This window comes from Natator depressus, chromosome 9 (genome assembly GCF_965152275.1).
Source record: "Natator depressus isolate rNatDep1 chromosome 9, rNatDep2.hap1, whole genome shotgun sequence".
Lineage (NCBI taxonomy): Eukaryota > Metazoa > Chordata > Testudines > Cheloniidae > Natator > Natator depressus.
In genome coordinates, this window is record NC_134242.1 from 38,879,496 (window position 1) to 39,023,674 (window position 144,179).

Genomic DNA, 144,179 nt, shown 5'->3' on the forward strand with positions numbered 1-144,179 from the left:
TTTGCACTGTGCAAATTCCCTCTGCTTGCTGTCCCATTTCTCATCTTCGCATTTCATCATTAGGTTTTGCTTCAAACTCTCCTGAATGCAAAGCCAATTAATCGAGGGCTCAAGCCAATCCATTTGACCATTACAGTGTTCAAGTGGGTTTAAAATGCGGGAAAGGAAGTTAACCCGTTCTAGTATCCTTAGTCATTTCACAAATGATACTGTATAAAAGGGAAGAATGGGAAATAACCTGCCCTGTTTCTGCCATGAAAATGCAAGAAGAGTATGAGTTTGAGAATCACTCAACACTCACAACCCCAGCTGTAGCCAATGGGAATGGTAGGTGAACTCAGCACCCCTGAACCAGGACCTAAGTTTTATTTAAACTAACAGGATGATTTCAGGATAGCAAGATTTTTTTTTAAGCTTCGTTGTAAAGTGTCACCTGTTTTTACTTCTATTCTGTCCATTTGATTAAACCCATAGCCATTCATTCAGTCAAGCTTTCCCGGTTTGTATATCTAATCTAATCTAATCTAGTCATCCAGGAAGCAAAATTATGGTCGTGTACCAAATATAAATCCATTCTCAACTGTCAATTGGACAATGAATGATGCAAAACTTTTCGATCTAGTCATGAAAGTCATGAATGAAATTTAATAGCTTGCCTGGCTCATCATTTCCTCTCCATAGAAGGGTCAGTGGTGTGAACACAACTAAGCCATGCAATGGCCGTTTTTTTTTAGCCCCTTAAGTGGTGGATGTACAATACCACTTTGTGCACAAACATTCCATCCTTTTGAATGGATGTTCAAAATGGAAGAAAAAGTGCTGCTGGGACATGGGCATATTCTACCAACAGTGAAGAGTTTTGTGAGTGCTGGGGGTGGTAAGTCTCATTTTCCTTACAAACCTTGAAAGAATATTGACTGCGGAACTTGCGGCACAGTTCAGTTACCACAATTAGTTCCGTCTGATCTAACTCCTAATGACTTCCATGGGAATTGGGTTGGACCCTAAAAGCCTGTGGCTTCAAAAAGGTGACAATCTGATTTTCCCGAACTATGCCATTTTTTTCTAATCAGCTGAATTTTTTCATTTTAGTGCCTCTGCTCACTCCCTCTGTGTCCAGGTCAGATGGCAGAGGTGACTATCCTGACATCAAGCTAGCTTTACGGCTCTAGAACTGATGTTTCTAGGAATATATTACAGTTAATAGTATAAACATTAATTATGCCTCCCAACTCCCCTGTGAGGGAGCTGGCTCAGATCATCTGTTCCATTTGGGCTTCTCTCCGTATTTTTAACATAAAGGAAACTTGGCCATCTTGGTTTGTAGAGCACCGTTCCTCCAGTAGATCCAGATTCCGAGGTTCTTTTCAGAGTAAACAATGGAAAACATGAGAGTGGCACATTCACTGGCAGTCTTTACAGACAGGCTAGTGAAAGAATGTGGATGGAGACCAAACCACTGTTCCAGATTAGCACTGAGGCATTTTTGTGGGCCATGTGGGGAAGCTTGTGATGCTGGTGTCTAGTAACAGAAAGCTTCAGTACACAGAGTTGTCATGCCTCTTCTTCTCATGAGCCCCAATTTACTCTGCTTCTCTCCTTCTCACCCACAAACAGCCCTAATTCTCTCTCTTTTTCAGTAAGTTTGTTTACAATGCTGCAAAGATACTAGTTTTAGTCTGAATTCTGGAAAAGTTCCAGTAGTAGCAAAACCCTTAAATGAATTTCCTGTAAGTTTAAAATACTCGAAACCTTTAAAGATGCAGTGAATGGTTTTCTCCTGAAGGGAAAAAAAAAGCACTTAGCTTTTAAACTTGACATAACCTTTACTTCTCTATAAAAATCACATATACAGCACCGTAACAGAGTATCCTGGAACAGCAATACATGGAAACCGCTAAAGACCTCCCCCTCCCCCACCCCCTTTTTTACCCTAATGCACGCACATAGCCAGAGTGGTACAAACTGAGATGCCGAAAATGCTAGAAACGAAAACCAGACTATTAAGGCCCTTGCCCCCTTTTTCATTATTTCTTAGCATTTTGCTATGTCCTAGTCATGCAGTTCTTTTCGTAAGCATTTCTTTTGGCCTTTATATAAAGCTGAAGGATCAAATTACACCTCCATTTATATGGAATGCCCCTGGTCCTTTTCATGATACTCCGCAAATCCATTGGCACTGAACCCACATTGTGAGTAATCAACATTAGTTCAGCTCATGCCTTTGTAGTAATTAAAGATACCAGGCTGGAAGTTTTGAGAGCACCATTCTAAGCAATGAGCTCTAAGTGCTGCTCTGTCCCCGTTCTTTGACCTTCTTAAAGAGATCGTTCTATGAAGAGAGTGTTGGTGCCCATTATTTCCTTGTCTGAAACTATGTTGCCTTAGATAAATGAGTTGCTGTGTGTATTTCTTGTTCCATCAATATCCTGTGCAGCCATACAAGGCCAGCCGTGAGAGAAAAAGCGGCATGGAAATGGAGTTTGAGGGAGGAGAGGAGGCTGTGGGTGAAGAGGGCTGTCGGGAAACAAATGCTTTTCATCAGTAACAGAGGTTCAAGTTGCCTCTGGACATTGACACTCATTGAAGTGGCACCTCCATTGCCTTGGGTGCAATGCAAAGCAGTGTCTGTGGCGGCTGCACACCTGCACCCTCTACTGGAGGCAAGCATTCCACACCTCAGTCTGCCTAAGGAAGTGCAGCTGTTTACCTTCCTCGCCATAGGCTCTTCCACAGAGCCCCTTTTACAGTTTTGTAACAGTTTTGCATCTAGTGTAAGGTGTTACATTTAAGGAAAACGTTTGTCGTTTCCAGTCAATTACAAAACTTTCAGCCTTCACAGGCTTGTCTCACGCTGAGACCACTCTGATTGGCGAACCCCTAAAAGGCACAGACTGAGACTCTTGAGGGCTGGGGCCCCATATAGGGCCCATAATGGCTGCTGTCAGCACTCACAATCACTCATACAGGCTAAACTATCAGCCCCGATTTCTCCTTGGGTACCCAATTCCAAGCAGGGCTCAAGTGCAAGGTCTGTGATATCTTTGTCCTCTGAGAACAGGACCAAGAAGCCCATGGAACCTTCTATCTTGGCTAATCTTCACCCAGAGGCCTGGAGAATAGCACCAAAAGCTAATTTCATAGACCCGTGGGCCTGCCACCTCCACATTCACCTGTGACATCATTTTACCTACTGACACGAGGAATCCATTCTTGTACCCACCCCAACACGACACTGACACCATACCATAGAGCCATCATATCTCAGAGCAGATGCTTCCTGTGAAGAAAAAACAAAAAAGAGAAAACCCCACTGTGGTACCCAGGACACACCTAATAAAAGGAAGAAACAGACACTTTTCCCAAGATGATCCTTTGGAACAGACCTCTATGGTGCACCCGGACGCAGCAAAGGCACCAGGAAGCACCAGTCTCACGACTGAAAATGTACAGAGGTCCTGCGATGGGCAGCACTTACTGGTGGCGCTGCACAGGGGTTTGGTAGTTGGGTCACAACTCAGTCCTGTCTCCAGCATCCCCTGCTGGTGGTCACTCCCAGCACTGTGACAATCTCCTTTCTGGTAGTATGTGACTCGGCCCGCCAGACACATTGCCAGTTGAGTCAGCCCCCTTCCAGGGGGTTAACAGAATGCAACAAAATATATATCTAATTTTCCCACAAACAAAAGTCTTCAGCTCACATCCAGGCCTCTGTATTGGGGTTTACAATGTTTCTATCCCCCCTTATCTCCAGGGAGAAGGGGTTTGTACCCTTTTGCAGGAAAGGGGTTGGTAAGGGAGCCTAAGCCTTCCCCTCTCCACTGGGTTCCAGCCCAGGAGCCTATGACAGGTAGCAATATCAAACACCAAGGAGTGCTTCAGGGCTGTCTCTCTGGGCCACTCCCTACCACTGGCCCTCCCAACCCAAAAGCCTCAGAAATGGTTTTTAAAAAGTTTGTTTAAAGTCAGCTAAATCTCTCAACTTGATGCACTCTGTACCCTTCCCAACCCACCAGAAGAACCATTTAAATTTGCCACATATACAGAGGGAGAGGAACCTTTCCTGTGGTTACACACTCCGAATGCAACATAAAAGACCTAAGATTTATACCTTTATTTCTCTTTAAGATCTTACAATGTGTTTATTAGCCTCCGACTCAGAAACAGTTTAAGGAGGCAGAAAAAAAATTAAATGCAGTGACAGTGAAAATCATCAATGAAGCAAACAACAGTTTGCAAGACAAATTTTAAAAACTGGGTATAGTAAAGAAAAGCAAGAATTATATTGAACTCAAAGCACATGAAAGTGTACAAATATTCCCCAAAACTTTATTTATAGAAATGTATTCAAATGCAGCATTTGAAAATGAGAGAGAGAGAGAGACTGGAATGCTGATCAAGTTAGAGAACCTCATGTTCAGTTACATTTTCTTTGATTAACTAGCACCATTAAGTCACAAACCACAAACTAAATCATAATTATTTCTAGACATGTAAAAAACTCCACCATTATAAAATGCAATACTCTGGTCTTGAAAATCTTTTTCAAACATTTGTATTAAAAATTGGATCTGAATTAACTACTTGTAAGAGATGAAAGTAGTTCAAAAATGAAGTTTTCATACCTACTATGGTGGCCCAAGGTAAATCATCCATAAAAGCAGGTTGTTCCTAAGTCTGTTGATCCCGATCAAGGGAGAGCATCTACAAAATCAGCTTTTCACAGCCGTTTGCAAACCAAGCAGGTAAGAGAAATTTAGTGCGCTATACATACACACCATACAGTATGTACCAGACTGGTCTTATAAAATAACATTGTCCTAGTCTATAAATATACTAATTGGACTACAAAATTTCTGAGCGTTTAGTCAAGCTGTCTTTCTGCCTCACACAGCCACTACATCAGACTGAAACGCATCGGTTTATACCACAGTCTATCAGCATGAATACAATTACTAATAGGAAAGATCCAAAAACTTTACCATAAGACTGACTGATTTAGTGTTCTAATTTCCCCCTCACGTTTAACTGTAATATTAGCATTTACTTATCTGTTTCTAGTGACAGTCACACAACCTTAACATTTCTGGATTGTGTTCAAACTATTTATGAAAGTGCTGAAAGTGCAATCAAAGAAGAGAAGTTTATATCCATTCATTCAGTACACCTACCTGAGGGACAAGTTTTCAGAAGGCTGTGTGCAAAAAAGCATGCATACATTTGCGCATGCTCAAACACATGCGTGTATTTCTGCCAACTTGTTCCCTAATATTTCTGGCTAAGGGAAGGATGTTCCTATCACAGGATTTCTTTAGCAAGACTATAATACAGATGGTTGGAATTCATAAATACTTTTGATCCAGTGTGCTCCTTATGTATTAAAACTATTGTGATAATATGGTGGGAAAACACCATTTTATTTATAAATGGTAACTTGCAGTGTCCAAATACTGCCCTGGAATACAGAGGAACTAAACCTATACTCTCAAACTTTTTCAAGCAATGTCCAGTTTACAGTAGCACACTTAATTTATCAATTAATTAAAGATAATTTAGCAAATGTGTTCAAATGCATAATAAAATAACCTAGCAAATTATTTTCTACTCCAGAACATCTAGAAATGTCTTCTGATGAAAATAAAACTGTATTAAAATCTGTTTCAAGCAATATTTTGTACTTTAATGTACAAGAATTTGAAAACCCAAAAGGTGAACTCCACCCCTTCCACCAATACAGATCTTGTGTCAATACACAAATTAAAATTTCTCTCTCTCCTCAACACCCCCCTTTAAAATGGTCTCCTGCGACATGCATCATAATAATTAGTGCTATTAAAGACTGAAAACATGCCCCTTTTGACAAAATGAACAAACTTTTCTAGAGGACACATGGGATTCCTGGAATGCATGTTATGCTCCCGGCAAAATGAGGTCTGGAATGTGACATCAACCCCATTATACAGGATGCGGATAAAGTGTTCTCTGGGTTTTTTCTCATCCTGCCACAACTCAAAGACTAATCTGGCTGCAAATCTTGGAAACCTGGCTTCTGTAATGCCCAAGGCACTGAGAACAGGTGACAAGGTGACATCATGAGCTGAGTAAAGGACAAATAATTCTTCTTTCTTGCCGTCTGCAATGCGCTGCATCCGGTTAACAGTCTGATTAAGGAGAGGATGAACGGCCAGCAGTGCATACCAGAAATAAAGTTTCTTTTCCTGTCTCTCTCTCTCATCCTCTAACTGATGTGTCTTAATTACCTTAAAGTGTTCAATGTCAATGCAGCCATTTTTAGTACAAGGGAAACTGACATTGTGGCAAAAATGGCACAACATAGAATCTATTGGGTTAGAAGCTCTTAATTGCCTAGTGGGAATGCCGACTATTTTTGCCATATCCACATATGTTCTCTCCAAATGGCTGTTTTTCACCCTTAAGCTATACTGGCGGCGTTGCTCCTCTTCTAGGTAATGATTTCTCATTGGGCAATCACAGCTCCCAGAACAAAAGATAGTGCTCCACTGATGTTTTATATTAATTTTCTTCCAATCAAAATCTGGAAGGAAGGTATATAGAAGTGCTAGCCCACTCTGCAGGGTTCGACTTTTTCCTGTTGTCTCCAAGTAGAGATGCTTTGCTGTCCAATCACTTGATAGCAGTTTATGTCCCTTTATATAAATGTCCCGTAATAGCTGTCCATTATGTAAGTGCTGTACAACACCTAGGAGAGATTTAAAAAATCCTGTTACCAGTGTCCGGATAAACGGGTTATAGGAAATGTCTAGAACTTTGACATTTCTGGAATATGACATTAGCAGTTTTCTAACATGTGCACAAATTAGTTAAAAAAAATGTTGATCTTACCCAGGAATCAAATTTCACTTAAGCTTGGCTATTATCCCGGAAGATTTCACAAAATATGCAAATTATATATATTTCTAAATCTGAAATATAGGTTAGCTCTGTATACTCTTCAGTGCAGAAACAGCCAGTTCTATAACTTTTTATAATAAAGCAGCTCATTCATGAATAGTACTGGATATAGAACTTTAAAATAATTGAACAGGAAAGTCAGTCTGATGATCTATGAAAAATACTATGTAGTTTATAAAATGGATCCACATTCAGAGATTAACTCAGTTTCCAGGACAAATCTGTTAACACGGTGCAGCTTGCACACATAAACAGCCATACAGTTTCAGAACAGCCCTTAAGAAGTGCATACCACAAATCCAGAATGGGTTAGGGGAGTGTAAGCTGGTGTGCAGACTCTCAAACTAGGGAAAGGAAATCAAGTCCCAACTACCGGCCTCTTCACATTCTTTCTTCAGAACTTGCTTTATTTCCAAACCAAAATTCAAAACCCGTACAAATCAGCTCATACTACATACTACCCTCCACATCTCAAGCCTTTACAGCTTCAAACGGCTGGGAAGGGAGAAGTCTCACCCTTCCTCTACAGTAAGTTCCTTTGCAATAGACTCCCCTTTCCTTTTATAACCCTGTCCAGCGCAGCCAAGTAACGGGCAAGAACTCAGTTACCTTTTGCATGCCAGAACATCTTAACATGTCACAAGGAGCGTCAGTCCTGGATACTAACTGACCCACACAGCCGATGTATGAGTCCTGGGATGGGGTAAAGTTAGATTTAAGATTGATGTATAGGTTACCCTGCTGCATGGCAGAAATCCTGGGATAGCTTTGCAGATTCCTCAGGAGGGGTGGTATTGCAGGGGCTGAGGCCAGTCTCGCTCAGTGACTTTGATGCCCATGAGGAGGAGGATTCTTTTGATTTGACTCTGGAATTTACGGTTATGGTGACAGCCACAGGGCCACCCCAGCTGGTTTCTGGTTTTACATATCTAGCTGGCCATAATATGGATCTAGTGCTAGGAATGGGCTGCAGAAGTTATGATTACGCTCTCAGCATGGACTGGCCATTGTTTCAATGATCCACTCCAAGGTGATTGTTGAGATCTGACAGGCTCCAGAAGGTTGAGGGAACTTACTGTGTTATGACTGACCATTATCAAAAGTCTGATCAGTGGAGACACTATAGGTGGTGCTTCCTCAGTACAGAAGGGAGGCAACTGCTGGCATTCTCCACAGAGGCTCTTCAACTCTACAATGTGTTTACCACCCTCTTTGGCCAGAGCCCAGATTTCTCCTTCCAGATATTTTGCAAAGAACTCCATTATTCATAGGCGTTTGGGGAAGAGATAGAATGGCGGCTGCTAATTAAGGTATAATGATGTTATGGGGCAGGAATGAAGAATGTGCAGGTGGTCCACAGTGTATTCCTGGGCGAATTTTGTGCCACTGCATAATGCAGAATTTTGAAGAAATTAATGTTCTGCATGCAGAATTTCCTTTTTTCCCCCATAGAAATGGGCTGCAGAGATGTTGGCTGCCACTAGGAACCACTGGACCTGGCAGAGCTCAGCTCCCAAACAGAAGACAAAGCTGGGGGAAGGGGGCGGGAACTGGAGGGTTCCCAGCACACCCTGAAGGAAAGAGGCAGCAGCACACAGGAAACTCTGTGCAAGCCTGGGACCCAGCATCAGGCTGTTTCTCCCTCTGGATCCCTGGGCTCTGGGAAGGCAGGGTCTGTGTCTGACTGATCAGAGTGGGGGGATGCAGCTGGCCACTGGGGAGTGGGGTAGGGCTAGGGGTTGAGTGTCTGGGCTTGGGGGTGGGGGTACAGCTGGCCTCTGGGGGGAGAGGAGGTGTGAGTGCCTTGGCTGGGGCAGGGCCCATGGCTGGGCTCTGGGGGAAAGTGGGTATGTGACTGTGTAACCCCCTGGCTGGGCTCGGGGCCAGGGGGCGGGGGGGGCAGAGAAGCAGGAACTGGATTGCCATAGGGGTTTCTTTAACTCTCTACTCCTGGGGGAATTTTTGTGTGTCTGAATTGTTACAGAAAAACCTGCTGACAGGTATTTTGAAATAAATTAACAAAATAATTGAAACTGGCGCGATTATGTAGAGTTATTCTGACAAATAAAATTTGCAGAATTTTGCAATGCTGTGCGCAAAATTTTTAATTTTTTGGCACCGAATTCCCCCCGGAGTAACAGTGGATATGAATGGTTCAGTATTGTTTTAAATATTGTAAAGAGAGTCCAGAGCACGGAGGTGTGTGCTGATAGTGTGTTTTTTTAAATGGAAAATAAATCCATATACTAAGGTAAGAAATCTAACAACAACAAAATTAATTCCTTGCTCACAACACATTTCAACCCAACTGTGTTATGACTCCTTTCCCTAGGTTTACAGATAGGGATTTTTGTTTGTTTTATAAGGGCTTTTGTTAATTTTGGAGGAAAATATTTGGACAGCAAATAAAAATAAATGAAGAAACAGGGATTGTAGCTTATACACAACAGGTGCTATACGTTGATCAGAATTGATAATACACATAAAATACACATATACATTTGAGGACCGAGTCCAACAAGTTTTCATATATCATGTGATAATTACATTTCGTTTTTATTATAATATTGAGGATAATGTATCTGGTTGACCTAAACTGTAACATGGTTTTACAAAAGGGAAATGCATGATGGTGCAATATAAAGGTTTTTATTAGAATAAATGAGGGACAGAATGTTACTCACGAGGAGTGAAGCCATGACAGAATTAAGCAAATAATCCCCATTTGCTACCAATGAAAGCTATACACCACATAAAGCCATGATGTGTCCTATACACGTCATCTTTTAGAGCCAAGCTAGTTCAGGAATGTTTTAGAATTGTTAAACTATTTATTGCAATTTCCTTTTAATCCCATCATCTGTAAAGCTCGGCTCCCTTAATATCAATTTAATCCAACTGAACAGAACTCAGTGAAAGAAAGAAAAATAAACTCATACATTAAAAGCCCCTCATACAATCTAAAATAGCGTTTCCATTTCCTTACCGACAAGTGCCACAATTTGACATCTGCTCTCTCAGGATCTCCCTGGGCTAGAAGCAGCAACTTCATCACAGGGGAAAATTGGCAATTAAATCTTGCCAATCATTTCTAAATTTGATGGATCATAAGATATTGAACTGTAAGCCAGCTACCAACTCAGCATTAATTATTCTTCCTGGATGTTGGACTAATGTACATTTTTAGGGGATGCAGAGAGAAATTCCATGTTTGGGAGAGAAGGGAAAAGGAAATAAAGTTGATTTTTTTTAAAATGGCAACTATTTGCCGTTCTGAGATTTAACATGTTAGAACTAGTCCCAACAGTGATGCATTAGTAGGCTGAATGTAGGCAAGGTATGAGACACTATCATGACTGTGTGTGGTATATTAAGCTTTTTACATGGCCATACCCCATCTACACTGGGACTGGAAACAAAGTTAGCTAGCAGAATAATTTTTCAACATGGTTCTACTTAATACACACTGAATTCCTATCTAAACAGGGCGATAGAGCCCTGGAAATGGACTATGTTTTGTTGGAGACCGAGAAGAAAGTAAATAAACGTGCTACAGGACCTCACCTGTTTGTGTAAGTTCTCCCATTTCACACAAAGAATGACTGGGGTAACGAGGCAGGCTGCCCAGGGTGCCATCCATTTGTGCTTCAGAGCCTTGGGACATATGCCTAACAAAAGCTTCAAGACGAGGGTGAGAGGGCTTCCTGAAGAGGTAAATCAAAATATGAACACTCCCGTAAGTGCATGCAAAAATAGCTCAGAAAAGTGAAGAGTTCTAATTATGTCAGTTCCCGCAATCTCATGATAAGGGGATATTTCCTGTCGAGAAAACATCTGCTCTTGGTCAGGGCTTTCCTTAAAAAATCCAGCCACAAAGCTGTGCACTAATATTAAAGAACTGGTGAGGACAAAATATAGGACTTTAATGTGTCCGAATGTCCAACAAGAACATAAAAAATTCAATAAAAGTTAACTCGATCTGGGGCCACATTCTTCAGTTTAGTAACTTTTGCGGTTACTTGCACCAATATCATTATAACAATACTGGGAAAAATCCCTTGTGTGGAGGGATTTTTTTTCAGAACCAGAAAGACTACTCCATTTCAACAGCATGGTCTGTAGCCACACAACCTTGGTTTGTGATTTTGTCAGGTCTGATAATTTAAACAGGTCTGACTGGGTCAGTATTTAGATGGGAGATCTTCAGGGAATTCTTAGGTACTATAGTGCAGGAAGTGCTGTTGGCACTGCAGTAAATCATGCTTTTCTCTGAGTCCAAATTACATTTCTACTTGGGTTCTTAAAGGGTGCTGTGCCATTGCTGGAACTGTCTTTAAATGAGAAGTAAAAGCAACATCCTAACTTCTCCTGACCATTAAAAACACCATGGTGCTTTTTGTAAGAGTAGAAGAATTAACCCACATGACCTGGCCAAATTAGTAGATAATTCATGGATAACTACCCACCTGCAAATTCACCTTCAGCTTTAATTGAAGCTTGTACAAAATAGTAAAGTGTTAGTCTACAACCACCTTGCAAGAGTGCTTTTAAAAAACTATCCTTGTACATACTTTACATGACCTTACAGCTAAATTTTCATTTATATTGTAGCAGCACCCAAAAAGCCTAATTGAATTGGGGCCCTTTGTGCAAGGCACGATACAGACACATGAGAAGACATGCATCCTAACACTCTTGAGTTGACCATTATGGATGAGGCCAAAACAAACCAAGCAGTGTCATAGTAAGATTGAGGGGAAATATTCATAGAACACTCAGTATTTTACCCAGGCAGGCAAACAGACAATGAACATCAAATATTCTCCATAATCTCTCTCTAATCTCTGTCTAGCAGCAGAGTGTGAGAGTGAGTTAGTTCGTATAAATTGTCAGTGTTAGTGGCAATATCTAAATTACGTATTCACAATTTAATAGAGTGATTAAAAGTCATTTTTTATGATCAAATATCCCTGCAAAGATACCCTGATGCCCTGATTTATATACATGGAGTATGTATTCCACTACTAATAAAACTTTGCACTTCCTAGCCTTTCAAAGTGAATGAAACATTCATCAATTTTCCCCGAGACAAGTATTTTCATTTTACAGACAGAAAAACTGAGCAGCACAAAGCTTAAGTAAGTTGCCCCTGGACATGCAGTCATAACACGGACAAGGATCAATATTTAAACGTTACCCCAACAAACAACATTGTTTCAACAAATAATTTCAGTCATGTGGAAAGTAAAAATTTGACTTCCCTGCTACTACAAACAAGAAACATATCTCTAGCTCTGAAGTAGTCAGGCCTTGGCTGTTGCTCCATTTCAACCTTTTGCAATGTCCTGGGATATAGGCACACCTAGGAACTTTCAGTGCCACTAAAATCTCTCATGCTTTGAAGCTTCCAAGGTGTCCTTGGCACTGTGGCATGTAACCAAATGGACAGCTCTATGAGAATGAAACAGAAGGGCAGCAGTATGGAGCAAGGAGGTTGATAGATCCTGGCCTTTCCTTCTCATCAGTGAAGATGGCTGTAACAGAAAGATGGTTAATCCCACCCTAAGGTTACACCCCATCAGGAGGATATGGCTACTCCACAGCTGTTCCTTTGACCTTTCACTGAGACAGCTGGGGAAGCAGTGTGTTTATTTTAAGAAATTAAAACAAATACACCTGCAGTAACATAACTGACTGCAAACATTCTCTTATCATACAAGTGTCATGGATACAAATGTCATGGATATAAGCAAAAAGTATCTGAAATTAACACAACAGTTCAAATTAATGGAAGATGTGTCTAAATCCCCTAAACTGCTTTGAAAATCTCAACCAAGGTGATTCCATACCACAATATGAACTCTTATATTATTGCTATTGGTGGGTTACTGAAGGAGGTACTTGAAGATTAAGCAAGATAATACTAATAAAAAAAATTAGAGGAGAGAAGCAAAGGAATAGACTGATTTTTCTGTGTATGGGTGGGAACTTAAAACTCCCAAAAGTGTAAGTTCAAATTCCATGACAGGACTATATCACATATGTACATGTTAAGTCATATATTTACCGCATGCAGAAATTAAAAATATGGAACACACACCCAAGCTTTGAAAATCATAACAATGGTGTGTTTGCATTCTCATGTTCCACTACATACAAGATAGACTTCTAAAAGGCTCTACTTTTTCATCTAGTCCAGTGTCATTGTATTTCCCCCCATTCCCTCCAACTCCTACCCCCGATTCCTATTCCAGCTCTAGACAGCCCACTTAACCATGGAAATCCAAGACTGTTGACATTTCCTTGATATGGCTTTTAGCTATCAATGAGATATAGCCACCCATTTCTTAATATTGCTTAGAAACAATTAATTCGACTAGGATTTTGGTTTTAAGCAGAACTGACTTTGACTTAAGAGAAATTATTAAAGGGTCTCTAGTACTTTTATGGAGAAGTTTATATAGAACTATTGAAAGAAAGAGAGAGAGACACACCTCTATACCCTACTGACTTTTGCCACAGCAATATAGCAAACTGATATGAAAACAGAAAAGGAGTACTTGTGGCACCTTAGAGACTAACCAATTTATTTGAGCATAAGCTTTCGTGAGCTACAGCTCACTTCATCATTGATGCATCCAATGAAGTGAGCTGTAGCTCACGAAAGCTTATGCTCAAATAAATTGGTTAGTCTCTAAGGTGCCACAAGTACTCCTTTTCTTTTTGCGAATACAGACTAACATGGCTGTTACTCTGAAACCTGATATGAAAACTCGTGTCTATGAACATTATGCTTTTCTCTGAAAGTTATCTGAACCACTAGAGGGTGCCACAACACCATCTGAATAAAAGCATTCCGAAACAAGAAATCTGGCATCAGATTTTTCTCAATATAAAGGCAACAGTGCTCACGTGGGATCTTCCTAGATGCGTTGTTCCAAGGGAGTAGATGTCTTTTGTTAACAAGAATGGATCTAGCATGAAAATACAGTAATTGCATTAGCTCTCAGGCAAATCAGTTCCCTCAACTGGGATCAAAATGCCCCTTTCTTTTTTGTTTGCAGTTTTAAATCGATTCCCAAAACCACAGTGTGTATTATATTTTTCTTTATAAAGGGATTAGAAAAAAGTTGTTTGTACATTACTGTAACTATGTAAGCGGAAAATCATTAAGGAATGACAAACTGTGAGAAAAGAAGAAGGGCATAAAGAAAAAAAGTTTAAATTTTACAGTATTAATACAGGTTTTAGAGTAGCAGCTGCGTTAGACTGTACCCGCAAAAAGAACAGGAGTACTTGTGGCACCTTAGAGACTAACAAATTTATTTGAGCATAAGCTTTCGTGAGCTCCAAGTCACTTCATCCGATGCATGTACAGTTTGGAAGGAAAACAAATTAATTTATAGGATTTTAGCAAATTCAATGCTGTTTCCAGATTTTGGAAATTTTTATGTACGTCAAATGAAGTGCAGTGTTAGGAAAGTACAGGCCATAAAAAGTGTCCTTTATTTCTAGATCACTTCAGGTTTCCTGTTATACCAACTCTGGCCACGTACCACAGAGCTTAATCCTGTTCTAAATATGGAACTTGCACTAAACTTTTTGTAGATTTATTTATTTGATATGTCTCAGGAACAAGAAGCTAAAATGAAAGAAATACATTTAAAGAAAATTATTGTGTATGTAATTCTTCTGCCGACAGGTTTGTACAAAATTTGAAGGCTAGAACATCACCACAATTGGGGGGGGGGGGGGGGCGGAGGAGGCGGGCTAACCAAAAAAAAAAAAAAAAAGCCTAAAACTTTTGTGGTCTTTTAATAAACTTTAGCCTGCATAAACTGCCATTTGTAATTTTCTCCCAGCAATGCTCCCCTTTAATGAAATTTCTAGCTCTTTTGTTAAGCTCTTCAAACAACATAATAGTGTGACAATTGCAAGAGCTGCTCTACTACTTGCTCTGCTGCTTCTGTTATATCCCCTGTAATTCTAGTGCACTAAAACCTTCAATGGTGAAACTGTTAGGAATTTTTTGATGGAAACCACATAGCAAATAATATCTCTCAAATCAGTGTTATTACTGGTACAATGCAGAGGGAGCAATACACAGAATACTAGGACAGAACAACTAATATCCAGGACTTAATAGCAACCTTTGCATATCAATGAATTACAATACATGAAACAGATATATTAAGTTATTTCATTTTTAAGTTTTTTTTTTTAAACATACAAGCATACACCCACAGAAATCAGTAGAGAAGATTACTTGATTGGATTTCCTATTCTGAAAGCTGGATTTCAGACCTGGAAAGCTTTCTGGTTGCTTCCTATAATTTCAGAAAAGTGGAGAAGCAATCCAGATATGATGGAGATTTTTTGCCAAAATGGGACATTTCAGACTAAAATGTGTTTCTGCCTTCTATCCTTATTGTAAAACTCCAGTATGAAAAACAAACAAACAAAAAAGTATTCTAGTGGTTTTACTGTGGTAAGTTTCTATATAAGAGCAAACAGAATTCCGCAAGTAGTGTTGAAAAGCAATCCTTGCAGTAGTATTTAAACTGCTGGTTGACAAATTTCTTTTTCCCAAAGATTTTTTTATTTAGATTACCAATCTTACTGTTGAATCAGCCAATTTACAGATGCCACAGGAGATGGAGTATCTAGGCAACACGCCTAAGACTGCTTGGACTGCTTCTGAGCAGGAAGCAAAGAAAATGACTCAGTTGTGTAGTTGAAAAGATTAAACCCTCAGAGAAATTTGTAAAATTTAATTTCCATAAGATCACAGAAGACTCAAAGTGCAATAAAAGGGACTCATTGTGTAATTTGACTGACTTCTTTATTATTGTATCAGAGCATTACAAACAGCAGTTGGGGAATCAGGAGTTAATATAGCAGCTATTTCAAATCAATTCAGTCCAAAATTTGTTTTTAAATTGTCAGCAAGTACATTGTGAGATTCATCAGCTGTTACCATCTAACTTTATCTGACCATGGACATCTATTTTCTAGTTATTAGTTGAATGACTTATTTGTAGGTTTGCTTTTTTAATTATGTTTTTATTGCTGTAAAATAAAACAACAAAATACAAGAATTTATTTCCCTTTAACAATAACACGTGCTTGCTTTTTTCATGTTACTTCCTGTTATCAAGGCACTATACTACACTTGTGTTAGATACAGATCTGTATCGGGATAACAAACCATTTGCCAGTTTCATTTTCTGGCTTTCATGCATTAGCACCAATGTGGAAGAATGTTTAAATCCAAACAAACATTCTTTTTTTAAAAGTCATTAAAAGCATTTATCTTAGATCTTTTAGAATCCTTTTTAGAAAAAAATAATTGTATGCCACAACTATGACACCGTTCCGTTCATGTTATATTGCTATTGCTATGCACTAAGAAAAGTATATTGTGGAACTACATGAAAAGGAACCATATATACACCAATGCCAAAAACTCAACTGACTCATTGTGAAATGAAATTGTCCTTTTTTCTGTTGGGTTGGATCTGAAAATCTGGAGATAATTTAGCTGCTTTGATGAGAAATGAACCATAACTTCCGTTTTGTGGTTTAAATTGTTAACTAGTTGGATGCCTCTGAACGTGTAGAGCACACTGGGAAATCCCTATTTCTGGTATCTTTGTTAAAAAAAAAAATAAAAAATCCTAAACTGCAACAAATACAGAACCAAGAGGAGCCACGTTGTAGAATTTGGGTCCAGTTTGCCATGGAGTACATAGTGTGGGGAGGGGACACACACACACATGAACACATGGTTTTAGGTATATACATGAAATGTGATTTATGCACAAAAGGTCATGTTAAGTCCTCAACAATCTGGACATACATTCTGCAGCAAGGCCCCTTGCTTCTGTGATACTCTGCGGCAACAGCTTGGAAATTCTGCTGCAGTTATTTAAAATTTTTTAAATGGAGGTTTTTACTGACTCTGGGAACTCAAATCAGTACATGGAAATTGTCAGGGAATTAGCTGGAACTTTTGCCACTGAGAAAGGTATTGCTCTTAGTACACCAGAAGGCCTGGGAGGTCATTCAGGATCATACAGTAAACTCATTACGCTGGATATGTTCATTCAAATGCTGAGCATAAAAACAGATCAACTCAAGACTTCAGAGTTAAAACAGGGAGATGGACAGATCATGCACCTCAGACCTACTGTTTGAGGCTGACTCAGGAAAACAACACTGTCAGTGCATCCAATTTACATCTGGAAGATTTTCTTCACAACCATCATGGCTAGAACCTTTTTTTGATTAATAATTCAGATCACATTCTGTCGCACAATTGTATTCTTGCTATAAGTAGGCTGCATATTTTAAAATATCCTTTTACCACACAATGTGGACTAAACTGAATAGAAATTTTTTTGTTTTGTTTTCTTTCAAATCATCATGACTACTTATGACATTTGGCAAACCACTATGCTCCACATGTCTGTTTTAGTGAGGTTAAAAAAAAAAGAAAAAAAAGAAAAAGATATTGGAATCCACAAGTCATTTGCGATTAAACTTCCATGAAAACTACAGGGTCAAACTGAGTAATAAAATGATGGAGTACAGCATTTATTAGTGAAACTGACTTTAAAATCTTATCTTGACAAGAAAATACATGTTTATTTTTTAATAATTTAAATATTTGTAAATATTCATAAATAGAATAAATAATGTAGCTTCCCCCAACATGCAACATGCTAAAGACAAACAGAAGACAAGCTGTCAGACCATGATTAAAGGAAAACTGCGCTGTAATATGATATTTTAATCATTGTGTCCAATTACTCAGTCACGTTTTAAAATGTGTCTTAAATATAGCAAGAAGGAAAAGTTAAATGAATAGTTAATGAAATAGGAAGCTGCCAATTTGACAGATTAAAGATGTACACAAGAACGCAGTGGGGTGCACCCTCTCTGTTAAATCTTTCTCTGGCAAGGTGCTGTGTTCACAGAACAGGAATCTGTGCTCTGAGAGACATCTGCACACCTCAGGAGAGAACCTGTGGAAGTGTGTGAGGATACCCAGGAAAAGGGATTCCTCGCCTCCACATGTCCACAAGGAAGTGGAACTTGCTGAAAGAATGTGAGCAAATTTCCCATTCTGGGTACTGACTGGAGTTACTGAAGTCAGGCTAGAGCCAGACAGACGTGCTCCAGAAGATGAGAAGTGAACAGGTTCTCTCATCCTATGAGCACCGAGCATCAGAACCCAGATCACACCACTCGTTTACTAGGTGAGATAGTGCCTGCTGTCGTGTTTCTATCTGACATCTCCCTCAATAGGTCCTACTGATTTGTCAAGCTTTTGGTCACACATGGCTCAGAGCCTTCTCCCTCTCACTCCTGGGGGGAATTCTGTGCCACAATTAATAAATGTGGATATTTTTAATATTTTGCGCAGAAAAAAGCTTCTGCTGGAAATTTATTGCAGTTCCACCTTTTGCCCAGGAGAGGGCGCTGTGATGATAGAACAGAGCAGCCTCAACAGAAAATAACTTTGGCTGGAAAGTTGCTGCAGTTCTGCCTTTTGTCCACCAGAGGGCGCTGTGGTGATAAAACAGAGCAGAAGCTCCAGACCAGCTAGGGAAGAGAAAGAACCTGCCTTCTTTACAGTGCCTGTCAGCCACGTCAGGAGACAGGGGCTATGGGGAGACAGACAGCATGGGGCTGCTGGGGGGGCCAGACAGGGGCTCATAAGGGCTAGTTGGGGAGGACAGACTGGGGATGGTACTGAATGGGAGTAAAGGCGAAAGGCCACAGGGGGGAAGGAGGTGCAGGGCCACATGGTGATGGGGGAGGGGGTACAGGGCCAGATTGGGACAGGAGGTGGGTGAGTGGGGGCACAGAGACACCTGGGGACAGTGGGAGGGGGTGTGGGGCCACATAGGGACGGGGTTATTGAGTGGGGACAAGGAGAGAGGGTGAAGGGCCACATAGGGATGGCGGGAGTGGGTGTCTGAGTGGGGGTGAAAGGACACATGTGGACAGGGGGTGCAAGGACACATGGTGGTGCGGGGACACATGGGGATAGGGGCAGATGTGCCTGACTAAATGGGAGAGGCTAGGCGTCAGGCAGGATCTTTATGGGGGAAGCTCCTTAATAATCCCTCCCCACCCCTCAAAACACCCGTTCCATACATTTCCCACCTATACCCAACAACCCTCCAATTTCACACCCAGGCTCCTTCCCAGAAATTACTTCCCTCTCCCTCAGCTCCTCTGTTACCCCATAACTCCCCTAAGCCTTTGCACTGCTTCTGAGGGGTGTGGGAAATATGGTTCTGTACTGTAGTTTAAATGAATTATTATCAGAGTTCTGTGTTAATATGCCTAATAAGGAATCTATTTTTTTAAAAAAAAAATCCCGAATCTTTTTGTTGTCTGTATTGTTACAGACATATTTGCTGACAGGTATTTTGAAATAAATGACCCAAAATAACTGAAACTGGCGTGAATATTGTGTTATTTTGACAAATAAAATATGCAAATTTGAAAATATTGTGCACATAATTTTTTGTTGCTGAATTTCCCCAGGAGTATCCCTTTAAACGAGGGGTTCTCAAACTTTATTACACCACAACCCACTTTGGACAATAAAAATTACTACACGCCCTCAGGAGGGGAGACAGAAGCCTGAGCCAGCCCGAGCCCCCGGTGGAGGGGGTGGGGGAGGGAGCAAAGCTGAAGTCCAAGGGCTTCAGTCCCAGGCAGGAGGCCTGTAACGTAACTCCCAATGCCCAGGGCTGAACACCTCGGGCTCCGGTCCCAGGTCCCAGCAAGTCTAAGCCAGCCACTTTGGGGTCCCGACCCACAGTTTGAGAACCGCTGCTTTACACCATCTTATTGTATTTATATTTTAATATATTCTGGCTCACAGTTATACTGAAACTAAATCCAGTTTTTCTAATGCTTACTGAGTTCAGGTGATTTTATAACTCCACAAGAGAATACTACATTTTTATGAAAACCTGATGTCAACTTCTGAGCAGTCAAATAGCTACAGATCGAGGGAATGGATTATTTCCCTCTTTGGAAGACAAATGAATGGCCAGAGATATAGGATTAATAAATTATCCTAATCTGTATAAAGAGCTTTGAACAGAAACACAATATAGTTTAGCCGTATTTACTCACTAAACTGCAGCAACTTTCACTTTCTTAGGACAAACTCATGTCACTGGGCACGACTCCCCCAAAATTAGTACTTTTCAGCTTTTGTCAGCCTGTAACTATTTTTGTAGAAGTACTCCACTTTCTAGCCTTGCCATGTGCTTCTGCCATGTGGTTTATAGGATGGTAAGTGGGTCAGCCTCTAAATAGGATTTAGTATAATTCTTGACAGCCTCTGCACCTTATTTTGAGAAGACTCAGCTGTTATTTCTTCTGTTAAATTCTCCCAACACTGCACTAGCCTTGGAGAGCTACAATGGTGACAGCAGCGGAGCATGAATGTAACCAGGACACAGGGACCATTACAGGCCTTCTAGCACTGGTGGGAGTACAGCAGACCACAGACCAAATTCCCTGCTACTGTAAGCAGATACAGGCCTTCTGAAGTAAATGGCGTTGCACCCACTTGTGTATGAAACGTACCCAAAACTCAAATATTGTTACTTAACTTAGTCACATCAATATCTCACAAGCACTTGCCAATTAAACCAGCAAGCTATTAAACTGGAACATTCTTCTGTAATGGTTTTAATCCCTTCTGATTAAATTTTTCTAAATACAATTTTCTAAATACAAAAAATTTTCTAAATACAACTGATGTTCTCTTTTTTTATGCATTTGACACATGATTATCATCAAGTATTTGTTACAGAGGGAGGAAAAACATGACAAAATAGTTACTGTGTTCCTAAAAAATAACTACTACTATGGAAAAATTTGGATCAAAAGCATAAAAAATAATTCTTCTCATAGAGAAAAATGTGTTTTTAAGTTCCCTCTGGAAATTTGCACTCTGAATGTTGAAAATAGTAAAAATGTTAACTGACGTTACAGACAGAAGAAATCTCCAAAGAATTTCATCCATTTTTCTTCTATTCATCCCACATTTTATGTACGTGCCACAATCCGTAATTCGCAAAGCTGTTTTACATATCTATTAAAAGTCCATCAGGCTGCAGCATAATCTGTGTAATCAATGAATTTAATCAGCAGAATACTAAAATCAAACAATAAATGGACTGAATCTGAATGGCACACTTATCAGAAAGTAAAGTCCAAGCAGCTTAAACAAATTGAAATATTAGACACCTCAGATTAATTGTTCAATAGCAACAAACCTACAGTTTAAAAAAGTGCCAGTTATATATCTTTTAATATTCTGACTACAAATTTGCCATTAAAAACCAATATAAAGTCATAAAGGAACTCAAGGCTGACAGGCAAAGACACTAAACATCCTCCTGACATTGAAACAATATACCATCCAGAATGATGGCGGCAAAATTAAAATGCCAGTGTTTTTACCTAAGGGATACACCTCTGCCAAGCCTTGAAATTATGGCACATGCACTCCAAGCTGTCCCCTTCACTGACTGCTGCACTCTTCTGGCAGGCAGGGTTTTAATTTACAAGAGGATTGTTCTCCGAGAGACAGTGTTTCAGTTTTAGATAAGTTCTCATTTTCAGTGGCTATGAAAGGTGGTCGATACACAAATCTGAAGACTGACATTCTATTAATCCACAAATTAACAACAGGAATGGGCAGACTGCCATGCCTTCCACCTTGCCTTAGTGGGACCAGAGGTAAGAGGACTCTTGAATTGTAAAGCCATTAACTCTGACCTGGCCATTCTGCTGAGAATGCCAGCAGGGTTACCAGTCAGTTAAATTTTATGGGTAGTTTTCACGATACAAACTCCTTTCTACTACAATACATACTGAGATCACAGGCAGAATCAAATAGCCATCAAACAGTAATTATTTTCAGTCATTACTGACCTACACCCTTTTCCTACAATCTGATGCATAGTAAAGAACCCTTCCATCCATACAGAATCCTGCTAGCACAAAGGGGCTCCACAGAGTAGACTAATTTATATCAGTGATTTAAATCACTGAATTAAATTATGATTTAAATCAGCAAGCAGAAAACCTTGATTTATATAATTAACTTTAATCATGCTTTGTTTTTGTACTTTACATTTTCCTGAAGAAAGCTTGATTTGCATTGATTGGCAACCATTAAAACACACTGATTCACAACTAAGTATAACCTTTACATTAAATTTGGTGTTTCTTTTTGCTAATCAGGAAGATATACTACATCTTCACTAATTTATTTAAGAAACTATATAGCTTAACTTATACTTAGATTTTTAATTTTTACTTTATGTCAGAAAATGGTGAATGGTACATGTCATTTACAAGATTATTAATTTTTTATTTGTGATTTGTGTCAAGCTCCATTTGGATGGAAATTCAAATGCAATTAAAAATGCACAAAAACATTTAATATATTTTTACTAAATAAAACTAAATTAAAGAAGTGACATTAAACTGGTTTATCAAGCCCTGTTTTGCATTTAAAACTGATTTATTAAACAAAGGAAGTATTATGTGCAGTTGGTTAATTGAACTGATTGTTTCTGGTCCCGCTGTCCTTCAGGATTTTGGAACTAGTAGATCTCATCCTCTCACACCTAATTTCTATTCAGAGACTGAAAGAGAAAAATAAGCTTTTCTGCCTTTTCAATGGCAAACTGATTTCTTAATTTTGAATGAACTGAACCAGTGGAATAAACTGAAATGAAGAAAATATTCTCTACATCTGCAGAAGAGATTACTAGCAAAACTGGTTTCACTTCAACTAACACTGATTCCAGGTGGTTAGCCAGTGACTCAAACCGCTGAACTGGTGGGAAATTTCTTTAAAACCTGTCAGCAAATATGTACCAATTAGTTTTACTTTTTATTTAATTTGCATGATTTTAATAGATTATAATTAGTTGTGATCTTAACACAGATTACAATTGTAAATAGTTTTTTATTTTAATTCAGTTTAGGCTCCACACGAGTGCAGGAGTCTGCCTGCATAGATCGGATTGCAGATTCAGGTCCCTGGGTAGATTGAGCTAGTAGCCTTCAGGTGAAAAGCTCTCTCTCTTTTATTTAAGCAACTCCACTGAGCAGTCCAACTCAGAGGGAGTAAGCAGTTTAAAACAAGCTGTGACTTTTGCATGGTATTTTTAAGTAAAGACAAGGAACTGCAGATGCTTTTTTTAGCCATCCATCAACCTTGACTTCTCTTTAAAAATATCAAACTGAAGTCTCATATCCCCCTGTAATCCAGAGAAATAAAATCTAGTCACCCAACATCGTCACTTCCAGTTATCTTTGAAAAGGTGCTTTCTTGTATATATTAAAACATAGCAGACATACTTTGAGATGAAAAGATCAGACCCTTTATGATCTCTAAATGGATCTGAATTATGTCTCCTTATTTTCCAAAGGAAATATTATCTCACTCCCTAAAGACAGATAATTAAAAATCCTATTTTAGCAATTAGCTCCTGGTTCATCTTGTTAGAGAAATTAATTGCTTCCTCAGCCCAGTGAGAGTTATTTGGTGGCATACAAAAAACCAAAGTCTGGGAGCAATCTCAGCTTTATATGACCTAATTCAGACAGTAAGTTTGATTCGTGGAGAGTGCTGACCAATGTACTCTATTAGTGTCCCATACTGCCCACTGAATGAAGACCCTCTAGGTAGGATGCTGCAGATTATTAGTTATTTGACTAAAAACATGCTTCAGTGACAGAAGCAGCATGAGAGAAAAATGGCAGGGGTGGTACCAGAAGAAAGTTTTACAGGAATTGTAAAAGGTCACTGACCACCACATTTGGAGGATTAGCCTTTTCATTTTCATTACTATGAGAGCCACAACCAGGAAACAGACATATTTTTTTAAAATGCTGTTATAATATGTGGCTTATGGCCATAGATAAATACACTACTGTTTTGCTGTGGAATATATTCAATGAAGGCACTGAAGAACTGGCACTCTCCTATCAGAATTTATGCCCTGTTCCTGCAAACAAACACAGTTACAAATGCTAATGTTAAAGTGAACTATATTCAATGCCCCTCTGTCCTGAACTCACCTCTGTCCTGAATTGCAAGAAGAACAAAAGACAGTTAGTTACTTTACAGTAATTGTGGCTCTTTGAGATGCTGTAATCAGTGTGGATCCCACTGTATGTGTGCATGCGCCTCATATGCAAGATTGGCATCTTTTGAACAGAAGCATCTGTCGGCGCTGTGCATATGCCCTGGGCCTCCTTGTACTCCCATGCAAGGGCTTAAGGAGTGGGCAGGCTTTGGCCCTCCCTCAGAACCCTCAAAATTCAAAGTCAGTGTTGCTGAGGTCTCTGAAAAGCAAGGATGGTGAGTGGATTGTAGGATGCACTTGGACACCAACTCAAAGAACCAGTTACTGTAGAGCAAAGTAACCATTCTTTCTTCTTAGAATACATGTAAGTGTGGATCCCATTGTAGTGACGAGTGAGCAGTATCATCTCATCTCCAGAGGGTGGAATGAGGAGCCTTTGCCACATCAGTTAAACTGAGATTGCTGTATAGCTCTCCTGAACTTAACATCTGACCAGGCGGCTATCTCAAAGGCATAGTGGGTTGCGCCATCGTGCGGCTTCATAGATTTCTGATATTAGTACATTTCTGAAGCAGGCAGACGATGGGGCTTGTGTTCTGGTGGAGTAAGCTGTAACGTTTAGTGGGAGAAGTACACCAGCTAACTGGTTACACAGTGAGATACACTGTGCTCTCCATTTCAATCACATCTGTGACCAGATGGCCTGACCATTTAAAAAAAAGAAAACCAAGCTCTACTGCCAGTGTGACAAAGCTCCTCCTCTACCTCGGTGGGTCTTGCGCTTATTGGCAGATTTGCTCACCTCCGAGATTCATGGCAGCCCTCAGTTTGGCTGTTTTCATGAACCCACAGTCCAGGTCAACTTCTCCTGTGTCTGACCAGGAGTTGGGAGGTTTGGGGGGAACCCGGGCCCGCCCTCTACTTCGGGTTCCAGCCCAGGGCCCTGTGGAATGCAGCTGTCTAGAGTGCTTCCTGGAACAGCTGTGCGACAGCTACAACTCCCTGGGCTACTTCCCCATGGCCTCCTCCCAACACCTTCTTTATCCTCACCATTGGACCTTCCTCCTGGTATCTGATAATGCTTGTACTCCTCAGTCCTCCAACAGTCCACGTTCTCACTCTCAGCTCCTAGCGCCTCTTGCTCCCAGCTCCTCACACGCGCACCACAAACTGAAGCGAGCTCCTTTTTAAACCCAGGTGCCCTGATTAGCCTGCCTTAATTGATTCTAGAAGCTTCTTGATTGGCTGCAGGTGTTCTAATCAGCCTGTCTTAATTATTTCCAGAAGGTTCCTGATTGTTCTGGAACCTTCCCTGTTACCTTCCCCAGGGAAAAGGGACCTACTTAACCTGGGGCTAATATATCTGCCTTCTATCACTCTCCTGTAGCCATCTGGTCCGACCCTGTCGCACCGGATACAACCGGGGGATAGTCTGAACTGTTTTGTTCTGCCAATGTAATAAATAAGGTCCTGGAAACACCCAGAGTGTGCAATACCCTCTCTCCTGGTGCAAAGTGTGGCTTAGAAAAGAAGACAGTAGCTTGACTGATGGACATGAAATTCTAAAACCACCTGCCGATGAATTTTGGATGGTATTTCAGCACCACCTTATCACTCTGGAAGGTTCAGTTACAAGCACCTGAAGCTCTCTGGTTTAAGTTATAGCAACTAGAAAGAGAATCTTCAGAGTGAGAGGAGACAGAGCACATTCCAAAAGAGGGTCAGAGGGAAGCTCTGTGAAGAGGACTAAACTGAGGTACTAGACAGAAGTAAGTTCTGACCACTGGGTAAGTAAGAGACCCTAGAGAAACCTCACTATTGCTGAGTGAGAAGAGATCAAACACAACTGCACAGGTGGATGACAAGCAGAGGCTGATGAAAAGCAGGCCTTAACTAAGCTGAATGGAAGGACAGCTGTTTCAAGTGCTATAAGTAGTCCAGGATCTTTGGTTCTGATACCTGCCCTAGGTCAAGTCCCTGCTGAGTTGCCCATATTGAGAACCGCTTTCATTTAGCTGAGTAGATCCTTCCAGTGGGCGTCTTCCTGCTCTACATTAGGATTTCATAAAAAAAACAAAAAAACAAATGAGGAGTCCTTGCGGCACCTTAGAAACTAACAAATTTATTTGGGCATAAGCTTTTGTGGGCTATAACCCACTTCATCAGATGCACGAAGTAGGCAGGTATAAATATACAGCACATGAAAAGATGGGAGTTACCTTACCAAGTTGGGAGTCAAAGCTAAGTAAACCAATTCAATTAAGGTGGATGTGGCCCATAAGCATACAATGAGAAACTTTGCTTGAATCTGATACAGTTTGTTAAGTTAGGTATTAGTAAACATCTTATCTTTATTTTTCTTGTAACAATTTGTGACCTTTATGCCACATTACCTGTACTCACTTAAAATCTCTCTTTGTAGTTAAACTTTTTTATTGTTTTCTCTAATCCAGTGTGTTTAAATTGAAATGTCAGAAATTTCATTTGGGATGACAAGCTGGGTGTACATTATTTTTTGAAAGAAATAATGGACCTGATGTAACTTGTGTTGTCCAGAAGAGGGCTGTGCAGTACAGGACTTACATTTCTGGGTGGAAATCTAAGACTGTGTTGGGGTCACCCTGCAATATGATAATGGCTGGTGAGAAGCAGACTGTAAACCAAGTGTGGCTGGAAGGCTGCAGTTAGACACAGACATTCAGAGTGTGGCTTGCATACTGGAAGGCTATTTGTGACCAGCCCAGGTGGAAGCTACTTCAGCAAGACATTGTAAGGCACCCAAGACTGCAGGGTAGGGGTGACATAGCTGCTCATTAGTCTGGATTGTACCCTGGTTCATCACAGTAAAGATTTCACTGATGCCAAGGGTCACAAGCATCAATACACCAGTGCTGGCTTTGCAGGTATCCTCTTTGTCTTCCTTTCACTTTCTGATCCCAGAGCATGGCATATGCTCAAGAAAGCGCTGGCCAATGGTGACTTTTCCAGCTACACTCTTGTATATACCATCACATCAGAGGCCAAAGTGAACCATGTGAACTGCTCTAGCAGACATAACTTGAGCTGAGCATCCCTGGATTTGCGGAAACTAGAGAAGGATTTTCACACAGAGCACCTACCTGGGATGCGAGTCTCCCCTAGCCAAGAAAGGCACTATGTCCGCCTTTGATGTGAATAGGTCCGTCACAAGACGGGCAGGTTTGCCCAACAGTTTGAGTCCACCGTGAAGTGTAGCTTTTGGCACAAAGCACCTCCCTTCACTTACTAGGGCATATATGGAGGAAGAAGTGACCAATGCTTGCTGCTTTTTGGGTTATGGACAATTTAAGGAAATGGAAGTGTGAAGATTAACTTTTCTTACGTGAGAGTAGTTGAAAAATCTGACTGTAGTCTCTAAGAAGAGTAGCAGCAAGTCCTACACTTGTTGGGTTACATCTTGCTGCCAAAGGTGCAAAGAGGGAACAGATAGGACCTCTCTGCCTTTTATGCCCTGGCACTGGAGAACAGGGCGGGGGAACACAGGGCACATGCCCAGTCCCACCAGACTCTGCTATTCAAAAGAAGCCGAACTCACATGTAGGAGGCACATGCTCACCAAAAGCGGATTTCGGTCTGACATATCCTCAAACAACAAGTGTTTTTACACTATAAACTATCTGACTAAATAAATAAATAAATGCTTAGGGTATAATGTTTGAGATACTGGAAACTGACTGACTAACCACATGGAAAATTTTTAGAATGGATCAATCCATACTTACCTAACTTTGCCCACGTAGATAAGTGAGTAGAATCCTGATTGATTAATTGGTCCTTTTACCTAAGTTTTACACTTTAACATCTCAGAACTGGATGGAGCAAATTAACAGAACTATTGGTCAGGACAGATCTCTGTGATTTTTTGTGGATCCAATACAGTATCCACAGGGCTTTTAAGTTTAATGGTAATAATTCACAGTGACATGTTTCAAAAATGTAACATATTTGGGGTAAATAATAGTATGCAATTTTAAACTGTATCTAGCTTTCTAAACACAGTAAACAGTATATATTTGAACCTGTACACAGCCAAATATTTTTCTGAACATTATATCGAAGAAATTTTTCACAAAATAGCAAGCACTTTTCATACAATATTCCATGTTTTAACAAGATAAAAAAGTTAAAATTCCTGAAAAAATGTGCGTGCATTGAACTAAATTGACCCTTGACTATCAAAGTACCCACAAGCCAATGGCTCACAGGACCGACGCAGTTAAAACACATCAATTTCACAGCCAACGGTACACAAGGGAGTAATGTGGCCAGCATCACATCTGACTGCCCTAACCCGATGGATCAGGTATCCGTTTTGCAGTTAGGTGAATTGGAGATGGCATTTCTGCGTGAGAGAGAGCAACACTCAAATCCACAACCTTCAGGACTGTAGTTGAGCATGTGAAGCAAGGAGATTCTTTTCCCCAAGAATCAGTATTGTCTTCAGTGCCTGCCTGAAGGGGGTTTTATTCACGGTACCAGGACGACTGATAAATAGCTTCAAAAGTGTGGGGTTACAGTGACCAATTATATACCTCTCTCATTACTTCATTTGCATGTATCTTGTTCTTACAGAGACAAACATTGTTTCAGAGACAGAGAATGCACTTAACACGACAGTGACAGGAGCAGAACATATGCATCAAAACTATTTTGATTACCTCAATTATCCATGACTATCTTAAGGCGAAGGGGTGGGGTGGGGGTGAGTGTTTACAAATATCCAGAGGGCTGTGAAGGGAGGGTTTGTTCTGTTCTAAGAGCTGAGTTACAGGGCGGACATTTGACCATATAAGTTTATCAAGTGGTTTACAGCTACCAGTGTCCTTGGGCCTCTGGTGTTTCTGTTTCTGACTCAGCTGCTAACTAAGTTTTTAACTCTTGCCTAACAAGCACTTTAACCACTCAGGCACTGCACCTCTCACTTGACCATACCAGTGAAAAATCACAGCAAAAGAGATTAATACTCATGTTCCCTTCCAAACTGAGGGTGTGCAGGTAATTTGTTTTCCCTAAATTTCTGCCCATGATCTTTTCTATAACTGTTTGTTTCTTTGCAAAAGACAGTGAAAATAATTATTTGAATCTTCTGCTTCTTAATGCAACATTGTACATACCACATGGAGTCCTCGTATTGACTGATGTTTTGTTTACTTCTGTTCTACCCTGAATTTTCCATGCCTAAGAAGGAATAAATGCTTTAGAAGTGGGGCTGCTTTATACAACAGGAGGGGAAAAGGCCTTCACATTTTCTGTTTCTCTTTTCAAACATGAAATGAAATAATGTTAAAAAAATCTTTAATAATGGCATAAACTTCTTGACCAACAAAATGGAGACAATGTTGCTATTATCTTGACATGGTTATGGAAGAGGATCTTATTTCCATTTCTTTTCCATAAATAATTTGGGCTGTATTACAGAATAGAAGAATGATAAGCTAAATAAAGTCTGAAGGGCCTTCTGAAGTACATTTTCTTCCTGCTGCTACAGTAGATGCACTGATGGAGCAAAACAGATTGTGCATACGCAACTCTGCAACTCTTTGTGGAGTCATCCAATCAGAGTATTAGCTTGGTCCGCTATATGGTTACTGTTTAATTATTCACGCTTGGTTATAGCACTGCCTGCTACTGAAGGCAATATCTTAAATATTGCAAATTTCAGGACATATACCTACTTCCGGGTTGTTTTTCTTATGCAGTCAGATAGCCTGACTAAAAAAAATAAATCTAGTTGTGATAGGGTGTCCATCCCACACAAGGCCTGAAGGGGTTAAGGTGGCTAGGCAGGCTAGTTATCCACCTACACTGTACCTGGAGGAGCAGCAAGGGGGCAAGAACTAATTAGATATGAGGTTCAGCTGGACAGGAAGGGCCTGAATAAATCCCAGTAGCTGAGAGCTGATGGGGACTGCAGAGAGAGATGGGCTTCAGTCACTCTCAGGGTGAGAGAAGGCAATATAGGAGCAGGCTAAGGATACAGCAGTACGGTTCAGGACTGAGCAGACCTTGACTGCTTGTAGCATCCCTGGGCTGGAACCCAGTGTCAAGGGCAGGCCTGGGTCCCCACCAGCCACTGAGCAGAGGCGCCATTAAGGGGCAATGAGAGGGAAGACAGCACTGGACAGTGGATCCCAAGAGCCTTTCATGCCCTGGAAGGGGTGGACTACACTGACCCAGCCGGGGGCCAAGCCACAAAGCGGGAGCATTTGAGTCTTGAGACTGCAAGACATAAAGACAGAGGTAGAGTGAGCAACTGCAGAAGGGGGCATCAGACGAGCAGAGCTAATTCTCAGACATGGCCACAAGGCGGCGCTCCTGTGGTGAGCAGAGCACCTCATGTTTCAGTATTCTTCAGACACTGGATTTACTGAATTCCGACTCAGCCAGCTTTTCTACCCATTTCTGTTACATGTCTAGTAAATCATCCTCTATAGTAAAGGTTCCTATTAGTTTTATGAGTATGGGATTAAACTATGCTTAATGATTCATTCCAGATAGTTTATCACACCAGTTCTGCATATGTTAGCAACATCCCCATCATGCAAGATTATTAAAGTAACCGATTTTAATATAATGAGAAGGGCAAAGAATTGAAACAGGACACTGTCTGGGACTTGTCTAATAGTTTCCTAAATTGAACTGCTCAAGACTAGCCAGTCAGGGAGACAAGGAATATCACAATACCCACTGTCCAGTCATTAGTTACATAAAAACCACTTAGACACTGAAGAGGTGAGGTAATCTGGTTCCAAAGACAAAACCACAGGTGCTGCTTATTCTGGAGGCATGGGGGACACGCAGGAAGGCATCTTATGTATTTCCTGAGACCAGGTGCTTACATGTGAGAATGACAAACCTAAAAAACAAATTAAATCGATCCAAATTCCTGCTCTACTACCCTTAAAATGCACCACAGAACAACCACCTCTCTGCCTAATTCTACAGTGCAGGAGCAGGAAGAACTGGCTGGAAAGGAAAATGGAGATCCTGTGTGCTGCTTGGAGGAGTAACTTAATGCTTGCTCATCTATTGGTCAGTTCTTGCCCGAGTGACATGTGGAGGAAGCAACACCCATGCATTTATACCGCTGGCACTTGTCTCCAGAGCCTACAAGAAAACACTGCAATTCAGACAATCCTGCTGACATCTCTGCTCTTGACCCTTGCATGGCTGAGTGGACAGTAACAATAAAGCTTCTGGTTTTCACTAAACTGCAGCCAACACTAGCTTAAGTTCTAAAATATACTAGCGTAGGAGTTTTTCAAAATGCACTATGATCAGGCTTCCTTAAGTACAAAATGCTCAAGCTTAATTTAGAAGATTTTTCTCTTTAAAAATCATCAAGAGTGTGACAGTGACAATATCCTGAAATATCATTAATGAACTTTATTGAATTAGGTTAAACTTCATTGAATTAAGTTTAACATCTTTGGGGTCCATTGTATTAGAAATGCAATTGTGTATGTGTTATTGTGGAATTGTATGTATATACCTTCTCTTACGAGACTGACTAATGCAATCTCTGGAAGATATTGAAACTTCAATAGACTTTTTTGGAACAGTACCTGTGAAGTGGATTTTCTAGGAAATACCTGGAAATGCAAATGATCCACTTTAAACACAACCTTTTGAAGACACGCCCTGGGGAGAGAGCAGGGTCGTCCCTAGCTATTCTGGAGCCCTGTGCCCCCCAGCACTCACTGGCGGCGCAGCTGGGGCTGGGTTGCTGCACTTCCCGCCGCCGGTGAGTACAGGCCCAGCACTGCTGCAGTCCCCAGGGGAGTGGTGGCGGGGCTGGGTTGATGCAGGTGCGGAAAGGGGAAGGAGCTTTGGCGAAGGGGTGGAGTGGGGGCGAGGCTGGGGCGGAGCAGGTGCGGGGGCCATGGGGAAGAGGTGGGGCAGGGTGCTGGAGCAGCACGCAGCTGCGCAGGGCACCAGGAAATCTGGTGCCCCAAATTTCCTGGTGCCCTACGCAGCTGCATATTTTGCGTATGGTTAGGGACGGCCCTGGGAGAGAGACCCATTGTGTACCAATTACCCGCTTCTGGTAATTCCAGATCAAAGATGCCTGAACTGTATGAAGGGAGAACTAAACATGTCATGAGTGTGCTTTGTTCTGAGCTGAAGCTGTGATGGACTGGTAATCACAAGGACTCCCCTAGGGTGGAGTGCTGAAGAATTTATCCTGCCAGAACCTATGTTAAAGTTGGGGTGACGTCTGGTAAGCTTATTAGCATGCCGTAGGTTCTTTTAGTGTTTTTACCATGTTTTCTTTAATGCTTTTTTACCTTAAGAATAAAGTAGGCTGGAAAAAGAAGTACTGTGTGATCCCTTATAACTGTAGCAATTACACCTGTAACAGTTGAGAGAGCAGACAGGTCTATTTAGGCAGGCTGTCTTTGCTGGGATTAACACAGCGTAGGAAGGGAACTGTGCAGCCGGGACATACTCCAATCAGAAGGGAGTGAGATGTGGTCTGTGCCCAAAAAAGGCAATGGCTGGGGAGCTGGAAGCCTGAGAGTAGGAGTGCTTGCTGGACCACTGAGAGAAAACACAGGTGGAGTTTCCCTCAGTGGTGACATATGGTATCAGGGAAACATTGTTTTACAAGAAATATTTTTATACATATAAACCAGGATGTGAGAACTCTGTCAGATAATGAACTAACTTCTCCTACTCCTTACACTAAATTGCAGCTCTGTTCAGGTTAGGAGAGGTTTTATTTTCATTGCATTTGGCAGTTTCATGAGGATATCTGGAACTCTAGTAATTGCTAGGAAGTACTGGAAATCTTACAAAAACCCAGCCCTTGTCCAAATGAGATTTGTAATCAACTACTCAACTGCTCTGGTCCACAAACCTGCCATAGCGAAGAAGTAAAAAGAAAGACAAAGGAGTTTTGCAAGACATTACTTAATAACACTTCGCTCTCGCACGTTGCTTTGGATACATTGATTTCAAAGCCCCTCACTGTGGACTGTGAGTATTATGGAAAGAGAGTCAGGTAGTCCCAACTTTAGAGAAGGACAAATATATTTGAAGAAATAATTAACAAAAAATTATTGCAGCTATTCATTCTGTCTCAGGTAATCAATATACTGATAGAAAAGGATATTTATGTTGGGCATTCATTTTTTGTTTTTACTTTCAGCTTTCAATATTTTGAGGGTACGTCTATACTACATTTCAAAACTTGTGACAGCGAGTCTCGGAGCCTGGGTCTACAGGCTCTGGCCCAAGCTACGGTGTTAAAAACAGCTGTGTGGATATTCAGACTCAGGCTCTGAAGCTCTGGGAACGGGTGGGTTTCAGAGACTGAGCCAGAACATCTACACAACTGGTAGCACTGTAGCATGGGCCCAAGTCTGTAGACCCAGGCTCTGAGACTTGATCGTGCAGGTTTTGAGTGTAGACATAACCTCAGAACGTTCACTGGGGAAAATTGTGTCTTTTGGGAACTCAATCACCACCAATGCCTCAAGTACAGTATAAGTAAAACCAAACAAACTAGGGTGAAGTCTTTTTATACTGTATGTTCCTAATGTCCACTTTTGATTGTTCCATACTGAACCTCTCACATCACTGAGCACTGCCTAAAGTAAAAAAGAACAAATGTTGCTGCCAAAAGTAGCGGCAACACTCAGAATGTCTGCAGCCTGAACTGGGCCTGCTACCAGTGGAAGTGCTAGGCTGGAGACAGCCTTATAATGTGAAATAAAAGCACCAAGCATTCAAATTAAGTGGTTGTCATTAAAATATTTATTACACAGAGGTAACTGACATACCATATTTTTCTTTTTTACTTTGGCTTTCACCCTGGCATCTCAAATAGCACTGAGGGGTAACTGTTGGTAAATAGCAATTTTTGAATAGTGACATTGTATCTGTTTACCTCAAAGAGCTCAAATTAAAATGACAGATGTGCCATCTCCCCTCCCCCCACCCAAAAAAGATATTCAATGCAAAAAGAAACTAAACTGAAGAAAAAGCATTATTTCTCTCTTCAACACTAAGGATAAATGTTAAGAAATAAAAATCAAAGGTAACTTATACATGTGGAATATACATATTTTTAGAAGTTTCAAAATTTCTATAGCAGAGGCTGGATCTGAATTTACTGAACAGAGATTGCAATTTACTGTTATCACGCAGGAAAGGAGATTTGATTAACTGAGATGGAAATTCTTTCCTAGTGATGTGGAAAAAGCAGTCAATCTCTAATGCTTCATTTAGATAAGGGACAAGAGGTATTTAAAATTTGAAAGAGGCAGTGTATGTAGTGTAGATATTCAATTAAATTGGTTTTGGTTTTTTTATATGCAGATGTAGCCCAGGATTTGCAGATGAAGATAGATAATCCCTGAGAATATGTGCTGCTCTGAACTAGTAACAGAATATGATACTTTTATTTAAACATAACATGTTCGTCGTAAGATTATTTGTATTACTGTAATGCCTTATAGCCTTAATCGTACACCATGACCCCACTGTGTTAGGCAATGTGCAGACACAGAATAAAAAGATAGCCCCTACCCCAAATTTACAGTATAAGTGCAAATCAGGAGACCCCCAGATGGATAAAGACAGATGGGGAGTACAAGGAAACAATACTAGTCAGCATGACAGGCAGTGGTCTCTAACCACCGTCAAGTTTTTTGTAGGCATCACGGAAAAGATGAACGTTTTAAGGATGATAATTAAGTAGTTTCGTGGATGTTTACAGGGAGTTCCTCCCCAGACTGAGAGGCAGCATGGGAGAAACAGATTGGTGATTGTTTGAAAATGTAAGCAGTGCATGATGGAGGCTGGCACAGTGGGCCGACTGGAGGTGGGCAGTGACATCTCAACTGTGAATGGCAGACAAGAAGTAGGATGGAGATAAATTGTAAAGGGCCTTGAAAGTGAAGACAAGTAGTTTTGTACGATGCGACTGAGAAGGGGGAGCCAGCAGGGGGATGCAAAGCGGTAACATGGTCAAAGTGGCAGGCTAGGAAAATTATCTTTGCTTAAACCAAGCTACTGGAGTGAGGAAGTGGCAAGGAAATGGTGCTCTGGAGTTTGCTGGAGTGATGGTTACCTCAAAAAAGAAGCAGGACAGCACACAAGGCTTTGAGGATGCTGCAAGCTAAGAAGAGGGATAGGGATGAAAGGGACCTAATGGGAGTTCACAGCAGTCAGACTTGCTCCCAGCAGAGAGGGGAGCCAGCTTGTTGAGTTAGGAGGAGGAGAGAACATGTGAAAATGCTTCATGTGGGGCCACTCAGAGAAGATGGTCAGAGAGCTGGGTCACAAACAGGATGCTTACAATGAGATATATCAAACAGACTAAAGGCCTAGAGACTTACCAGCAACTGGGGGTAAGTTCAGTCTGACACTGTAGGTACCAGCAAGTGGGCGGCTGTTTGACTCCAGATGGGTCACAAATGGCCCCCATGACCCATGCCATCCTCAACCATGCTGAATTCTGTTCAAATACTTGTGTGAATGGGGCCAAAACATACTTAGCGCCCACAGCAGAAAGTATGCTGAGCGCTGCAAACCAGCAGAACTTCATTTATTCCAGCAATAGAACTAACCAAGGAAGCTTCTCTACAAAGAAGTACTATGAATAAAGTAAAGTTACTGTGGAATAGGAATGACACATTCAGTTTACATACCAACAGCACTTTCAACTACCAATTCAACCTGTAGTTGTGAACAAGGACATTAACTCTGCCCTAGTACTCAGGGGTAGTATCTCTCCTCAAGTGCTAATCACATCTGTCTACAAGTACCCAAGATAATATAAAACTAAGCTCCACTTATCCACTCCCTCAAGAACTATTAAATACAAGTTGAACCGTACCTAAAAACGGCAGTCAAAGTCAATTGTTTTACCAATTAAATCAATTGAAGAGTTACCACCATCTTCAGCTGAATTTCCTGTCTGGCCCCAGGAAATGGCCTCCTTAATGACATCTTATTACATTTTATTATTTTTGCTAAATATCTTAATTTTTAAAAGTAGATTTTTTTTTAAAGAAATCTATGATTCTGTCACTTTGAAAAACCACCTGAATTGTCTTTTAATATATTAGGTTAAAATTTAAAATTGCTCCAAATTCCAGAAATTGAAACTATGAATCTCACACAAAATGACAACAAATTGGCCATTAAAAGTAAGGCATTTATCGTAACATTAATATACGTTAATACAAAATCTATACATGGATGAGTGAGCTGGATTACAGTTGTAAGAACCATAACTTGGAATTTCTACACTTTTATCCAATTAATCCCAATCAAAATGCTTCATTAATATAATTTGTGTGAAAAATATTCATATGCATCTGTGCGCTATTATATCATTTGATTTTTTTACATTTTTAAGGACCAAATGAAGAGATTAAATATAATCTCAATGCACACGGCCTGCTATGACAGAAGCCATCTTTTCAATGACAAACTATTTTGTGTGTAGCTAACACACACTGGATTTTTTGATAATGCCATGACTCTCTAACTTTATCCAAGTAGTAGACATGCTAAAGAGACTTCAATACAATAGACTGCTACATGACTAATAAAAAAACTTGGACAACTGTTCATAGCTGAGTGAAGAGATAATCAACCATTCCCAGATAGCTGCTTTACAAACTGGATGCACAACAACAACGACAGTCATTTCTCTCTCTCTAATTTTGTTCATGACCATGCCTCAGCTCTCACACATCATTTGGAAATGTTACAGTAAATGTCAACATTGAGAGAGAAATGGTAAAATCCAGGACGTTTACCTGCTAGACACCAATGTACAGTCGATCTCTGGTCTTTTTGTTTTGGGAATGGCATACAGTGGATATCTATCCCCATGGCGAATCAACACGTGGACAGACACAAGCTTAAAATAATGGGGTGCATGACCTATGCGGAATGAAGAAGTAAAATTAAACATCTGTCTTAATCCTCTCCATATGTTTTCCAATTCTACTATTCCAAGTAAAAAAGCATGCATTATTGTTAATTATTTGTTGTTTATCCACACTGTATTCAGTACTTAGAGAATATGGAGGAGAGACAGTCATTTATCCTGAAGTATTTATTTCAATTTAAATAATAATAGACACCTGTAACAGCTCTAGGTGCCCAACATATACTACTACAACAGAACCCCAGAAATGTCAGAATAAATTATTCAAAAAGAAACTCTGTTACCATAAAGCTCCTTTCCTCCCCTTCTTTAATCATTCTGGGAAGCATACCCTCAGCCCTCTCCAAAAACCAAATTCAGCAGATGACTTTTCCAGGATGCCTAGAAAGTCACCAAAATGTGGGCTACTTTGGATCCAAGTACTGTTTTTTTAATCTTTACCTTAGGTTTACTTTCTAAGGGGACTGACTGATATAAGCACTTAACTGACATTAGTGGATGATACAAAGGTATAGTGATATAAGATGCTTTGTGCCATACTATGGGGTGAGCAGTCCAAAAAATGTCTTCCTCAGCTGAAGTTAGAGGCCGCTTTCCCCTCCCATCATTATCTCTTTCCATGGTTCCTACCAACTTAACCTGTCATTTCTGAGGAAGCACCCCAATTGCTTGGGTCCCAGTTTGACTCTTCAGCATTAACATGTTCAAAATTTCACACCACTAGGAAGTGATTACACTGTTTCAAACAAAATGCTAAATATTTTTAAACAACAGCTACAATTTATATTTTCTCTCCTTTTCCCCCCCCCGTCCCTTTGTGGATCTTACAAAAATTTAACTGTCAGAAGAACCTTTGTAGGTCTCCTTTAGCAACCAACTCCAAAATCAAAATACAAAATAAGGGGAAGGAGGAATTGAGCATTTTTGGCAACTGAAAATATATTTCAGTAGCCAGTCAAGATTTTTGCGGTTAGCTCCAAGTTCTAAAGCATTTACAATACACACTTAAAATCACCATTTCCAGTGCTAACATGTAGGACCTAATAATGAAATAAACCCTTTCAATTGTCTACACCATGTCACACAGCCTACCTTCCATGCTGCTTTCAGTTATGCTAGGAACGTTACAGTAAACACGAGCTTCATAAATAGGATCAATTGCAGGGGGTTCGGTCAGTGGATCAGGCATTATTCTCTTTCGGCTCTTAGGGTTCAGCCCATCTTCCTTGACTGGAATTAAGTGCACTAAAAGACATAAAATTAATAACATTTGTAGTAAATTAATACTGGTCATTACATCCATATTATTATTTTAATAATGTGCAAAATATTCAGTTGTAAAAATTGGTTATTTTACCAGGAAATGGACTTCCATGAAAATCAGTCACACTAGAGCACTAGTTCTGGGTTCATCCTGTCAATTTTTGATGCCATTACATAATGAAATCAGGAAGACCCTAAAGAGCTCTCCTTGGAGTAAGACCTCTGAAATCTATCTGGACATAAAAGAGTCACTGTTTTTGCCATTTGCACTCTTTTCCTTGAAACAGCTTCTTGTGTTGGATTTTTCCATGGATGATAAGAGCAGCAGCAGGACTAGGAATTTAAAAACCTATATCAACAGACAGTGGATAAGACAGGAGTCATTATCTCCCATGATTGCAGATATAATGACTCTTCAGCATAGACCCTGAGAGGTCGGACACGAGTTGCTGAAGAAAAAAAGAGATACACATCTTGGTAAAGGAACTTGTAGCCATAGGACTATTGGGACTTCTCTTGGTAAAAAGCAGCTGAGAAAATAGTTTAGGAAATCTAATATTTAGAAAAGGAACTTCACCATATAAAGGGGAAAAACAGATTTTGGTCTGTTCTTTATGGGGATGGGAATGACTGAATTTCCCCAACTCTTCTTATTCTGAAGTCAGGTTTAATAGCTCAGGATAGTATTAACTCTGTTAGGCACTCTTGACAGTAAATATCACAAGCATTTACTTCAGAAACTTGACTCTACAGAGTATCTTAATTGGAAATGTTGCTTTGGTTGCCTGCCTGGAGACTAGTTCAGGCAGGGAGACAACAACAGATTGCTGACTTTATATTTCATCACCTCCTTGGAAACATCAGAAGTCTTCACTGCCAGTAGTACAGAAGAACACCCAGTGAACAGGTCTAAAGTACCCTTATTACACTTCCAACATGTCATCTTTTTGTGAGCGGCAGCCGATCTTGTTTTACACATAGGACAATTTAACCCACTGAAAATTTTCAGTACAAATGGTCATCAATTTAAGGTATGTAGTGATGACTGGGGCCTTGGGAAGTACAATGTATGGAGAAAGTAGTACATTTCAGTTTTGATTGTTCTATCTACCTAATTTACGATCTAGTAAACAGTGAGAATGGCAAAAATAACACAGGAAAAAAATCACATCAGTCCAGAATGGTTAAGTGATAAGAAAAATTCAGCTGAAGTAATTTTTATATCACAGAGTATTTCCCAGCTCAGGGATCAAGCATGGCCTAACCACTACTTGTCATGCAGGATCACTTCTTGCCAATCAGCTGTCCGCATGGACGCACTTTCGCTGGAGGACCAGTGACTGCTGTCCAAATGGCAGTCTAAAGCAGCAGTTTTTTACATGTGAAGCTAACTGCAGTGGGCTCACATATTCCTAGACATTTCCCCTTGAAAGCTGTCTCATAGATAAACTTGAGTAACTTGTTCTTAGTAAACTTTGATTTTACAATTTTCAGATATCACCCTTTCCCCCCATCCAGAGTTGTTGTTTACTTGTACAATAACATTCTTAAGGATGTCAAAATATATCTAATAATTTTTTTCACTTTATAATCACTGAACTTGAAACTGAAATGCTGCACACAGATGAAGTTTAAAAATAGAATTCACTCATGTTAGATGATAGCACAGACTTTTTAAATTGGAAAAAGCTATTAAAATATATGAGAAAAAGCTAAATTACATTAGATCATGCATGGTGCCCACAACATCTCAGTGCCCTTTCAGAAGAATGTAAGAAATACGGATTTTAGAAAGGTTTCAGAGTATATTTTAGAAATATACAGAAAAAATTACCCAGTTTAACTACTATGGATTTACCCAACTAAAACAAAAACAAAAAGTCAACAAAAGTGAACATTAATGTTGTTGTGAAAATGCCTTTGGCAGTATCACACTAAACTGAAAGTCAACTCAAACTTGAATTTGTGAAACAAAATAAATGGAAATATTTCTCATAGGTCTTTGGCTTTGCAAAAGCTTGTTTCTACAAAATCCAAATATTGGACAAAGTTGAGTTGACAAAGTCTCTTCAGATTGCCTAGGTTTGAAGATTATTTTCTGTAGTAGCCCTTGAAAACTGCAGCTATAATAATGAACTCTCAAGGCTTTGCCCCTGTCAACATATTCCTTTCAAAGAGGGAAAAATTTTCTTATTGAAAATGATGGGGATGGCGTGGCTAATGTGGTTAGGTCCTATGATGGTGTCACTTGAATGAGTATGTGGACAGAGTTGGCATCGATTGACAGAGCCCGAAGAGTACCCAGAAGTCACCTACTACAGGACAGGCCCAACAAAGAAAACAACAGACCACCACTAGCTGTCACCTTCAGCCCCCAACTAAAACCTCTCCAGCGCATCGAAGATCTACAACCTATCCTGAAAAATGATCGCTCACTCTCGCAGATCTTGGGAGACAGACCAGTCCTTGCTTACAGACAGCCCCCCAACCTGAAGCAAATACTCTCCAGCAACCACACACCACACAACAAAAACACTAACCCAGGAACCTATCCTTGCAACAAAGCCCAATGCCAGCTCATCTTAATTAATTAGCCTCTTACTCTACCTTTTCACGTTCTCTCTCTCCCTCCCTCTCTCTCTATATCTATCTATCTATCTTCTTACTATATGTTCTATTCTATGCATCCGATGAAGTGGGCTGTAGCCCATGAAAGCTTATGCTCAAATAAATTTGTTAGACTCTAAGGTGCAACAAGTACTCCTGTTTTTTAATTATACTAATAAGATTATACTACCAGCCTCTGTAAATGCACATTGTTAAAGGAGATCAAAGTAGTTCCTATGCCTAATAAAAGAGTTAATGGAGGACGCCAATTACCCCATATAAATTGATCCAATGTCCCAAGGAGACACGGTTTAGACAGACAACTTTCAAATGCTATAAGCAGTTGCTTTTTGGAACAGCTAATTCCAGAGCACACAACAGGAGACACTATTATCAGTTTAAGTAACTTACAGGGTTGGTGTAACTAATAGGGAACACAATATAATTAAGTTCAACATCCATTGGTGGGTGGTTGGGGGAAAATCATACCAACAACTAACAGTGACACTATATCTAAAGTAAAAAAAAATATATATCAAAATCATTAGACTTAGCTCTGAAACTATTAAGTATAAGATAAAGAAGATGTGTAACCCTCAAAGAAGCAAAAACAAAAAATAAAAACGTATTTAAGTATACTAGAAACAGGAAGCCAGAATCAGGGAGAAAAGAGAGCAATAAAGAGGATAATAAAGTTATTGCAGAGAAACAAAATTATTTCTTTACATCAGTCTTTACCACAGAGGGTATGGGGGAATTACACAGGCCTACGCTATCCAGTTAACGAAGATGAGGTACTACCAAAGATTGAAGTATCAAAAGAATTAGTACTGGAACAATGGATAAATTAAAGAGCCACAAATCACCAAGATCGCATGGTATAAACCCAAGAGTTCCAAGGGAATCCAGTGGCTAAACTGCTAAAACTAATATGCATTCTCTGAAAATCAGCTGCAACTATTCATGATTGGATGGTGGCAAATGTTTTACTTACAGACCAGTTGACAGTGGGCTATCCCAAGTTTCTGTACAAAGACTAGTATTGCTTAACACATTTATCAGTTCTATGGAAATGGGTCAACAGCTGAGTGGCAAAAATTTCAGATGACACAAAATTATTTAGGTTAGTCAAGATAGAGAAATCTTTGAAGAACTTTGGAGGGACCCAGATAAGTCAGCTGAATGAGTAGCCCAACCACAAATGGAATTCCATTTTGACAAATACAAGATAATAATGCACGTTGGAAGGAATGATCTGAACTCCTCATACAAATTGAGGTTTCTAATTACCTGTAAGCACTCGGGTTAAAAAGACCCAGGCAACACCCCTGGACACGAATGTGGACACACTTCAATTTAAATTTCTGCTTAATGTGTAGCAGTGATCAAAAAAGCAAACTTTTTTTCTGAATGTGTAAGGAACAGGATAGGAAAACAACACTGAAAATATTATAGTTACATTATATCAGTCTATTATATAAGCCCTCAGTTGGGATATTATGTTTTGTTCTATTCAGATACGGGTTTGATCTGGTACGGCAATTTCTATACTCCTAGTGGCTGTATACAATAAGGTTATTTCTACTTATCCAATGTCAGAAGTGAACAATAAAAAATACTGTAATTTAAATACCTCTTTGTGGCTCTTTTTAAAGTTTCAATTCTATATCTTTGCCTCCCTGTCCTTTCTCCCTCTCCCTCACTAAATGATTAATATCCATTCCCACTTTGCCCTGCGCAATCTCAGAATTTCTCTCAATTGTTTTCAACTTCTCTTTTTTTCCCCTCCACTTCTGCCTTTTCTATGTCATCTTTTCAGTCTGATGTCTTTATTATTGTGCCTTTTCCCCTTCTGATTCCATTGCTTGTACTCTTATATTCCCTGTCTAATCCTTCTTTGCATGCATCCCCCTCCTCCTCCCACTGCCTGGCTCCTCCCCCACTCCCCACTACTTGGCACACACATTTCCTTTCTCCAACTGTGCCACCTCATCTCTGCTCCACAAGCAGCAGCTATTAAAAGCTCTTAGAAGAGCAGCAGTTTTCTCTGTCAGACTCCTTACTGAAACTCCTACTCCTTAGTGTCAATCCTGTTTCTGCCCCTGAGCAGAGCTATTGACCAACAAGCCCATGACAATATGGGGTCACAGGGATCGCTACAGCATGTAACTCATGGAGTTGGCTACCTAATGTTGTCCCATCTCTTTGCTGCTTTTTCTGCTGTAAACTGCTATAATGTTAAATCTCTACTGTACAATGTATTTTACATTACAATAAATGGCTATGACATATTATAGTTATTTTTACATTATGTGAATTCAGCCTTTAGTGCTATCAATATAATGCATGCTGTACAGGATCAAATGAAACTAAGCTAAATGTATCTCCGTGGAACAGTCAATTCTCTGTCAGTGCTTACATTTTCAAATTTAGAGCCCCAATTAACAGTATTTTAGAATAAGGCCCTTATCCTGCCAGGACTTAAGCATTTCTCTTGTCAGGAGAGGGACCCAAAAGTGTAAGATGAAAATTTCAACAGATTTAATTAATTTGCTATCTGAGCATTTCCAGAAGTCAGTGCAATGGATAAAAATGAAGATTTAAAGTATGCTTTTGGAGATTTTTGGAAACCTCTCCTACACTGAAACTATGCTATACAGACTATGTATGTATATCATTATTATACAAACAGCTTGACAACAGAGATGAAATTTAAGTAGCTTAGAAAGTTTACAACTTGTAAAAATGTTTAAAACTAGAGGAGCAGTAGTATTCAATTATTTTAAAGGATATTTTAAAAAGTCAGGACTAATAGAAACAAGATACAATATATGATTTTTTCATTAATATCCAAATACAACAGCAAGGAAGCCCTGACTATTGTCCTGCCACGCCAGAAAATGTCTGAAACATGAAAAAAAGGAACACGTTAGCAAACAGACAAAAATAAAAAGGTGCCAAAATGGGCAATCTGTACAGTTAACTCTAAAAGAATTGCAGGAGGCTGTCCAGATGGTAGAAAAACAAAAAACAAAAAAACCCACCACCACAATCAATGGTCTAGGAATCTTTATGTCTGAATTCTCATGTGTTTTGTATTAACAAAAATTTTAATTGGAGAAAAGGGTCCAAACTCTCAGCTAATGTAGGTCAGGGTAACTCCGTTGAAGACAATGGAGCTAAAACAATTTGTACCAGCTGTCTGTCCCAAGGTTTTCATTGTATTTTTAAAATTTATTAGCTATGTAAATATCTGAATTGCATATTACAGAATATTTAAACAAAAACAGACTTTTATATAAATGAGTGTATTACAAAAAAAGTTTATCTTTTACAGAAGCCGAGGAAACATTTTAAATATGTAAACAGTTTTGGCTAAGCAAACAGAGAAAATCTTTTGTATGAATAAAAAATAGCTACTTTTGAAACATGTTAACATTCCTTTGAATAGCTTTATCTTCACTGTATTTTAAATGTGACCTATTAAATCTAAAAAGGGTCTGATTAATTTGTTCTCTTGTTTTTGCAGAACAACTTATGAACTCCAGAAAGTGAGCTCTCAGAACATAAATACTAGACATATAGTTTCTAAGCAATGGATGCAATCATTACAACAGGCACTTGAAAATAATTGTATCCATGATTACATGAGAAGTAGTCCCCTTAGAAAGAAAGTACAATTGAACAAATCAAATATTATACTCAGATGAATAACTGTAGGGAGGCAGTTCTATATAGGTTTTGAGTATGTAAAAAGAATACAGATGAAACTGACAGGAACAAAAAACTATACACTGCAGAAAATGAAATTATTACAAACTTCAGTCCCCATAGAACAAAGCATATGCTGTATAACATCAACTATCAACCTATTGCATTACAAATACTTTCCATTCTTTCCAGTATGGTTTGAATATTAAAAACATACATAATGGTCCTGTAGCAATTTATACAGAAGAAGGACAGTTTTAGAAAAAATTAATCTATATTTACCTAGAAGCATAAAAGTAGACAACAAAGCCATGTCCCAAACTTTTTTTCCTTTAGAACTGCAATGGGTCTGAGAAGAAAGTGTGGAGCAAGGCTAAAATGGCCACGTGCTTTTTTTTTTTTTTTTCTCTTGCCACAGAGTGATCTAAAATTTTTCTACATTTATAAGACAGATGGTTCTTTCAGTTCCATGTGAGCAAACTATTTAAAGCATTGACATGGAACTAAGCCACACAGCAAAAACGCAAAAAGACTATCCGGTAGTCTTACGCTAGCCTGTAAAAGCAAACAAGTACGTCTGGAACTACAAAAAAGTTACTTATCCCTCCCTCCAAGGTAAAGATTTTTTGGTATTAATAGGTCATTCCAAGGGTCACATGTTACACTGCAGACCAGACAAGTTTCTGAAATCCTCATGATAGCCGCAGGGTTTTTGTGTTTTATTTTGTTTGTCTGGGAAGAAAATGGAAGGGTAAAGCAGAGGACTGGTGAGGAAAGAACAAGAAGAAAGGGTAGAAGGGTTCTGAAAGAATGAAACATGGAATGGGGAAGGAAGAATCTTCTGGCAGATATACAGCATTAAAAACAGTCTGGAAAAGACAGATAAGGTTTGAATCGCAGAGGTGCTAGTGTAAAATAATACTTATAGTGCTGTCAATTTAAAAGCAAGGTAGCATCACAAGTGCACTCAACTCAGGACCCTGCCATACCAGTTTATGATTCCTGCCATCCTGCATCCTCTCCGTAGGGCCACTTCTAGAGCTTTGCTTTTTATACAAATGCATATGTGAACACCAGTGACATTCAAATACGCTTGTGTGTGACAGAATAGAATCCACCTGTCCAACTTGAATCTTTCTGATAGCTGTACATACGTTTTGCAATTTTGTGATATAAGGATGTCTTGTGGCAGCTGAGCACTCTCACCTTAAGCGCACGTACAGCTGTACAACTATTTGTTCCATTTAACTGCTACCACATTAGAGAGAAGTTGGTTTGGCCAGTGCTGGACAAACAATTCTCACCTCAGTAGATGTCATATTCACAGCCATTATGAGTAGAAGGGTGTTAAAAAAAAAAAAAAAAAAAAAAAAAAGACATTTAAGAGCTAGTCAATCAATGCAGGTAGGGGAAAGAGACTGGACTTTGACAATGTCTAGCATTGGAAGAGGAGACTTGTCAGTGCAGAGCTATTCTTGGAGACATGTCTCCCTCCAGGCTATCCACAGCTGAATCCCAAATTCTTCCTCATGCTCAGGTGAAGGAGGAGTGATTACGTGACCCTTGGGGTAAGTTTGTTGTCAGTAGTTTGTGTGCTTGTGGTGTGCTTGCTGCTTGACTGAAATATACCATGTGGTCTGTTTGTTTGGGGTATAGGCGCCTGCTCTGGGGCTGGAGCACCCACAGGAAAAAAAAATGGTGGGTGCTGAGCACCCACAGGCAGCCTCCCTACCAGAACCTCCCCCTACCCCCAGTGCCTCCTGCCAGCCAGCGGGCCCCGCCGATCAGCACCTCCCCCTCCCTCCCGCTGCCTACTGCGGATCAGCTGTTTCACGGCGTCAGGATGCACTGGGGGGAGGAGCGAGAGCGCAGCATGCTCGGGGTGGGGCATTGGGGGAAACGAGTGGGGGCGGGGCCTGGGCGGAGCTGTGGGACCACTCCCTGGCAGATTACAAACTCGGCGCCTATGGTTTGAGGGACCATGTGCTGAGCCTAGTGGCCTGCTAGGCAAAGTTGAGAGCTTCTTAATAAGGCTTTGAACCCTAAGCCCTTTAGCACCCATCAACCCTTAGCAGGGGGCGAGGCTACTCAGGAAGACCAGGGCTTTAAAAAGCCTGCTCACAAGCGACCAAAGGAGCTAATGAATAGGAGCGGCGAACAGGAGAGTTTTGCGAGGGAGCTGAGTGGGGGTTAGGTACCCTTAATATTCTTTAAATGTAAGGCCAAACCCCGCCGCCGATAAAAACAAAAAAAGCAACAAAGGAACGAGCTGCTGAAGTAAAAGGAGAATGCAGGCAGAAGTTCAGCAACAGAGTGGGGGCTATCCAGTTTATTTCACTCAATGCAGCATGTAGAATTACCTGCCCTATGGGCAGGTTGCGTATGTGTGCATTTGGTGCAAGGAGCTCCTGGCCCTAAGAGACCATGTACGGGCTTTAGAGACCTGAGTGGCTGAACGGAGGAGCTAAGGGAGACAGAGAGAAACACATATGAGACTTTCTGGGACACAGTAGAATGGTCCCACCCCTGGTCTAACAGCCCATGTGCTGTTGAGGAGGAGGAAAGTCTCAGGGAAGGAGACCATCCAACAGGAGCTTAGGGAAATGATCCCATAGTTGGGACCCTCCTTCCAGATGATGTTGTGGTATCCTCTCACACAGAGGATAGCTCTCCAGGGGGAGGGAACTCCAGTTATTAGGAAGAGACAGGTAATAGTTATGGGGGATTCGATCATTAGAAACATAGATAGCTGGGTTTGCGATGACTGGGAGAACCACATGGTGACTTGCGTTCCTGGTGCAAAGACTGCGCAACTCTTGATACATCTAGATAGACTTATGTGTAGTGCTGGGGAGGAGCCAGCAGTCATGGTACATGTAGGTACCAATGACACAGGGAAGGATAGGAGAGAGGTTCTGGAGGCCAAATTTACGCTGCTAGGCAAGAGACTGAAGTCCAGGACCTCTGTGGTAGCATTCTCTGAAATGCTTCTAGTTCCACATGCAGGGCCAGTTTGACCCGCAGAAGTGCAGGATCTCAGTGCGTTGATGAGACGATGGTATAGGGAGAAGGGGGTTGGATTTATTAAGACCTGAGCAAACTTTTCAAAAAGGGGGAGCCTATACAGGAAGGATGGGCTCCACCTAAACCAAAATGGAACCAGATTGCTGGCACTTAAAATTAAAAAGGTCATAGAGCAGTTTTTAAACTAAGGGCTGGGGGAAAGCCGACAGGTGCGGAGGAGCATGTGGTTCGGACAGAGACATCCCTTAGAGAATCTCCATTAATAGATCCTCCCCTGTATCTTAGTAAGGAGGAGAGGATGGACGATGATAAAATGCGGGTAGGATCAGATGAGAAACAGCCAAATGAAAAAGAGTCCCATTCAATTACATCATGTAATGGCAGACAGATAAAAAGTGACAAGTTCTTAAAGTGCTTATATACAAATGTTAGAAGTCTAAATAAAAAGATGGGTGAACTACAGTGCCTCGTATTAAATGAGGATATTGATATAATAGGCATCACAGAAAGGTGGTAAATTAGCATAATCAATGAGACACAGTAATACCAGGGTACAAAATAAATTGGAAGGACAGAACAGGTCGTTCTGGTGGGGGTGTAGCACTATATGTGAAAGAAAGCATAGAATCAAATGAAGTAAAAATCTTACATGAAGCAAACTATACCAGAATCTCAGTGGATAGTAATTCCATGCTCGAATAATAATAATATAGCAGTAGGGATATATTACAGAACACCTGACCAGGATGGTGATAGTGACCCTGAAATACTCAGAGAGATTAGAGATGCTATAAAAATAAAGAACTCAATAATAATGGGGGATTTCAACTATCCCCATATGGACTGGATACATGTCACCTCAGGACGGGATACAGAGATAAAGTTTCTTGACACCTTAAAAGACTGCTTCTTGGAGCAGCTAGTCCTGGAACCCACAAGAGGAGAGGCAATCCTTGATTTAGTCCTAAGTGAGCACAGGATCTGGTCCAAGAGGTGAATATAGCTGGACCACTTGGTAATAGTGACCATAATATAATTAAATTTAACATCCCTGTGGCAGGGAAAGCACCACAGCAGCCCAACACAGTAGCATTTAATTTCAGAAAGGAAAACTACACAAAAATGAGGCAGTTAGTTAAACAGAAATTAAAAGGTACAGTGCCAAAAGTGAAATCCCTGCAAGCTGCATGGAAACTTTTTTTTAAAGACACCATAACAGAGGCTCAACTTAAATGTATACCCCAAATTAAAAAGCCATAGTAAGAGAACCAAAAAAGTGGCACTGTGGCTAAACAACAAAGTAAAAGAAGCAATGAGAGGCAAAAAGGCATCCTTTAAATAGTGGAAGTTAAATCCTAGTGAGGAAAATAGAAAGGAGCATAAACTCTGGCAACTGATGTGTAAAAATATAATTATGAAGGCCAAAAAAGAAAGAATTTTAAGAACAGCTAGCCAAAAACTCAAAAAAATTGTTAAGAACATCAGAAGCAGGAAGCCTGCTAAACAACCAGTGGGGCCACTGGACGATCAAGATGCTAAAGGAGCACTCAAGGACGATAAGGCCATTGTGGGGAAACTAAATAATTTTTTTGCTTCGGTCTTCACAGCTGAGGATGTGAGGAATTCCCTCAAACCTGAGCCATTCTTTTTAGGTGACAAATCTGAGGAACTGTCCCAGATTGAGGAGTCATTAGAGCAGGTTTTGGAACAAATTGATAAATTAAACAGCAATTAGTCACCAGGACCAGACAGTATTCACCCAAGAGTTCTGAAGGAACTCAAATGTGAAATAGCAGAACTACTAAATGTGGTTTGTAACTTATCATTTAAATAAGCTTCTGTACCAAATGACTAGAGCAGTGGTTCCCAAACTTGTTCCGCCGCTTGTGCAGGGAAAGCACCTGGCGGGCTGGCCAGTTTGTTTACCTGCCGCGTCCACAGGTTTGTCCAATCGCGGCTCCCAGTGGCCGCAGTTCGCTGCTCCAGGCCAATGGGAGCTGCTGGAAGCGGTGTGGGCTGAGGTGGCATACTGGCCACCGCTTCCAGCAGCTCCCATTCGCCTGGAGCAGTGAACCGCGGCCACTGGAAGCTGCGATCAGCCGAATCTGCAGACGCGGCAGGTAAACAAACTGGCCTGGCCCTCCGGGGCTTTCCCTTCACAAGCGGCGGAACAAGTTTGGGAACCACTGGACTAGAGGATAGCTAATGTGATGTCAGAGGTGATCCCAACAATTACAGGCCAAAAAGCCTGATTTAAGTACCAGGCAAATTGGTTGAAACTATAGTAAAGAACAGAACTGTCAGAAACATAGATGAACATAATTTATTGGGGAAGAGCCAACATGGTTTTTGTAAAGGGAAATCATGCCTCACCAATCTGCTAGAATTCTCTGAGGTGGTCAACAAGCATGTGGGCAAGGGGGATCCACTGGACCTAGTGTACTTAGATTTTCAGAAAGCCTTTGACAAGGTCCCTCACCAAAGGCTTTTAAGCAAAGTAAGCTGTCATGGGATAAGAGGGAAAGTTACCAATCCATGAGAGGACCGTTAAAAGAAAGGAAACATAGGGTAGGAATAAATGGTCAGTTTTCAGAATGGAGAGAGGTAAATAGTGGTGTCCCCCAAGGGCCTGTTCTGGGACCAGTACTATTCAACATATTCATATATGACCTGGAAAACAGGGTAAAGAGTGAGGTGGCAAAATTTGCAGATGATACAAAACTACTCAAGATAGTTAAGTCCAAAGCAGACTGCGAAAAGCTATACAGGAATCTCCCAAAACTGGGTGACTGGGCAACAAAATGGTAGATGAAATTCAACTTGATAAATGCAAAGTAATGCATATTGGAAAACATAATCCAAATTATACATATAAAATGATGAAGTTTAAATTAGCTGTTACCACTCAAAAGAGAGATCTTGGCACCATTGTGGATTGTTCTCTGAAAACATCCACTCAATGTGCAGCGGCAGACAAAAAAGCCAACAGAATGTTGGAAATCATTAAGAAAGAAATAGATACTAAAACAGAAAATATCATATTGCCTATATATAAATCCATGGTACACCTACATCTTGAATACTGCATGCAGATATGATCACCCCATCTCAAAAAAGATATATTGGACAAGGTTTCGAAAAGGGCAAACAGAAATGACTAGGAGTATGGAACAAAGTAAGACTGGGACTTTTCAGCTTGGAAAAGAGACGACTAAGGAAGGAGGGATATTATACAGGTCTATAAAATCATAACTGGTGTGGAGAAAGTAAATAAGGAAGTGTTATTTACTCCTTCTCAAAAGTCAAGAACTAGGGGTCACCAAATGAAATTAATAGGCAGCAGGTTTAAAAACAAACAAAAAGTATTTTTTTCCACACAACACACAGTCAACCTGTGGAACTCCTTGCTAGAGGATTTTGTGAAGGCCAAGACTATAACAGGGCTCTAAAAAGAACTAGGTAACTTCACGGAGGAAAGGTTCATCAATGGCTATTAGCCAGGATGGGCACGGATGGTGTCCCTAGCCTCTGTTTGCCAGAAGCAGGAAATGGGCGATATTGAATGGATCACTTGATGATAACCTGTTCTGTTTATCCCCTCTAGGGCACCTGGCACTGGTCACTGTCAGAAGACAGGATACTAAGCTAGATGGACCTTTGGTCTGACCCAGTATGGCTATTCTTATGCTCACTCCTCACACCTTGGCTGTCCACAATGCCTGCCATCATTCCACATTCTACACCCCACTCTAAAACCCTGCTTCACCCATCCTGGTACCATACACCCTCCTCCTACTCACTCACACACTCCCCCTTGGCTTTTCTTCCCATGTAGCATCAGTGGTGTTGGGAACCCCTGAAGCACAGATAGCTCAGCAATGGATACTGTTGCCTGATGTACCCGTACAATGGCTCAGTGTGTCAAGGGCTTCCCACAGTGCTGCCGTCTGGGCTCTGCGACATACTGAAGAAACAAGGGGAATGTGGGGTAGGGGGGTCATTTGGGGAACCGGAAGAGGAGGAGCAATAGCATTGATAAAGGGATTTAACTGGGGGAATAAGGGAAGGAGCTCCACTCTGACAAACCTCTTACAGTTTAATCAGCGCAAAGCTCTCTGGCAAACCATTGGAGGACTGGCTGAAGTAGAGCTCTTCTCCAAAACAAGTGCTAGTTTAGTCTAGTAGAAGTACTATTTTCAAGGCCAAGTACACATACCTTAAAAACTCCTCCAACTTCAAGGGGACACTCACCCATTCCTCTAGAAGCAAGCATCTCTGCTCTTTCAGATTTACAGATACTTTCAGAAAACTGGAGACTCAGAATAAGCATTTAATACTAAGCACAGAAAAATAATCCACCCATCTGTATTTGTTCATGTGCCATAAAAGCAGGTATGAAGAGTACTATATCATTGAACAAAATGTACTGGATTTTTTTTCCTTTTACAAAAATATTAGGTAGAAATAGTGAGCAATGTAAATTGCCAATTCTGAACCTAAAGCCCTTTGTACATAAATATCATTTTTGTTGTTCTTTTAACCAACTGGTAAACTGATTAACTATATACAGATATTATTAACTTATCAAAATTGTACACATTATTTAAAACAGATCTACATTTTCTAGTGTCCTTTGTACTTTTTTTTTTTTTTTTAAACCAAAAGGACTAAGTACTTAAGTATATAGAATAAATGGAAATGTATGTTTAGGAACTCTGTTTCCATACACTAATCTTTACTCCTGAGATTACGCAATAGTTTAATAAATAAATAGCTAAATAAATAAAAACCCACTACCCACCTGTCAGTAGTCCCACTTTAGAATCCTGATACTCTACGACTTTTGTTGTGTTTGCAATTTATAAACTACCGTGATTGTGCTTAACAGGGGAGTAAATTGTTGACAAAGTTACTACTCTAATTCTGGATTAGCAGAGAAAAAATAATTTATAAAACATGTTTCATAAAGTTGATTTAAAATAAAAAATGTTAATTTCTGGAGAAGGTTAAGAAAATAGTGTAAAACAGTGTACCTCAATTCATCAAGCTACATTTAGTGTCTTTTATATATTTTTTCAAACTTTCCATTAAAAATGTATAGTAGGGGCCAATTATATTGCTAAAATAAGTTAGTTTAGAACTATGGGTCAAATCTCCCCCATTCCCAGCCCCACCTTTGAACTGCATAGAGCCATCCTCACATAAACTTACCTTGTACAGGGGTTGTGCTAGATACCAAGAACTCAATCCTCCTTTTGCTCCCATGCACATGGGGAAAGGTCTGGAAACAGGCCAGTGGATGATTCACTGTTGTGCAGATCCACCAACCCAGTCCCTTGTCCAAACCACAGAGACAAGAGCTAGATGGGGGCAAACTGCAGCCTCAAGGTCACAGTACCAGCCACACAGCAGCTCAATGGTCAGAACTGGGGGGAATGAGGAAGGGAAGGAAGGAAGGAAAGAAAGAGGATTCCTTCCTTCTCCTATGCCTCACAGAGAGTACTCCAGCACCCTACCCTGTTACACAAGGTGAACTTGGGGCTGAGCAGTGTGTGCACGCGCATACAAAATCTGCATTAACTGTGGATTATAGCATCTACTACTGTTCCTCATTTATCTGTATTTAGAGTCATACTGATTGAGGCCATTTCTGTTGGAGACAGCTAATTCACAGCAGAATACAATTCTGAGCATCCTACACTGTGACATGCAGCTCAGTGAGTAACTTATAAACTGGGAAGTAGATCTGAGGGCCAAAGAGTTCATACTGCAAATATTTAAGCAAAATATTTAAAAGCACAGTGACCAAGGAGTAGATATCATTGAATAAACATTCTTGTCAGGCCAATGCTTTTCATCAACAGAACTGAACAAATACTTGCTGTGGCAGCATTTTATGTTGCAGTTCACCTTAACCATAGATGTCTGCAGCAAACGTTCAGCACAAATGAGAACAAAAACATCATCAAAAGCTTACTGGAGTAGTTCTCTTCATGCTATTGGGTGCAAACCTCCTTTCCTACCAAAGAGAAATAAATCCATGACTGTCTGATGGCAATGATCAATACAGCAGCAGGCATTTCAAAGGAAATATTGTTTTCTGAACTTTTAAATATACATATTAGGCTGCCAGCAGCAATCACTAAAATCCACAAACTCAGTTTTCATTTTGTTCACTGACCTTTGGAGGGTCTATTTCAAGATCAGACTGGATAATATTAGACATTTACAACATTTTTTAAATTTCCTTTATTGCTCTTTATTGCTGTATTTGTAGCCTTGGGAGCACAGGAAAGTTTGCTGTTCAAAATGACAAAAGGCAAATTATATTCCCATTTACTGGTTAAATTGCTTTCTGTGCCTTGGTTGAGACAGAAGATGGTGGTTTCCCTCTTCATTTGTATTGACGGACCAAAGGAGGACCAGTCCCTAGAGAGTCTGGGTATAACTTGTCCTGCTAAAAATCTGTTCAACCAGAGCCAAGAACACAGTCCCCAAACCCCACAGGTGTGGGGAAATTTGCAGACAAAAGCCCCTGCTGTTCTGAAAAAAAGGAAAGAGAGATCACTATCCTGTGACTGGGAGGATACTCTTGAGAGACTATGGATAAGGACCAAGGAGTCTGAAGAAGTGAGTAGGCTGATTTTGATGTTGTCTCTTCCAGCCTGAGCAACAAACTTAGCCACTGATTTTGCTGCTTTGAAGAGTGTCTCTGCCCTGCACAGGGGCTTCTCTCCCCTTTTGCAGAAGCAGCATTTTGATTGCCACAGCTTCCAAAACAGAACACACACTTATGTCCCTCATGTGAAAGTGCAGCTGTAGGAAGCACACTTGAGGGTTGCCTACTCTTTTTCTTTAACCTTCTGTCACCAAGAGACAAAAGGCAGATTGATATGGCGGCAGCAGACACCTTCCTGCTCTGAGAGACAAAATATCTAACTGGAGAAGCAGAGTAAGAAGTCCAACAGAGTGGGCAAATCCTGGATACTGACTGGTCATCATCCTACTCATCAGCGTGGGTGAGTGAGGAGCCCAACAGCGTTTTAAAACTACTAAAATTCGGACATTAAAACACAGGCACTAAGGTGACATCTTAGAAACTAACAGCTGAAGATGGCCCTCCAGCCAAATTGTTATTAGGGACAATTAACAGCTCAGCCATGCCACAGCAGGCCATAAGGAGAGTCCATTCAGAAGCGAAGAAGAGGCAACTATCTTTGTCAGATATCAAGAGGGACAGCTGCAGCAGAGAGGTGCAAAATAGGAGGGTGCCAACCATATTTTGAAGTCACTGGTGTTGCACTCCATCACTGTTAACCATTTTTCTAAAGGGGGCACAAAGAATGCAGGTTGATACTTTCTCTTTTAATTACTCCAGTCAACAAGTTTTTTTTTATATTCCGTGAGCCCTGAATGTTGCCTACCCAGTTCCTTAGAGATGAGATGTGCTTACCGTCTGGGAATATTACTACTATAGATGGCATGCACACACACACACACCTATAATTAAACTTACCTACATGTTTCCATTATTATAAAGTGTCATTTGAGGTCTCTTAAATTTTCTCAATTTTTTAATTTTCTTAAAATTTGGTAGGTGTGCTCTAAACCAAAGAGAAAACCCTCCCTCTCCTCGCCACACTCCCCCCACTCTAATTTTAAAAAGGTTGAGCTATTTTTAAGCACAGGAGTAAAAGAGTGTAGTTCTTCTGTTAAATGAAAAATGTCAGTTATTTTCTTAAACAGCCTGAAGACCAAGGAAAGTTGGTGGAAAGTGAAAATCTGGCAGCGATACTAGGTTGTGGAGGTTCCCCCTTTATTGATCTGGTCAAAAAAGATCAGATTTGATTTGACAGAGCCAGAGTTGCAGTAGTTAAAAAAAAAAAAGTTATTTTGTGCATTCACATTAGTTTATGTTAAACAAAACTAGGGCTGTCAAGCGATTAAAAAAATTAATCACAATTAAGAGCACGATTAAAAAAATTAATCGTGATGAATCGCACTGTTAAACAATAATAGAATACCATTTATTTAAATATTTTTGGATGATTTCTACATTCAAATATATTGATTTCAATTACAACACAGAATACAAATTGTACGGTGCTCACTTGATATTTATTTTTAATTACAAATATTTGCAATGTAAAAAACAAAATAGCATTTTTCAATTCACCTAATACCATTCAATTCAAAATACAAGTACTGTAGTGCAATCTCTTTATCATGAAAGTTGAACTTACAAACGTAGAATTATGTACACAAAAAAACCACATGCAAAAACAAATCAATGTAAAACTTTAGAGCCTAAAAGTCCACTTAGTCCTACTTCTTGTTCAGCCAATCACTCAGACATACAAGTTTGTTTACAAATGCAGGAGATAATGCTGCCCTTTTCTTGTTTACAAGGTCACCTGAAAGTGAGAACAGGTGTTCGCATGGCACTGTTGTGGCAGGCATCACAAGATATTTATGTGCCAGATGCGCTGAAGATTCAGATGTCCCTTCATGCTTCAACCACCATTCCAGAGGACATCCATCCATGCTAATGACAGGTTCTGCTTGATAACAATCCAAAGCAGTGTGGATTGGCGCATGTTCATTTTCATCATCTGAGTCAGATGGCACCTGCAGAAGTTTATTTTCTTTTTTGACGGTTCGGGTTCTGTAGTTTCCGCATCAGAGTGTTGCTCTTTTAAGACTTATGAAAGCATGCTCCACACCTCGTCCCTCTCAGATTTTGGAAGGCACTTCAGATTCTTAAATCTTGGCTCCAGTGCTGTAGCTATCTTTAGAAATCTCACATTGGTATCTTTGTTGCATTTTGTCAAATCTGCAGTAAAAATGTTCTTAAAACGAACATGTGCTGGGTCATCATCCGAGACTGCTAGAACATGAAATATATGGCAAAATGTTGGTAAAACAGAGCAGGAGACATACAATTCTCTCCCAAGGAGTTCAGTCACAAATTTAATAAATGCATTATTTTTTTAATGAGCATTATCAGCATGGAAGCATGTCCTCTGGAATGGTGGCTGAAGCATGAAGGGGCATATGAATGTTTAGCATATCTGGCACGTAAATACCTTGCAACACTATAAAAGTGCCATGCGAGTGTTGTTCACCTTCAGGTGACAATTGTAAATAAGAAGTGGGCAGCATTATCTCCTGTAAATGTAAAGAAACTTGTTTCTCTTCGTGTGGCTGAACAAGAGACAGGACTGAGTGGACTCATAGGCTCTAAAGTTTTACATTGTTTTGGTTTTGAGCTCAGTTATGTAACAACAACAAAAATAAATATATATTTGTAAGTTACACCTCCAGGATAAAGAGATCGCACTACAGTACTTGTATGAGGTGAACTGAAAAATACTATTTCTTTTGTTTAACATTTTTACAATGCAAATATTTGTAATAAAAATAATAATATATAATGAGCACTGTACACATTGTATCCTGTGTTGTAATTGAAATCAATATATTTTAAAATGTAGAAAATATCCACAAATTTTTAATAAATTTTAATTGGCATTCTATTGTTTAACAATGCATTAGAACTGCAATTAATCGCAATTAATTTATCACAATTAATTTTTTGAGTTAATAGCATGAGTTAACTGTGATTAATCGACAGCCCTAAACAAAATTAATGAGCTCCCAGTATCCCATTCACAAGACATATGGATGCATGTAGAAAGTGAGGAAATTTCCACTGAAATTCTGAGACCTCACCCATTCATTAAACATGCAGTTGCATGATTTAACAAAGTGGAATGGAATTTAAGTTTTCAAAAGAAAGGGACTGTGGAACAGATGCTGCTCAGGTTTCTACTGATAGACTTTAGAGTGTCAAATGAATTTTTAAAAAAACAAGACTTCCCCCAGGCTATCGTGTCCCCACTTCCCTCCAAAAAAGGGAGGAGGGAAGGTCAGGAGTTCCCTTCCTACCCTGTGCTATTGCTTTTCTTTACAGTTTAGCATTAGCACACATGGAAGCAATCCCACCTTTAACAACACTGTGACACTTCAAACTCCACTTAGATGTTAGTTTTAATACTGCCTTGCCACTACTATTGTCATAACCAGAACAGGGTCATCAGTACGGAACTTCAACTGAGGAGGCCTCTAATTTGGAACTTTACTGAACTATGGTACGTGAAATGCAACTGTGAAAGTTAGTAAACACAAAACCAACTTCCTCGATCATGTGGGGCAGACATTTTACCTTCCATTTGCTCCAGACACCCATCTTCTCTGCATGCAGCCACAGCTAGGTTGCTTTCATTATAGCCCTATCTATGTCAGATACTGGGGAAGATACAGATGCTGCATGGCCCATGTAAGAAAAAAGAAATAGAGCACTGCATGCCACCTGCATGCAGGTGGCATTGCAGTCCCACTAGCCTCACCATCTCCAACTGAGATTTCTGAGGATTGCTTTACTATTTCCAGATGCGTTATCTGGAAACTTTGCAATAGTTCAATGAAGTAAACAAAATCATACGTGGCTGGCCATTGTGCAGTTGGCATGCAGAGGCAAGGTTCTACACTGATGACATTACTTTTACCAAAGTGCAACAGAGAAGGCATAACAGTGTTATGTTTTGAGACTGAGTTAAATTAAATCTGTTAAACTGTATAATGGAGGCTTGAATTTCATCACAGTACACCTATATGGCTCCAGAACACTTTTATAGATTTTTTTTTAATTGGCATAACAGCAAGGATATGTGGCATTGCTTAGAGAACTTTCAGCATTTCTGACTTGTCAAAAATAAAACCACCATACTGGTTGTAAACATTTTCAAATTCTATAGAAGACAAATGTAATCCTGCACTTTGAAAGCGTTATTAAAATCAATGTATTGTTTGTGCTATGCGTGATCTAGTAACAAGATGTGAACACGATTGCTTACATACAGTAAAACGGGCATGTTATTTTCCTACCCGCAGGGGCTTGTTTGAGATCCTTGGATGAAAGGTGGTATGTAGAGTGCAATGTAATCTTGTAAATTGTATAATTTTTACCAGTTTATCTAGAATGCTGTCATAGCACATCACACTGTGAGCTAATTAGGACTGAACCCTAAAGTCTGCCAAACTCAACTCAGGATGAAAGATATAGAGACTGAATAACGTACTTACTGATGGTAAAATGAAGTATGCTTGATAGATTCTTGACAAAAGAAACTAGTACAAGTTAACTGTAACAAACACCACAAACATGGACACCAATTGCTGTAAGTATCCAGTGTAAGAGAAGAAAACCGGGAAAGAAGCATGGCCTTAAGAACAGAGACATGAAATGTAGGTGCTCTGTGTTCTAGTTTTCTTTGTCTTCATCTGTGGCAGAGGTGAAAGTGTGCAGCAGTTCCTTGTGCCTGAATTGTTCTTTTTCTCTCTCTTAAAATAAAAAAAAAACCCTCAGAAACCTTTTTCATTTCCCTCTGCATTTCCAGAAACAATTTTTCTCTTTTTCTTTCCCTTCAAATTGGTCAAGTGACTGGCGAATTATGATACTAGACATCTTGTTCTTCCGCTTTTCAATGTTTGTAATTCAGCAGTGGCCATTGAAATGAGAGGGTTAACAGGCATATTAATGATAGTTAATCCTTGGAATGTGGTAAGGGTAACATTTTCTGCTCATTTTTTAATTCCAAAGCTTTCTTACAAGAGACAAAATGCTAAGGATATAAACCTACATTTTCTTCCAAAGTATATACTGCTACATAAAATTGGCAGGTTTTCCCTCTTGTGCTTGACCATCTGCTATCCTGAACTAATCTTTCGTTTATTTTATCCTTGCACTGCTAGCGATACTGAGTAATGCCCTGCTTAGCAAAGTGTTCACAAAACCAGTTATTCCAAATTACAGAGTTTAGCTGCGCCTATCTCACAGTTGGTCATAATGGCCACTAGGACATGGATGTTTGCCTCAGACTAGCAAGGAGCACATGCCCAAGAGGACATTGCTGAAAAGTCATCTTACAGCAACACTACAATGGAGAAGTTTACGCTGAGGAAGCACACAATGTTAAATGTACAGGTAAGTGTCTTTTGGAGTTTGGAGAAGTAGAGCTCAAAAACTCTACCAGACAGGCACCTACGCAGTGACTTGTGCACTGTGGGAGAAGAATTTGCTCCACTGGGACTTTTATACAAACATGTGCACCTACGCTGGCACTGAAGTAGCAGAGAGTGGCACAGAGAAAGTCGACAAAGGTTAGCCTCGCTTGTCTGCTCCAAACAGTGGTGTGCGCATCTGTGCATTGTGAATGCTGGGGGTCCAAAACAACAGTTGGCACACTGAATTCCTCCAAATGAAAATGGGAAGATTTCAAAACACTAATTTTACCCGTGACAGATATAGCAATGTCCTGCCACATCCTTGGGAAACTTTATTGAATGATTTTTTTTTTAAAGTAACTTCAGGAGAAGGGATTCCATTAAAACGTAAGTGATCAAAACCTGCCTGAAGGGAAAGCATTAAAATCCACAGAATCAGCATGGAAGCAACTTAAGAAATCTTATTAGTCAGCGAAGATATGCAAACCCTGGAATACAAGAAAGGGTTAGGAAAAACTCCCGCATTATTAAATGACATGATACTTTAGTCTGAATAAACTATTATCTCTTTTCAAAAAATGGAAACCAGCACAACTGAGGATAATGGAACAGAACAGACTGAGGGCTAAAATGTAAGATGAAGATTAAGAGGGCTAAGAAGAAACCTGAACAGCTAGCCAAAGAAAAAGGAATTTTAAGTGTATCAGAAATAAAAGCTTGCAGGACCACCTATACATCTACTAGAGCGCCAGGGTTGTAACAAGGGGGCAACTGAGAAGAATAAAGGAAAATTCAGGAAAGATACACAACGACCTATTTACATTCTTCATCACAGAGAATGATTAAGAGATACCTATGCCAGAGTTATTCTTCATTGAAGGGTAAGGCACAGCCAGAGACAAAAAGTTCCAAGCAGAAGACCAATGAACTATTATGAGAAATTAGATTGCAATTAATAACCAGGACTAGATGGTATTCATTTTGAAAGCTCTGAACTAAAATGAAATGGGCTAGACTAATGCATTCTGAATTAATTGTGAGCACTCAGGAAAATGATCAAGCGTGACTGAACAGCTCCAACAAAGCATCAGCCTAAAAAACAAGAGGCTGTATTAAAAGGGGGCAGAGTACAACAGAGATGTAAAATGTCACTATGAAAGCTAAAGGTACTTTCCTACCTTGAACACTGTATTTAGTTTTGATCATAGCATCTCAGTAAAATCCAGCATAAAAAGAAGAGTCTACAAGAAGGCAACAGATAGAGGTCTGGGTGGGGGCAATAGGAGAACTTTCATCTGACAATGATTTAAGAAGCTACAAGGGGCTAGATTCAAGTCTTGGTGCACCACCCCAGCAGCAGAAAGCCTGCCAGGAGCAGGATGGTGGAATTAAAGCACCCAAACTCCCCACCACTGAGTGGCACACAAATAGCCAGCACAACCCAAAAAGAGTGGCAGTAATGGCTCCAAAATATATCCCTCTGGGTAACCCTCAGAGGTGTGGTGGCTCCTATTCAGCCACAGTTCTAACTTAAAAGCTGCACTACCATGGAAATCCCAAGGACGAATCACAATGCAAACGCTGCACTAAGAGGCATATCTGCCATGGGACTTAAGGGGCCAGGCTGGCTCAAGTTGGTGAAGTTTGCACCTCCCTGAAAGCAGCAAGCTAAATTTAATCCTAGGGCTACATAGTTTGGAAAGAAAGATATGATAAATAGATAGACAATAATAAATCGATGCCAATCAAGCCCCGCCTATTTATTCTTTCCTGTAAACAAAAACAAGATGGGCTTTGGAATGAAAAGGCAATAATTTAAAATGGATATTGATATGCAAAACCCATGTTTACGCAATACATAAACTCTGGAACCAACTTCCACAAGATATTGAGTCATGTAGCATAGAAGATAAAAACATATTGGAATCAGAAATGCATCTTTAATTCCCTGAAAAGCAGCATGACTCAGAGCAACAGTCAATCAATGGATGAAAAGGAATTTTTGTAGGTGGCTGGGTGGTTGAATAACTGCTGAATTACCTATGTTGGTAAGGATATATTAGGAAAGAAAAGACTAACACATTTTCAAAGTGAAGAAATCTAGTTTATACATTCAAAGGTGAGCAGAATTTAAAATCAAGTACAGATGCAGAATATAAAATTAATAGTTACATTTCTAAAACAGCTAATTTCAGAGGGTGAAATCCTGCCTCCAGTGAAGTTAAACTCCCTTCAACTTCAATGGGGAGAGGATTTCACTCAGAGTCTTTTGAATAGACTTGACAGGGTACAACTTCACAGGCAAAGTAATAACCAAACACACAGGTATTCTACAAAACTCCACTCTGATGCCTTAGTTATTAGAAACAAAACCGAGAATTAGATATCAAGGTTAATTGGACACGGAAAGACTCATAAAGGTGGGAACTCCTAGCAAATATAGTTTGGTTCCAGTTTTATCCAAAACCCTTTGCTTGGTTGAACCACAGTAGTCTGAACTACTTTTACTATTTATCCAAAATTCAAACCAAGAATTAAACTGGAATTAGGGTGCATTTATTAGGGTTCCACCTTTTTTAATTTGGAAGCAGGAATTCGTTTTTTATTTTGATGAGTATTTAAAGTAGGAATTATATTAATAAAGATGACTATTACAATTACAAGGCTTAAATATAATTGTTAATTACATGCAACACTTTTTGCACATTCAGTCACCAGATTCAAGCCTGCTTGTATGAGATAGCTATTTGTTACCAACACTCTTGATTTTCCATTCTCATTTCCCTCCTGCTATAATTTGGTCTGAGTGATGTCTTAAGATTTTTAGAAACCTAGCTATTGATTTAGAATTAGTTTTTGCCAAATATTAAGCTTGCACGCTCTCGCTCTCTCTCTCTCTCCCCCTCCCCCATATATATACATACACATTTTTAATCATGTTTTAACCTGACTCGCACAATCTGTGTTTAGAGCTCAGCAAACCATCACAGACGGGGTCAAAACATAGGATTAAACTGAGTTTACAAACAGTTCTGTGGCCTAGAAAATACTTTTTTCACACTTTTCCATATTAACTGACCAAATCCTGTTTAAACCAAGTCAGCCTGAGCTGTGGTAAAGCAGAGTTTTTAAAATGGTTCCTCTAACATACTCAATTGTGGTCTTTGTGGAAAGAAGCAGGAGCTGCCATCCATCCCTATGCATTCATTGTGCCTTTTTCTCTTAAAGACTCAATTTCTTGAAAATGTAACAGATTCTGTCACACACACCTACCTCTGCCTCTGTTTAATGGATTATATATTGTACCATAAACTTTAGGTGGTGTGATTTAAAAACATATAGTATTTTAATATATAAACCACACATGAAGAATCATTACTATTGTTCATTCTCTCGATTCAAAGTACAAAGTTCTGGGTGTTTTGTTTTGTGCTTTATTTTTCTTTGCTATTACGGTACTAAGATAAACAATCAGAGACCTTCACTATGCCAAGGTTTAGCTTACTAATTTGTATTAATTTGATAGCAAGTTGAGAAAGAAAAAAATTTCTGTCTTTGTTTTAATTTGATTTTCTTTGGATACAGATGACAACCATAACAAACAAAACAAATGTATTTGCACTACAGAAGATCATTCTAAAGTTAAGCTACATTCTCAATATAGTTAACCTGGTGAACGTCAAAGTGTGTTTTTGTACTTGATTTCCCTTTCTCACTAAAAGCATAAAGTAATTTTCCTTGAAATTGTCAATTTAAGGAGTTGCATGTTTATTATGCAGCAGCAAGGAATTCTCTTAATTATGGAAGATTTATTCTAATTGAAAACCATAAAACTAGTTATCATTTAACAAATTATTCCATTACTGCATGGAATGTTGTTCTGCATCCAATTATTTCAGAGCATTTAAAATGCAACTACTTCACCTTCGAAATAAGAGTCTATTAACAGAACTAAATAGACAACTCTGGGAAGGATGGATGTTGTGGGTTTCAGGGAAGTCAGTTATCTCAACCAAAACAAAGCAATGATACAACTTACATAATACAGTCCCTAAAAATTGTTAACTGTTACCTAAAATTGCTTTTCAGTTTCCTACATAAACCTCCATGGTGTTGATAGAGAAAATTACCAACCTGAAATTCTGCTTCTCTGAAGTAGAACTGCAAGGCTTCAAGAAAGCCTTTACATGGCCAACCAAGTTGTAATCGTGACAAGTCAGAAAGCTATTTAGGGATGGTCCTTTGGGTAACAGCCCAGCAAACTGGCGTTAAATGGAGCAAGAAGTTGGGTGGTCTTTCAAGGGCATTAGTTCACTTAATAGATCTGTGAAGTGTGTCTCTACATTGAACATATGAGGAAGAGGGACCGTTTGAGTATGAAAAGAATATAGGCAGAACAATAAACCCATTAAATGTGGGAGTCCAGTGCCTCACTACAGGAGAATCTTGTATGTCTCTTTAGCACCACCCCACACGGCTAAACCAGAAGCAGAAAACAATGCAAAACAGGAAGGCAAAAGTACCAAAGTGGAGTCAAAGGAGGTGCTCCAAAACACAACCAGAATGACTACTGCGCCACACACACAGGCACTGAAGCACCGATGTAAGTGCCCAAGCAGTAACAAAAAAACCCCAATTCTCAATTGCTAAGGCAGATGCTGATGCACCACAAAAACTAGGTGGGACAATCAAGGCCCACATTAAACACAAAGAAACAAGCACTCTACCAATACAGCATCAAAGCAGTAAAATGAAGGGGCAGATGCCAAAGCCTCCTACAGCAAAACAGATCTGAAGCACTTCCCAGAGTGCTAAAGCACCCAAGCAAAAGGGTCTCACAAAATCAGTTTTTTTAAAAAGTACATGGAACCTTCCCGGAAGGATAAAAGAAGTGCCTAAAACAGTCTGGGGAGAAGGGCCAGAGCAGCAACCGGAAAAGGCAGCTCCTGCAGGGAGTTGCTTGCTGATTACAGAAGAAAAGCATTTAGACTCAGCATGTGGTTCCCGGCCACCAGCAGGAATAGCTGGAGCACTCTCCACCAATTACCCCAGAGGCATCATGCGAAGGGGGGCAGACAGGGTCATGTGCCCCCGCCCTGCGCTTTCCGTCTTCCATTTAGCACAGAGGTTCTAACTCGGGGGCATGGCCCGGCGCACCCCACAGTTTGATGGGAGCCACTCAGGCCCGTGGCAGCCATAAGGCAGACAAAAACAGTATACAAAGAGGCAAAAAAGGATATCATGGCTATTTAGAAGCATAATGTTATATAGAAATAAATATATAATCACCATTTACATGTGTAACATTACTGTACTCAGATATATTTGCAACAGGGCAACAGCTCACATTTACCAATAAACTTTAATTGTCAACAGCTGCATACTGTTTGAGATTTAGCCTACCACATAATAATTCAGGGTTGTAAGATCTGCTAGTTGAAAATATGCTGTGGTATCTGGCAGTCAGAGACAATTAGCTCAAGTAGAATTTTGTTTTAAGCAGCACTTACTTTTCTATACTATTTAAAAATGTAAAGCATACATCAACTCAGAGGCACCATCTGTTCAAGGAAACCTTGCTTTATAGCTGAGCTGATTTGAGTATAATGTTGTACTGTTTGTCAGTAGATCAGCCAACTGAAACAGAGAACGCATCTGGTTCCTAATCCTTTACTTCAAACACTAGACCACACAATCAATAAAGTAAATTATTTAAAAGATGTCCAGAACTCCCTCTGAAACTAGTCTTTTAAAAAGTTTTATATTATATACTTAAGCAAAATACTACAGAAAAATGCTGTAAATCCTCTGTGCACTTACTAGAAAAAGTAAATAAAAGAAAAGTTATCCATGAACAACCCCCCTGCCACATATATCAAGGGGAGGAAAATAGAAAGAGGAGTTATGGACATAAATAGATGCCCATTACTTGAAAACATTACTCAGGATACTTACTAGTTGTACAAATTGGGGGCCTGTCCACCTGAACACTTCCCTATGCATTCATTGTGCCTTTTTCTCTTAAAGACTCAATTTCTTGAAAATGTAACAGATTCTGTCACACACACCTACCTCTGCCTCTGTTTAATGGATTATATATATCCTCTCTGAGTAAGGATTCTTCTTTATGGGGTATCTATTTTTGGTATCACACTCATTTTTACATTTGAGGTAATATTTTTCTGTCTCACATTTTAACTGGCCTCTCTCTAGGACTGTCATAAATATAAAGGGAAGGGTAAACCCCTTTAAAATCCCTCCTGGCCAGAGGAAATCTCCTCTCACCTGTAAAGGGTTAAGAAGCTAAAGGTAACCTCGCTGGCACCTGACCAAAATGACCAATGAGGAGACAAGATACTTTCAAAAGCTGGGAGGAGGGAGAGAAACAAAGGGTATGTGTGTCTGTCTATATTCTGTCTTTGCCGGAGATAGACCAGGAATGAAGCCTTAGAACTTTTAGTAAGTAATCTAGCTAGGTACGTGTTAGATTATGATTTCTTTAAATGGCTGAGAAAAGAATTGTGCTGAATAGAATAACTATTTCTGTCTGTGTATCTTTTTTGTAACTTAAGGTTTTTGCCTAGAGGGGTTCTCTATGTTTTGAATCTAATTATCCTGTAAGGTATCTACCATCCTGACTTTACAGGGGGGATTTTTTTTTTATTTCTATTTACTTCTATTTCTATTAAAAGTCTTTTTGTAAGAAAACTGAATGCTTTTTCATTGTTCTCAGATCCAAGGGTTTGGGTCTGTGGTCACCTATGCAAATTGGTGAGGCTTTTTATCCAACATTTCCCTAGAAAGGGGGGGGTGCAAGTGTTGGGAGGATTGTTCATTGTTCTTAAGATCCAAGGGTCTGGGTCTGTAGTCACCTAGGCAAATTGGTGAGGCTTTTTACCAAACCTTGTCCAGGAAGTGGGGTGCAAGGTTTTGGGAAGTATTTTGGGGGAAAAGACGTGTCCAAACAGCTCTTCCCCAGTAACCAGTATTTGTTTGGTGGTGGTAGCGGCCAATCCAAGGACAAAAGGGTGGAATATTTTGTACCTTGGGGAAGTTTTGACCTAAGCTGGTAAAGATAAGCTTAGGAGGTTTTTCATGCAGGTCCCCACATCTGTACCCTAGAGTTCAGAGTGGGGGAGGAACCTTGACAAGGACTATCACCTCCCACACAAAAAATTAAGGCAGAGGCACATATAGCCGTAAGGCATGGCATGCAGCAGCCTTCAGTGTGCCTGGCTCACATCCTACCCAAGAAGGGCAAATTCTCTAAGAGGATTTTTTTTTTTTTTTTTTTTTTGGTGAGCCATAGGTTTTTGGATTACATTTTGCAGAAGAGTAGTTAATGCAAAAATGCAATGTGAAAACCCTGTGCCTGAAAAACCAGTTAAATATTATTCAAGATATGATACATTTTAAATGCAAGGTACAGTAGAGCCTCAGAGTTATGAACTGACCAATCAACCACACACATCATTTGGAACTGGAAGTACGCAATCAGACAGCAGCAGAGACCAAAAAAAAAAAAAAAAGGCAAATACTGTACAGTACCATGTTAAACATAAACCACTAAAAAAATCAAGAGAAAGTTTAAAAAAAGATTTGACAAGGGAAGGAAACAGTTTCTGTGCACATTTCATTTAAACTAAAATGGTTAAAAGCAGCATTTTTCTTTTGCATAGTAAAGTTTCAAAGCTGTATTAAGTCAATGTTCAGTTGTAAACTTTTGAAAGAACAACCATAACATTTTGTTCAGCGTTATGAACATTTCAGAGTTATGAACAACCTCCATTCCTGAAGTGTTCGTAACTCTGAGGTTCTACTATACTTCTTTATAGGTGTTATTTTGGCTGCTAAACAGAGCACATTTTACTCCATGGATGTGAAAGAAATAGAGAATTACAATGAAAATTTGATAAAATTGAATACAAGGGCTGAAGAGTTCAAGTATTTCCTAACTAAACTACACACATCCAGTGTAGGAGAAGACATTTCCCTAAATTCTGTCTATACTTTTCTCCTTACCTTCAGTCAACACCTATTTATTTTTGTTCGTAATAGTAGAAAGATTAGGTTTGTGCATAGGCCTCACCTTCACTAGGAAATTTCATTTGTAAAGCTGATTTTTGAGTTAGCTGACACAGTGCTGCCTGGAGACAAGGACAAGTCATGCTTAGCACTGTATCTACTAGTTTTGGGTAAACCTTACTGGAACTACCCATGACTAGCTGACAGAACACGAAACATGGATTTGCCTTTTTCTACATCAATCAGTCGCTTGTGGTCAGCATTGTGTCAGCTAACTCAATTGTCAAAAGTTTTGTTAAAACTCAGTTAAATTTCCTTGTGCAGATAAGACGAAAGAAGGGAAGAGTCTCAGCACTCAGTACTGTCAGAGCAATACACTGGATTCCGTCTTGCTTGCTCCAATATAAAACAAATCAATGTTTTTACCTACATCAGCTTTGCATAACTTGATCTTTTGTCAAATTGTCCTGATTTTATAATACAGTGTGCAATGTACCATTTCACTATTTTTATTCTTAAATTATTTTACCTTCTAAAAGGAAATTTAAAAGAAAAAAATATGTACATTTATATAAAAAACACAAATGCTTAAGAAAGGACACAAAAGGCTTTTTTTAAAGGAAAAAACCTAACACATTTGGCTACACTATAGGCATATTGTAGGCAAAAACAAAAGGAGGTTTTACTTACAGAATTGTAGGCTGAGGCTCAAAAAGGCTAATAAGGCTGCCAAAGCCAGCAAGATCAGAAAACGATTTCGGAAAAGCATTATTAGTCGTTCTGCTCTCTCTTCATGGTTTCATCTCCATACATGAACACTTCCTGTGAACGAAACAGACAAGTGTATATTTAACAAGTGGAAGCTTACAGCTACCCTGAAATAAATCCAAGTATAATTTTGGTAGGAGTACAAGAGAGACATGAGGTTATTTCTTGTATGCAAGTTTCAGAGATGCAGAACCTTGATCAAGATACAGGTTTCAGAGTAACAGCCGTGTTGATCTGTATTCACAAAAAGAAAAGGAGTACTTGTGGCACCTTAGAGACTAACCAATTTATTTGAGCATGAGCTTTCGTGAGCTACAGCTCACTTCATCGGATGCATACTGTGGAAAATACAGAAGATGTTTTATACACACAAAAAAATGAAAAAATGGGTGTTTATCACTACAAAAGGTTTTCTCTCCCCCCACCCCACTCTCCTGCTGGTAATAGAACGCTTCAAGTCTCTTCCTTGCCTCTCAGGCCAGTGTACCAAACTGAGCAAATTTTGCAACAAAGTAATTTTTTTCTCTCCAGTCTCTAACAATTATCTTGTAGCGCCAGGGCCGGCCCTAGACATTTTGGTACCCTACGCAGTGCCCCCGCAAGGGGCTGGATTGGGGGCCAGAGGGGAAACCTCCCCCCAGCACAAGCCGGTGGAGCAGAGAGGGTTGTGGCCGGGTCACTCCACTTCCTGATGCCCAGTGAATGCACCCCACACTCATGGGGTGGTTGAAAGTGGAGTGACCAGGCCCCAACCCGCTCCGCTCTGCTCCTCTGGTTCCCAGGCTTGGGACTTGGGGGGCAAGGGCGAACCGCCCTCCACCACTCATCAGCGGCGCAGAGCAGGCTAGGGCTGCGTCGCTCCATTTCCCGCCGCCCCGTGAGTGCAGGGCACCCCGACACCTGCTGCAGTTTCTAGTGGTTCCTGTCTTGATCTGCTAAGTCAGAGCAAAATTTATGGACCTGTATGCAGCATTCCCTAAGAGTTGTGATGAATGTATGAGACAAAGATGTTCATCTATATCAAGGCAGCACTGGTTCTGTCCTGATGGGCCTTTTAATCTTTGTGTATCATTTTCAAAGCAGCACCACTGTAGCCCTCTGGGTTGTTTCTTGGGTGTCAAACAGTGTTAAAGGCAACTTAACCAATCAAACTGGCAAAAGGAAAGAAACAAGGGCAACATCAAGAAGATTACATAGTTACTCAATGTGGCTAGCACACAGCACGATGGAGCATATATTTATGAGGAGATAAATCAAGAGAATGAAAAAGTAGATGTCTAGTCCGGAATCGAGGAGCCCATTTATTAATTAGACCTTACACTGGGGTGCATGATACTGGTGCACAAGAAATCTGCACCGTTTACCTGAGGCCTTCTGGGTGGAATTCAAAGTGCTGGTATTGACCTTTAAAGTCCTAAATGGGCCACATTTCTGGAGCGACCACCTCTTCCCTCAAATCATTATTCCCGCAGCAGTAGTCAGTGAATGTGCAGAAAGGGGATGGACTGGTGGCAGGGGTTACCAGCTTGGAAAGGCACTTCCCCACTTAGACCCCCAGAGCCTTGATTTGTTAAACTTTTAGACACACTGAAAAGCTTATAACTTCCCTTGAGAATAGGACAGGATAGGGTATTTGTTAACATGGTATAATTAGACTGTGGGGATGAATTAACTACCTCTAAAAATTTTAATCTAACAGTAGATTTAAGCAGCCTCATGTAATTTTGATTATTATGAGCTTTAAGTATTGTAATGGGGACCTGTGCTTTTCTGGTAATAATTAATCGGATTTCTCAGTACATATGGCTAGGAGGTATAAGTCTTTGCAAGACTGTATCTCTCTCTCTGTCTCAAAGGATACTGACTGTATTGGGAGAACTGGCTTTCCATTTTGTTATACTAATTTCCAAGAGACTATAAAGAACTGAGGGTTCTGAGAAACTAGAAACCGATGCCTGTTGCTATACTTTTTCAAAATGCCACCAGTGCCATAGTTGGCATGGGAACACAGTAAGAAATGCATGGCAGAAACGAGACAGTATAAATGGGAAGGAAGGCCTGTAGTTTAAAGGGCCCTTTTAACTTTCCAGAATAATAGCTCTCACTGTAACTAGTGTAATCTCTTAACGAGAGGTGTGCCAGCCCACTGACTGATGCTAAACTGAGCTGTGAAGGAGAAAAAAGTGAGACATACGGATGGATGATTACAAACTACCAGGAGAGAAAGAAGCAGCTAAGTTAAACAGATGGAAGGACAGAAGGAAAACTACAGGAAAAGCAAAATTAAACGTACAGGGGAGGAAAAGGTAAAATATATGAGGAAGAAAAATCTCAAGAATTAATACCAAACTCCCTCACCTCAATATCATTAGTGAATAATATTGGTATATAATGCAATATGCCACAAAAAGTGGAGAGACAGAAGCGTAGAGAAAGTACGGAGAACAGATGCCTTACATTAGCCGGGATATTTATGGAAGAGTTTAATTAGCTTAAACTTTCACTCTTCTTGCAATTAAGATTTAATGTTTAGACTAAGTAGTTCAGAAATTGTAAATAAGAAAGCAAGATTCTTTTTTAAATTATACATGTTTTGGCATGCTAACGAATTATAATCATTATGTTATGATTGATTTGTGACAGTCCCTGTAGAGTAACTGTATTCAATAAATGGTCTGCCAATGAAATTCGTTATCAGCTCTCACTTGATATCAAGTATCATGGGATCAGATGCACATATACAGTACTGTGAAATGAAACAACAGGTTTAAAATACTGATAGGTGTGGTATTCAAGAGAAAAACAGCATTAAGACTGCAAACATTAAGTAGAAGCAAATACAATCAATAAGAATAGATGTTGGTTATAGTGGCTGGACATTCAACTGGCAACTTTGAGAAGTATATGCTAATTGAGTAGTACACAAAAAGAGGGGGGTTAGAAAGTGTAAACTAAGGGCAGGAAAATGAATTCTCCCCCAAAACCAAAACCCCTCCATGTGATCAAAAAAAGAGGAGGAGAAGAACACACAGTCAATGTGCTTTTGGTGTTAGGCCTTGTCTACACTACAAAATTAAGCTGACCTAAGTTAAGTCGACGTACAGCCACCACAGTAATTCCTGCAGTGCTTCATGTCCACACTATGCCCCCGGTCATGCACATCCTCACCAGGAGCCCTTCCACAGACTTAACTATGTGGGGCACTGACAGCTGGAGCCCCTCCACCATGGGGTTAACAGCCAGAGCTGTTGGCCCTGGGGAAAGGGGGGCTCCAGCTGTGAGCCTCACGTGGGGCTGACAGCGTGGGCTGTCGGCCCCAGGGTGGGGAGGCAACAGCTGTGAGCCCTGCACAGGGCTGACAGCCAACAGGCAATGTAGGTAATGCAATGTCTACATCAGTGGTGGGCAACCTGTGGCCTGTCAGGATAATCTGCTGGCAGGCCGCAAGACCGTGTTTACATTGACCGTCTACAGGCATGGCCGCCTGCAACTCCCAGGGGCCGCCGTTTGCTGTTCCCAGTCAATGGGAGCTGCGGGAAGTGGCGCGGGCTGCAGGAACATGCTGGGCACCATTTCCTCCAGCTCCCACTGGCCAGGTGAACCTCAGCCACTGGGAGCTGCAGGCGGCTATGCCTGTGGACAGTCAATGTAAACACTGTTTTGGGGCCCAACAGCAAATTACCCTGACAGGCCACGCGTTGCCCACCACTGGTCTACACAGACACTGTGTCACCCTAACTACATTTATCTAACCACTACGCCTTTTGCCGAGGTGGAGTTATTAGGTCGATGTAGTGGGAGACTTACATTGGCGGGAGCAACATTGTAATGTACATACTTACAGATTGAGGTCAACGTAAGCTGCCTTTTGTGGACCTAACTCTGTGGTGTAGACCAAGCCTTAGACATACACTGTTACAGAATTAGAGATATTGCTGCAGAATTAAAGCTCACAGTATTACAGAGCAGCTGCTGTTTGGATGACATTTGGAGTATACTGATCTTTATCTATTTACTTGATGGGTGGTTCAGAGTGCAGGTCATGTCCTAGCCTCACTGTCTCCACCTGAAAGCTCTCAGTACCCGAAGGCCAATTTTATCACCAACAATTGACATAACATTGGCTCTACTTGTTGGCTCGTGATCCTCCAGGCTTTGACATTCTTGTTCTACAAGATGAATAAACACTGTACTGCTAGAAACGCAGTCCACACTCAGCATTCTCAGCACTGGCATTCTATCAGCAGGTTAATAAATTGGTATAAATCACAGCATTTATTGCACATAACTGACGATATAGATATTCAGCTCAAGACAATGTTAGTCTGGATAAAGAAATTCTGCTGAACCACAAACTTCATTCAGACATTATTAATCGTAAGACATACAAAATCAACCTAGAATTTAAAATCGAATGATGTAATACCTCCTATAACCAAATGTAGCTAATAATTAAAAGAAAAGCTATTCCGACACCTAATACAGTATATGTCCTTGCTATATGATTTTTTTTATTTTCCTCCCTCTTAAATTGTGTCCAATATTTATTATAACAAATCACAAAGGCAGAAGATTACTGATCTAGTTTAAAATATCCCCACTGTCACCTACTCAAGCACAAAGATTTCAGTATGTACTAACTTAAGCTGTGCAACTTCTTGCATATTCACTCAAGGCTGAAAAAAAGGTACTGTTATTAACAGACAGGAGAGAGGGAGTCAGGAGACCTGGGATCCATTCCTGCCTCTACCAGGCTTCTTGGACTGGTCAAGGCTTCTTTCTACATCAGTTTCCTCAACTGCAGAAGTGGATACCCACTTGACAGAAACGTTGTATGACTGAATTTGTGAATGCTTACAAATCACTGCAAGGTCTTCTCAGGTTTATGTAAGAAAGGTGGTTTTTATTAGTATTTCACACAATGTACTGAAAATATATCCATACCACCAAGGACTTTAAAAGTTCTTGAGAAATTAGACTTGTCCAACCCCTCCAAAATAATCATTACCATTCTGTACATCTGTGCCACTTGACTAATAACATTACCTCTAAATGAGCTGCATCCATCTAGGATGTAAACCTACCATCTTACTTAGCGTGTAAGCACATTATTTGACTGAATCACCATGACAGCTGAATGAATTTACTTGATTAAAATAGCATGTATCCATAATAATCAATACTACTCTTCAAAGTCTGCTTCCATACAATTACTATACTTATCTCGTATGCCAGATCCAGCAACATCACATCAAAATGACAAACTGCTAAGATACAAGCGAGTGACAGTGGTCATTATGAAATGGAGAAGGAAACAGTCACAGTTGTAAGGAAGAAAGCTTCAAAGTCTATAAGTGAATGATTGCCAAAGACAGACACAACCACCATACTGTGCTATCAGGCTCTGCAGTAGCAAGACCAGTCTGGAAATTGAGGCGAGACGGCCTGGAAACAAAAAAAAGATGTGGGCTGGTGCGGGGTGACATTCATGCATTAATTTGGGGAAGTTACTGAAGAATTTAGGCCGCCCACTGACTAGTCCCATATCCACTACTGACAGTTCTCTCTATTTGAGAGCTTTCAATTGCTTTTGATCTGTCTTGTATCCTTTCATTGCATAGTAAGGATTTTTTTTCCTGCATGCAAGAAAGCCTTGTTTTGAAGGTAACTGAACAGAAAGTGATAGCAGCAAATGTGATTATGAAAATTTTTGTTCTATTTTCAGTTTCCATATTCAGACTTGAATTGTTAGAAGTACTGTACTTTTGAAGGGTCTATTTTAAAGAAGGGAAAGAACACTGAGTGAAGATCTTTGAAATCAAATATATAAAACTGCACACAGTAAGCGTCTCTCTATAACAGAACATAGATACTTTATTAATGCCTCACAAACAGGACCAAATTCAGAAAGTTATATAGTAGCTTACGTGATTCTATTTGGGTGAGTGAGGGAGGATAAATGCTTCTTCACTTAGTGAAATACCTACAAGAAGAAATCTCTGATTCCCCACTTCTTTTTGGCTAGGCAGACCACATTAGTGTTATCTACATTCATCAGGACATCTTTGGGTAGCACCAAAACGCAAAATAACTCCAGTTTAAGGTCCTAAAAAAGATGTCCAATTATAAGAAGGGAGCTGACTGTGACACTGCACCACATATTCATCATAGTGGTATCACTATGATATGATTATGACATTGTTATGGTGCATCTTGTACAAAATGTGTCATGTGAGGTATCTATGAAAAGTAATGATTTGCTGAATATGATTATCCTATTTGTGTGCATGTATAATTTTTGTATCTGAAGTTATGAATATTGACTATGTACCTGTATTTCAAATGTGCTTACTCCGGGTAACACCCACAACTAGTCTTTCAGGTACAACAATGAAGAAGCTAGACTGTTTTTGCCGATGACCATCAGCACTGACAGCGGACCATGGAAGAGCTTAGCCTTCCTGTGAACACTTCAGACAGCCTATGGATAATGGCTGCTATGACTCAGCAAGGCATGCAAAGGCATGTGACCAGACCACATGACACTGAACTCTATTTTGGTACCTGTATTCTTCCACAAACTGGGCTGGGAACTTAGCTTGAAACAAAGGGTTCCTGCCATAGGGAGATACTATATAAGGTGGGGAGTAACATCATGATTGGTCTTCACTCCCCCACAACTCAACACCTGAAAGAACATCTGGAAGACAAAGGACTTGGAACGGGGAGGGGGACCCAAACTGCAAGGCAGATGCAGCTTGTGCCTCAAGAATCTGTAAGCCTGCTTGTATCATCAGACAGGGTGAGATGTGGCTGATACAAATCCTATCTAGTATATTAGGCTTAGTTTGCGGTTTTGTTTATTTACTAGGTAATCTGCTTTGATCTGTTTGCTATCACTTATAATCACTTAAAATCTATTTTTCTGTAGTTAAACTTATTTTATGTTTTACCTTAACCAGTGTTTTCTGAATGAAATGTCTGGGAAAATCTCAGCTTGGTAAACAAAAGCTATCGCATATCTTCGCCACATCAAGGAGGGAGTGGGGTGGTGAATCCCACTGCAGTGCAAGATGGTATAATTCTGGGTTTATACTCCAGTAGGGATGCAAGGCTGGGGAGCTGGGGAATTGGCTGGTGCTCTGTTGTAAATCTGTAAGTGGCTTAGGTAGAGCACTCAGATAACTGAGCTGGGTGTGTGGTGCCACCTGCTCTCATGTTGGGTGATAACAGGGCCTGGAGAGGCTGGCTGTGTACACCAGCCAAGCAGTGTGGGAAAGCCCAACCCAGCTGAAGCATTAGGGGGCAGAGTGGTTCCAATGGCTCCCAGACTGCACCCCGGGGATGACAACCCATCACACTGACTACTAAGCAGTATTCTTTTTAACTGCTAATACCCATTAGTCTGTTGTGCATTCACATCTCAGCAAAGATGACCAGCAGACATCTTTCCTTACACACAAAATAAAGGTAAAGGGAGGACTCATGAAGTATATAAAATAAGGGATGTTGGCAGCTCGTAGGTGGGGTAGCCCAAAACGTTTTCTTTACCCTTTGACTTTGTCCAGGGACACACTCCTACAGAGGATAGGGAATAACAGTTGTATTCACGTGGATATGGCCAGATTCATCATTGCTCAAGTAAGGCAGCAAAGAAAGAAATAGTGACACTGAGCAGAAATGATTCAGAAGACACCAAAGATGTTGACAGCTTTGACTGGTCACTGCTGCACTTAATTAAGTAAATGCTAACTCCCCCCCACTCCACCTCCCTCCTTCCCCTCCCCTTCCCGATATCAACCACAGCTGGTGTCCTTTCAATATTCCACTGGAACTTCAGCATCTTAAAGTGGATACACTATTCCTGGTACATCAGGCAATACTGCAGGTGCACTTTGACTGACATCCCAGGAACATCATGCAGCAACAAAACAATTAGCCTTAATATTGTTAATCTCAACTATGAATGATCCTTATCCTCATGCAGAGAAGATTATACAATCACTCTCATATCTCTTCACTGGTTCTCTTAAACAATGCTGAGCAGTTCACTTTAAATAAAATATTCTCCATTCACAACAGGTTGTTCCACTTCCTAGACATATATTTTCCTCATGTAAGACAATCTGCCCATCACTGTATAAAATTATACCCACTCGCCTCACTCAACTTTATCCTACCCTCCTTTGTGAAAAGCAGAAGGCTTCGAAATTGACTTGGCTCTACTGAACAGTCTGTCAAACTAACCAACACAATCTCTCATCTCTTCAAATCAATTATATGGAATCCAGAAAAGTTATACAAAAAATGAGTTTTTTTTCCCCCAACACTCATTATTCTGACTAAGTCGTAAAGCTCCAGCTATTTCAAAGGTTTCTGTTTGTTGCAAAGTATCCAGAAGCCTCTGCAAGTCCTTTGAAGAGTAAAACTCATCAATGTGGCAAGGCAAGCAGCTCCAGCCTCGGCCAAAACAGTCGGAATAGCGTTAAGAGAGCAGGAGCAGACATCTTAAAAGAAACAAAATGTGAGAAAAGGATCTGGGCTGAGAGCAGCTCCAGGAATTAAATTTCAATTGACTTCTTCTCAAATAGGGTTGCCAACTTTCTAATTCCAGAAAACCAAACACCCTTGCCCCACCCACTGTCTCGCCTCTTCCCCAGGCCCCACGCCCCCTTCCCGAGGCCCCACCCCCCGTTCACTCCATCCCCCCTCCACTCCATCGCTTGCTCTCCTCCACCCCCGCTCACATGCTCATTTTCGCTGCAAGGCCCAAACAGACATATTTATTGTTTTGAAAGATATAATATACTAATTTCAGGTTTTATTTGTTACAGGATGCTAGAGCTGGCAGCAAAATAGTCAAAAAGGTTAGTAGTCGTTTTTTTTTAAATGAAATCTCACGAAGGTTTTCATGATTCTCTCCCTCTCCTCTTCCCATTTTTTCTAACCAGCTCCATGTTTTTTTGTTCACTCAAGTTATTGTAATTTTATGTGGAATTAGGACCACACATTATCACAGCTACAGTGGGTCCATTAAAGGCCCACTACTGAAGCCCAAATACAAATCCATAGAGCACAACCACAGAAATGCACACCTGTCCATATACCTATATAAATAAATCTGTGGCAACTGACTCCCACACCTACATGCAGATACACACGTGTATTCATGTATACACGTCTAGCATGTACTAACACACATACTTCCACATTATTTATTATAACAATTGTTGTTTAGTGCCTAGAGACTCCAACTAAGATCAGGGCTCCAGGGTGGTAGGTGCTGGACATTCACATAAAAAGAGAGAGTCTGCCACAAAGTTTATAATGTAGCGTCTAGGTGGGGAGAAATGTATGATACATTGGCTCTTCTGCAATTACTAGTCACCAACATTCACTTTTTAAGAAATAATACATTTCTTTTAGAGTTCCCTTCTCTTTTAAACACTTGTTATGAAATTAATTCACATATTTTAGGTCATCAATTTTTTTGTGCACAAGCCAGCAAAAGGAATAAAAGCCAAAGAGTTAGGCTGCAAATTTTATTCACACAGACATATACACATGCAGCAATACACGCACCTCCCTACACAAAGGCACACAGTCTCTTACACACATACAATGCATGCATGTACACACTTGCCTACACAGAGACACCCAGCCGGGAAGGGAGGAGGGTGGGCTGGAGGGGAAAAGATAGGGTGGGGGTGAAGGAGAGAAGATGGGGAAGGAAAGAGGACAAGGACAAAAGCAGGGTGGGAGTGAGAGGGGGCAGTGAAGGAGAGAGAAGGAGGTGTGAGGGGGTATGTGGGGTGGACGGGGATGCAGAGGGAGGCAGAAGTCTACAGGTGCATGAGGATGTGGGGGGCACAGGGCTCTATAGGGACCTAATGGAGTGCAGCAATGTATGGAGGTGCAGGGCTGTGGGAGGTGAGGGACACAGGGGTGGTGGCTCTGGGAGGTGGAGAGGATGCGTGGGAGAGCGCTGTAAGGGGTACAGGCCTGGGATGGGTAGGTGTGGGGGGTAGGGTAGGGTGGGATGGGACAGAGGAGGGATGCAGTGAGCAGGATCGGGGTGCAGGGGGGGTTGGAATGGGATGCAATGAGGGGGGTGCGGGGGATGGGGTGTAGCCCCATTCCCAGCACTTGGAGACAGGGATACATACCTCCAACTCCTGGGTGCCAGCAATAGGGCGACACAGTGCGGTTCGCCACAGGACATGCGCTGCACATCGAGCCTAGCCACACGAGGAGCCTGAGAAGAATGCCGGGAGAGGCACGCACCCCGCACCCCCTCAACAGCTGCCTGCTGAGCGCTCGCGAGTCACACTAGTTCCTCCCCTGCCCTGACCCAGCCAATGGGAGTTGTGTTTGCGGGTGGGGGGCGGGGGCAGCATGCAGACACACAAATGCGCACACACACACCAGCCCCTAAGTCTAGGAGCCAGACATGCCAACTGCTTCCCAACCTGGGAGTCGCAAGGCACACCAGCTAGCAAGGAGTCTGCCAGCCCTGCTGCGCACCACTACAAACTGGACAGTCAACTGACGGGAGCTGCCAGGATCGCTTTTCCACTAGGTGTTCCGGTCCAAAATTGGACACCTGGTCACCCTATTCCTAGAATCTTCCATATCAACATGTGCAAAGTTGGAACCTTTCACAGCTCACGTAGAATCAAAATCTCACAGCCTCAAAAGTGACAGGAATGGGAAGTCCAGGACTGCCACAATCTTACATTTAAAGCTTCTCTGGAACTAATTTTAAGTGCTTAGCTTTCACTGGTAGCTGGACAGGTTTAAACTGCCTCTGACTCAGCCAATTTGGTGACAGAAGGGAGAGAGAGTTGCTTTCCTAGAAAAAGTTCATTCTAAATGCTTGGTGTAAGCCAAATACATAATACCTGAAAACTCAAAGTGAACATGTGTTTTAAAAATATCATGTTTATTCAGAATCTTCATTATGATAAAAAGCTGGCAAATGTCAAACTTTTAATTTTCTAAGACAAGTTATTTATCAAAATAGGAGTATGTTTTCTTGCAAGTTCGAGTCCAAGAAAACACACACAGCACAGACACCAGAAACTGGACTTTTTTAAAGTTGATTTTTTTAAATAATTACCTTAAGCTTTTTGATAAATAATAAAAACATAGAAGAGCTTGTCACCGCTATAGTATCATCCTGAAGGATCATGCCATTTATTTATAAAAAAGAGGATACTGTACTCATGGGGTGTACCAACTGGGCCTCAGGGAGTTGAAGAGAGCCTGAAGGTGCAATCAGCCTCAGCCCACTACGCCTGCAGTAGGTGTCAGCCTGGAGGGAAGAAATAAAAGAAGAAAAGCCCAGCTCAATGGTGAGCGACGGAGAGGGAACAGAACTCTTGAGCTAGCTCTTCAGAAGTTAATACGCGGCTCCTTGTATAGGCACCGACTCCGGGGATGGAGCTACAGGCGCCAACTTTCCAATATGCCAGGGGGGGGAGGATGTGCTCACTGCTCAACCCCTGGCTCTGCCAGAGGCCCTGCCCCCACTCCACCCTTTCCCACCCCCTCCTCTGAGCCTGCCATGCACTCACTCCCCCCGAGCCTCCTGCACACCATGAAACAGCTGGTGGGGAGGTGCAGGGAGGAGCTGATGAGGGGCTGCTGATGTATTACTGTGGCTCTTTGGCAATGTACTTTGGTAAATTCTGGCTCCTTCTCAGGCCCAGATTGGCCACCCCTGAGCTGGCCCTATGAAGGATGGCTTGGCTGGAGCCAGAGCCTAATCAGACACTGCCTTGAAGCTGTCTGGAAGGATGGATCAGCTTGGACTAGAGCCTAGCCAGAGCCTCCTTGGAGCAGACAGGCATGGTGAAGAACCTTTTTGTTTCTTTCTGTTCCTCAACTAGCTTGGATCCCCTTTGTTTTGGCAGAAGAGTCAGCCAAGGAAGAGACTGTAAGAAATGTCTGCCTGCAGGGCCTGCTAAGAAGCAATCCAGGGATACAAAAGAGGATCTGAACAAACCCAGAATAGAGGGCATGCATGGATTCCCCTACTGGCCCTCCTAGGGCTGGCAGGTCCAAATGACTGAAGGTGGGCCAAACCAGATCTGGGGAAACCTAAGTTCAACCGACCTCCGAAGGGGTAGGATTAAAAGTGACCTGGCCGGAGGCCATGTCTCAGGAAGAGGAATCATAGAATATCAGGGTTGGAAGGGACCTCAGGAGGTCATCTAGTCCAACCCCCTGCTCAAAGCAGGACCAATCCCCAACTAAATCATCCCAGCCAGGACTTTGTCAAGCCTGACCTTAAAAACCTCAAAGGAAGGAGATTCCACCACCTCCCTAGGTAACGCATTCCAGTGCTTCACCACCATCCTAGTGAAAAGACGAGGACTACCACCACAGGCCCAGAGCAGTTGGCGCCAAAGGAGGAGAGCCGTTATGCCAGGCCCAGCCTGCAGGTGAGTCACATGCTTAAAATACATACAAGGGTTATTCACATATGTCAGAAATATCGGCAACACCTTGAAGAAGACATCCTGCATTAGCAATATGATGCAGTAGTTGGATTTTATGCTGGAAAGATAAAATTACAGTGGAGACACTAGTTATATGGGAATTTGGTCAGATACTAGAGGTAACCTCTACTTTTCTTAAGAAAAACTTTCATTAGATTCATACTAAGTGTTTGAGACCTCAGTTTTAAGTCTCATCTGAAAGACCAAGTGCCAATGCAGATGCCACCATAAATGAGCATAAAAAAAAAAAAAAAAAAAAACACAAACACACAACACATTTGCTTAAATTAATCCTAATCAACTTTGAGGTTTGAGCTGAAGTGTTCCAAAGTTTTGTTAACTGTAGAAGTTAATGGAAGTCTCTGGCTTACCACCAACATACAGTTTTCAAGTAGTAGACCAGCTTTTCAACACTGTAGCCTCTTTAGCAGATGGAGAGTACATTGCCCATTAGGGATAGTTGAGGCGTTAAACTTTTTACTAGTTTGGACCACACCATGAAAAGGAGAGTCTCAGTGCAAATGTATGGAGAGGTGGTCAACTGCATTCCATCCTACAGTTCCTATAGCAGTATTTTAGGTACAGTAACTCCTTGCTTAACGTTGTAGTTATGTTCTTGAAAAATGCTACTTTACGCGAAATGATATTAAGTGAATCCAATTTCCCCATAAGAATTAATGTAAATGGGGGGTGGGGGGGGGAGGATTCCAGGGAAATTTTTTTCACCAGACAAAAAACTATACTTAGATAGATAGATATACACAGTATAAGTTTTAAACAAACAATTTAATACTGTACAGAGCAATGATGATTGTGAAGCTTGGTTGAGGTGGTGAAGTCAGAGAGTGGAAGAGGGTGGGATATTTCCCAAGGAATACCTTACTGCTAAATGATGAACTAGCACTCGGCTGAGCCCTCAAGGGTTAACACATTGTTGTTAATGTAGCCTCACACTCTGCAAGGCAGCATGAATGGAGGGAGGGGAGACAGCATGGCAGAGAAAGAGACAGAGACACACACCCTGTATGACAGAGAGAGAGACATGCACTGCCCCTTTAAGTACGCTGACCCCACTCTAAGTATACTGCCTTTTTAAGTAAATCAGCAAGTTGAGACAGCAGCTACTGTCAGCAAGCTCCCTCCATCCTGAGCCCTGTCGTCTCCCCCCCTGCTCTGTGGAAATGGGGTAAAGGAGCGGGGGCAGGGGAACATAGAATCATAGAATATCAGGGTTGGAAGGGACCCCAGAAGGTCATCTAGTCCAACCCCCTGCTCGAAGCAGGACCAATTCCCAGTTAAATCATCCCAGCCAGGGCTTTGTCAAGCCTGACCTTAAAAACCTCTAAGGAAGGAGATTCTACCACCTCCCTAGGTAACGCATTCCAGTGTTTCACCACCCTCTTAGTGAAAAAGTTTTTCCTAATATCCAATCTAAACCTCCCCCATTGCAACTTGAGACCATTACTCCTCGTTCTGTCATCTGCTACCATTGAGAACAGTCTAGAGCCATCCTCTTTGGAACCCCCTTTCAGGTAGTTGAAAGCAGCTATCAAATCCCCCCTCATTCTTCTCTTCTGCAGACTAAACAATCCCAGCTCCCTCAGCCTCTCCTCATAAGTCATGTGCTCTAGACCCCTAATCATTTTTGTTGCCCTTCGCTGGACTCTCTCCAATTTATCCACATCCTTCTTGTAGTGTGGGGCCCAAAACTGGACACAGTACTCCAGATGAGGCCTCACCAGTGTCGAATAGAGGGGAACGATCACGTCCCTCGATCTGCTCGCTATGCCCCTACTTATACATCCCAAAATGCCATTGGCCTTCTTGGCAACAAGGGCACACTGCTGACTCATATCCAGCTTCTCGTCCACTGTCACCCCTAGGTCCTTTTCCGCAGAACTGCTGCCTAGCCATTCGATCCCTAGTCTGTAGCGGTGCATTGGATTCTTCCATCCTAAGTGTAGGACCCTGCACTTATCCTTATTGAACCTCATCAGATTTCTTTTGGCCCAATCCTCCAATTTGTCTAGGTCCTTCTGTATCCTATCCCTCCCCTCCAGCGTATCTACCACTCCTCCCAGTTTAGTATCATCCGCAAATTTGCTGAGAGTGCAATCCACACCATCCTCCAGATCATTTATGAAGATATTGAACAAAACCGGCCCCAGGACCAACCCCTGGGGCACTCCACTTGACACCGGCTGCCAACTAGACATGGAGCCATTGATCACTACCCGTTGAGCCCGACAATCTAGCCAGCTTTCTACCCACCTTATAGTGCATTCATCCAGCCCATACTTCCTTAACTTGCTGACAAGAATACTGTGGGAGACCGTGTCAAAAGCTTTGCTAAAGTCAAGAAACAATACATCCACTGCTTTCCCTTCGTCCACAGAACCAGTAATCTCATCATAAAAGGCGATTAGATTAGTCAGGCATGACCTTCCCTTGGTGAATCCATGCTGACTGTTCCTGATCACTTTCCTCTCATGTAAGTGCTTCAGGATTGATTCTTTGAGGACCTGCTCCATGATTTTTCCACCCTGACATGAGCACCCCTCTTCCCTCTTCCTTCTTGCATAGCAAGCAGGAGGCTCCCAGGAGCAGCTCCAAGGCAGAGGACAGGAGAAGCACACGGCAGTGGCGGGAGGGACAGCTGAACTGCCCAGCAATTGATAGCCTGCTGGGCGGGCGGCTGCCATACAGGGAACTTAGGGGAGATGATGGGGGGCTTTCGGTCCACCCTGGTTCCAAGCCCCCACCAGCTAGCTCCAACAGGCTGCTTTTTCTGCAAGCAGTGGATAAAGCAGGCAACTGGCAAACAATGTTATAAGGGTACATTGCCCAAGTTTAAACAAGCATGTTCTCTAATTGATCAGCAACATAACAATGAAACATTAACCAGGACGACTTTAAGTAAGGAGTTACTGTAAAAGTAATATTAGGAACATATTTATGTAATGCTATCTGTCTACAGTGCAAGAAGTGTTCTTGGGCAGGGGGGTGGAGGAGGAGAGTTAGTCAAACTACATTTACTCTTCGTTTCTTCTCCTTCTTCCATCTGGAAATAAAGAGAAATCTCTTTATGACCAGCATGCTCTCACGCACCAGCAGCAAGTGCTCTGCAGACCAATCTAGGAACTACTAAGAGAGTCTATTCTGGAAACTGACAGAGACTAGAGTAGTTAGGAGAGTTAAAAATCTTGTTCCAAGTAATGGTGGTATACAGCTCATGATGGCACAATGAAAGGACTTTGCATCTTTTAGGGGTGCAGTGTGAAAGTAGATGAGGGAAGAACAAGTTTTATATATTGGCACTGATTGTCACATTCCTTTTTTTTTTTCTAAATGTATTTCTTTTGTAAGCAAATCCTAGTTTTCTTAAGCCTACTGGACACAGAACTTTTAATAAGCCTGGTCTCAACACAGTGATGCAGAACTGCACGTCAAAGATCACAGTCATGACTGATACACTTAACTATAGATGCAGTGCTATACCCACCTTGGGCTACACTTAGTGTGCTTTCCAGTACTGAAGTCTGGCTAATTTTGTAGCCACAGATCTCCTCATTTTTGGAATTGCCTTGACTTAAGTCAGCCCCTTAACAGTTTTACATAACTGCGGATTTGAGAAAATATTCCCATCCCTATAAAAAACTGGATACACAAGAAGCTTCAAACCAGAGATGTGGTAAAACCATAAAGACTAAAGATGGACTGTTAAAAGTACAGCAACAAGAAAACATCTTCTTATCTCAGTAATGGTTTTTTTTTGTTACAAAGAAACAACTCTAGAGACTTGTTAAAAATAATTTTAAAAAATTATGGGGACTGTGAAATAGCTTGAAATAGTCACTAAATATCTGGATTCTTGCACTCATATCATACATGTGGTAATGATACCCATATAATAAACTTCACCTCTATATGAAGAATAGCATATAATATTCATTTGACCATCTCACCGGTACTCTGCCCATTAATTCATCTCTGTAAGGACTATTAATATTACATGCTTCTGGCAGCTTCAAACAGCAACATTTTAAAAAAATTTCAAGTGCCTCGAGGATGTGTCTCTCTCATATTACAAACAAGTCTAAACATTACTTAAACAAAAACAAGCTAGTCACTTGAATAGTGAAACATTACTTTGGCCAGACAAGCTACTACTACTTATGGTAAGTATAGCCATTAGAGACCATCAATAAATTCAGCTGTTTCAGCATAATCAATGATCCCTAAAGACAGACATTTGAGAAGAAAATTAATATCTGCTCATTTTTAGTAACAGGAAATTATAGGGACAGGACACAAGGTACTAGGTAGTTTTTCTAGATCTGCCTATGGGAGTGAGCATTTCTCCTCTGTTAGTGCAGCTACTGCATATATGTCATGCCACAAGAGTTTCACAAACGTTCTCAATGGTGGTGACTGCACCGTGATTTTATTTTCTAGGCTCTGCACTACCTCCCCAAAAGCCTTCCCTTGCTACTAGTCTAAGATAATATCAAATAGAGTGCTCAGGGGAAGGTGATTAATTTTTTTTTTTTCCAGAATTGTCTCCACTTCAGAGGAATAATGTTAAGACAACTTGATGTCTCACCCTGTCTTTCTAGGAGTATGGCAATATCCTTATTGCAATTGTTCTACCTCCTTCAGTATTATATTTATAAAGAGCTGAAACATGTCTGTCAGGACAAAAAAAAAAAACAGATCCTTGCACTGAGGATCTTACAAAAGTCTAAATTAGCCATGATAGGAAACAAAGGGTGGGAGAAAGACAAAGAGGATTCCATCCAGAAGAGATTATGAGTTGCACTTATTGTTACATCCGTCTTATTAGCTCCTTTTTATTTTAGATAAAATAATATATTAAACTTGGAAAACATTTGGACAAAATGCCAGGGTGCACGTCAACTTTGAAATCCTTGAATTCTGTAGACTAGTTCAAGTATTTACTCTTCGTATTAGTTCCTTTATTTACATCTGCAATCATGTCTTCTATGGCGTTCAGAACCAAATCTAAAATTGCTTCTGCATAATTCTGTTCTTTACCATTGATGTAAGGAAGGCAGGTATTGTCATGCACCCATACCCATAGGACTACTTCTCAATTCTTCCAATGGAGTACTGCAGCCATAAGTCTGGATCTGAATAACTGATTTCTCTAATTATGAATTTGTTTGCCCTTTCCACGAGGCCTCTGAATTTCCAATTATACTCATGCTGATAATCCTTCCCATCAGATGGCCTATAACAAAACCCTATCAAATGGATTTCCTTTGTCTCTAATTTGCACCAGATAATTCTATCCCCATCTAAGGTCCTTGATCTCTGTCATTTATGTTACAAGACATAAATCCACCCTTCTAATCTGGTCTCTTCTGTAGAGTCTGTGGCCAGGACTACAATAAAAGGTAGGTCGACCCAGCTATGTTGTGCAGGGGTGTGAAAAATTCACAACCTGGAGTGATGTGGTAAAACTGATCTAATCCCCAGGACAGACTACGCTAGGTCAATGAAAGAATTATTCCGTCGACATAGCTACCACTTCTTGGGGAGGTGGATTAACTGTCTACAGTTAATGGAAGAACCCCTCCTGTCGTTGTACTGTCTACACTGACGCATTGCAGCTGTCGTGTAGACACAGCCTGTGTAACTCTCGGTACTTTAAAACCCACATAATTGCTTAGCCGCCACCCCCCACTCTTCCCCAATTCAACTTAGAATTCTGTCTTTATGCTTATATGCAATTTGTATATCAAATAGCCAATTATCTAGGATATGTATCTCAATATCAAGATCATCTATAATACAAAATTTATTTATTTTACAGTTTAAATTTTCCATTTACATGGTTCTTTAGCAGGACAGCTGCAAGCGGAAAAGATGGTGAGGGAGCCTTGAGATTGCTGTGTGTAACAGAACTGTTATTATGCATTTATTCTAAGTCTGTGTTTGTTATAGTTTTTGTTATGATTACAAGCATTAAACCAGATCAAAGCAGTTTTATTTTTGCAGCAGCTGATCAAGAATAGAAGATCACCAAGAAGTAACTGGTAATGGAATGTGACGTATCTGGGTTATCTTGCTATGCTTATTTCTATATCTGTGCATAGAAGCTTGTGCACAAAAATACAGGAGCAACGGTGCATGATACAGTAGATTTATTGACTTTTTTCAATTTAGAGTTTACAGATGTATGGTAAAAAAGTAATTCCATATGTACCTTGTTTTGTGGCTCTGTTTATAGTTAGCTTCAGTTATTCTGATGTTTCCAATCAAATTAAATTCATCCCTTGGCTTCAATGGACTTAATCCCAATTTACACCAAAATAATAGTAAAATTTGGCTCTTCATACACTAATGGATACCATTTCATTACATTTTTCAGCAGTAACTAAGAACCATAGCTTCAGAAAATGATCTACAGATGTAATATCTCTAAGCCATTTCAGACTTTCTAGTTTTGGACACTCAAGTTCAAAAAATTAACATTTCTTATAGTCCCATTAGTTAAGAAAAACAAACAAAAAGCTTAGCCAATATGATAAATAAGTAATACCATTTTAAGCTACTTACCAGTACACCTTTACTAAAGGAAACGAAGACTTTAGTATCACTACAGACCTATCTATAGGGGAATTTTTTCAGAAAAATTTCTTGCATTACATGTCTGTCATCATACCATATGACAAAATTAAACAATATATTTGCTGTAAATCTTTGAATTTCCAAAGACATACTATTATTTCTTTAACATCTGTTAAGGAAAAAAATATACAGTATCTTGCCACTTGTTGCAATCCTTTTATTGCAGGTTTCAGAGTAACAGCCGTGTTAGTCTGTATTCGCAAAAAGAAAAGGAGTACTTGTGGCACCTTAGAGACTAACCAATTTATTTGAGCATAAGCTTTCGTGAGCTACAGCTCACTTCATCGGAAGCTTATGCTCAAATAAATTGGTTAGTCTCTAAGGTGCCACAAGTACTCCTTTTCCTTTTATTGCAGATGACAAAAATTAAACCATTATCCACACTCCTTGCATTCAACAAAGAAAAGAAGAAAACAGCAAAAGATCTACTACCAGTGCATTAAGTACAAGGAAACGTTGTATCCACGTGTGTTTCTGTCATAAATATAAAGGGAAGGGTAACCACCTTTCTGTATACAGTGCTATAAAATCCCTCCTGGCCAGAGGCAACATCCTGTTACCTGTGAAGAGTTAAGAAGCTCAGCTAACCTGGCTGACACCTGACACAAAGGACCAATAAGGGGACAAGATACTTTCAAATCTTGGGGGAAGGAAGGCTTTTGTTTTGTGTTCTTTGTTTACCTGGTTGATCTCCCTCGGGACTTAGAGAGGCCAGACAGAAATCCATCTTCTCCAACCCATCCTAATCCAAGTCTCCAATATTGCAACCAGTATAGGTAAGCCAGGCAAGGCAGATTAGTTTCTCTTTTGTTTTGTGGGAATTTTCCCTGTGTTAAGAGGGAGGTTTATTCTGGTTTTCTGAAACTTTAAGGTTTTGCCCAGAGGGGGATCCTCTGTGTTTTGAATCTGAATACCCTGTAAAGTATTTTCTATCCTGATTTTACAGAGATGATTTTTACCCCCCCCCTTTTCTTTTTTTTTTTTTTTTTTAAGAACCTGACTGATTTTTCCATTGTTCCAAGATCCAGGGATTTGGGTCTTCGATGATTTTGTAACAAATTGGTTAGGATATTATTCTCAAGCCTCCCCAGGAAAGAGGGTGTGTAGGGTTTGGGGGGATATTTTGGGGGAAGACGTCTCCGAGCAGTCTCTTTCCCTCTTCTTTGTTTAAAATGCTTGGTGGTGGCAGCATACTGTTCAAGGACAAGGCAAAGTTTGTACCTTGGGGAAGTTTTTAACTTAAGCTGGTAAGAATAAGCTTACGGGTCTTTCATGCGGGTCCCCACATCTGTACCCTAGAGTTCAGAGTGTGGAAGGAACCCTGACAGTTTCACTAGCACTTTAACTTAAAAGAAGCCAAGTACTTTTTGCTACTCTCTTCATACGCCTCTGCCTACCCCCAATATGCTGTTAAATTTACATTTCAGCCTATTGGGGGTATTCATTTTATGCTAAACCAGTCAGTCACAAACCTGTACAAATGACTATCCTTTAAAAAAAAAACCTCAAAGGATTCTGCACATTTTTAGGTTTTCAAAATGAAGACTGAGAAACTAGATCACTGCAGCAGAAAACCACTTACAAACTGCTGCTATAAAATTTCTGTAAATGGAGAAGTTGCTATTAAGACTTATATGGGTTCAAGTTTAAGACAAAATGAGAATTTTAGAATACATTTTACAATGGAAAAGAAGATGCTGGACCACAGAATACATTGTACATTAACCCCCCCGCCCCCCAATCCTCCCCGCCAGGAGATTACTTTGTAATCAAATCTGTCAAATGATGAAGCTTAACAGTTTTCAAATAACTTTTGATCATAAACAAATCCTTTAGTTTTACACTTTGTGGCATGCCCCCATTAAAAGTACTATACAGCTATGCCAGAAACTATTACTATAATATTAGAAAGTGTCGTGCAACCTTAACAACCCTCCCCTCCCATTTTCACATGCTCTTAACTTGCTGAACCATTGCTTTTTGGAGCTCAAATTATCCATGCTTAAGTCTGACCGGACTCAAAGGTCTTGCTTTAAAGAAAATCCTTAATATAAGGTAACTGTGCTAATGAACACAGTATACTTATTGGTGAGACAAGGGGAGAGAGACAGACATGCACAGAACAAAATACAAATGGGTGTTCTTAGCTCAGGCTTCATTTGGCCACCCCATACACCAGGATCCCACTTTCCCTCAGAAGTAGTGAGACACCAGATGTCACCTTTTGGCCCAAAAGCTCCTTTCACTCCTTCCTAACAACTAATTCAGCCTGGCTGTGAAATCTAAGCATGAGCAGCCTGCAGTGCCTCTTCCTGCCTAACACTGCTTCGGGGCTAACTTCATTCTTGCTCTTTCCTTCTCCTTCCAAATTGCTGTCTGATAACCCAACTGTCCAGGGATTCACTGTGCAGGCCCCACGAGACACAGACTTTACATACTTCCTGAACTGGTATGTTTATATTCCATAAACCACATCATATGAAAAGGCTAGAATGTCAGGGTAATCCCTTCCCCATTTAGTGAGATGGTGGGTTTCTAAAGGTTGAAAACAAAATTTTAAAAAATCCCTTCAGCCATCTGGATGTGGAAGGAAGTAAAAATACATTTCTGCTTTAAAATTTTTTTTTTAAATTGAGCATCACTTTCTTAATAAAGCTAATTCAAAATTAATTTGGAACTTGAAAGGAGGCAGAGAAGTAGTGATGGCCCCAAGCACTCTGCTTGACTGACTGCAAACATCCCAGAATATACACATTTAATTAAATTATAATAATGCACCAGTGGCTATGGAATGACTGAGGCCTGGTCTATACTACAGAGTTAAGTCGACGTAAGGCAGCTTACGTCAACCTAACTCTGTAAGCTTTTACACTGCAATGGTGCTCCTGCCAATATAAGTTGGCCACTACACCGACTTAATAACTCCACCTCCATGAGAGGCATAGCACTTAGATGAGTGCAGTTAGGTTGACATAGTGTCAGTGTAGACACTGTATTGACTGTTCCAGTTGTCAGCCCCTGGTGGCTGTCAGCCCTGGTTGGCGGGGCTCTCACTGTCAGTGCCCCACAATGCCTCACACTGACAGCTGGCTCAAGTGCTCCTGGTAAGGATCTGCACCACCAACAGAAGGAGCTAGTTTGGACATACAAAATCAATTTAATTACTGCAGTGGCTGTACATCAACGTAACTTAATTCTGCAGCGTACACATGCCCTGATACGTTCAAATCTTAAGTGGCCGCCATACACTCAGAACTGTACCACCATGCCTTCTAAGAGCTTAACACTGTAAACAGACAACACACAGTTCACAAACAGTGGATGCTCAGAAAACATTATGACCTCAAACAAGTTGCAGGCTGGGGCACGGGAAGGTTGATTTTTTTAAACACTTTTGAATTGCTGAAAGACCTCTCTCATGATGTGGATTATTATCCCGCCTCGACACAGGCAGACACACACACCCCCTCGTCTGCAGTTTCCTTATCTAATCCTTATCATGCATATTCTGCCTTCCATTACTCCAATTGCCCTACATTCTCTTCTACAGAAAATACAGTATTCCTCCCCGCCCCCACTCTCCTCCCCACAACATCATTGGAGATATGTCTTGCAGGGATCCAGCCAGAATGAACTGGTTATCAAGTCACAGACTCAGGTCAAAGTATGGTGACCAGTCATGAATTTTGGAGACAAAAATCTTTAGCTTGTCTGGAGTAATCAAATCTTGCAGACTTCTCTGCAAGCACCATGTCCAACACTTGAATTAGTACTAGTATGAAGGAATACATTTCTTTTTGCTTATCTCACTTGTAATAAAAGTTACAGATTGTCCTCATCTTGCAGAAAGTCAATGTGACTTGTGCTCTTAAGTCATTTAGGCTTTTTTGAACTCCTATGTGATCCTGTATCTCTAGCTGTTCTCCACCTGTTCTGTATCACAACCTAAATATCACACTTTATGTGGCAGCTAGGGTTGGAGATGTATCCATTGTTATCGTACACAAAACCACCCTGTTTTGGTGTATTGTTCCTCAATCACAGAATCTATGCATTTGCGGAGAGTCCAGTTGGCCTTTAATGTCTCAAGGTGTAATTGACTAAACTCTTCTGTCCACTCACCAGACTAGCCTGGAACTTCCCTACCACTTTAAGCCAAACCTTGCATCCAGTCATCTAGCTGACTTTCCCTTCCGATGAAGTGAGCTGTAGCTCACGAAAGCTTATGCTCAAATAAATTGGTTAGTCTCTAAGGTGCCACAAGTACTCCTTTTCTTTTTGCGAATACAGACTAACACGGCTGCTACTCTGAAACCTTTCCCTTCATTGGCAACTAGCTTAAAATCCTATAGCATCCAACCATTACAGTTCACCTGATTCTCACTAACCCCAAAATAAAACAATTTTCTTCTGCAGTAGTTGTCACTAAGGTTTTCACCATACTTTTATACTTAATTTTACTGAGGTGCTTCCTGTGGTAAATACAGGAAATATCACAGCACAGAAAGCATTAACCAGTAAAAATAAAAATTATCTATGCTCTGTACTTCCCAGGTTGGATTTCTGGTTCCCATCTTCAGATTTTTTTTGTGGTCCTACTCTTACTACGGCGGCTGCTCTCTCTCCTTGAATGATGGGTCTCCTGACCACTTATCTATCCATCACTTTTATCTATGCTGTGATGTCACAGAGCTGAGGTAAAACTTTGAAGCAGTTAAATGCCAGAACTGCTTCCTGCCACCTCTATCCAAAAGAGCTGGGCAAGTGTGGCTCTCCATCCCAGCAGAATGTGCTCACCCTTCTTTCCCTCAGCTATTTTTTTTTTTACATCTATTGTGATTTATTATTGCATTAGTATCAATTTTTATAGTTTTAGAGCATCTATGATTTCTGCAAGAAATGTACATAACTAACTTCCAGCATTTCAGGATTTATTTTTTCAGTGCAAATTTCATGTATTGACTGTGTAGATTCACTTCCCACAAAGACACTTCAGGTAACTCGGTAAAATCTTGCCGCAGCAGTTACAGGTCTCTAGCTTCATGATCACAATATTCAACGAACAGGGGTTCAGCTGCTATTGATGGGCAGCAGCATATATTGAAGCCACACTCCCATCTCAGCTCTGCAGGAACACAGCTAAGACTCTGTTTAGAAAGTTTAGCTTCCTCCCACCTGACATTGGGCTAGTGGTACATTAGGAGCAGGCAGGGTCTTCTGTTTTCTTCAACCCAGAGTTTCACTGGAGATTTATCTGGAGCATGTAGTGGGGATAGAGTTCAGTGATGATTCCACTCCATAGCTATAGAGAATGACACATTTTCTTCGGGGAATGGCAATGGAACAGCATGTGTGACTTTAAAGCAGGTTGAGCCCCACGACAGTACAACAAGCAAAGCTGTGGAAATAGCATGGGATCTTTCAATTAAAGGCTATTAGACAACGTATGCACTAACAGGCAGATTGATGGTTGGATAGTCCACCTGAATTTTTACTCCTTCTGACTTCTAAATGCTTTCCTATGCAAACTCAATGTTTGCACAATAGTTTGTGTTTTGTTTTTTCCATTTATTTCTAAGAAATTCCTTTCAGGAATCATAGGCCAGATTGCCATCACCGGGAACGTCTGTCAAAACATTAAGCAGAAATTCAAGTAGCATGAAACAGAAGTCCGAATACATGGGGAACGTAAGCCAGCCCAAGAAAAGAAATGTGAAGAAAGTCAAATGAAGCGAGTATGGTAAAAATTAGTGTTGGTATTAGTTTGTCCCTTTAAAATAATCATTAACAATACAGAATACAATACAATACAGCCTCTGTATCTCACTCATAAGAGAACATAAATGGAAAAAGATCACCACAGGATAATGATCTACTGCATGAATACTCCTGGTTTGTTGTGCAATTTACCAAAACAGATGCTGAGACAAAGCCATAGGGTTTATTTTCAAAACAGGACACAGTAATCCAAAGACAAATTTCTGTGATGCTGACTTTATTCCTATTATATCATCTGATTAATGCAGTTTTGAAAACTGTATCTAACAGATGGGTCATCTGAGTAATGCTTACTCACTGCAGCATTATTGAATATCTTCTTTTCTGATTGGCTCCGAAAACAAACGTAATTATTTCAGCTCAAAAAATTAGTTATTTTAAAGCATCTCTACATGTCTTCTTGTTTAAGTAATTTTACTTCTTGTTGCCTGAAATTTTGTTTTGTTTAAATCAAAATAAATCAAAATTTAAATCAACTTGCCACCAATCTGATTCTGAATCTGAATCCTATTTATGCCCTAAGCGTCAGATGCTGCTTTGGGCATGAACAAGCCTCTACCTCCTGTGTCTGTTCAATCTGATTGCCTGACACATATGTCATATTTCATTACTATACAGCACAATGAAAATATCTTTGCTCCTTAAGATCAACCAATTAAATTTAAAATACATGCCATATATTAAAATACCATCAGATATATATAAGACATGTACCAAGATATCAACTCCAACACTACAAGTCTCATCTTTCATCACCTCCTCTGCATATGCCTCAATTTCTTCCCGGAGTGAGACAAAAATCAAGGTATCGGGCAGCCGTAATCAAAGATCACATGACACTTCACACAAAAAAGGAATGCTAACCCCTGAGTGCTGCCAAATTCCAAACTAAGATCCTGATACTGCAAAGAGAATCAAATGAATGCTCCTGCATGGAGTTTCACTGACTTGAATTAAACTGAGGCCCAGGTACTTACAATCAGCCTATCTGGAGTACCCTGTGCAGTTTTAAAAGAAAGTATTCATAATTTTCTGCCCTTAACTGTTGTGTAGTGTTATAGTGTTCACTAAGGAGTCACTGTTTCACCACATAGATGGCAGATGAAGTAATTCATAATTTAGAGAGCATTTGGTATCTTTCCGGATAGAAGGGATTATATACATTTTTATATAAATTTAAGTCATTATCACCCTGTTACTGACCTTATGATTGACTGCTTTAATTTATACTTGCCACCTCCATGTAATTTATACCTACACTTACTTCTTTAAGGCATTTCAGGATACATTTTGCCTGAAAGATGCTACACAGAAAAAGCCATACTGTAAAATGAGATTTAGTAGATAATCTCCATGGTATTTCAATATAATTACCAGGTCCCTCTCAAAATACCAGCAAGTAGAAATTCCATGGTTTAAAATCTCCACATAGACTTTTGGTATTCCTAAAATGTCCTACAGATTTTAAGCATTTTTTTTTTTAAAAGAGAAAGGTTTCTAGCCAAGCTACAGTATTTTTATAAATAACCTTTTGAATGTGAATCAACGCAGTGCTACTGCTTACTGGCTCCATCATCACTAATTCATGATTAGTCATGATTGCAAACTGTATTCAAACTTCTGGAGTGGTTTTGAACACAGCCAGCAAACGTGGACACAGCCAAACCCTGTCAAAACTTCTCTCCAACGATAATTTAAGAAACTGGGGTGTTTGAGGTGTTAAGATTTTTCTTTTAAACAGACACTTCAGAGTCTTTGCGTACCATTTTGAAAATAGTCTAGCGGCATCCACACTTGGTAACAAAATGTACTCAAAACCATTCATTAGAGCACCATGCCATTTTTCTCATACCCTAGTTTCCAAACCCATCCTGTATCACCTACAAAAGGCTCCATCCATTTTGTCCTCCCACAAATCTGCGTACACCCCTTTATCAGATTCCCCACCTCTCCAAACACTAGCAGTTGCAGATGTTTGGTGTAGTAGTTGGTTATGGTGGGAGAGGCTAGTTTTGCTGTTAACAGAAGGATGATAAAGGGAGTGTCGCAAGGTATTGTCCTAGGCCAGGGGTTCTCAACCTTTTTCTGAGGCCCCCCAACATGCTCTAAAAACTCCAAAGCCCACCAGTGCCACAACAACTGGTTTTCTGCATATAAAAGCCAGGGCCGGCATCAGGGTAGCAAGCAGGGCAATTGTCTGGAGCCCCACGCCACAGGGCCCCACCAAAGCTAAGTTCCTCAGGCTTTGGCTTCAGCCCCAGGTGGCAGGACTCATGGCCCTGGGCTTCAGCCCCATGTGGTGGGGCTTCAGCCTTCTGCCCTGGGCCCCAGCGAGTCTAATGCTGGCCCCGCTTGGAGGACCCCCTGAAACCTGCTTGGGCCCCCAAAGGGGCCCTGGACCCCCTGGTTGAGAATCACAGGACAGAAGTAAGTTTCAAGTGCTTGGTCTATGATGACAGGTTTCAGAGTAACAGCCGTGTTAGTCTGTATTTGCAAAAAGAAAAGGAGTACTTGTGGCACCTTAGAGACTAAGGTGCCACAAGTACTCCTGGTCTATGATGTACAGTGTTTGTGGTAAGGTATGTGGGGGAAGAGTAGAGGATATATAATGTTAGGTTGGTTAACTTTTCATTTCTTTGCTTTTGTGATTTAGTGTCTGGTAGGTTGTGAGTGTATCAACCCTAATTGCTTCTTAACAAAGCTGTTTGTGTATTCATCGTCTAGATTTTTGTAACACTACAGTCAGGGTGGGAACTTGTGTTGGAGGCAGAAGCGCAGCAGCTAATGGAGAAGATTTTCTCCATTTCTCCATCCATAGCTGTGCAGAAAACCTTGTGTGTCAACAACTTCAAAGGAAACCCCTCTCTACCATGTGATAAAGTGACAGGAAAGGTAGTTCCTGACAGGGAAGATTTTGTGCGCCCAGCCTCCATCACTCAGATCGGCTTTCTCTTTTGTGTAAGATTTCAATAATAATGTAAACAGCTGCTAAAAAACAAGCCTAAATCCAATAAAAAAAGGCCTACCCACTGCACCATATCTACTCAGAGCATCCACCTCCTGCCAAGTTTTGTGCAGATGGACAATCTTGTTTTAAAAAGAAAAAGTCAACAACAAAAAGTCAGATTGACACAGAAAAATTTCAGACAGCCCCATTTCAAAGACCTCCTATTAAAAATTTATGAAGAAAAACCAGACAAGAGCTGCAGAGAAAATTCAAAGGGCTTAAAATGTTACACCAATTGGTCACCTACTTTTACGAAAAGAAAAAAAACCAAAAAGCAGGAATTTATGGCCCATTTTAAGACCATTCTAGAATGTAACCCTAATTATGGAGGTATTGCCATAGGCACCTTTGTAGCAAATCAGACTCCCTCTATTTGGGGAGGAGATGGTCTAGCAGAAACTCTCTAGGAGACAAGGAGCTGTGCCTACTTTTATATTGCCTGATATAAAAATTAAAGTAGTGTTTTACTAATGCTGAGTTTACACAAAATATTTAAATGACTACAATTAAAAACCACTATGATAAGGTTAATATGATTTATCCTTCTGTGCTACTTTTAGTCACCTTTTTGAAAAGAGATTAAAATTAAGAAGCTTTTCCTTTTCATTCCACTCACACTCACCCACTACAAATTCTGTCTGATTTAATCCTCCTTCCACAGATGTCAAAACAGGACATCAGCATTAAAACTACTCATTGCCAAAATCGGTTAGTCTAGCATCCCATTATTCTTGTAATGCTGGCACAATAACTTTATTATAATGTGTGACAGTTCATGCAGCTACTCAATGCTGGATCCACTTGCTCCAGAGATTTTTTTCTCCACCTATAAAGAATTATAGCATAAATATTCTCAAAAGATGAAGTTTTGGATGAAAATGGGTGCTTGTCCCTTAATCGGCAGTAACAAGGTCATCCCCTTGGTCATTCTGTTTTCATAGCACTTACATAAAGTGATCAGCCAAGAGTTCAGTCTTCAGACAGCCATGGTTATGAACATCTCTTTTAACCCTTTCTTTTCTCCCACTTTTGAAGGAACTCACATTTTACTGAAATTAAGAGGCAAAAATTCTGTAACACTAGTGCCCTACCAAATTCACGGCCACAAAAAACATGTCACGGACCGTGAAATCTGATCTTGTGTGCTTTTACCCTATACTACACAGATTTCCCAGAGGAGACCAGCATTTCTCAAATTGGGGGTCCTGACCCAAAAGAGAGTTGCAGGGAGGTTGCAAGGTTATTTTAGGAGGATCGTGGTATTGTCACCCTTACTTCTGTGCTGCCTTCAAAGTTGGACGGCCAGAGAGCAGTGGCTGTTGGCCAGGTGCCCAGCTCTGAAAGCAGTGCCCCACCAGTAGCAGCACAGAAGTAAGGGTGGTAATACTATACCATGCCACCTTACTTCTGTGCGGCTGCCTTCAGAGCTGAGTGGCCGGAGAGCAGCAGCTGCTGACTAAAGGCCCCATTCTGCAGGCAGCAGCACATAAGTAAGGGTGGCAATACTATACCATGCCATCCTTACTTCTGCACTGCTGCTGGCGGGGGCTCTGCCTTCAAAGCTGGGCTCCCGGCCAGAAGTCGCCCCTCTCCAACTGCCCAGCGCTGAAGGCAGAATCGTCACCAGCAGCAGTGCAGAAATAAGGGTAGCAGTATCAGCACCCACTCCCTACAATAACCTTGTGACACCCCCACAACCGACAACTCCTTTTTGGGTCAGGACTGCTACAACTACAACACCACGAAATTTCATATTTAACTAGCCGAAATCATGAAATTTACTTTTTAAAAAATGCTCTGACTGTGAAATTGACCGAAATGGACCGTGAATTTGGTAGGGCCCGATGTAAAACTGCTACGTTCTATAAGGGACCCAGTATATGCACAACACAAGAAATTTCAAGGGAGATTCAATAAAAATCAAAAAGTCTTTTCTAAACAAAAAAAAAATTAGGATGAAGTTTCTGTACACTGAAAAAAAGTGGACTTTCCTTAAATACATTAAAGGCAGTGAACTTCACAAAGATTGAATTTTTTTAAAAAATTGACACCTGACATACTACACTACTTAAAAACATATCATAGCTAATGGTATGTTGTGACGGTATCTGATTAAATTATGACCGTATAGATCATTGTTGCAGCCACTGTTATATATTTGCAGCAAATATTGTACATACGTTGTAGAGTGAGGCGTCTATGAAAAGGTTATAACTTGCTGGTTCTGATTTTGCTACTTGTATACATGTATCATTTTGTATGTGAAGTTATAAGTATTGACTCTATACTTGGATTTCAATTGTTTGTAACACCCACAGGGTAACACCCAGCACATCTTGGAGGGACTGTTCAAATTAAGTGGCTCATCAAGAAATACTTGGTTGATAATGGATTATGGGAGACACCCATCTACATCGAGTGGACTGTCATGCAAATGTGCTGTCTGGAATGTAGGTAATGGCTTCCTGCAATGACTAAGGGAAATGGGGCATGAACATGTGACTTGCCCACGTGATTCCGAACTCCATCTTGTTGCTGTAATTTTCCACAGTAAGAACAATGGGATGCTCTCCATGTGGCAAAAGCTATAAAAGGTCCTGGGAACATCTCCATTGTGTTCTCAATCCTGCTTCTTACCTCTGGAGGAACTTTGCTACAGACTGAAGCTCTGAACAATGGACTGAATGCCCCATCCTAGCCGTAAATGTACTCCAGAGGCTTGACTTAAGCCAGCAGTTTATTCCATCACTGCTACAAGTCTGAGCCAAGAACTTTGCCATTACTGTATGTAATTGATTCCTTTAACCAATTTTAACTCTCACCTTTCTTTCTTTTTATAAATAAACCTTTAGATTTTACTTAATAAGAACTGGCTGTAGCGTGAATTTGGGTAAGATCTGAAACATTCGTTAAACTGGGAGGTAATGTGTCCGATCCTTTGGGATTGGTAGAACCTTTTTTTTTATATGATGAAATAAGATTTACAGAAATTTTCATCATATTTGACATGGGTACCTGGATGGAGGCCTGAGGCTGGATCACTTTAAGGGAACTGTGTTGTTTGGACTTCTGAGTAACCAGTGAGGTAATAAAGAAGCAGTTTTATGCTGGTTTGGTAAATGCAGGTATTGGAATATCCACCAGCTTTATGGGGACTGTCTGCCCCATTCTTTGCAGTTCACCCTAATTGAGTGACCACAGTTGGCTCCCCATTAGGACCGCAGTCACATATGTATACACTGAAAATGGTGCAGCGCTTCAAAATACACACTACCTATGCCAACAGGAAGCCTTCTCCCATTGGTGCAGGTAATTCACCTCCCCATAACAAACCTCTGGCTATAACTAACAAATGGCTTGGATCCCAAAGGGCTCATTATACCCAGGGTGTACTGTACCTACATGCATAAAATTAAGATTTCCAGGATTGAGGCCTAAGTGTCCAGCTAGCCATTGGCTGGCTAATTTCTTAGAGGCATCATGGCACAAGTGGGTCTTGAGAAAGAATTTAAAGGAGAGTGGAGCACCTTATAGATCAGTTCAGGGAGGACTATTCCAGGCGCTAAGGATGGTATGGAAGAAAGCACAGACACTTGTGAGGGAAGCAGACAAATCAAGTGTCACGGGGGCAATTCCGTCTAGCCTTTGCCATTTTGAGGGATTATTCTATTTTTTACTATTAATATTACTTATTATTTATTTAGCCATTTTAAAAAAGTTACTTGCCTGGGATGCTGCCACCAATAGACCATTCAGACTGGCAAGTGACAAGCTGGGGTAAAATTTTCAGTCACCTACGTGACTTGGGCTCCTAATTCCGATTTAGATGCTTAGAAGCTTAACTTCTAATCAACAAATTTTAGGGTACAATTTTCAAAAACACCTAAAGAATTGTTTATAAAGAAATTTTACTAGTTATACCTCCCTGCACATTTATTCTGCAAAAAGAATGGGAGTACTTGTGGCACCTTAGAGACTAACATTTATTTGAGCATAAGCTTTCGTGGGCTACAGCCCACTTCATCGGATGCATGCAGTGAAAAATACAGTAGGACGATTTTATATACACAGAGAACATGAAACAATGGGTGTTACCATACATACTATAACGTGATTGATCAGTTAAGGTGAGCTATTACCAGCAGGAGAGGAAAAAAAACTTTTGTAGTGATAATCAAGTTGGGTCATTTACAGCAGTTGACAAGAACGTGTGAGGAACGGGGGGGGGGGGGGGAATAAACATGGGGAAATAGTTTATAACTGATCACTCTCATTATAGTGCATACGGTAACACTCATTGTTTCATGTTCTCTGTGTATATAACATCGTCCTACTGTATTTTCTACTGCATGAAACCAATGAAGTGGGCTGTAGCCCACGAAAGCTTATGCTCAAATAAATTTGCTAGTCTCTAAGGTGCCACAAGTACTTCTATTCTTTTTGCGGATACAGACTAACACAGCTGCTACTCTGAAACATTTATTCTGGTAAGAGTAACTTTTTTCGGTTTACTTTTTACCGCACCACAAGCAACAGACTGAACTGAAAAAAAGCCATTCTCATCCCAAAGTTAGTGTCCACAAAGGGAGGTCATACCAGGATAACCATATAGGTGTAAAGTCACGCTTTAGATTATACTGACAAACTTTCCCATGCAGACAAAGCCAATGGGTAAAATGACTTTGGGTATGTCTACACAGTCCACAGAAGCAAACCTCCCAGCCTGGGCTGAGAGACTCCAGCTAGTAGGGCTTGTAGCTTAATGGCATTCTAAAAATAGCTGCACAGACAGCTCTGAAGTTGCTGCTCTGGTCCCAGCTCCACACCCAGCCACAACTTCAAAGCGCTGTCTATACTGGCTACCACAAACCCAAGACTGTCCACTAGGACAGGGACGACTGCTGCCGGTGGCTGTACAGACATAGCCTTAGGAATTTAGGGGGCTAAATCTCATTGGCTAATCCACAATTTAAAAAAAAATGCGCTCTCACCTTTTGTTAGCTAACACATGGTAACAAAGGGAAATCCTAGCAAGGAGATGGCAGTTTGTAGTTTTTAGATGTGTTGGCAGGTTGAGATAAACTCTGCATCAGCTGGCATGAGTGAAAGCTACAAACTGCCTTGTCTTCCTTATGTCAAGGTAAGAACACACATTTTCCCGAGTGAAGACAAGGCCACTAAACCTCAATGGGCTGTCACTGCTTAATCTTCAATGCCAAAAGGGAGGAGTTTGTTGGGGGGGGTCGTTTGCGGGACGGGGTTACAGCAGGATAACTTTGGGGCTGTAAACACCTTGTTTGGTAGCTCTGTAATTTCTGAAAATCTCACCCCATCTCTTTGCGCTGGGGATGTCGCTGGAGAGCCGCTGCACTGTTATTATTAATTAATGGATAGCAGCACCTACGGGACCCTTTGCGAACCAGACCCCGCCGCGCTAGCAGCTCCCAGTCCAGGCTGCTGGAGACTCATTCGAGCCGGAGCGCGGCTACCGACTGCCCCTAACGGGACTGGGCTACGCGGGCGCCCCACGCTGGCGCCGGGCGAGCTGCCCAGCACTGGGGGAAGTGACACTACCCCTAGAGGGAGCGCCGGGCGCAGCCCGAGCCCACCCCGGAGGAGGAGGAGAAGGAGGAGGAAGAGCAGGGGCCGCCCCGCCCCACACTCCAGCCCGGCTGCTCTGGCCGGGACCCCGGGAGCGGAGGAGCCCAGCGGGTCACACACCGCGGTGGCTCCCGCCAGGCAAAGCAGAGGGCAAGGGGAGCTCGGCGGCGGCGGCCGGAGCGGGTGCAGGGAAGGGTCTGCGCGGAGCTGGGTGCCCGCAGCGGGGAGCCGGGGGTGCCCAGCAGCGGTGGTGCCCGGGAGGGGGGCGCGGAGCCGCGGGTGCCCGCTGGAGAAGAGGCTGCCCGGAGCAGGACGCGCGGTGGCGGCGCTGCCCGGGGAGCCCGGCGCGGGGGAAGGGGGCTCCCGGGGGCGGCTCCTACCTCCTCCGCAGCTGCCGTCTGCTCCGCTCAGCGCCTCCGCCCGGGGCTGGAGCCGGAACCCGCCGCCTCCTGCTGCTGCCGCCAAGCGACAGCCCCAACTCGGACTCCGCAGAGCGGATCAAGTTCTGCCGAGCGCCGCCTCCTGCCCCGTTCGCACACGCGGGGCTCCCTGGGGCCCAGCACGACAGCCGCCAGCGCCACCTGCCGCCGCAACCGGGAGGCTGCAGCTTGGGCTCCCTCCTCCCCCGAACGGGGAGCGGCGCGGTGACCCCTCCGGCTTAGCCGCGCTGCCCAGAACCGGGGTTCCGCGCTGAGCCACCCCGCTCTCCTCCGTGTGACCCCAGACGCCCAATAGGTGCGGGGCAGAAGGGAGCCCGGGTTTAGGGCTGGGCTCTCCTCCCAGCGCGGGCACTGCCTCCCCGAGTGAGTGACCCCAGGCAAATCAACCCCTGCCCGTGCCTCAGTTTCCCGTCTGCACAGGGGAGGTGATATGGTTTGTATTCTAGTGTCAACCAGAAGCCCCGCTCAGGATTGTGCCCTGGGCATTGGGACAGGCCACAGGATGAGCTCACTCGTGCTTGAGACTTCACCAGTGTCATGATGCATAACATAGAGAATCTGAAACTTCTCTGTTTTTCCTTGAATTGGTGAAGATCAAAAGCTAGAGCTAGGTTTAATAGTACCTTGAATACATACCTACCGATCAATGTATTGTTCTTACTACCTCCTATTGCTCCCAAGATTTAGGTGTATGGTGATTAATTCCCTGTATAAGAAAGCAAACTATAGTTGACCACCATGTGCAAAAATACTGATAAACTCCATCATTACAGGTTTCAGAGTGGTAGCCGTGTTAGTCTGTATCAGCAAAAACAAAAAGGAGTCCTTATGGCACCTTACAGACTAACAAATTTATTTGGGCATAAGCGTTCATGGGCTAAAACCCACTTCATCAGAAACATAGAGTGAAAAATACAGGAAGCAGTATATATATACACAGCACATGAAAAGATGTGAGTTACCTTTCCAAGTGGGGTGGGGTCAGTGCTAAGGAGGCCAATTCAGTTAAGGTGGAAGTGGCCTATTCTGTTGAAATGGCCGACATCCACCTTGATTGCATTGGCCTCGTTAGCACTACAAAAGTAATTTTCTCTCTCTTGATATTCACCCCTTCTTGTCAACTGTTGAGAATAGGCCACTTCCACCTTAATCGAATTGGCCTCCTTAGCACTGACCCCCCCCCATATATATACACTGTTTACTGTATTTTTCACTCCATTCATCTGATGATGTGGGTTTTAGCCCACAAAAGCTTACGCCCAAATAAATTTGTTAGTCTTTACGGTGCCAAAAGGACTCCTCCTTGTTTTTGTCATCACAGTTGCCTTCCTGAGATCTACTGTTGAGATCTGGCATGTCTTTTCAGGATTGCCCCTTTAAGAAAGACAGATTTCAGTTACAGACAGAGGCACACTGTTGAAATTTCCAATAAAAGATAAAATTGAGTTGGACTCCTTATTTCATAACTCTATGAACTACTTGGAGACATTGATAATCTATAACCCTCAACTATAAAACAGTCTTTTTCCATAGTAGAAGATTGTTCTACACCATCATAGTCCCACATTTTCTCCTAAAGTCTGTTCTTTTGAGTAAACCTTTTTTTTTTTTAAATCTCTGGAACTATTAAACGAAATTGTACAGATTTTTGTAATCTTGGTGTAAAACCTACTCCCTTCTTTGACTCATATTTAGGTACATAAGCTACATTTAAAAAGTTGAATAGTTCTGCTTAGTGACACAAATTAAATTTAACAGTTACATGGTGTATAACAGGGATTGGACACCAGCTGTTGACTATCAAAAGAAAAAGCAAACACAATACATTCAGGTCTGTAGTATTAACCCTGGGGCCCAATCCTGCAAATATTACCAAGAACAGTTAAACTGTCATGACTCATCTCATTGATTAAGGCATGGTAGTAAGTGCTTTCGAGGAGAGTTACATCCCCATCTGGGCCTAGAATTAAATATAATTCACAAAGGATTTGGCAGTTAGGAACTCCCAATCTGTTCTCTAACTAATGAAAAGGATTTAATTTCCTTCACAGAATCCTTTTGCTCTGGAGAATAACACATTTCTCTGTGCACACAAAAGAATTGGTAATTTTCTTGGAGTTAAAGACATTGGGTTATTTACACTATACCATAGTATGTGGGAGGCAAACTCCACTCTCACCCTGAATCCAGGGCATGTGGACTACAGCTCAGGACTCTACTCCAGCATACAGCCTGGAATAGTGGCCACAGTCCCACTTTATCACGTCTAATAAATTTTCATTCAACTGGACCTACATACTTGCAGATCCTATGGCCCTTTTCCCAGTCTATATCCAAAGCCCCTATGGCCCTATAGGTCTTTGTAGGTGTAGCAGAAATATTCTTTTCATTACACAGAAACCACTCTGCTAGCAACACCACCAGGTATCCTTGAATCAGGGTGAATTTCAACATTGTAAAAGTTTTTGTGCAGTAACTTAAAACTTTAGCAGACTCTTACTGGTGTGCATGTGGAAACAAAACCTGTCAACAGGCCCATTAACTGAATCCAAATTCTTGCTAACGCAAGGCATTATGCATTGGGTCAAAATGGAGAGGATGCTATGAAATTTCCTACAATGTCATGTGGCCCATCTGCCTCTGCTAGTAGCAAGTATCAGTACACTAGATGGGGAGGGCTCTGTGTTACCACCGTGAATTCTTTCCCGGGAGTCTGGCTGGTGATTCTTGCTGACCTGCTCGGGGTCTAACTGCTTGCCATATTTGGGAAGTAATTTTCCCCTATGTCAGATTGGCAGAAACCCTGGAGGCTTTTCACTTTTATCTGCAGCATGGGGCATGGATCACTTGCTGATTTGAACTAGAGTAAATGGTGGAGCCTCTGTAACTTGAAGGCTTTAAATCAAGGTTTGAGGACTTCAGTACCTCAGCTAGAAGTTACGGGTCTATACAGGAGCGGGTGTGTGAGGTTCTGTGACTTGCAATGTGCAGGAGGTGAGACTTGATCACAATGGTCCCTTCAGGTTTTAAAGTCTATGAGTCTAAATACTCTGATATTTCCCTATCTGACTTCTGCCCAAGGTTCGACAGGCAGACCTGCAAATAAGAAATTATAAGTTACTGAGAGACCCAGCCCTGTCAGGTATTAATACAGCCTCCTCCCTCTGGAGGAAGGGTGGAACTAGTTTCATGGTTTAACTAGTTTTCAAGGTACTGCTTGATACGAAAATGAGACTCTCAGATCTGACTTCTGCCAACCCCAAAGCTGGCCAAATTAAGAGAATGTATTATTTTATTTTAAAAAGAAAATTAAGAGTAAAGTACATTATCACCAAATAGCCCTTGTTGTGTTTGTACCTGGCTGCCTCCTTTTTGATATTTTCATGAGACTCTATTTATGTTATTATCATTTCTTAGGGAGCTAAACAACAGATACAAGATGAGAGGAAAAATAGCAAGACAAATGTATTCATAGATGTGACATAAATACTATGATCTCATTACAAAAAAGAAACTTGGGATTATAAAGGATTAAATTATACACCCACAAACCAGAAGGAAAATGTACTTTGTACATACTGTGATACAGCATGACCAGAAGGTAGTAGAAGAGTGATATAAGAGAGATATGTAAGTCCCATGATGAGGAGAAGCCTTATTCCCTGTAAAGGGAAGAAAGGTTTCTATAGATTAATTAAAAGTACCTGAAGCCAATTAGAGCACCTGAAGCTAGTCATCTAATAAAAACCCCCTGCTTCAATCAGCTAGGGCACAGGAGCAGGAAGCAGGAGCAGAGTTTGGAGAAGTGGTGTGGCTGGTTACAAGACCAAGACCCTGACCCTAGGTAAAAAGACACTCTGGCTTGTGCGGGGGGAGAGAGAAAGATGGAAGCCCCACAAGCTGAAGAGCAGGAGAAGGAAGTAGCCCAGAGGAAGGAAGCACTAGTTCAAGTGGTTTACTGCTATCCCTAGGGCTCCTGGGCTGGAACCTGGAGTAGAGGGTGGGCCTGGGTCCCTCTCTCTCCACTACACTTCTCTGGGTTACTAGTGGGACTGTAGATACCCTAGTTCAGGGGCAGCAAACTGTGCCCTGAACACTACCCCTCCCCTCTCCTGCCCCAGAAGAGGAAGTGTGGGACCTATCATAATTGTACTGGCAATTTGCCACAATGCAAAGAACAAACTTCATAAATAAGTTTTATTTAACCAAGACTATCATTAGTCTTTTTATCTGTTCCAATTGCTATAAGAAGTCTCACCTGCCTCAGTGTCTGCAAAAAGAAAAGGAGTACTTATGGCACCTTAGAGACTAACCAATTTATTTGAGCATAAGCTGTAGCTCACAAAAGCTTATGCTTAAATAAATTGGTTAGTCTCTAAGGTGCCACAAGTACTCCTTTTCTTTTTGCGAATACAGACTAACATGGCTGTTACTCTGAAACCTGCCTCAGTGTGAGACTCCATATGATTCACTCAAGACAGCCTCTGGGTAACAATTCAAGCACTTGAGAAATTTTCCCTTTGTCTGTCAGAAAGAAAAGAATTCTTTAAGCATTCAGTCTTAAACTATTTAGAACAGCCTAGCTATTCACTGCTCTCATACCACCACCTCAGTGAGGCAAGGCAACTTGGTCCAGATTCTCAAAGATACCTAGGCACACAAACATCTGATTTAGGTGCCTAATCCCAGTTTGGGGGCCACTGTGGTGGACCCAAACTCCTTGTAGGCACCTACATTTTCAAAATAAAAGCTCCCTAGGTGCCTGTTTCTGCCCCTAGGCATTCACACTTCTGCCTCCCTCTAGGCATTTGGATGCCTGTCTCCCACGTAAGCTCCTGAGCAATTTATGAACCAAAGGAAGAAAGGTGATCGGTCGCCTAAGTTGCTTGCAGGGCCCAGTCTGGTAGATGTGTTCAGAGGCCACCTACTAGATTGGGTTAACTGAAACTCCAGCTGGAGGAGGAGGTGATGCCCACCATATAACTGTTAGCACAAAACTGAGCTGTGGGATATTCTGATATGGACTCCCTCAAGCTCTCCTGTTGAAACTGTTCCACTGTGAATAAATGAAAGAGCGATTGGAGCAGGTAACTGGGCCCTGGGTCTCCCAGCTCGTGCCCTAACCACTGGATTATAGATTTTGTGTGTGTCTCTCTCTCTGGCCTAAAGATTGTTTCAGTATTTATCCACAGTGGGACAGTAACTGGACTGCAGGAAGAGAATAAGAATGATGCTGTAGTCCAGCGGTTACTGAACCGAATGGGAGTTAAGTGCCTACGTACCTTTGAAGATCTGGGTCCTACTGTGTATCTGAATTTCAGTAGCAATTGATTTCTTAGCGTAAAGTCACTTGCCATATATGGTACAATATACAATTTCTGACCATTTGTTTACACTGGAAATTGTAAGAATCCTTGTAAATTTAAATGTTATCCATTAGAAGATTGTGTTACCTTACCTGTAGACTGCCTGACCTTCCTGGATAAGATAAGAATGTGTTCATGAACCTCTCATGTCCAAGTGTTAGGAATGCATCATGGGATCTAGGACTTCTGAATGCTGCAAAGAAAGTTAATGCTGCAGATAAACAAACTGGAACTTTACTGAGAAGTAACTAGAACTTTGAAGCCTGTTACTACCCTGACTCTCACCCACAAACAGGAAGTTTTCTTTCTTCTACTATACCACAATCTATTACATTTTCCCCCTGAAGATTTCTGTTCCATACAACATATTTCTGGAAAACAGACATTCCACCGTCTTAATGTTGATGCCAGTCTGGATATGCAGTAACTGGTTCATCATTATCTTTCATTTCAGGCCATCACTATCTTCATTCATCCTATTAGGATCTGCAGTGTCCTGTGGTTGTCTTTTCTCCCCTACAGAAGTGATAATGTGCGATGGTCTATGCCAGGTTTCTTTTAGGTAGCTCCTGTTTCTCTAATAGGTGCCATATTTTGTAGTATCAGTGTGATAAGATTTGGATTCTGCTCCTATTCTTGATGAAACACTGTAAGACCGCACAGGTTACTCTTGGGGGAGTTCTGCACCAAAGAATTAAAAATCCTGCACACAATATTTTAAAATTCTGCATATTTTGTCAAAATAACACAATATAATCATGCCAGTTTCAATTATTTTGATAATTTATTTCAAAATACCTGTCAGCAAGTATGCCTGTAACAATACAGACAACAAAAAAAGATTCAGGAAATCTTTTTTGACAAATCGATTTCTTACCAGACATATTAATACAGAACTTTGAGTAATTCATTTAAACTACAGCACAGAAATGGATTTCCCTCACCCCTCAGAAGCAATGTAAAGGCTTGGGGGAGTTAGGAGTAATGGATGAGCTGAGGGAGAAGGAAGTAATTGCTGGAAAGGAACCTGGGAGTGAACTTGGAGGGTTGTTGGGTGTGAGTGGGAGAATTATAAACACGTTTTTTGGGGGGGAGGGATTGTTAGGGAGTTGGGGAGCCTCCCCCAGGCAGACCCCTAGCCTCTCCCATTCAGTCAGGTACATCTGCCCATTCCCATTGTCCCTGCACCCTCCCTCTACCAATCCCCAGGTAACCCTGCACCCCCTCAACCATCCCACTGCCCCTATCCCCATGTGTCCCTGCACTCCCACTCAGCCACCCCAGGTCCCATGTGTTCCTGCACTCTCATTCAGCTGTCCCTCCTCTCCCATCCCCAAGTGTCTCCACACAGCCATTCCCTCCCCCCGTCCACGTGTCCCTGCACCCCCATGTGGCTCTGCACCCCCACTCCCATTCAGCCCCTGGCTCAATGCTATCACCCCACTAGCTCCTGTGCCCCTGCCCGTGTCTGTCCTCCCCCACTAGTCCTTCTGAACCCCAGTCTGTGTGGTCCCCCCCAGCAGCCTCGTGTGCCCTGCTCTTTCCATTTCCCCCGCCCCATATCCTGTGCCTCTTCACTGGCCCTGCAGGCAAGTTGCTGTGAGGAAGATAACCTATCTCCTTCCCCGTCCCCCTCCATAGCAGGCTGAGCCAGTAGTCCTTTCTTCTGGCATGACAGCAGCTCCTGGTAGGTAACACTGCAGCGCCTTCCTGGCAGAATGTATTTTCTGCGGGGAGGGGCAAATCTGTGGGGGACATGAATTCTGCACATGCACAGTTGTGCTGAATTCTCCCAGGAGTAATGGGTCTACGGGGTAGATGGTTGTTCCAGGCTGCTACCCAGCAACAGCTGTAACCTGCTTATGCTTCAGTGCCCATGACCCACTGTGAACACGGACTGTGGGAAGTCCTGCCTGAAGGGGTTTGACAGGCAGCAGGCTCATGGCTCCTGATTGGCTCCCCACTCAATATAAACACAAGGGGCAGTTCAGATAAGTGTGGATTTTCTGTCGCTGCTATGGCCATGTGTGCTCTTGGCTTGATTTGGACTTTGCCTTCAGACCCTGAAACCTGTTTAACAACTTTTCTGTTACTCCCAGCCTGAGGTTTGATGCTGCTCCAACCCTTGGATCTGGCTGTCCGTATTATGATCCTGACAGACTGTAACTAGCCACCCTGGTAACATTTCTCTCATGTTTCATTGAAAGCAAACAGAAGTCAAATAAAAACATACCTTCTCTTGCTAGAAGGTATATAACATTTTATTTCTTAAAATTCAGAATAACTCACACAAATCCCAAAACATGAAGCAGCCTGTTTTCTTTGAGGCACAACTTGCTGTTCCATAATTAAGTTTAAGCTGAGTTTTACACTTAAAAGAGATATTCAAACCACTTTTATCTGAAACTGGGCACAAGTAGGGCACATGCCAATCTATTTCTACGTGAAATACCAATTACCAATTGAGCAGAAGAATATAACATACCAGTTCCAGGGCTATTTCTTAAATCTAACCGAACCTGAGGATCTATTTCTCCTTTTTAAAATCATAGTTTTAACTACCTAATCATTCTTTCAGTTATACTGTCTGATTGTGGATACCCTGGACTTGTATTTCTCTAACATGTTCCCCAATGCTTCGCTAAATCTTTAATCTCTCATCTAGACACAGGTCACTAACCATTTCTGATAGTATCTCATGCCTAGCAAACACTGCTTTAAGCTTGTTAATTACAGGCTGGGATGCCTCATCACTCATTCTCAGTATGTATAAGCATTTAAATGAACAGCCAATAATCAGTTAAATAGAATATCCTTTGAAATCACAGTTCTGTGCCTGCCTTTTGCCACAGCATACTTGGAAACTAATGTGGTCTCCCAGGTTCTTTTGGGTTGCTTTGTTCATGTTGTACAAATTTTGCATGTTTCTAGAGCATTTGGAATGTCATATGACATACATGATCAATGCCTGAGTGAGGTAGCCCTGGTTTTATTCCTTTTAATACCCTGATGACTCACGCACATGTAACTGTTTTAACATGCATCTGATGAAGTGAGCTGTAGCTCACAAAAGCTTATGCTCATATAAATTGGTTAGTCTGTAAGGTGCCACAAGTACTCCTTTTCTTTTTGCGAATACAGACTAACACGGCTGCTACTCTGAAACCTGTTCTAACATTATATTCCTACTTCCTCCTGGGATATTGTATATTGTTACCTATCAATATTAGTCCATCTGGAGTCTTTGCAAAAATCTTTCATGACATTCAGTTGGTGACTGACATTATTCAGTCAGCAAAGCCAGTCAACCACCTCTATATAAGTGTAGCATTGCATTTCAGCATCTCTTCCAGTTTCCTTTTAGAGTTTGTTACCTCAGTCTCAGATGTCTGCCATTTCTACATTTATGAGCTTATGATATTTAAATTATGACCTTTGCTTGCTTTCTTTGGGAATCGCCACATTTACCTTCAAAAAGCTTTATTTTGTATTGTATTTTGTTCCTGTTAAATGTGGTATATTCATCTCTTGCTCTTGGCATTAACTTCCTGATAATGTTATCATGCTCAGATTCATCAGTTGAAGCAATAATCAAGTAATCTGCAATGACAGTACATACAGTCCAGGAATATTACTAACAATTTCCTTCTTTTTTCTGGATTATTTCACCAGTTGACTTAATCCCTAATGGTAATCTACAAAATCTGTATTGTTACCATAGGGTATTAAACAAGCAAAGGACGCTCCTCCAGCTGTACATGCAAATATCCTTCTTTCTCTTGTAAAAATCGCCCTTTCTGTATTCTCTAGTATGAGTGCTGAACAGTGCTAATTGTTAAGTTTTCGCTTTCTGGGGTATAAATAATGGGCCTGCTAGCAAACTACTAACCTGCAAACTACTAACCTGCTTGAAACATCAGATCTCTTAATTCCAGCATCTTCAAAAACAACAATGGTTTTTCTCCCAAGAGAACCAAAAAGTATCTTTTTACACTCATGAAAATGAGGTAACATTTCTGGCAATACAAACGTGCTCATCACCACAAAACTCAAACACATCAACATATTCTAATTACAGCCTTTTGGGTAGCAAATATTCTCTAGCGACTGCAAGCTTCACTCTGTGCTGTAAGTGTAGCACTTCCCTTGTTTAACATCAGCGTAGACATTACTCCAGCTACACAGCAGGGCAACTTACCTTTAATATAATTGTGGGACTCACCAGGTGGTGCTACAGCAGTCTTACAAGTGCTTCTACTTAGTGTGCAAGTGAGGTACAGTTTTGAAGAAATGTATTGTTTTATGATGCAGTTTCTTTATGGAAGGTTTCTCTGTGTTGTAATAGCTTTAAATTGCTGGGGTGCACTTGCTGTGAACATTTTTCAAAAGTAAAGGGTGTGTATGATGGAAAAATGGTAAGGCCAAATTTGAGTGGTGTGGGGCTGGCCATCCCTCTGTCAGCATGACGTGGGGGCCAGTGGGGTCAGCTTTTAGGGGTTTTGTGACCTGGTACATGGGGTTGCAATATCATGCACATTTGACCTGGCCACCTCCATTAGAATTCTAAATCCATGCAGGGACACCTCTTCTCTTGAATTTCAACTGGGATGTAGCATTGCCAGAGTGGGTCAGATTCTGCTCTGGCAGCAAAATGGAATAAAAGTACTTACCTACTCAGGACAAGCAATTTTGTTTAGGGAGTGGTGAACAGAATACCAAATTAAACTAAGAAAATACCCACACTCCATGTGACTGATTTTTTTTTTTTTTTTTTTTTTTTATTCCAGTAGGAAAAACAGCTTGCATGGTCCTGACATCTGCTACTGCTTTGCAGAGGTTAAACAGTACTCTCTGTAGCCAAACCCCATTCACCATGGACATGTTTACATCAGGCCTAGTACAGTATTTTATCAACAGATATAACTTTGCTCAGTGCCACTGGAAGAGGAGTTTGAATGGCACTCTGTGATGTAATTTATTGAAGTGCTTTGTACTAAGAAGCTATGTTTACCATTTGTTGTCAGGAATGGTGATTGTTGCTTTTCTCAGGAATTGCAATTGAGATCTAATACAGTGCTGCTGTTAATATCTTATAACTAAAGATAACTTTGGATAATTTTGTACACTCAGTTTAACAGCATAAGCAAATGACTCTCTTGCCTAGCTTTTGTTGCCTTGTTCTAAAATCTGCTGTCACAATGGGTGAATAGGCTGATAATTAGTTATGGCTAATTCATATTCATAGTCCTAATATTGTATCTGAAAGCTGTTTGGACCACCATCCTCCATTTTGAATAGCACCTATTGCTCCTTCCTCATGCCCCGGCCCCTCAATTTCTAGCCTTAAATCACCCATGACCTTGTAAGGTAGTAGGCAGGCTCTTAAGGGGGATAACTGGCTGGATTGCCACACCATTCAGACTCCTCAAAGGGTGGCCAGCAAAGTAAGGCTACTCCCCAACCCACCAGTGAATATATCTCCATTTTACAGTAGCTGCTAATATTTATGCTAGTTGTCAAATTTGTCCATTTACCCATCCTTGCTCTCATAGTCAATATTTTTCCGGCAGTGTTAATTGTTAACTTGGAGCACAGCTAGGATTAGCCCACTGAATGACCCAGATCTCAAAGGATTTTTTTTCCCTTGTACAAGTGAAATGTTCTTTGCTATGGCTTGCATTTTGGGTTGAGTGATTCAGATTAAGTATCACTGTCCCAGAGCCAGCAGACACAAAACAAGCAAAGGCAGAAAATCAGCATAGCCTGATTATATCCCATGTATGTACAAAGCTGCCCTCCTAAATCCCATATTCTCTAGGCAGCTCCTCCTGTCATGCTGCTGAGAGAGGCTATTTATATAACCTTAATTGGTTATAAGGGTAACAGAGTCCACCTGTTCTGTCTGGCACAGCTGCTTTCTGTTAGCCCAGACAAGCTGGGGAGGGAGAAACTCAAAGCTACCTACTCTTCATGAGTTCCACTCCCATAGTCTCAAACCTGACTAGAATCTGGATTGGAATTTTAAACAGATCCCCTAGGAACAGCAATTGGCTTCCTAGGCAACCGCTGGTGGCCTGAACACATTGCTGCAGTATTTACATGGTAATTGAGGGGTTGTTTCAGTAGAACAATTATGGGGGAGGAAGGGTTTTCAGATCATGATGTTTCTGTCACAAATGGTGTGTATTTTTTGTGGGGTTTTAGGTAAATTCAGACCCATGCAGGAACCATGTTGCCTGGGCAGTGGTGTTGTGAAAAGTGCCAGCTACTCCTGCCCCTGATGTGTCCCTCCACAGTGAGTGGGATAGAATAGGGTGGCATAGAGCCAACAGTGCTGGCTTTAAACAATCTGTGGATCCTCTTATGCTAGAGGAATCTGTAGATGCTATGTTAGGGAAGGGGGGTTTTTTGTTGGGTTTTTTTTTTTCTGTTTAGTAGTTGGATAAGATGAGAATCTGCCCAAGAAACTCCTGAATTTTAAATATATTTTGTTTTACATTTTTCTAATGCATTTAGTGTTCATGAGAAATGCTAGCTTGAAATAGTGAACATGGAAGTCCCCTGCTTAACAGAAGAGATACAGTTTGGGCAGTGGCATTGCCATCTTCCTTACTGCCCCTTCAGTTACTATGCCTCAATCCTGTCCAGGAGGGACTACCTCTGGGTGTAAGTGCTACCCGGGGTTCTTTCAACCCAAATCTCTTGCTAACTTTTATTCTGTGCGAGGTGGTGTCAGGAAATAAATCAGGGGAGACACGGCCATCTGACTGATAGATGGCTGGCACAAACAGGACAATACAAGAGTGCTCTCACTTAAAGCTAAACTTTACTTCGTCTCAAGCACTTAGACACACGTCCGCAACTGGTTAGTAAAACACCCCCAACCCTTGATAATTACCAAAGCTGAATGTGGCTCTCAAGCGGCACAGCGGCAGCCCATCTGCTAGTGGGGAACACAAGATGCATCCAGAGGGAGAGTCCAGTCCTGAAGAGTCCCCCCCCCCCCACCTCAAATTTTCCCCTTATTTATACATTAGTAATAGAATGACATGTCCCTTAAAGCAAACTTGTTATGTAAGCAGTTTCAATGTTAAAGTGAGGGGTTCCTTCTGATTATCGATTAATCAGGTGTGGGTTTTTCCAGAGTTTGCAGCCTTGAGGCCCCAATAGACATTCCTGGGGCACATCCTGCTCTTCTAAGATGCATGTATCAGCAACTTCAACACAAAACTTATCAGGAAGGATGCGGGGTCAATCTGCCCTCTCTGCGGCACCCAAAAACCCCCCTCCCCTCCTGCCTTGGTTAAGCTAAGCCTGCTGACTTGGCTGCTTTTTAGTCTCTCCATACATAAGAGGGTATGAAGATACCTTTAAAATCCTTGCCCTCCCCTCGCCATTAAAATTGCTACTAACATTTAACAAGTTGTCATAAATATAAAGGGAAGGGTAAACACCTTTAAAGTCCCTCCTGGCCAGAGGGAAAAACCCTTTCACCTGTAAAGGGTTAAGAAGCTAGGATAACCTCTCTGGCACCTGACCACAATGACCAATAAGGAGACAAGATACTTTCAAAAGCGGGGGGAAGGAAAAACAAAGTCTCTCTCTGTCTGATGCTTTTGCCGGGGACAGAACAGGAATGGAGTCTTAGAATGTAGTAAGTAATCTAGCTAGAGATGTGTTAGATTCTGATTTCTTTAAATGGCTGAGAAAAAAAGCTGTGCTGGAGGGAATGGATATTCCTGTTTTTGTGTCTTTTTGTAACTTAAGGTTTTGCCTAGAGGGATTCTCTGTTTTGAATCTGATTACCCTGTAAGGTATTTACCATCCTGATTTTACACAGGTGATGCTTTTTACTTTTTCTTCTATTAAAATTCTTCTTTTAAGAAACTGAATGCTTTTTCATTGTTCTTAAGATCCAAGGGTTTGGGTCTGTGTTCACCTATGCAAATTGGTGAGGATTTTTATCAAACCTTCCCCAGAAAGGGGGGGGGTAACGTTTGGGAGGATTGGGGCGGGGGGGGAAGATGTTTCCAAATGGACTCTTTCCTAATAATAATAATACCGGTTAGACGTTTGGTGGTGGCAGCGAAAGTCCAAGGGTAAAATAGTTTGTATCCTGGAAGTTTTAACCGAAGCTGGTAAAAGTAAGCTTAGGAGGTTTTCATGCAGGTCCCCACATCTATACCCTAGAGTTCAGAGTGCGGAAGGAACCTTGACACAAGTGTATTTACATTTCATATAACACTGTACCTATTACCACTTAAAAAGGTAATAAGCACCTTAAAAAGATTAGATGGAGACACAGATGAGCTCAAGTTAACACAGGCATAATTCACTCTCTAATAAGACCTAGTACTGTAAAAAGAAAATAAACCCAAAGACCATACAAGTTACTAAAATCTTTCTTCCTAACTTCTTGGTAATATTGGAATATGTTAGAGCAGGCAAGTACAATTACATTTGCAAGGGAGATCCTCTAGCATCCCAAGTTGCTGTTCCATCTTATAAAGGAAGTAAACACAGTATGATTGGTGGTGGAGGAAATGTGTATAAACTAGTTGTGATGGATTGGATCACAAACCCCTTTGGGACTGCCACCTGATGTACTTAGACTACCTGTGAACCAGTTTTCCCTGCCAGCTTGGGACTTCAGTACCTTGCCTTGTTTGAGTCAGACATGCTTGCCTGCTGTAAACACAGATCCAAGTCTGAACCACGTCCCCCACAAGCTGCAGACTTAACTGAAAACAGCTTAAGAAGTGCTCCCGCCTCCAGCACTCAGATACCCAGCTCCCAATGGGGTCCAAACCCCAAATAAATCTGTTTTACCCTGTATAAAGCTTATACAGGGTGAACTCATAAATTGCTCGCCCTCTATAACACTGATAGAGAGAGATGCACAGCTGTTTGCCCCCCCCCCCCCCCGGTATTAATACTTACTGTGAGTTAATTAATAAGTAAATGATTTTATTAAATACAAAAAGTAGGATTTAAGTGGTTCCAAGTAATAGAACAACTTAAATTACCAAACAAAATAAAATAAAACAGGCAAGTCTAAGCCTAATACAGTAGGAAACTAAATGCAGGTAAATATCATCCTCAGATTTTCCAATAAGCTTCTTTGAAAAACTAGCCTCCTTCTAGTCTGGGTCCATCAATCACTTATACCCCTATAGTTACTGTCTTTTGTTCTAGTTTCTTTCAGGCGTCCTTCGGGGTGGAGAGGCTATCTCTTGAGCCAGCTGAAGACAAAATGGAGGGCTTTCCCAAGGACTTATATAGTCTTCTCTCTTGTGGGTGGAAACCCCTCTCTCCCCCTGTGTAGAATTACAGCTACGAGATGGAGTTTTGGAGTCACATGGGCAAGTACATGTCCATACATAACTCAGTTCTTTACAGGCTGATGGCATTGTCCACATGCTAGTTTGAATGTTCCCAGGAAAGCTCAGATGTGGATTGGTGGCTAACAATGGACCTTGATAGACAAGTACTCCCAATTAGTTGAATAATCCCTTCACACTATCTTCACCAGATTTGCCTTGGTGCTTCCTAGAGCAAACACTTTAAATACAAGCATAGAGCCAATGCTAACAACTTCAGATATAAAAATGATACATGAATACGAGTAGGATGAATACAATCAGTAGAACATAACCTTTGCAAAGATATGTTACATGGCATATGTAGCATAAAACATATTCCATTTATGTCATATTTACATTCATAAGCATATTTCTATAAAGCATTATGGGGTGCAACATCACACTAGTGTGGTTTGCTTACTTGAGGAAACACTAATGTGACTTGTGACACCAAAGCTGCTTTGTTCCCCATTTCTGTGTCTAGAATGTAAGATGTGTAAAAGCTGGAGCTGTGTCATATCTAAATGAAGATGCATACCATTGTGAGACTCAACTCCAATGTCTTATCCCTGCTTAAAATTAACACCTGCTGAGGGATACAGGAAATCAGTCAGGGTCTCTGCCCAATACACGTTGTCTGCCTCTGCAGAATCTCAATATACACTGCAACTGCTCTCATCCCAGTTCTCTCTGTATAGAATATTTAATGTACTGTGCATCTAAACAGCATCTTAACCCAAACACTCTGAATTTATCTTACTGCCTTAATTGCATTCAGGGATTATGCAGACTTGGAAATGTTTCTTTCCGTAACCTGCTCACAGTGAATAGTGCTCATTATCACAAATAGAGCCCCTGAGGAAGGGTAACAGAACAGAGCCATTAACTATCAGGAAGCAAAAAGAATAACAGAACGCTTTAAGGTAGTGAATGTAGTAGATGGTGGGCTGGTGAAGGGTTTTGACAGAGACCAGGCAAGGAACAGACACTGCTTTCTGAGACTGCAAAGGGAAGACAGGAAGAGCTGTCAGCGGGGCTGGGCTATCCTTGTAGTGTCTTCCACCATCACAAAGGGTGGCCATTTCAATTATCCATTGCTTGATCTTTATTTTTGGGTGAAACTTGTATGAGTGAATACAAGTGACCAGATTCTGTACAAATACAGTCAAAAGTGGGCATTCATTCCAGCCCTATCCAAACTTAATCTCAAATGAGATTGTTTATTTTTATACTATCATCCCATCAAATCTACATGAGTTTACTGTGAACAGCTGCAACCAGCAGGAGTGGTTCAATGCACTGGAAAGGTCCAAATTGCGAAAAGGCAATTGTAACAATGCCTCACTACTTTCAGATCAGGCAAGTCTCCCTGTATTCACGATGGCTCTTACAAGTACTTGTGTGGCATTTTTGGGGAAAGATCTTCAGTCTCCTCTACAGCTGTGACTTTGTACCCAGTCAGTTGCCTACTTCTTTCCTCATTGCCCTGGAGAGGCCAGAGTACTTAATTTCTCCAAGTTTGTCTTTCATTAACGCTTCGGCTATCCCGGCCTGGTCTTCATCAGAATAAATCTTTAATTTTAGTGATGTAGAATAAAAAAATTTAAATAAAAGAGCTAAAAATAAACACCATAGAGAAAGCATTTCTACTTTGGCATTGAGCTTAGTTACAAACTAGAGGCTCTGGGCCAGGTCCTGGACTGTTCAGCTAGCTGATTTGCACTGTTCATGCACCAAAACAGAGCTGGAAAACTGGTGGGGTAAATGGGGAGTCTCCTGGCATAAGAGAATCCCTCAATGCTATAAAGCCCAGTCCCAGCTCCCCTTTCCTGGCACAGGGAACATACTGGGGACCAACCCTGGCTAACAGAACAGTCCCTAAGAAACTTACTGACTGAATAATGGGAAGTAGTCCTGAGGCACAGGGGGTAGTCCTAAGACCTGTTGTTGGACAGGTGGCTTGAAGCCACCTTTGCCTGGGGTCCTGCACCAAGCACGGATCAGAGATCCAAGGATCTGGCAATATGTTACCTGGGTCCGCATGTGACAAAATTTATCTTGTCATGCAGCCTAAAGTTGCTGCTTTTCCACCAGTTGGATGTCCCCATTGTGATGTCACAGAACCCCTACGTAGACTCTTTTCTGACAAAAACAAAACAAAAAACAGGGTTTAGCATGCTGATTTTACAAGGGCATTGCTGTACTGTCTACAGTAGTTATTCCTGATTTAAATCAGAATAGGGCCCAGATGCCATAGTCTCTTGAAGTCCAGGAGTCAAGAATCCTTTAGCATTTGGGATGACATCCTTTGTTTAATGCATACATTCCCTTAGATTTTCATTTTACAAACAGAATGAGTTTACTGCTAGACTTCCGCTGTGTTTTTTTGTTGTTTTTTTTCTTGACACCAACATCAGGCAATATTCCCTGGACAAATTCATTTCCAATCGTTCCTTCAAATATAATGATGATGATCCGTTTTTTGCATACAGCTTATTAGCATGTCTCAAGGGCAGGGAAATTCAGGATAGAGGTGGGAGGGACTCGAGTCTAAATGGAAAAAGAGCTGGACTGGGCACTGTGTGACCAGGAAAAGATTTTAATAGCCTCACCCCGGAGAATAGCTAAATAACAGAAACTGCATATGTTGCACAGTTCCAGGGGTAACTGCACCTCTGCTCCCTTTGTCGCCCCCTTACATGGACCCACTTAGGTGATGGCAAGAGGCCAAGACCTTTCTCAGATTGGAACCTGTGTTCCTCTCCTTCCAGATCAGAGTCTTAGGGCTGCCATCCCCTTGTCATTCACTATGCCTAGCCCAGTAGATGTGATTTTTTTTTTTTTTTTTTTTTTTAGTCCAACACCTGCAGTTCTTCTGTCTCAAGGACAATGACAGCATTAATCAATGATCAGCCAGCGTTAATCAAAGTACCATAGATGTATTTAGGGCAAAAGCAATACAGAGAAAGCATCATAAAACAATAGTCTACATGCATGCTATGCTTACTAGATGTCACTCATCATCTTCCTGGGATCCTGGTAGGTCCATATACACATCTCAGTTCTTTATTCCAGAGTGAGTCTGCTGAGCCAGATCAGTCTGACTCTTTTACAATGTGGGAACTTTGTCTCCCAGGCCTCCTGACCCAGGTAATGCCAGTCAAGGCTACTACCCCCGGGGGGTGAAACTTCAAAGGGCTGGGTATCTGCAAAGCCAGCACCGAAAACATGCAGTAATTTCCCTCCCACCCTGTCTCCCCAGTGATTCCAGATTCCCACCCAGCCAGGAAAACAATACATACACCACTTATTGATACAATAGTTTATGAATATCCCAAGTGTCCATAGACTCTGGCACATCTCCTTTGAAGTTTCTAGGCTTCCAAGGTCTCCCATCTGTCACAGAATACATAAAAGACACAGTATTCATTATGAAAAGGGGTGCCCAAACAACACTCAAGCACTTAACTCCAAACTGAGCTCCAAATGCCACATCTGAAAGCAAACACATTGAAATGGATCAACCCGTCAATATGAAATTCATTAATCCCACTCTATCCCCCAAAGAAGAGTGATCTACCTGTAGGACCTTTTGATGTGTGTTCTCATATGTGGAAGTGGGGGAAAAAAGGAGAATTTCTTTGCTGCCATAGGACCAAAGCCTCAGGCCCAGGTATATGAGAGTAAAGGGTATATTAGCCTGAGGCTAGTCTGGCCATGGTGAAAGGGACCACGGAATGGTTCCAAGTAAAATCCATGGAACTTCTCATGTTTGTGCAGCTCTGCAAACAAGACACAAATAACGTACATATATATAGCATTGCATACTAATGCACAGTCAGAGCGTGTTTGCTCTTCATGCAATAAGTGTCACTCACACAGTCTGCAACCACTTCCTAGTTAATTTGGTTTCAGAGTGGTAGCTGTGTTAGTCTGTATCAGCAAAAAAACCTGAGGAGTACTTGTATCAGGTGTGTCAAGTACTCCTCGTTTTTTCTAGTTAATTTGGAATCTCTTCCACATACCTGTACTGTGGCAGAATTAGATTTGAATCTGTATCCTAGCACCAAGCACTGCATGTTGTGTGCAGCTGCCCCAGTTTGCAGAAAATGGAACTATTTTCCTTGACATTAATTAAAGCAAGCAGTCATCACAATCATCACTCTGGGCAACCATGCAGCTATTTATCTCTCAGTCTCCAGGAGGACACAGTCAAATATTTTGAGACTTACTCCCTTCCCCCACATCCACTGTTTTTGATATCCCATTCAGAATCTATTGTCTCACTCTTACCATGCTTTGCTCTCTTTTTTTCAGGCTTGAAATGGGATTTGAAATTAAAATAGCATTTATGTATGCAATGCCATTTCCACTGACATCAGCAGAGCTTTGGAAGCGGCAATGGTGGGTAACACAAAGGTACTTTGGGGCCTACACCCTAGGTTTAGGTGCCTAAGGACCAATTTTTGGCTGAATTGCAATCCACAACTCCTGTGTAATCCTGTAGCCACCTAAACTCACGTGGCACCTAAGTTTTCAGGGTAACAGTTCCCTTGGCACCTATGTTTCTGCCTCTGGGCATGTGCACTGTGCCTCACTCTAGGTGTCTGGACACCCACTTAAGCCTCCGAGCAATTCATGAACCACTGGAAGATAGGCGTTCGTCTACTTTCATCATATGCAGGGCCTGATCTGGTAGAAGGCCTCTGAGGCTGCCTACCAAGTCAGGTCTCATGCAAAATATGGCAGCAGGTAGTAGCATGGCTCAGTTTATAACTATTAGCTAAGTGGTTAGAGCACTCACCTAGCACGCAGAAAACCAAGATTCAATTCCTCTGTTGGCCAGAGAGGGAGATTTAACCACTGAGCTATTCTGATGTGAGGCACTCTCAGTCTCTCATGGTAAAGCTGTGGAAAAATAATGGAAGAGTGAGAGGAGGAGAACTTAGACCTTGGGTCTCTCACATCCCATATGGGTGCCCTAACGACTGGACTGGAGAATCATTCCCACTCTTTCTCTCTTGCCCAATCACTGTTCCACTATGGATAAATATTTAAATAGTTCAATTCCCCTCTCTGTCTGTGGGGGAGAGAGGATTTGAAGAGGGGGCTCCTACTTCCCACGTGAGTCCTCTAAACACTGGGCTAAAAGTTGCATAAGGTCAGCTTCAGCTCCTTCTCTTCCAACTGTTTTTGTGTGGAGCAATGCAGGTGCCTAACTCATTTCCCCCCCTCTGCCTCAAGAAACAGCTTACATGTCTAAGCTGCTTGACTCTGGAGAGAAGTTTCCATTTGTGGATTGTTAAGCAGAGATAGCTAGGGCTTAGTACATGCCCCTCTAGTCAGCCCCACTAGCTAGCTCCACATCAAGTATGTTGGCATTTGTGGATTGCTTTCTGAGGTGCCTATTTCTCTCCATTTACTGTACAGGGAGACTAAGTACCTAACTCAGGTTTTGGGGATCACAATATTGTGCCTGTGATTTTTCTAGGTACTGTGCCAATAGCATTGCAATATCTAAGTTCCTTTGCCGATCCACATCCATGTGTATGTTTATTCTGTAACCACAGCAGAGCGCAAAACACTGTGGGCCAGGTTCTGATTTCACTTACACTAATATAAATCTCGGGTTTCAGAGAGTAGCAGCTGTGTTACTCTGTATCCATAAAAAGAACAGGAGTACTTGTGGCACCTTAGAGACTAACAAATTTATTAGAACATAAGCTTTCGTGAGCTACAGCTCACTTCATCGGATCCCCACTATATTTTCCACTGTATGCATCCGATGAAGTGAACTGTAGCTCACGAAAGATTATGCTCTAATAAATTTGTTAGTCTCTAAGGTGCCACAAGTACTCCTTTAGTATAAATCTGACATAGCCTTTGTGACTTAAGATCTGCACCAGTGTGAATGACAGGGGAATTAGTTCCTGTATGATAGCAGTGATTTTCCTCACTGGCTTGGTAGTACATCCCAGGCATCCAATGTGCCTGCTGAGACCTCGATTGCGGAAGCTACTTGTATGCATGCTTAACGTTAAGCATGTGCTTAGGACCCACTGAGCATGTACTTAAAGTTAAGCTTATGTGCCCTTCCTGAAGAGAGATGCTTTTCTGAATTAGGGCTGTTACAGAATGAGCTGGATCTTTAAGGGGGCTGGGGTTCAGCTGCACTTATCCAAGGCTTAGCCCACCTCTCCAGGTGAAGGGAATGAGTCGGTTGGGGGAGGAGGGCAATGTGATGGGACAGATGACTCAGAACCAGACTGCTGGAAGTTATAAAAGGCAGCCTGAGCACTGTGGGAGAAAGAGTTAATGGTGTTAAAGAGCTATTGTAAGGCAGAGGCTTTCCAAAGCTCCTGGGTAGGAGGATAAGAGGGCTGGTGGGTGTGGCAGGGGGTCTGCTGGGAAGAAAGCAAGTGACAGATTTCTAGAATTCCCTAGGGAAGGCCTGGGTGGGAGACCTACAAGGAGCAAGAACTTTGTAGAGAGAAGCCTCAGCTAGGGGAAGTCTTACTAAAGGCCTGCAACCCCTGGAAGGAAGGTTATACACAAGGGGAAACTGAAACAAAAACATGGCTGAAGCTAGACCAGGTATGTCCTGCTACAAGGGACTAAGGGCCCAGTTCTGCATGCCCTTGCTCAGAAGTATAATCACTGAATACAATGGGAGTGCTTGGCAGAGTAGAACCCTAAAACACTTATCTCATCTCACCTCAAACTGTGTTCCTAGGAGGCTTTGTATTGTTACTAGAGTAAGTAGTCTTGACAATCAGGGTCCAGACACCCTCCGGGGAGAATGGAGTTTGAACGCCAAAGAATATTCAGAGGAATCAACTGATCATATACAATGTGACTCGTATAAAAGTATATCAAACAAGGTCTTTATGAAAGCTTGTAATGTTCTAAGATGTGCATACGAACTGGTTATGAATACTGTGTGGGTATATATAAAACTGTGCTCATAATCTGAGCGGCAACAGTCAGTTCCACTCATAGCAGGCCATTGGGCAGCCAGGCAAAAAGGGGTTGCCTTCCTAACCAGAGGAGACTAGCTCCCAGCACCGAGTATTGTACAACCCAGGAAAAGACAAATGATTGGTCACTAAAGTTAATGGGGAAAACTCTGAAAGAGCTTGATACTGAAAAGAGAACCCTAGTCTTGGGAAACTAAGAAATGAGGGTGTTTTCCCCACTTTGAATAGCTATAGTGACTGAAGAAGGGGAAGCCCCCTGCAAGCCCTCTTGAAGAAGGAAAGGGTTTGAAGAGAAATTGATCCAGAAACTGAGGAACAGTCAATGCTGTCCATGAAATGCAGCATCCCCTATTGGAAACAATAGGTAACTTGTATTCGATAAGGGAACATATCTCATTGGAAAGTTAGACGGTGGTTGCGCCTTTGTTAATTTTCTGTCTAACTTGTATGTGTTTGCTTCCCCTTACTATTTCAGCTTGGCATCTGTTATTTTTCTATTTAAACCTTTGTTTATTTTTACCTCCAAGCAAGTCTCTGGTGTGCAAACTGAATTGATAACTGGGAGACTGGTTTCACACCTGTGAGGGTCACAAACCAGAGGGGACTCTGGTTGTTAAGAACTCGGTGGATGGATTGGGGAGGGACGGGACTGGAATGGCTCATATCACCCTGAAAGAACCAGCTAGGCTGGTGGAAGCCAGGGTGAGACCTCTGACTGTGAGCAGGATATTGGTGTCAGGGCTCTTAGCCATAGCAGACAAGTATTAAGATACCCAGGGTTACAGGGCAGACAGTGACTGAACCATTTAGCGGTCTGTGTAATCTCAAAATGACACAGTAGTACTGTCATGTTTGGGTTTTTAATAGAATGTAAGACAACTTGATGCTAAATTTCTCCTTCGTAAGGGAGTCCTCCAGAAATCTAATGCTTCTAATGCATTTAGAGCACTTTGCAGTTACTGGCTCATTTTACCCTGACAAGCTAAACATTCCCTTGAAAAAACAAATATATTTAATTGCTAATTATCATACTTTTACCAGGAAGCCTTCACATTCTTGCATTGCTAATACATTCCTTGATCAAACATAGCAGATTTCAGCTTTATAATAGCTTTCTCACTTATTAAAGTAGAGATTAGGAGATATATATATTATTAATTCTCTTTTTAAAAAAAAACACTACCATTTTAGGGATTGGTGGCTTCTTTCAATGGCAGGCAGGGTTTGTAATAACAGGAATAGTCAGCCCCTTCCCTCAAAGACTGTGCTTCACTGTCTCAATTCATCATATTTCCAATAAACTGGGGTACAGCATATGCAAGATTACTCCCAACTCCATCTCATGCACAGCATCATTAGGCTGGCTTATTACTATAGTGATATATGTGTTTTAATCCATCATTTGTTAACTTTATCACATTTGTAAACTGACCTCTCAGTAAAAAGAAAAGGAGGACTTCTGGCACCTTAGAGACCAACAAATTTATTTGAGCATAAGATTTCAGTGTAGAGTTTGTGTTATAATTTGAAATGCATCCAAGCTCACCCTGTCCAAAAACCAGTGACCAAGATTTAATAATGGTTCATCACAGTGGTGGTATAACTTACACAGCAGATGTGGGGGTGGTGTCTAATGATAGACAAGATGACACAAATGGTGGTGGTTTTTGACAGCCAGAACCAGGTTTTTATTTAAATCAGAACACAGGGAACTGGATTCTACCTACCTACAATAACATTAAATATATACAAAACTAATACATTCAAATACACAGACTAATTTATTACTAAGTATACTTAACTAACTATAACCCTCTACATAAACAATATTTCTCTCTAGCTCCATATTTACTGGCTATTACCTTACAGATTATTTTATTTTTAGTTCAAGGTTCCCTTTCCCGCAAAACTTACTGGGTGCTGTCTAAAGCCCAACTCAGTTTTTGAACCTCAGAAGTGCCTTTTGTCAAGTCTATCTGTTCAGGAAGAGACGTCAGTGCTGCTTGCTTGTGGGGGTGCACATTAGAGCAGACCCACAGGATCTAAAGGACATCTGGTTCTCCTGTCCCAGATCTCTGGGACCACATGAATCAATGATAGGGACAAATGTTCAAGAACGTGCCATCAAGGAGCACTTAAAGACGATAAAGTAATCACAGAGAAACTAAATGAATTCTTTGCTTCAGTCTTCACGGCTGAGGATGTTAGGGAGATTCCCAAACCTTAGCCGTCTTTTGTAGGTGACAAATCTGAGGAATTGTCACAGACTGAAGTGTCACTAGAGGAGGTTTTGGAATTAAATGAGAAACTTAACAGTAACAAGTCACCAGGACCAGATGGCATTCACCCAAGAGTTCTGAAAGAACTCAAATGTGAAATTGCAGAACTATTAACTATGGTTTGTAACCTGTCCTTTAAATCAGCTACTGTACCCCATGACTGGAAGATAGCTAAAGTAACGCCAATATTTAAGAAGGGCTCTAGAGGTGATCCTGGCAATTACAGACCGGTAAGTCTAACGTCAGTACCGGGCAAATGAGTTGAAACAATAGTAAAGAATAAAATTGTCAGACACTTAGAAGAACATAAATTGTTGCGCAAAAGTCAACATGGTTTCTGTAAAGGGAAATTATTATGTCTTACTAATCTATTAGAGTTCTTTGAGGGGGTCAACAAACATGTGGACAAGGGGGATCCAGTGGACATAGTGCACTTAGATTTTCAGAAAGCCTTTGACAAGGTCCCTCACCAAAGGCTCTTACCTAAATTAAGTTGTCATGGGATAAGAGGGAAGATCCTTTCATGGATTGAGAACTGGTTAAAAGACAGGGAACAAAGGGTAGGAATAAATGGTAAATTTTCAGACTGGAGAGGGGTAACTAATGGTGTTCCCCAAGGGTCAGTCCTAGGACCAATCCTATTCAGCTGATTCATAAATGATCTGGAGAAAGGGGTAAACAGTGAGGTGGCAAAGTTTGCAGATGATACTAAACGGCTCAAGATAGTTAAGACCAAGGCAGACTGTGAAGAACTTCAAAAAGATCTCACAAAACTAAGTGATTGGGCAACAAAATGGCAAACGGAAATTTAATGTGGATAAATGTAAAGTGATGCACATTGGAAAAAATAACCCCAACTATACATACAAGATGATAGGGGCTAATTTAGCTACAACTAATCAGGAGAAAGATCTTGGAGTCGTCATGGATAGTTCTCTGAAGACGGCCACGCAGTGCGCAGCGGCAGTCAAAAAAGCAAACGGGATGTTAGGAATCATTAAAAAAGGGACAGAGAATAAGACGGAGAATATCTTATTGCCCTTACATAAATCCATGGTACGCCCACGTCTTGAATACTGCATACAGATGTGGTCCCCTCATCTCAAAAAAGATATACTGGCATTGGAAAAGGTTCAGAAAAGGGCAACTAAAATGATTCGGGGTTTGGAACGGGTCCCATATGAGGAGAGATTAAAGAGGCTAGGACTTTTCAGCTTGGAAAAGAGGAGACTAAGGGGGGATATGATAGAGGTATATAAAATCATGAGTGGTGTGGAGAAAGTGAACAAGGAAAAGTTATTTACTTGTTCCTATAATATAAGAACTAGGGACTGCCAAATGAAATTAATGGGCAGCAGGTTTAAAACAAATAAAAGGAAGTTCTTCACACAGCGCATAGTCAACCTGTGGAACTCCTTGCCTGAGGAGTTTGTGAAGGCTAGGACTATAACAGGGTTTAGAAGAGAACTGGATAAATTCCTGGAGGTTAAGTCCATTAATGGCTATTAGCCAGGATGGTGTCCCTAGCCTCTATTTGTCAGAGGGTGGAGATGGATGGCAGAATAGAGATCACTAGATCATTACCTGTTAGGTGCCCCAGAGGGAGTGAACCTGGCATTGGCCACTGTCGGTAGACAAAAAGTACTTGTGGCACCTTAGAGACTAACAAATTTTTTAGAGCATAAGCTTTCGTGGGCTACAGCCCACTTCATTAGATGCATAGAATGGAACATATGATGGAAGTTGCCACTTGAATAAATATGTGGATAGAGTTGGCATCAGGCTTTGTTGCAAGGATAGGTTCCTGGGTTAGTGTTTTTGTTGTGTGGTGTGTGGTTGCTGGAGAGTATCCTTGCAACGAAGCCCGAGGCCAACTCTGTCCACATATTTATTCAAGTGACACCATCATAGGACCTAATCACATTTGCCACGCCATCAGGAGCTCGTTCACCTACACATCTACCAATGTGATATATGCCATCATGTGCCAGCAATGCCCCTCTGCCATATACATTGCAGACAGTCTCTACGCCAAAGAATAAATGGACACAAATCTGACATCAGGAATCATAACATTCAAAAACCGGTAGGAGAACACTTCAGCCTCTCTGACAACTCAGTAAAAGATTTAAGAGTGGCAATTTTGCAACAGAAAAGCTTCAAAAACAGACTCCAACGAGAAACTGCTGAGCTTGAATTAATATGCAAACTAGATACCATTAACTTGGGTTTGAATAGAGACTGGGAGTGGCTGGGTCATTACACATATTGAATCTATTTCCCTACGTTAAGTATCCTCACACCTTCTTGTCAACTGTCTAAATGGGCCATCTTGATTAATACTACAATAGCTTTTTTTTCTCCTGCTGATAATAGCTCATCTTAACTAATTAGCCTCTCACAGTTTGTATGGCAATTTCCAACTTATCTGTATGTGTGTGTGTATATATATATATATTTCTTCTTACTGTATGTTCCATTCTATGCAACTGATGAAGTGAGCTGTAGCCCATGAAAGCTTATGCTCTAATAAATTTGTTAGTCTCGAAGGTGCCACAAGTACTCCTGTTCTTTTTGCGGATACAGACTAACACGGCTGCTAGTCTGAAACCTGTCGGTAGACGGGATACTGGGCTGGATGGACCTTTGGTCTAACCCAGTAAGGCCGTTCTTATGTTCAAATGTGGACTCACTTTGACCATCCAGCTTTAAACTGACAGGACCCTCCTGCACATCTGTCCTGCCCAATCTCTGCCTTTCCACTCACTCTTGATTTCTCTCAAGTCCAGTTTGCCTCTGTCCCTCTGGCTGCCCTCTCCCCTCACCCTATTTCTCTTCACTTACTCCTAAGCTCTCTCTTGGGATCCCCCTTCCTGCCTATGTCAATCACCTTCCACCCTCTTCTCCTCTGTCACGTCCCCTCCCCTGGAGGGGAGGCACCACCTCCTCCAACTTTCTCAGAGGGAGTGGCTACTTTCTTGCCATAGAACAATAACTGCACATTCACCCTGAACACAGCCTAAATCATATAATACCATACATGGTTGAGTCCCTTTACCATATTTACCCATTTTTAGACTATATTTTCACTGATTCCTGTAGTATACATTCAATTCTCTTGGAACCGGATCCAAAGCCCATTCAAGTCAATGGGCTTTGAATCAGGGCCTTGCTACATTGACCATCATTGTACACACTCCTAAGTTCTTTGGGCCAAATCTTGTGGTTACTTACACACTAGGGAAACCAATACACTGTCAGAGAGCTTGGTGCCTGGCATGTTAACAGTAAATGTGGTTGGGTGACTATTTCCTTCTAACGATGTTCTCGCATGCTAAATACAAGAAGAAAAAGTATTTAACTCTCTTGCTACTCAGAGGATCTCCTCTGTGACTGATCTGACGTATCCATGTCACCCATTTCTAAAGCATACTTTTCCAAGCTTTGCAATAGCAAATGAAAAGCTTGCCATTTTGTTTGATACTTTTCTAGTTTAACATTACTGTTGATATCAACAGTAGAAAGAGGTGAGTAAACAGTGATTTGATGGAAAAGATGGCTAGATTGTAAAATGAATGCACTGAAATTGGAGTATTTGCATTGTACTCACAATAGTTCTGTTTTTCTAACTTCACAAAGGAAAGGCACATAAAATCAAACAGTGCTGACAGCTGAAAAATAGCAAGGATCTCGCAGGTGTTCCCATGGAGCTTCCATTTGAAATGAAATGGAGCCTCATGGGGTAGCTAATCTCATTCCTGCACAGATCTTGTTATGTGTTCAGTTGGATGCACTGTATACAGATTAGAAAAGCAGTCTGGGAAGGCTAGTTACAAAGCTTAGGGTAAATCTTGGCACAAAAAACTTACGTTAAGAAAAATGGATGATGGATCAGACTCCAATCCTCCAGAGGAAGGGAAAGTCATGTTTAAGACTCTTCAGCCGCTCCTCAGCACGTATCCCTGTTCTTCCAGGACCAAATCCAGCACTGGTGTAAACAGGCCCAACTCCTATTGCACAGTGCAGCCCATATGGCACATAAGATTATGCACTGTTTATGTATCTCCAAAGTCAACAGTACTTAGACACAAAAGCATTTGTTGATTTACATCGTGATAAAAGGGTATGTGACTTGAGATTTAAATGATCAAAAACATCAGTTGTATTTCGGAATTTCCTTGCCTGAAGTAAATCTGTTCTGTTTTTAAAAAATTGGAAGCGCTCAGCCCAAAGATGTGTATTTGCCCATAAAGCTGCTGTCCCCCATAGGATACCAGATGGTGTGTCTGAAGCACTAATGTTATCATTTGGAAAGAAATGCACTGAGAGCAACAAAACAATGCACTTAGTCTGATGTCTCTACCTCTGTCAGCATTTTAGGCTTTGTACTAAGGAAATAGCCTTTAATTTTCAGGCTTTGATAAATAAGATGACAATTAAAAGGGGAAACCTTCAAATACACGTTGATCTTAACATTCCCTAAGGTAAAAGGTGTTCCTGAACTAATACATTCCCCAAGCCTTTTATTTCAAAGGCTGAATCAAAGAAGCCAGTGGAACATCTTTACTTACCATCTAAGATTACAAATAAACAAAATGTGCCAAGCTGCTAGATTACACTTCTTATCTTCATCATTCCTATTCACCAGACATTCCTTAGCTGTAATGCCAGTACCCATTCTTCCAGGCACAATGTCAGTCTTCTGTTAATGAAGAATATTTTCATCATGCAATCCACCAAACTGTGGTAAATATTTAGATGTAGTCAGAAGCTGTACATTTTGTTAAATAGGGAAATAAACCTCTCTCCATTTACTTTGTTTCACAATCTTTTCTGTTTTCTCATTTCCTCCATAAGGCAACGTTGTCAAAGACCAGTGAAGTTGTCACAACTTGCAAAAACAACATGTCTAGTATTTCAATAGTTTTCTCAACTGCTTCCAATGGAAAAATTTGCTCATTTAAAGAGTTTTGAATTGGCTACTATTCGCTTCTTGGCTCCTTGGAGCTAAAATCAAAGTGTAAGTAGTTTCTTGGTCTATCCAAGCCAGTGATCAAGTGTCTTGATGTTTTTGGTCTCGAGATGAAAACCTTGTCTGTGTCTCCTGGACCGTGAAGTGCAAAAATTATCTAAGTTATATTGTCTATTTGGAGCATTACAAATTGCAATCAGTGTATGGTGGCTCTTTTTCCCCCTAGGATAGCACAAATCCTTGGGGGGCAGAGTGCTACCAGTCTTGGATCAGTGTCTGAGACTGACTACACTGTTTGTTGGTGGTACTAAAGTGTTTAGTGCCCAAATTGTCATTTATATGTGTGCAAAGTGGATATGAGACCCTTCCAAATAGGACTACTGTTTTATACCCACTCTGTACTCATGCTGCACAGGTGAAAATAACTAGACAGAAGGTCCACTAAAGCAGGGGAGAATAAAGAACAATGTGATTTAGTGGTGTTTTCTTCTAGTAAAAGGTTTTTTAATGGAGCTTTGACATTTGTACCATAGCTATCCCATCTAATTCTAGTCACTTTGAGCCTAGCCTTGGTAGTAGCCCATAAAGTTCCCCTGTTAATGTTTCTAAAAGAAATTGGTCTTCCCTGAGATAAGCCCCAGCCATTTATACTAATGTGCTGTTTATAATATAAAACTAGAAGCACTAACGGGGATTTTTAAGGGTAGAGATCTCAAAAAATTAAAATAGTAATGGGTTTAATTTAAAATCCTCATTGGATGTGTCACCAACTCATGCAACATAGTAACATTTCAATTACAGTGGAGCCATATAACGTGCACAGTAGAGCATATGGTAGCTTGTAGAGTTGGAGATTGTTTCTTGGTTGTGAATTGGTTCTGGGAAGAAGTAAGCAGGTAATACCAAGTACTATGTTCTTTTTTTAGAAAGAAAAAATAGTTTAAACCTTCAGTCCTGTAAAATTCCGTATAACCAAAAATTAATATTTTAAACTTTTTTAATGTGATTTCTCAAAGACGGAAAGAAATGTTAACAATGTAAGTGAACAAGAGGGTTGGCTTAGTTGTCTGTTTGAAATACCTACTCATTGAAATCACTAGTTCAAATTCCTAATAAGGCTTACTCAAATTTTAATCTCTCCAGGGCAGATATCAGACTGAAGGGGATTCAGTCTCTGTGCAATTCCAATGACACCTCTAAAAATTCCAGTCTTGTCTCTTGTGCATGGATAATAAAGATCCCATGAAAAGAAAAGGAGTACTTGTGGCACCTTAGAGACTAACCAATTTATTTGAGCATAAGCTTTCGTGAGCTACAGCTCACTTCATCGGATGCATACTGTGGAAAGTACAGAAGATCTTTTTATACACACAAACCATGACAAAATGGGTGTTTACCACTACAAAAGGTTTTCTCTCCCCCCACCCCACTCTCCTGCTGGTAATAGCTTATCTAAAGTGATCACTCTCCTTACAATGTGTACGATAATCAAGTTGGGCCATTTCCAGCACAAATCCAGGGTTTAACAAGAACGTTTTTGGGGGGGGGGGTAGGAAAAAAACAAGGGGAAATAGGTTACCTTGCATAATGACTTAGCCACTCCCAGTCTCTATTCAAGCCTAAGTTAATTGTATCCAATTTGCAAATGAATTCCAATTCAACAGTCTCTCGCTGGACTCTGGTTTTGAAGTTTTTCTGTTGTAATATCGCAACTTTCATGTCTGTAATCACGTGACTAGAGAGATTGAAGTGTTCTCCTACTGGTTTATGAATGTTATAATTCTTGACATCTGATTTGTGTCCATTTATTGTTTTACGTAGAGACTGTCCAGTTTGACCAATGTACCATGGCAGAGGGGCATTGCTGGCACATGATGGCATATATCACATTGGTGGATGTGCAGGTGAACGAGCCTCTGATAGTGTGGCTGATGTGATTAGGCCCTGTGATGGTGTCCCCTGAATAGATATGTGGGCACAGTTGGCAACGGGCTTTGTTGCAAGGATAGGTTCCTGGGTTAGTGGTTCTGTTGTGTGGTATGTGGTTGCTGGTGAGTATTTGCTTCAGGTTGGGGGGCTGTCTGTAGGCAAGGACTGGCCTGTCTCCCAAGATTTGTGAGAGTGTTGGGTCATCCTTCAGGATAGGTTGTAGATCCTTAATAATGCATTGGGGGGGGTTTAGTTGGGGGCTGAAGGTGACACCTAGTGGCGTTCTGTTATTTTCTTTGTTAGGCCTGTCCTGTAGTAGGTGACTTCTGGGAACTCTTCTGGCTCTATCAATCTGTTTCTTCACTTCCGCAGGTGGGTATTGTAGTTGTAAGAATGCTTGATAGAGATCTTGTAGGTGTTTGTCTCTGTCTGAGGGGTTGGAGCAAATGCGGCTGTATCACAGAGCTCGGCTGTAGACGATGGATCGTGTGGTGTGGTCAGGGTGAAAGCTGGAGGCATGTAGGTAGGAATAGCGGTCAGTAGGTTTCCGGTATAGGGTGGTGTTTATGTGACCATCGTTTATTAGCACTGTAGTGTCCAGGAAGCGTAAGGAGAGTGATCACTTTAGATAAGCTATTACCAACAGGAGAGTGGGTTTGTTGGGGGGGGGGGGGGAGAAAACCTGGATTTGTGCTGGAAATGGCCCAACTTGATTATCATACACATTGTAAGGAGAGTGATCACTTTAGATAAGCTATTACCAGCAGGAGAGTGGGGTGGGGGAAGAGAGAACCTTTTGTAGTGGTAAACACCCATTTTTTCATGGTTTGTGTGTATAAAAAGATCTTCTGTACTTTCCACAGTATGCATCCGATGAAGTGAGCTGTAGCTCACAAAAGCTTATGCTCAAATAAATTGGTTAGTCTCTAAGGTGCCACAAGTACTCCTTTTCTTTTTGCGAATACAGACTAACACGGCTGTTACTCTGAAAAAAGATCCCATGCACTCTCTGTGAAAGCACTGGTTTGCTCTGGTGTCCTTGGTGAAACTTTCCCCTTGTCCATGTTCACTGTGCTGTGCACCTTTTGGTAACCCTGCTTTTGCCCCTACTGCCCCCCACATGTGGTTGCACATCAGTGGTGCTGTGTAGGATGAAAGGCACTATATAAACATAAAAAAACCTTTCACACTCAGTGGAGCCTCTTCAAATAGTTTAGCTCTGAGAGCTGTCTGATCTCTGCTGAGATCAATTCTTTTGTCAAGTAAAATCTAATTGTTTGATCTATCAGAGGTGGCTGTGGTATCTGATTTTATTTTTTTTCTTTAACCAAGGCAATTCATTGGCATGGAGGAAATAAAATGTTCCCCATTGTCAACAATCTCCTCCTCCCAATGACAAACACAAATTAGAGACCGCTTAAGCCCTACTGTGATTTGTTTCAAGTAAGTTGAGTTTACCCCAGTGATAAAACTTGGCTCAGATATTCTAAGATGTAATGTTCAATCACTAAAACCACCATCTTACATCCCCGTCCTTTCAGTTGTATGGCAGGAGTGTCAGCACTTCATATCTAGTTCCTCCTTGTACCTGGTAGAAGTACAGCAGCCTCCCAGTTCTTAAAGATCAAGGCCCTCCACATAAAGGAGAAGTTTTATTTTATAGCTTGTTGCCTGTGGTTTTATTACTACCTGTAAAAACAGTGGTCAGGTGTCACGTTATTGACTTGAACTGAGACCATATAGAACATGGTTGCAACCCAGGTCCTGTCGTGGCACCAAATCTTATATAAAGGGGTCAAATGAGGTGTCTAAGACAAGGTTATAGTTTGCTGGTTATGATTATGCTGTCTATATTTGTGTATAATTTTTGTAGTTAAAGTTATTAATATTGGCTCTATAGGTCTGTATTTCAAACTTGTGCTATGCTTCTGGATGACACCCCAGGGAAGCTGGTGTCAGCTCTGCCTAGCCTGCTTGATGGCCCATTAAGGACCATCAGCTACACAATTGACCCATTGAGAGAAGGCAGACATGCCTTGCGACTCAGCAAGGTATGCAGGGACATGCCTATGGACAGAACTCTGAGGTTTTCCAATGCCATGTGATGGACAGCTTGTCTTTGGAAAAAAGAAAGAAAGACCACATGGCAAAAGAATATAAAAAGCTGCTGCAGCTCCTCCATCTTGTCTTCAGTCCTGCTTCATACTTCTGGGGGGACTTTGCTACACTGAAGCTTTGAACCAAGGACTGAAAGACCCATCCCAGCTGTGGATGCACTCCAGAGACTTGATCTGAACCTGCAGTTTATTCTATCACTGCTGCAAGCCTGAACCAAGAACTTTGCCATTACTGTATGTCATTGATTCCATTTAACCAATTCTAGCTCTCATCTAAATATTTTTCCTTTTATGAATAAACCTTTAGATTTTAGATTCTAAAGGATTGGCAACAGCGTGATTTGTGTGTAAGATCTGATTTGTATATTGACCTGGGTCCGGGGCTTGGTCCTTTGGGATCGAGAGAACCTTTTTTCTTATACTGGGGTATTGGTTTTCATAACCATTTGTCCCCATAATGAGTGGCACTGGTGGTGATACTGGGAAACTGGAGTGTCTAAGGGAATTGCTTGTGTGACTTGTGGTTAGCCAGTGAGGTAAAACCAAAGTCTTCTCTGTTTGGCTGGTATGATTTACCTTGGTGTGCATTGAAACCCCAGCCTTGGGCTGTAACTGCCCTGCTTTAAGCAATTTGTCCTAAATTCGCAAAAAGAAAAGGAGTACTTGTGGCACCTTAGAGACTAACCAATTTATTTGAACATAAGCTTTCGTGAGCTACAGCTCACTTCATCGGATGCATAAAGTGGAAAGCACAGCGAGGAGATTTTATACATACACACAGACCATGAAAAAATATACATTGTAAGGAGAGTGATCACTTAAGATGAGCTATTATGAGCAGGAGAGTGGGGTGGCGGGAGAGAAAACCTTTTGAAGTAATAATCAAGGTGGCCCATTTCCAGCACATTTCCAGGAGTTAACAAGAACGTCTGAGGAACACTGGGAGGGGGCGGGGGGAAGGAATAAACAAGAGGAAATAGTTTCACTTAGTATAATGACTCAACCACTCCCAGTCTCTATTCAAGCCTAAGTTAATTGTATCCAATTTGCAAATTAATTCCAATTCAGCAGTCTCTCATTGGAGTCTGTTTCCGAAGTTTTTTTGCTGAAGGACAGTCACTTTGAGATCAGAAATCGAGTGTCCAGAGAGATTGAAGTGTCCTCCGACTGGTTTATGAATGTTATAATTCTTGACATCTGATTTGTGTCCATTTATTCTTTTACATAGAGACTCCAGTTTGACCAATGTACATGGCAGAGGGGCATTGCTGGCACACGATGGCATATATCACATTGGTAGATGTGCAGGTGAACGAGCCTCTGATAGTGTGGCTGATGTGATCAGGCCCTATGATGGTGTCCTCTGAATAGATATGTGGGCACAGTTGGCAACAGGCTTTGTTGCAAGGATAGGTTCCTGGGTTAGTGGTTCTGTTGTGTGGTGTGTGGTTGCTGGTGAGTATTTGCTTCAAGTTGGGGGGCTGTCTGTAGGCAAGGACTGGCCTGTCTCCCAAGATTTATGAGAGTGATGGGTCGTCCTTCAGGATAGGTTGTAGATCCTTGATAATGCGTTGGAGAGGTTTTAGCTGGGGGCTGAAGGTGACGGCTAGATGCGTTCTGTTATTTTCTTTGTTGGGCCTGTCCTGTAGTAGGTGACTTCTGGGAACTCTTCTGGCTCTGTCAATCTGTTTCTTCACTTCCGCAGGTGGGTATTGTAGTTGTAAGAATGCTTGATGGAGATCTTGTAGGTGTTTGTCTCTGTCTGAGGGGTTGGAGCAAATGCGGTTGTATCATAGAGCTTGGCTGTAGACAATGGATCGTGTGGTGTGGTCAAGGTGAAAGCTGGAGGCATGTAGGTAGGAATAGCAGTCAGTAGGTTTCCGGTATAGGGTGGTGTTTATGTGACCATCGCATATTAGCACGGTAGTGTCCAGGAAGTGGATCTCTTGTGTGGACTGGTCCAGGCTGAGGTTGATGGTGGGATGGAAATTGTTGAAATCATGGTGGAATTCCTCAAGGGCTTCTTTTCCATGGGTCCAGATGATGAAGATGTCATCAATATAGCGCAAGTAGAGTAGGGGCATTAGGGGACGAGAGCTGAGGAAGCGTTGTTCTAAGTCAGCCATAAAAATGCTGGCATGTGGGTACCCATAGCAGTGCCGCTGATTTGAAGGTATACATTGTCCCCAAATGTGAAATAGTTAAATTGGCACTCTCAGTTGGGTCCCGCCAGAACCAACATCATTACATCAGGGTAGTCATTTATTTATTTATTTTATTTTATTTTGGTATTCCCGTTCACAACATTCCAGATAGGAGCCGTTGTTCAGACTCTGAATTTTCACCTCTAAGCAGCCTTTCTGGGATATACTCTTTTCAAGCATTGCAGAAAGCAGGTTGTATGGGAGGCAGGTTTGTTACAGAGGACAGAGTAGCCTTTGTGCTTTCAAACACTTTCTCTTTATAAAAGAAGAAAGAGATTCTCATTAGGTTAGCCATCTCCTATCCTCCCTCAGTAAAGCCCATGGAAGGGAGACAGAAGGTCCAGTGAACTAAGCTCTTGAGTAAAGCTCCCCTCAGGAGGAAGGGGAGCTGTACTGCTTCCAGCCCCGACCCTAGCCCTCCTGTCTGGGGTCTGTACAGTCCCTCTGGAGGGCAGGGTTGGGGGCAGTACAGCTGTGCCCAAGGAGCTGCCAGCCTGGGGCGCTGGCTCCTGGGAGCAGCTGCCCCCCGTGCTACTCCTTTCGCCACTGCCCTTCCTGGGAGAGCCCTGCAGTTCAGCAGATATCAATTGCTATCTGCGGATATCTGCATCCATGGGTATAAATTTGTATCCATGCAGGGCTCTACAATTCATTCCTGAAAATGTGTCTTTCTGGTGCGGTGTACTGGCAATAAATGTCTTAATGGTACAGCGTACGTGACCATACCAGCTTACTTGTACCGCTGTGGAGCTGTAATTCCCCAAAGTAGACCCATCATGCACATGCAGAAGAGGTGCAAGTGTTTACCCAAGGAGCAAAGCCATTGAGAATCATGCCTATTGTTTTTTAAGAGGCTTATTGTAGTTGACTACTCCTTTATTTCAAATTTACAAACTCACAAAGCAAATTTGAGTTTTGTGAACATTTTTGATAAACAAGGCCAGTCTTTCCACGGAGATTTGAATATTAAAGAAATCATTTTTACAAAGGGATGTCTGCCTGGCAAAAAGTAAGAAAACCATTGAAAATTATTTTTTCTGTTGCCAGGAACATAATAAATAAGCCAGACCAGAAGCCTTAGAGTGGGTAACCCTGGATTCTACTGGGAAATATGCCACACATAGAATACAATGAAACAAAAGTGAATTAGGTATTCAGGGCCATATTGTAAGCCATACGACCATCCAACAGCAGTGGTGACTCAGGCAGTAGTGTCCTTGGATATCATTAGAACAGATATATAACTTCACAAGAGCTCTGTTAACGCAACAGATCAGCAGCTGAGAAGTCACGATAGCAGGTGCCCAAAACACCTGTGCTGTTTCTATCTGGGAGGGATAGAGGAACTCCTCAAAAGCAGTGGTGACTGCCATAGTAGAATAATTTAATATCAATAATACATAAATGGGCACTGGTGTAACCAAAGTGGTGGTAGCAATGGTGGGAAGTTTTAGAGAGAGAAATGTAGCCTGGACAAGGCCTCAGACTACACAAAACAACATTTGATTCTTTGAGCATTACATAAGAGTATCTAGGAGAGCTGCTCCAAGAAAAGAGAAGTGTTCTGTTTAGTGCAAAAAAACCCAAAAAACAACAAAACTTTGTACAAGCTTCTGAAACTCAGATTTTTTTTCTTTTATTTGGAGGAAGAGGGGGGGAGCCTGAAAACTTTATAGTTTTCAGAACAGTTTTGGGGGTTTGGTTCTCCCCTCTCCCTTTTTGTCCTTTTTCCCTTTTTTCAGAAGGGGGGGGGGGGAGATAAAGAAAACTGTAAAAGCAAAACCTGAAACACAGAAGACTGAAAATGAACTTTTTTTTGGTTAAAATCAAAAACTTAAAGTTCCATTGAAAACATTCATTTTTGTAAGGGGGTGGGAAGTTAAATTTCTTTTTAATCTCAAAACAAAAATGTTGACCAGCTGTAGTATCCCGTAAATAGTTATAGTGCTGCTCTAGAATTGATCTAGGGAATGGGAATGGGAATGTACTGGTGGGAAATTCTTGCTAGTCACCATTCTGGCAAATGTTGGTATTCGTGTGCCGTCCTGCAAGCATAGATTCTACATGCTTGAAATATTCAGAGAGCATTGTTAACAGGCCATGAAAGCCAGTAGTAACAATTTCTTTGAATCTGATCATATTAATAAGTTCTATTACTTCTCCAAAGATTTTTTTATTATTAACTATGCTAGCAGCAGGACATAACAAATGCAAAATACTTGTTCAAGATCACCACTGTTTTCAGCAGGGAATAATTAAGAATACATTTCAATAATATTTAGGATTCTAATGAATAAAAGATAACTCATGTAGGCAATTCAGAGCACTGCATAATTTTCTCCAAGGGGGTTAAAATGCATGATGAGTATCTAATTCATAAGGAAGCACTTCTGGGTTTTATGTTTCAGTAGCAGGCAGCAAGGGCTCAGGTAATGCAGAGCCCAGGATCTTTAAAATTCCACCTTTTCTGAAGGAAGGCAGAGTTTCTTTAACAAGAATTCAGTATAATTCAACATAACTCACCCTGTGAGACAACATGCCCCCTGCAGGAAAGATGAAATTTTAGAGCTTCATGAGTGTATGAACAAAACAGAATCAAATCAAATAAGCCACGGAGAAACTCTCCATTTTTATTCATAGAAGTGACTGCTTTTTCCCAGCTGGATCTTACTCAATAAACAAGTGATAAGCACAATTGTGCTGCAATCGCCACAAAAACAACATAATGAAGGCACTAAAGAATATGACAATCAAACTCTGGCTTTCTTTCGTACCCTGCTCCATTCCTCTCCTCTCTTCTAAGTGCCAGATGTAACTCTGTATTCTTACATCACAAAACTGCATTGGTCTTTAAAAGAAAAAAGGTTTTAAAGAAGCACAGAGACAAGTTATATAGCACAGAAAATTTGGGAGGGAGTAGGGTTAACCATCACTAACACATCTTAAACTCCACTTGTCTATGATAGGTGCAAAGTCCTACTTAAAATTGGGTTAGTAATTAGAACTGGGTAGGAAAGAGTTTTCCCATCTCTGAATTTTTTGCCATTTCAAAAAAAATGTCCTGGTCTACATCAGGCTGAAACCAAAACCTTTCATTTAAAAAAGACCCACCCCAGAATACTCAATAGCCCATAGACCCAAGTTCAAGTCCCTACATCTTCTACATTCCAGGTGAGTGTGCCTTAACCACTAGGCTATTGGCTATTCTTGGATGGGTTACTCCCTATCTTCTTTTGACCAGAAATTCCATCCTGGATTGGAAACATCTTCCCAATGAAAATTTGGTCTAAACTGATACATCCCTCTGAAAAGTTCCAATTTTGCCAAAAAATGGTATTTTCTGATGAAAGACCATTTCATTGAAAAAAATCTCACCCAGCTCTATTCCTCACAACATGGTAGCTAAAATCTTTTTAAAATACAACCTGTTTTGCCAGTATAGTCAAGATATCTATGGGATGGCACAAAGGGGCTACGTCCCTGCCTCTCCACCACTTTTAGTACCTCTTCTGGGAGGCTGTATGCCTTAAGGAGAATAAACAGAGAGCAGTCTCTTGAGCCAATGTACTGCCTTAGGCCTTATTTGGGTTGCACAGATGTGGGGAAAAGGGGAACTGCTCCTTATGTCCTCACATCCTGGTGAGGGCCAAGAACAGTCAGACACTTAGGCCAGATCCTCAAAGGTATTTAGGGACCTAACTGCAAGGCATACCTTTGAGGATCTGAGCCTGAGTGCTGCTTAGTACTGTAGTTCACAAAATAGGCAAAAGTTTTGCTCTGAGTGTTTAGATGCTTATAACTGTTATTTCCTTTGTTCCAGATGGTAAACGTCAGCTGTTTAAGTTACTCAGATGAATCAAATGTTCTCTCCATCAGGTCTGTTTCTTTTCTTTTCTTCCCTCCCGTCCCCCCATACTCTCATAACTCCAAAATGGCTGAATGGATTTTCTTCAGCCTTCCCAAAAACATTTACCTCAAGGTTGAGACCAAACAAAGAGTATCGCTTATTGAGGAGGTTCCCTGGACAGGACCGCACCACACTACAACACTCTGCCCCAATGAAGAGCCATAGAGTAGCCTGAGTTTTGGTGAGTTAATTCCTAGTGAAGTTTCAGGGAGTTTGTTCACACAGGAACTCCCGTATGGGAGTCAACTAAGTGCAGCTGGTCCTCTTTAGACTCAGTATATTGAAGAGGGGCTGAAGTGTTCAACAGCAGTCCTGGGAGCTCTGGGAAAGTAAGAGTGGTTCTGTGTAGTCTGTTCTGTATGTGGCGTTTATTTTTTGTAGACGGCCTGACCAGAACCGAGCCAGACACATTGTTGCCAGTTTTGTCTGGGCTGCCAAATTGCATGTCCCAACCCTGAAGTGCCTCCCTGCTGCACTGCTGAGATTGCTGTGTTGTAGACAGCCAGCCACTGTCCTTCTACCAGCCACTGTCAGCTGCAGCAATAGTGGGTTTAAGAAGACTTTGTCTCTCTCTGCTCCCTTGCTCTTGCCAGGCCAGTGTGGAGCCCCTGCAGGAGGTGGGGGGTGACGTAAACAACTGATAAGGAGCAAAAGGGGATGAAGCAGAGGCAAGTAGAGACCATGAGGGGAGGCTGCCCCAGGTCCTTCCATATCCTTAAGTTCCTTCACCATCACAACCACCACAGGTAGTACTAGGTCCCCCACCGCACCTCCTTGCTCCAAACACCCTTCGTACTGTTCTTCCCTCCAGCAATATTGTAACCCTCTATAATCTGTTCCCTGATGGCTCTCTAATACCCTCTATTCTGTCTGGCTCCCTGTTTCTGAAAGGAATGGGTCTTTCCCACAACTGGGCAAGCTTGGATGCACCCAAAGGAGAAATTAGTGACTGTTTTCACCAGGGAGAAATATCATATGGGAAGCAGCGTTGTCAACTCCCTCTCTCTGTGTTCTCATACTTGATGTGGTTTATTTTCTTAATGATCAACCTCCTGGAATCATGTGAATATGAGAATATCAGCTTTTTTTCTTTTTCTTTTTTTCTTTTTTTTTTTTTTTTTTGTGAAGTAAGTTTCTAGTCCTTATGGCTGCTGAGAAAAGTTTGAAAATGTGACCTGAGTGAATGCTGATGCCTCAAAACCCAGAAGGTAAGCAAAACAACCCTCCCCAACACGTATTATCTTCTAAAATCTCATTTAAGACCATCCAATGATTTTGGTGTGTCTGACACTCTTGAGGCAGTACTGGGGACTGTAAAAACTTGGCAGATGTGATTTGGTTACACTGGAGCTTTCAACAGAAAAAATAAAATCTTAAACCCAGACAGAGCTGGACAAGGGTTTGTTCTAAATATTAATGCACATGTTGACTTATCAATGCCCTCTCTGTAGAGTCTTGGCCTCCTTTTCTCTTTCCTCACATTAAACCTAGTTACTTTTCATACGAATAGGCTGTAGATGTGAATCACAGCCAGAATACCAGAGCTGTAATAAAACTGACTTGCACAATATATGTGTACCATTGTGTACGCTTGCCAAAACTTGTCCAATAGAGCATAATTCTACAAACTCTTCGGTGAGTCATCCTTGAATTCAAGGGAACTACTTCCCTGAGTAAGGGTTTGCCATATTAGACTTACAACTTCTAATTGTTTTATAGAGGGTGTAAGTGTTTTAGGATGAGCAATCTACAATGAACAAATGTACTTGGAACACTTTGGGGCAGACCAGGGGAGGAGCCATGTGAGTCATATTTATTTTGGACATACAGCACAAGGGACTGTCGCTGCTATAGAGACACTGTCTATAAAGTGCAAGTCACCTACATAGAGCCTTGTTACTCAGGCTTTTATGGATTAAATGGATTTCATCTAAAGGGAATACTGTAGTAAGTTATATAACTTTTAAAAAGACAGTATGCCAAACTGAGGGAGGATCTATAGTGGTAAAAGAGTTGTTTGTTAAATGGTCCCGTAACACTGACAGGGCCAGTTCCAGGCATCAGCAGGTGCTTGGGGCGGCACTGTGAAAGGGGCGGCAGTCCGCGGGCTGTCAGGGTGACACTCGTCTCTCCGCGGCAGCGGCAATTCGGCAGCAGCCTCTTTCTTCAGGCTGCCGCAATGGCAATTCAGCAGCAGCTTCTGTCTTCAGTCATCCTGCTTGGGGCAGCAAAAATGGTAGAGCCAGCCCTGAACACTGATACAAATAAAGTAGGAACAAGGGTTTTCATATATACTAGGGATGTAAATTAAGAAATGCGTGTATTGATATACTGAATAGACACACACTCTTTAATATGCAGGAATAAGAATGTTTGTTTCTTATAAATGCATTAAAGGTAAAACTTCTAGAGAGGCCTCAGGGAGTCCGACAGAACCAAAGGGCCCAAGAAATGATTGGGAGGCATAGGACCTTTGTACAAAAGGTGCTTACCTCCTGTAGATCCTGGGATGTCTGTAGGACTAAACCACAGCCTATTCTATGGTGGAGATTACGGCCCAACTCCTCTAACAGAATGGTCTAGAAAAACT

General features: G+C 41.3%; 1 protein-coding gene across 4 annotated transcripts; it reads right to left on the bottom strand.

The window, feature by feature from the left end:
• Nucleotides 1-4,122: 4,122 nt before the first annotated feature.
• PXYLP1 (2-phosphoxylose phosphatase 1) lies at nucleotides 4,123-102,600 on the bottom strand. Of its 4 annotated transcripts, XM_074962977.1 has the most exons (7): nucleotides 102,417-102,600; nucleotides 79,717-79,807; nucleotides 68,416-68,547; nucleotides 38,122-38,274; nucleotides 36,896-37,022; nucleotides 10,498-10,637; nucleotides 4,123-6,721 (listed from the first exon to the last, which is right to left on the bottom strand). In XM_074962977.1, the coding sequence occupies exons 3-7, from the start codon at nucleotides 68,492-68,494 to the stop codon at nucleotides 5,790-5,792; spliced, it is 1,431 nt and encodes a 476-aa protein (XP_074819078.1). In that variant the 5' UTR covers nucleotides 68,495-68,547; nucleotides 79,717-79,807; nucleotides 102,417-102,600; the 3' UTR covers nucleotides 4,123-5,789. The 4 variants fall into 4 exon arrangements, with proteins under 4 accessions (XP_074819078.1, XP_074819075.1, XP_074819077.1 ...); XM_074962974.1 differs by lacking the exon at nucleotides 79,717-79,807; XM_074962976.1 differs by lacking the exons at nucleotides 79,717-79,807; nucleotides 102,417-102,600 and adding an exon at nucleotides 92,826-92,960.
• Between the last annotated feature and the right edge of the window lie 41,579 nt (nucleotides 102,601-144,179).

Excerpts from the sequence above, each read along its gene's own strand:
- PXYLP1 (XM_074962974.1), bottom strand. The coding sequence starts at position 68,494 with ATGCTTTTCCGAAATCGTTTTCTGATCTTGCTGGCTTTGGCAGCCTTA. Across the intron at positions 37,023-38,121 it reads AACTGAAAGCAGCATGGAAG|GTCATGCACCCCATTATTTT; the intron begins GTAGGCTGTGTG and ends CATTCCGCATAG. Across the intron at positions 6,722-10,497 it reads GGGAGAACTTACACAAACAG|GTGTTGTACAGCACTTACAT; the intron begins GTGAGGTCCTGT and ends AATCTCTCCTAG.